This window comes from Carex rostrata, chromosome 6 (assembly GCF_964058835.1).
Source record: "Carex rostrata chromosome 6, lpCarRost1.2, whole genome shotgun sequence".
NCBI lineage: Eukaryota > Viridiplantae > Streptophyta > Magnoliopsida > Poales > Cyperaceae > Carex > Carex rostrata.
Genome location: NC_135923.1, coordinates 11,372,539 through 11,515,334, shown reverse-complemented (window position 1 = coordinate 11,515,334; position 142,796 = coordinate 11,372,539). Strand labels below are relative to the sequence as shown.

Genomic DNA, 142,796 nt, shown 5'->3' with positions numbered 1-142,796 from the left:
CCGTACTGGGATAGGAAGGAGTTGAGGCGGTCGTTCCCGCCGGCTTCCATCTTCTTGAGCTGGATCTCGGACCAAGAGTCCATGGTGACGGATCGGACGAAGCTGATGTGGACACCGAGGCCACGGTGCTTGCCCGAGCACTCCAGGCACATGAAGATGCCGTACGACACCGATGCCCATTGCGGGTTCTTCTGCGCGCAGTCGACGCAGGTCTTGTTGCCAACTTGCGCTTGCAGATCTCTCAATCGACGCGCCGCCGCAGCCATGGAAAGACTTCTCGAGATGGAGATCGAGATCTGGAGGGAAGGCCAACGATGGACTTGGGTTCTCTCTCTCTCCTCTCTCTGTTTTTCTGCGTTTGGATTTCAGTAATCCTTTTTATTTTTTGCGTGCTGTCGGTGGCTCGAGGGAGAGAGAGAGGAAGGGGCCGAGGCGGGTGGGAGGAAAGAGCGATAGTGCGATCGGAACGGATGATGACTACAGAAAGGCGTGTCACTTATGTGCATTGACAGTTCTGTCCCTGGGTTCTGGACTAGAAGATTTTTGTTTGCGTAGGAGACTGAACCTAGATATGAGGACATTTTCGGCTTCTTATTGCTTATTGTCGTATTCCCTTTGCTACCGAGATTTTAACATGAATTAGCTGGGATGTGCGGTGTTTCACTTTTTTTTTTTTTTTTTTTTTTTTTGAGGAACGGTGTTTCGCTGTTATGATAAAGTTGGAGACATGGCTTATATATATTTAAGGATGGAACTCAAAAATTAAAATAAAATAAATTAGTAGATATAGTATTAATATTGTGTATGTATATTGTAACGGAGATATATTATAAAAAAATATAAAATATTATATTTTCAAAAAATAGATTAAATAATAAATAACATATTAAATAATAAGCAATGGTTTTTAAATAACATATTAAATAATATCTACACATAAATAATATTCTTTAAATAACATATTATGCAATAGATAATTTTTTATCTTTTGACATATTTTCATAAAAAAAAAATCTCAAACAAAATAATAAATGACAAACAATATTTCTTAAATAATATAAATAAATAAATATGACATCACCAATCAATTATAATCAATTCAAATTTTTTCTTAAATAACATTTAAAAAATAGAAATAAATCAAGACCAATTAGACAAATGATTCAATTTGCATGTGGAGGGTACGTGTGACGAGTATGTATCTAAATAAAGTTAGACTTCTACACGTAAAAAAAAATGCAATCATAATATATCGAAGGACTGATGTATTAATATGCAATTTTATCTTTTAATCAAAACCGTTGGCAGATCATAATATCTATGTACTAATTATAAAAATGGAGATATAATCTGAACATCAAGAGAGACTATAAATGCAATTACTTTTGGGACCGGCCACTACACTTCTGAACGCACGGTTAGATTTGATTTTTCTACAAAAGGATGAATTTGAAAAAAAAAACTTTTACACAAGAGGACTCAAATACTCTCATTGTTTTCATGCCTCAATAATACTTTATATGTTTATCTTTGGTTTCAAAGTTCAAACATAAGATCTAAACCGCTCAACGTGATATCCACATTAAAATGTGCTTAAAGATCAAATTTTATATTTTTTTTAGAATTTTTTTACTATTTTTTAAGATAATACAAAATCAATGTTTTTATGAAAATTTTGGACCATTTAAAACAGTAATTTTGTGTCTATCTTACAAATAGTAAAAAATTCCAAAAAATATAAAACTTAGTCTCCAAACACATTTTCATGTGGATATCACGTTGAGCGATTTAGATCGTCTGTTTGGACTTTAAAACCGAAAATAAAGACATTCAATAAACTACACAGAGGAGATTCTAGCAAATTTTGATCTTTTCTAGACGTTTAGCATTAGTGTAGTAAATTACTAATAGAAAATGCACAATGTTTGTTAAATGTAAAGGGGCACGTTGACACTTGTTAGCTAATTTACTTCACAGTCGTGAAAATTGACATTTAAATTCGTTGAATTGAGGGTCAAGTAAGTTTGTCGTTCGTATTGTATATTTCTCTTTGATGCACTTGTATCATCGGGCTCAAGTAACTTTTTTATTTCCTCTTCACTTTGAACAGATGCTATTGTAATTATAAAGAAAGATTCGATCAAATTCTGAAGTCGCATGGTGGGAAATAAATCTGCTACGATCCATAAGGGATTGTAGGGTCCTACGATTCCAAATCCAACCTTTTATTTGTTTTGAGATTCGTGCATAAAAAAACTTTTATGGAGATTTTGTTTTGAGATTCGTGTCTTGTGGAAGTCAAATTGAGACACATGTGGGAAATAAATCTGCTACAATCCTAAGGGATTGTAGGGTCCTGCGATTCCAAATCCAACCTTTTATTTTTTAAGTATTACGAATCTCTATAAAAGTTGTTTTTTATACACGAATCTTGAAACAAATAAAAGGTTGGATTTGAAATCGGAGGACCCTACAATCCCTTAGGATCGTAGCAGATTTATTTCCCGCATGGTGTCGCAATTTGACTTCCACAAGACACGAGTTCCCACCGCAGCATCTGGTCAATGACAGCACAACGTCCACTGCCATTTTTACGAACGTGATCTATTACGGAGTTAGACTAATATGACACTAGTGTTATATCAAACTAAATAACACTACATCTTAAACTCTTAGATCTGCTTTAAGATTCGTACAAAATGAAGTGCTTGAACAGTAAAAACGGATAGTACGAATCTTAAAGCAAATCTAAGGATTTAAGATGTGGTGTTATTTAGTTTGATATAGCACTAGTGTCATATTAGCCTAACTCTCTATTACGGCATAAATTCTGTAACAAGCGTGTAGAAGAGAAAAAATAAATATCTTACAGTTTGTTACACGAACAGTTGTAGTTTTCTTCCAACTATTTTGCAGAATTAGTTATTATGCCTTTTTTTATGCGAGCCCCTGAGAGGTATCTTAATTCAAACCACCATTATATAAGGGGTGGTTCCTAATTTTAAATTGTGCATAACTTTTTCGGCAAACTTTTTTTTTTTTTGGGTTAAATTTTGTAGAATGTTTGCTTAATTCGTACAAGAAAAATTAATTCGGTATTAAATATATTCTATGGTCGTCTTCATAAACTTTTTGCTTCCCTTTTATTTGGACATAAAAAAATTGATGAATTCGCATGACAACGTCGGTCATTTCTCAGCGAAGGACATTCCTTTGTGTTTCATAATATTAAATTCTTTGAGAAGACTTTTTTTTTTCTTTTACTATTCGTTATACTTCAAGGTTTGTAGATTCTCAAATGAAGACTAATTTTTTTTCGTTTGAAGTTTGTAGAATGAGACACTTTTTGTGATGATAAAAAAATGATTTTTCGCGACAGAGTACTGTTATTATTCAGTCTTTTCTTTTTGCGACGGTACTTTTCGCGAGGGAATACTGTTATAAATGCGTTTTTTCCCTTGCGAAAAGTGTCTACTCTGTTGTTGTATACGTACGTCGTTTAGTAATTTTTCAGATCACAGACATTATAATCTTACTGTATTCGGATTATAATTTTTTTCCCCAGAATATGAGTTTCTTATAAAAGTTTGTGATTTCCACGGTAATCCGGCATATAAATTCATTAATTAATGCATTTAAGAAATTTTTTTTTTTCCTTCGTTAATATTTTTGTGTCTTGTTGATTAAGCGTGGGATACGTGAAGTGTGCGTGACAGTTTTAGTAAAAAAAAATACTATGATAGAAAAAGGAAATGTTGTCTATTAATTTATGTTAATCGAATGGCCCATTCAAAGTACAATATGCATGTAATTGTTTCCCTTGATAATGAATGTTGGATAATTATTTGATTAGTTTATTCACAAATTGTTCTATTCTCTGAGCAAGTTGTTTTTGAAAATTCGTACACTTTTCCATCTACAAAAAAGTTTAAAGTACATTTTCCTGTTTGAATTTTAAAAGTATATAGTTGCGTCTTGTGTGCTAACAAAACTATGTAACAACACTACGCAAGACTTGTCTACGGGTTTTCACTAAAAAAAAAACTACGCAAGACATCAGATCCAATATAAACCATAAATTAAAGATAACAATACCAACGTTGAAAACTCAAAATATGTAAAAATAATTCACCAACTCGCTCCATTATTATAAATATTCAAAAGTTGAACATGATTCCCGACAATAGCAAAAAAACAACTATTTTTCAAAACAATAGAAAACCGAACAATGAATCGAAAAACATCAAGTTTGACGTTTTATATTTCATATTTCACTTGATACACTTTAAAGTTAAAAAAAAAAATTCATACACAATCAACTTTGATACACTAAATTCGGAGGGCACAACTAAAAAAATAGTTCAGTAAGCTATTCAGGATCGCGTTTGACTAAAAATCATTCAAACGCATTCTACTAAAAAAAAATTAATCCGAAATATATGATTTTAGAGGAAGGTTGAAATGCCTTCATCATGTCTCTATTTTTAAAAACTACAATAACTCAAAATTTAAAACTCAAAATTCAAAATAAAACCGTTGGATGTGATCTACATCATTTTATCAATGCACATGTAAAAAATTATGACATTCTAACTTTGTTTTGATTGTCATCAAGAGCTTATAAAAATGTACTAATATAGATAATTTTTGGACATTGATTTTTCAACTTATTTATTTACATAAAAACAAAATTGAAATGTAATAATTCGTTATGAGCACATAAAGAAAATAACATATATCACATTTAATGGTTTTATTTTGATATTTATGATTTAATTTTTGAGTTATTGTAGTTTTAAAAAATGGAGGTATGACGGAGGCACAAAAATTGAAGGCATTTGAACCCTCCACATGATTTTATCATGTATAAGCTTCGTAACTTTTGAAATTTAATGGAGTTAGTTGACCCATTGACCCTATTCAGTCACTACTACAAAAAATATTTTTGTCATCGCCCTTTTACCATCGGATATGCTTCCGCACAGATGGTGCACGTGACGAGTGACAGCGCTGTAATTACTTTGAACTTTCTACCAACTGTTGGGTCTAACCAACCGATGGTGTTGATAGGCCCCCCTCCATTGCCATCGGTCCATTTTGACCAATAGTTGATAAAGACATGCACTACATTATCTGTTGGGTAAATGAACCGATGGTGTTGATGAGTTCACCTTTGCCAACTGTTGGTTATATGAGTAGTTGGTGCTGGACATATCAACACCAACTGTGTTTATTGCTCAAACAGATGGAGATGTTTGTCATATGAGCGGTTAGTCAAAATTTTGAAACATAATTTTCACTCCTCTTTGGAGATTTGGTTCTGCCGCTACTTAGGCACCAAACTAAAAAAAATTCGTTCAAAATATTTCATTCCAATAAACCCTTGTGCTCTTCTTAAGGTGTGCTCCAGTCGGGGGTAGAAGTCCCTCATTAAAGGGAGGGGAGGGGAGACGCGCTCAACCCGTTGCTGCCCGCCTTGTTTACTTGCTCCAGAAACAAGGAGATTGAAGAGGAGAGGAGGGGAGACGGCACTATGACAGGGATAAATCAAGCGTAGAAAGTTACGAAATTCGTATCCCCGATTCGGAGTGTAGACGGATTAACACAATCGCGTTCCTCTTCCTTCCCCTGCGTGACAGACTTTTGGAGCACTCTCCTCTCCTCTAACCCTAAATTAATCCCCACCAGCGAGGCAGCGAAGCGATCAACCCCCCAGCGAGGCAGCGAAGCGACCAACCCCCCAGACGCACCGCACGTGATCCGCGTCTTCGGCATCAATGCCGCCGTGTCTGATCTTTGAGTTGTTGAACATAACCCGTTAGGGTTTTCTTGCTTGTGTGCCTCCGTGTAGCTTGTGCTCGTGGATTACAGCTGTGAGGTTCGTCTTCGAGCTTCATTTTAAATTTACTTGTGTGCTCTCAATTTTCTTTGTTAAGCTTTGACGGAGCCGGTTTTTAGTCTAATTGGGAAGGGGAACGAGGGTCATGCTAGCTTATGCTTAGGGGACTGAAAGTGATTTTAATTTTGAACTGATTTATGTGGGAGTTGGATCAATGTCCAAATTTATTTGCTTTTTAACTTACCAGTAAATTATTTGGCAAATTATGATATATGCTGCTAGCTATTTAATTGATTTTATCTAATTTATTTGTGTGGGAGTTGGATCTGATTTTAGAACAGATTTAGTGGGAAATTGCATGGATAGTCTACATTATAATTAGCGTAAAAACTCTAAAGAAGTAAAAATAAAGTTTTGTGTCTTTACTTTAGTCTGATTGATGTCTTGATTTTGTTTAATTAATTTCAATAGGATGCTTCCAATAATAATTATTGGTTAGTCGAGCTCTTAAGAGAGAGCAATTTACAGTTTTTGACCTCATTTCCATTTGGGTATCCAGTAAGGTAAAAGGGGGAGTTTTATTGTGATAATTTGTTGTTGTAGTTTCTATATTTAAACCCTTACAAATACATTTCGTGTACATAGCTGGCTTATATATAATAATGATTATAATCTGTAGCTTTTGATATTTGCCTGAACAGTTTGAAACAGTTGCTTCTTAGATACTTGCAAGCCTCACATCAAAGGTTGCTGGTGAAACTGGAGAAATGGAGGAACCTGTGACTGGAGATGTTCAGATTTTTGTCTCATCCAAGGAAAACTGCATCCCAATGCGTTTAACTGGGGTCGTTTTTCTTATTTCATAATGCCAATTATACTAATTAAACATTGAATTTACTAATTTTGATAGTTCTGTAAGAATACTAATGCCCTGGCTTAAATTGAATACTCTTATCAAAAAAGGAACTGTATAGAGATAATTGAGAAAAGTAATTAATTTCAAATGCTTTCATATACTTTTCTTCAGCTAATTTCTGATACGGGCAAGGTTCTTAGATGTGCAGGTTCATTTGTACACATCTATATTACAATTAAGTTTGTCATTTTGTTTTTTCAAATCTTATACTGGCTACATGTCAAAGCTTGTTAAAATAGCTGGCATAGTTATAGTTGCCTCAAGGGTGAAGGCCAAGGCAACACATATGACTCATGTATGCAAGAATTGTAGAAACTTGAAAACAGTGCCCTGCCAATGGCATATGAACATACTTTTTTTTATCGGGGCAATATGCATCGGTTCAAAAATAGATGGTAAACTCTTCAATTCTAACCGATGGCAAAATGTTTTTTTTTTTGTAGTAGTGAGTTGAAGTGATCCGCTTTGATTTGAACACATGCATTCGGTTAGATCCGATAGTTCTTCTGTCTTGTATTTGAAAAATAAAAACTTTAACATTTTTTCAGCCTTTTTTCTAAAGAACTTTCCATGGCTCCGTGGCTACGCATAAAACCGTATTTTAAAATATTAGCCCATAAACTGTATTTTTTTTTTAGGAAACTTTTTTTTCCAACTGTTTTGTATACAGGAGTAAAGTATAACTTGCATCCAAAAATATATTTGTCAAACATTCAACGGTGAAGAATAACAACACGTTGAAAACTCAATATATATAAAAATAATTCACCAATTCTCACCTTCTCAATAAATATTTAAAAATTGAACACGAATCCCGACAATAGCAAAAAAAAAAAACTATTTTTCAAATCAATGGAAAACCGAACAATTAATCTAGCAAAAAAAAACTATTTTTCAAACCAATAGAAAACCGAACAATTACTCGAAAAACATCATATTTGACGTTTTATATTTCATATTTCACTTGGGCTTTAAAGTTTATTAAAAAAATATCTCATACACAATTAAATTCGGAGGAATTAGTAATAAATTTTCTTTCGTAGGGCAGAACTAAAAAAATAGTTCAACAATAAGCTATCGCGGATTCGCGGAGCCCGACAGTCCGTATGCCCCGAGGTACCTGACTCAATACAGTACTTTCAGCCCGGACGAGAAAATTCGGTGCATGTATGTGTCCGTTTTGAGATTCGTGCCAAGTTAAAACTAACGATTCAGATCTCATTGTACTCAGTCGGGTATTGCACTGGATCTGAATCCGGATTCGCGGCCAGTTCCAACTTCCAACTCCTTGAAGGCTAAAACCCTACACGGCTGACGGCTGTGCGCCACCAAACAAAGAAGACGGCCATTTCCCCGGTGCCTGAGACGAAAGGCTGTGAAAAATGAAGAATCTCAAGCTTACAACAGAACTCTCGCTTCAACTCGACTTGCTGTCACAAGGCGAGAGACTTCTCCTCTCTTCCTACGATATCGAGCGCAATCGTATCTTCTTCGCCTCTTCCTCCAACCTAATCTACACTATTCCCCTCCTTTCTTCTCAAGTGAGCAACTCTCTCTCTTTCCCTCCCCTCTCGCTTTTATGTGCGTGCGTGAACAGTTAACTCTAGCCAGTTTCACTTTTCACATCACTGTATTCATATACCGAGACACTGACATCTTCTCTTGGCTAATTGTTGTTCAACTATTTTTTTTCATCTATCCAACTGTAAATTACAAATCGGTACTTGTTCTGTGTCAATAGTTCGTTTCCAGAAGTAACACCTGAGGAAGACAAACCAGTATGAATTGGACCCTAAATTGTAAATACTGGTACCATTTGTAAGGTATTTTTTTACTTCAGATGTACAGTTGATACTTTTCTCCCGTACAAAACGAAATGACTGTCCTCATGATTTGTTTCAGCAGGGAACCGAATGGAACCAGAGTCTAACAATGTCAGAAGCCGAGCTGGTAGACCTAGAGCTGGACGACTGCATTGTTGCTATGGATTACCTGATGGAGAAGGAAGCTTTAATAATCGGTTCAGCGCATGGCTGTCTGTTACTCTATAATGTTGATGACAAAAATGTTGAAACAGTTGGAAGGGTGGAGGGGGGCGTGAAAAGCATTGCTTCCAGTCCGGACGGAGCTCTTCTGTCTGTTACAACTGGATTAGGGCAGCTACTTGTAATGACTCATGATTGGGAGGTGTTGTACGAGAATTCTCTCGATCAACCAGTTTCCGAGGTATATGCAACTTCTATTTTCTTAATCATTTGGCTGTTTGCTTTGTGGAATAACTGACTGAACATGATGGAAATATGATTAAAATTTCAGTCCAGTTTACATATTCCTGGAATGTCTTTGGTTGAATGTTATATAGTGTTATAGGGTATTAATGGTTTAATGGAACTCACAAGCAACCGGAGTCAGACTTGCCATACAATTTTGTTAAAGTATTGAGTGAACAAAAAGTTTACAATTATTGGGAGAGACAGATAGAAGTTATTCCAACTTGATGATTCTTGCGAATAAAATCCTGACAGAATATCTTTCTTGCAGAATGATGTGCCAAGTGATGTCGGTTTTACCGGAGGTCAAACTCAGGCATATCCCGTAACATGGAGAGGTGATGGGAAGTACTTCGCCACCCTTGGAGTACCCTGCAACTCATCAGGCTTGCGAAAGCTGATGGTATGGGAGCGTGACTCCGGGACTTTACATTCTTCCTCACAGCCAAAGGCATTCATGCAAGGCTCCATAGATTGGATGCCTAGTGGTGCAAAGATCGCCTCTGCATGTAACCGCAAAGCTGAAGGAAAACCTCCACTAGTTGTCTTCTTTGAAAGAAATGGTCTAGAAAGGAACTCATTTACTCTGGATGGACCGGTTGAAGCTACAGTAGAAACGGTTAAATGGAACTGTAATTCTGAGCTCTTATCTGCTTGTGTGGCTTATTCCGAGTATGATGCAGTAAAAGTCTGGTATTTTAGCAACAATCATTGGTATTTGAAACAGGAGATACGCTTTCCAAAGGAGGATGGTGTCAGGTTTCAATGGGATCCAACAAAGCCACTTAGTCTCCTTTGCTGGACAGTTAGCGGTAGAGTAGTAGCTTACAAATTTGCTTGGTTTAGTGCAGTAACTGAGACCTCAACTGCATTAGTTGTCGATGGATCTGCAGTTCTAGTAACTCCACTTGCCATTTCTCTCATGCCACCACCAATGTCTCTCTTTATCTTTAAATTCCGTGCTTCTGTCAGAGATCTCTCATTTTTGTCTAACAACTTGAAGAACCTCTTGGCGGTTTACCTCTGTGATGGAAGTTTGTGTGTGATTGAGCTGCCAGAGACTGACAACTGGGACCGTTTTGAAGGCAATGAAATTGGAGTTGAAAATTGTTCACTTGATTTGAAACCAGATAACCTTTTGCACCTTTCTTGGTTGGATAGTCATACCCTTCTTGGTGTATCTACTTTCACCCTTCAAGAGATTGAGGTGACATGCTCTGAGAATTTGCTCCCCGGTGGGGTCTGCTCGTCAGGATGGCATGCTAAATTGATCAAGAAAACAGCAATAGAAAATCCTGTTGTGTCTGTGGTACTTAACCCAGCAAAGGTAGGCTTGGCATTTCTTCAGACAAACAGAAGTACAGTTTTAGAGTACCCTTCTAATAACTTAAACAGAAGCATGGATTCTTTTGCTCTTCCATCCATATGCCCTTGGATGAGATCAGCAATTTGCCATGAAAATGGAAGTTTCAGGGTTTTGCTTTTAGGGCTAGATGAGACTGGCCGGTTGTTCTGTGGCAAAAAAATTGTTTGCACAAACTGTACCAGTTTCTCATTCTACCATGGGGACTACTCTGATCAAGCAGCCACGCACGTCCTCTTCACGACAAAGCAGGATATTTTGTTCATAGTAGACATAAAGGAAATTTTAAATGTTGACTCAGAAAAACTAGAAAGCTACAACACTAACAGTTACAATGGAAAGGAGAGCAGAGACCATGTGACTGTGTGGGAGAGAGGTGCAAAGCTGATTGGTGTTCTGCATGGGGACGAGGCGGGTGCTATTTTGCAAACCAACCGGGGCAACCTGGAGTGCATTTATCCAAGAAAACTTGTTCTCTCTTCGATTGTTAGTGCCTTATCCCAGAAGCGTTTTAGAGATGCTCTCACCATGGTCAGAAGGCATCGTATAGATTTCAACGTCATAGTTGACTATTGTGGGTTGGCATCTTTTGTTAAATCGTCATCAGATTTTGTCACCCAGGTAAACAATCTGGGCCATATAACCGAGTTTGTATGCTCGGTCAAGAAGGAAAATGTCATAGATAAACTTTACAAGGCACACATCTCCTTCTCTAGTGGAGATGAGAGCACAGAAAACAAGGTAACATCTGTGCTAACTGCAGTTAGAAAAGCCTTAGAGGAGAAATTACCTGAAAGCCCGTCAAGAGAATTGTGTCTTTTGACCACTCTAGCACGAAGCGAGCCCCCATTGTTGGAAGAAGCACTTAAAAGAATTAAAGCCGTGCGTGAATTAGAACTTGCGGGGGTTGGTGATGCAAAAAGCCAAACTTACCCTTCTGCCGAGGAGTCATTGAAGCATCTCTTGTGGTTGACTGACCCCGAATCAGTATTTAATGCTGCTTTAGGATTATATGACCTAAACCTTGCAGCTATAGTAGCTCTTAATTCTCAGAAAGACCCCAAAGAGTTTGTGCCATATCTTAAAGGACTTGAGCAGCTGTCTCCTGCTGTTATGAGGTACACAATCGACCTAAGGCTACATAGAAATGAAAGTGCCCTGAAAAACATTTTCTCTGCCGGTGATACATACTGGGATAATTTCATGAAATTGCTAAATGCTAACCCGTCGCTCTTTCCACTGGGCCTTCAATTGGTTACTATCCCTGATAAAAAATGGGAGGTTCTTGAAGCATGGGGTGATTATCTGTACAAAGAGAAATCATTTGAAGACGCTGCCACCACATACTTATGTTGTAAATTGTATAATAAATCAATCAAGGCTTATAGAGAATGTGGTGATTGGAGAGGGGTATTCACCGTAGCAGGGTTAATGCAATTGCAGAAGCCACAGGTGGTTTCACTTGCTAGTGAACTTTGCGAGGAGTTCCAAGCCATGGGAAAGCCTGGAGAGGCAGCCAGGGTTTCACTAGAATATTGCAATGATGTGGAGAAAGGGGTTGGCTATTTTATAATGGCAAGAGAATGGGAGGAAGCACTTAGGATTGCATACTTGCATGGAAGAGAGGAATTGGTGGGTGAGGTGAGAGAAGCAGCTCTCGAATGTGGGTCCTCTTTGGTGTCAGAGTATGAGGAGGGTTCAGTTAAGTTGGGGAAGTATGTGGCGAGGTACTTGGCAGTTCGTCAGAGAAGGCTCGTTCTGGCGGCCAAGATTCGATTAGAGGAGGAAGGGGTGGTTAATGCTGGAGATGATGACACAGCATCAGAGATTAGCACTACTTTTAGTGAGATGAGTGCATACACTACAAGGTAGTATTTGTTCTTTCCATCTACATTGCATAGATAAAGATATGGTACTTTTTTCGAAAAAATCCTATGACATGGTTGTTCATAATCTTATCAACAACAACAACAACAACCAAGCCTTTAGTCCCAAACAAGTTAGGTAGTTCATAATTTTATCCATATTAATATTTTTATTTTAAACATATAACAAAATTTGTTTTTTCTCCTTTTAATAGATAATACTGTGCAAGTTAAAAGAATATATACGCATATCTGAAGTTTTATTTTGTGTGCGTGTAATTAGAAGTTAGAAGAACTATTAAAGGTACATGCAAATTTAATGTCTTTCGTGTATGGATACTTGGAAATACGTGTGTCAGTGATCATATCCGTAAGTTGAATTATTTAAATAACTGGGAGACACCTCCGATAACTATTGTATGATTATCTCAGGGGTGTCGATTTTGAATATGTATCTGATACAGATACGGCTGCCTACATGGAGTATCAGGGTAACATAGGCTCCATTAAAGGAATTCCTTGATCTACATTTTCTTCTGACAAATTATAATAAATGCTCAACGGTGATTTTATTTATCTAACAATAACAGGTCATTGAGGGATTCAGGGTCTTCAGTCATCTCCAGCACAGCAAGCAAAGCAAGAGGGGCCCGCCGTCAGAGAAAGGGAGGCAAGATACGTGCTGGAAGGTTAATTCTAATGTTCTTTTATTACACCTAAACTCCTTTTCTTTATCCTGCTGCTTGATGTCTGAAAAAGAATAATCTTACAGCCCTGGAGAGGAATTGGCTCTAGTGGATCATCTCAGAGGAATGGCTCTGACTGCCGAAGCTCAGCGTGAAATCAAGTCTTTGGTTGTGGTTCTGATATCCTTGGGAAAAGACGAAATTGCCCGTCAGGTGCAAAATTGTGTGGATAATTTTGAGCTGAGTCAAAAGGCTGCTGTGAAGTTGGCTGAGGACACAACCGACAATGAAATTATTGATGAAACCGGACATACATTGGACAATTATGTAAAAACTATGAGGGCTTTGCTGCGGGACGATATCTCTTGGCAAACTAAGGTGTTGTTGCCACCTCAATAGGTAATTTACTTCCTTTTTTATTTATATATTATTTACAAGTATTTTTTGTTCATGACCTGTAATCATATTTTTGTTTTTATGTATGCCATCAGGGGAATACTAGTCAAGTTGCTGGAGAAGATTGGGTTAGCTATAATCCTGCAGACTAACATTTTTTCTTAATATGGTCAGTGTTTGAATGTAGATTGTATATCCTACAATGCAAAGAGTCGCCTTGATTTTAGAGGTTGGCAACTATTGTCCTTTTTTAAGGTGAATGGAAGAAGGGGATTCTATATATATAAATCGCTCTCAGGATCTATTGTCGGGTCCTAAATTTTCTGAGTATGATTTTTTTTTGACAAGCTTGTGTACAAACTTTTGGAGAAAACTCTTTATCTTTTGATACAGTATGATTGTTAGTGGTAATTTGGCACGACATCTATTCTGTGTATTTGTAGCATGATTTTGACGTGGTCATGATCACGAACTAGGTTGTGGAGGATTTTAGGTTCTATTCCAGTAGGTTACTGGTACATATCATAACCGACATGCATTACTAGAAAGCTTCCCCAGGTTGTTATGACTCGTAACAATCAATGAACCAGCCCACTGTATAACGCTATGCCTAATACTAATAATGAGATCTTCCAAAGCTAAGCTCAAGCGGCTGTACCTACAGATAACTATATTGTTACAAAAAGGAAATTAAGAAAGAAGAATTGGCCTCCATCGATTGTGCTTAATCACATAATTTAGTGAAAAAAAAAAAAAGTCGATGCGGTCAATGAGAGAACTATTTTTTGGTTAGCTCATAAATAATAATCTCCTTCCTCCTCTTCTCCTTCCCACAATCCAATGGCCTTCATGACGCTAATTGAACCCACAACCACCATAACCGCAAAAACTGGAGGGATGAATACATCCACCTTAGACTGGCCAAAATTTTTCGTTGGCAAGCAGACCTTCTCCCACGCGGGCCCATCCATCGGCAAACCAACCGTGTGGTCCCAGCATGCACGAGTTAACGGAGCAGAAGGTGAGACTGCCCAAACGAATGCTATCTCTGGCGCAAATGCCGCGACAGCTACAGTTAGAGTGACAATGGTGGTCCATGTGACAGCATAAATGAAAAATGGGTTGCTGTTATAGAGAGCTGAGATCCTGGAGAGGATGGATATTGCCATTGACTTGGTATGGATGAGGAGACAGTAAGGGTTTATAACTAACAGGCTTTAATTAGAGAGAACGTCATCTTTTTTGTTTTTAAACTAATTGTAAAGGATTAGTACGAGATAGAGCAACGGTTGAGAACAACTCCTCGAAGAGTCTTTGGTGCAGTTGTGAGAAGGCCGTTATATTAGTCTTTGACCTATTTCAGGAGTAGTTCGAAGATATTGTTTATTTCGAATCCTTGAAATAAGAAGAACATCCGATGTTTTAACTTTTTTTTTTTTGTAATCACCTCTAAACAATATGATATGTGGCAATGAACCTTTCAACAACTAATTTATTAGGAAGTCCTTCGATTTGAATGCATAATGATAAAAATATTGAATGTTTATATAATATTATTTAAAATTTAACGATTAGAAGTTAATTATAGATTCCAGATTTATAAAAAGTTAGTATTTTTGTAATCAAAATGTAGGCATCTCAAACAATTTATACTCTCTGTCTTAATAATTTGAAATTTATAATTACGACATCCATAAAAATATTTCGAAAGAATACAATATTTTTCAACGCTGTCTGAAAACGCGGGAGCAATAATATAACTTTAGTTTGCAAATTTGAAAGAAAACACAAATATATATCCGAATTATTTAAAAAAAATTTACGCCTCAATTACAAAAAATTAGTCACGGTATTACCAATTCTGTCACGTCATACGTGTCGGTCATGTAACATAACTTGCATTTTGTGTGATATCTCTCTTCGATCAAAAATAACACATCACAACATGTCACGCAACTTGGAACCAAATCTGCGGCTCTTCTTTAAGAAAAAAAAAAGTGTTTTCTTCATCCTAATCGTTCAAATGCATATTTAAATGATTGGATAAAGAAAAACATGTCCCTACTATTCTTGGAGAAGAGTAGCAGTTTTAGTTTCATACAAACTAATCTGATAACGCCACGTGACATGTTAAATGACCAACTTTTTTTTAACTTTTTCTTATGAAGTTTAATTGCAATCATTTGTCAGTTTTTTTTCTTCTTCTATGAACTAGCTTACAACTTATGAAAATAGTTAAATGTGGCCAATCATATTAAATTTAATCACGCGATCACATGTTATATGACTATTTGTGTGATGTAATTGTCATTTACTATTTTAATCACGTCACATAAAAAAAAATTTTGATCACATGCATGACACGACTAAATCACGTGTGTCGGTCACGTAATGTGGCTCTTGTATTGCGTGACATCATGTCACACACACACAAGTTGGAACCAAATATGTTAAGCTCTTCTTCCAGAAATGCAGGAACACGCTTTTCTTCATCCTAATCATTCAAATGATTTTTACTGTTGAAGATATTTGAACGGTTGGATGAAGTAGGTCCATGTTTTCTTGAAGAAGAACAACAGATTTGATTTCATGCAAACTGATATGATAACGCGCGTAACACGTTAAGTGACCCCGTTTCAACTTCTTTTTTGGAGTTGAATTTAGTAATTTGCAATAATTTCTCATGCATAGTGTTTCTTCTTCTATAAAAATAATTAGATGTGATAAATTATATATGTCAAATTTAATCAGTCGCTTGTGAGTATGTGACCACACATTACGTGACCATTTACATAATGTAATTGTCATTCTCTATTATAATCACGTCACGTATAAAAAAATTGATCAGATGACGTGACCAATTCAAAACATGTTAGTCACGTCACGTTATATTTTTTTTGCTACACCTATAACTGGGTGGCATATATAATTTACATGTAGCATGAGACCGCAAAGTAAACGAGATTACAGCCAATGTGATCTGGAAGAAGAATGTCCCACTTAATCAGTAATCACACGGCTTTGCTGTAGACAATAACAATGATATGCATTGTCACTTTGGTTTTTGTTTCTAATTAGACCAAACAAAATTGGATGTAATTTTAAGAAAAGATAGAATTAATGACAGCTTAAATTTTATTTGTTGGCATAGCAGGTAGGCTGTAGGCACCTGTACAACCAACGAATTAATTCCTTTTTCTTTTTATTCTGTACAACCATAATGCAAGTTGCATCCCTTTTATTATTCTAAAGTGTGGAGCTGTTGCTGATGTCTAGTCTTTTAGGAACTGTTCCAGACAAATGAGCACGATAGGGAGAGAGAGAGAGAGATAGGGAAAGAGAGGTTTTTTGGGCCCAGTTGGGTAGGCCCAACAAGAATAAAAAGTAGATACGGATCTACCTTTCCTAATGTGCCGAACTGCATATTTGCTCCGGGATGCGGGAGAGGGGGGCGTCTGACGTTTATGGGACTACTTTTGTGTTCGATGGGTTCTCTTACCGTCGGATCTGCTTTACGATTCGCGTCTGTTTTAAAATCCGTACACACGAATTTTAAAGCAGATCTGACAGTGAGAAAACCCATCGAACACAAAAGTGGTCCGATGGCCATCGGACAGCCCCCTGACCCCCGTGATGCTGCTATGAGATTGTTCCAAGATGGAGTAATAAGACGTCCAAATTTGTGAAATTTTATTTAGGCTCTTTTGCTTGTTTTGAAAATAACGGAAATTTTATGTACGTATTTTTTAAATATACATAATATCATGTTTAATCTTTTAAATTTTTAAAAACTCAAAAATGTATCTAATTTACGAGATAGGCTAATGTGTTTTAGGTAGCATATGAGCCGAAATACACATGGTCCAAATTTGAAATTTCAAAATTCAAAAAATCGATCTGAACCGTTCATCTTGTTCTCCATATTAATATGTGCTCGGAGACCAAATTTTACATTTTTCTGAATTTTTTTTACTATTTATTAAGCCACTTTGAAAATCGCTAATCCAACAGTTTTACTGTTTTGTTAAGCCACCGTTGGATCAGCAATTTTCAAAGTGGTTTAATAAATAGTAAAAAAAATCAGAAAAATGTAAAATTTGGTCTCCAAGCACATATTAATATGGAGAACAAGATGAACGGTTCAGATCGACTTTTTGAAATTTGAAATTTCAAATTTAGACCGTGTGTATTTTGGCCCATATGCTACCGAAAGCACATTAGCCTATCTCCTAATTTACTGTCTTTTTAGGTAAAACTCATTTTAAATTAATTAACTCTTCATTTTACTTTTTATTGAAAAATAGAAATATGTAGTCTTTGTATGAAAAATGTTAATTCTTCTAATTGGTCAGTTTTCAAGAAAAGATAATTTGTCTTTCTACTTATGACACATGCATAGTGACATTATACATATACTTGTGTTCACATTACGAGTAAGAAAATGAATTACTTGTCATCACAATTTGTCAATTAGAAGACTAAACATTTCTTTTAAACAATCTACATATATATTTTTTTAATAAATGATAAATGGATACTTTATAAATTAAAAATGAATTTTAATAGACAATACAATAAATGTGTAAATTTATGAGTTTTTAAAATTTAGAGAGGTGAGTATGAATTATAAATTTTATAAAAGATAATTTCGAGGTTTTTGAAACATATACATACAATTCTTCCTATATTCAAAACAAACAAAAGAGCCTAAATAAAATTTCACAGATTTTTACGTCTTACTCTATCTTTTTTGGATATAAGGCAAAGATTCCCATTTGCATTAGCAAAAAACCGTTCATTACCGTCTACAGTTTTTGACAGTTTAAAATGAAGAGTAGCTTCAGTCTATAGATCTAAAAAATAACGCCAATATTTGAATAACAGAGACATACAAGAACTAAGCTATATATCGGTTTACATTTGAAAAAAAATGTTTTTATGGAACAGGTAAGCATGCTCCAGTCTAGGGCTATACAAAATTGCTCAAATTTGTAACTCGCTCGTTAACTGCTCGCTTTAACTCATTCATTTACAACTTGAATTAGCTGACTCGTTTAATAAATAAGCTGAATTTGAGCATACCTCAACTTGCTCATTAACAACTTGAGTTACACAAAATTCGTAACAATAAATCTCATGCCTTTCTAAATAACTCCTATAAATTATTGTTTGGATTTTTTGTTGTTGTTGTTAGCTACCTTGTTAAATATGTTTGAATTGTTTGTGTTTAGATAAACTCTTACTAAATTATTCGAATTGTTTTTGTTATTTGACTGGCCAAACGAGTGATGATCGAGTTGTGAGTCAACTCGGGTTGACTTTACAGCTCGTTATTGACATTTAACTCGAATTGACTCGCTCATTTACTAAAGAAGCGACCACGAGTTGGAGATAACTCACTCAAACTCAACTCATTTACAACCCTACTCCAGTCCAATAACACCTTGTTTGGATGGAGAGTAGAGGAAGGGAGGGAATGGAAAGAAAATAAAACTTTTTGTTGAATCGTGTTTAGTTGACAAAATCATATCGGAGGTGAAGGATAGAGGAGTTGATGAGTTTAACCTTGTATCATTGTAATTAATAGAATCAGTTTCTCTCCTAATTTGGGGTGTAACAGATAAAAATAATTTTTATTGCAAATATTTTTAGAAAAAATAACACAAATGTCTAACTCTATATCTTACAAATATAATTATCATCAAGTTTTTTTTATCATAAACCTATAATAGCCATCAAATTTCTCATTAACATTCTAAATTTTATCAACCAAACAAGAAATGAGACGAAAAGAAAGTTAAATTTATTTTCTCTCATTAATAATCCAAACACAAAGGTCATGTTCGGCAACAAGGCTTTAGTCTCCTTAGAGTGACTTTAGCTTCCTTAGTTGCTTAAGCTAGCCAACAACAATTCCTTATACAAGTTTAGAGCACATTTCTTAAGCTTCCTTAGAACAAATTCTTAAGCCAATAAAAACCCAGGCTTAGGGAAAAGTGCCTCCTTAGAACTCCTCCTTAGCACCTTTATACACTTTAAGCTTCATTACTCTAAGCCTTTGTTAGCTGAATATCTCCTCCTTAGCACAGCTTAAACTCTTAAGCTGCAACACTCTAAACTTCGTTACCGAACATGACCAAAGAAATTAAATATATTAATCTTCCTTTCTATTCCATTCCATTTTTTTTAATCTTCACCTCCCCTTCCTTCCTCTACTCTCATCCAAACAGGGTGTAAAAAATAATGGCAAAAAGGAGCCGTTGTGTCACTATCAACTATGTTGACCGCTTAATATTTTCTTTTGATTAGTCGATATTTTAAATTACACACCTCTCTAACCCACACAGCCTCCGTATCTGCTTTTATGATTTTGAAGTAGTTCCGACCAAAATATTTAAACCAAATAATAAAGTAAGCCGAATATTAGAACCAAAAATTTGAATATTAATATTAATAAATTGTATTATAAAATAATAATTTAACCAAACCTTGGATCCTACCTTAAGTCTCAAGACAGAGATAATTAAGCCAAATACTAAGTATTAAGATAATTAACATAAAAAATATCATATATTAAGATAAATAAGCCAAATACTAAGTATTACATAAAATAGCGAAATACTACCATAAAAAAATCATTGATGTTCTTGACAAGTTTATTAGACCACCACCGCAATTTTTTTTTTTTTGAGAGTAAGGTAGCAACTTGCTATCTTATGGATTTTCATTGATAAAAAAAATATTTATAAGCCAAATAGAAAGACAATCGTTCACAATGTTAGCTAGTAAAATAAACACTGACTAATCAAACTACTCAGTAACAATGATGATAACAAGTTGTATTAACAACAATAATATTTTCGTTGTAACAATTACCACTCCACGAAAATCATAAACTCTTAAAATACTTCAAAAAATATAGAGCGAGTCTATGGTACTATGTATATCACGGATTGTTACCGTGCTACGGCTCTATATTCGAGTTTTCAAATCCTAACGGTTGATCCGAACTGTTCATCTTGTTCTCCATATTAATATGGGTTTGGAGACCAAATTTTACATTTTTTGAAATTTTTTTACTATTTTTTTAGATTTATTGAAAATCATTGTTTTTGGATGGTTCAGAATTTTCAGATCAAGTGATTTTCTAAATATCTAAAAAAAATAGTAAAAAAATTTCAAAAAATGTAAAATTGGGTCTCCAAACACATATTAATATGGAGAACAAGATGAACGGTTCGGATCGACCGTTAGGATTTGAAAACTCGAATATAGAGCCTGTTAGTTTATAATAATCTAGAAGTCAATAATACGATAATTTATCATAAAGCTTTGTTCATGAATTGGATGATTAATATCATTTTGTTGCCTTGAGTATTATTGAATTTATGGATCATTTCGAGTTCATGACTGAAATTGTGAAACTCCATAATATAGATGATATATACTCTTAAAAGGTCACTGACCAAGGTAATTAGCAGGAACACTAATTACCGCTATAAGGTTAGTATGTGGATTAAAAGATGGTTAAGTTTTACAAACCACCTGACACGAGATGTCATTTTAATCACATAGATACATGTTCTAGGAACATGGTATTTGACAGACCCCGAATGAAACATTAAATAGAATTGTGTTCGTGTCATTAATGTTTTTCATTCAGTGTCACATTCTAAAGTATGAGGTATTTATCGTTCCCACTAAGAAATATGTATGTGTGATTGCTATCTACCGCTGTCCGTAAAAAGCAGTCATAACGGTAGTTTTTCCATATGTATAGCTTAGCTGAGGAAGTGATAGTTTACCAAGAATACTATTTGTCCCTCGTATCTCTATACGAGCTATAGCATCACTGGGCCCCTTGATAGAGTAAGATTATCTGCTAGCGGTATAATTACAAGAGTAATTATATTTGATAATCTGCTCAAGATCAAGAAAAGATTAAGTTAGCAAGGATGACACACATCTACCTTGAAACTAATCTGATAGCTATGAGACAGAAGAACAGACACAAGTAAATTGTTTACTGGATCGTGATATTGTACAGTACAGCATCATCTGTGTAATTGGATGGTCATGATGTGTTGCCAGATGCCACCCATGACTAACAGAAGTTAAAACAGTTTTAACTCTGTTTACCAACATAACACAGATCCTATTGGGTCACACCATATAGGAGCTACTCGGAGAATCTTACTGATTAATTATAAATTGATTATAATTAATATTAAGATGGTTATAATTAATTATACGTGTTATAATTAAATTATAAATGTTATGTAAAAATAACAAGCAAAAACATTGGTTAATTTATAAACGTGTATGACACGTTGTATAAAAGTTAACCGGTTAATTTATAAATGTGCAGGACACATTGTATAAATTATCGAAACAACAAATAACCGCAAGAAAAATATATATAATTATTCAGAATAATTATACGAATATTATTTGTGTTCGGGCCGAGGGCATTCGAGTCTTTTCAGATTCGTCCTTATCCGCATGACACGTCATCGATCCTATCCAGATGACACGTCATCGATACCGAAACAAATAACCGAAAGAAAAATATATATATAATTGTTCAGAATAATTATACGAATATTATTTGTGTTCGGGCCGAGGGCATTCGGGTCTTTTCAGATTCGTGCTTATCCGCATGACACGTCATTGATCCTATCCAGATGACATGTCATCAATCCTATCCACAAGGGCAAAATGGCCATTTCACACCTATGCCACCTTGCATGTGTAGAAGCATGGAGAAGAATGTGGAAGGGTGTGGAAGGGGTATTTTGGTCATTTCACATATAAAAGGATGAGGTGTCAATGACATATCTTGTAAATAGGCCGAACTTGGAGGGCATTTTGGTCTTTTGCAACCGAATCTAAACACTATAAATAGGGGTGGAGGGGTAGAGAGAAAAAGATATATTCACATATATACATATGCACATTCACATGTATCTTTTCGTGCAGAAACGAATCGGTATTTTCTCTCTTTCTCGGTTTCTCTCCCAAATAGTGTTTCGGTTGAGAAAAGAAAGTTATACGTAGTTGACGTATAATCTTGCGGGTTGTTGTGAAGTATATTTACGGGATCGATGAATAGTGTTTTACCGAATTTAGCGGTATGTCAGTTTTGCATATTGATGAAACTGAGCAACCGAAAATTTGTATTTACGGGTTTTCGTCTTATTCTCGTGAATAGTGTTTTTGCAGAATTCCGCGGTTTACGGTATTTCTGGCAGAAGAAATAAACCGCTCTCCGGTTAGTCCTGGTGGATAACCGATAGAGGTATCACACGTGTGATACTCCGAGTCGATTCCTTCCCTGGTGAGGCTCTACTCGCTCGGTCTGCATTCCAACTGTGATTTGGAAACAAGGTATAAATATGTTATATTAATCTATTTAATTTGTAAGTAGATTAAAGTTTTAGAAATCAATCATGGAGTAGATCTGTAAAAGGATTAAATTGGGTTTTGATGCCAAAGGAATACTGAAGGTGGACCGCCTTGGAAAGTTTCCTGACATACCCCGTTTAATCCTGAGCTTAAGTTGGCCGTAGAAATTTTTGTTCTACGGTCATTCCGCAACTTAAGCCTAAACGGGTTTTGGTTACCGCGAAACCCCAAAAGTGGTATCCAGAAAACCCAACAGAGCCGTAGCACGGTAACAATCCGTGATATGCATAGTACCATAGACTCACTCAAAAATATATATACATATATTATTTTTCCAGATCTTTTAAAGTTGGTTGCTGCCTTGTGAATTTTAGTTGTTCAGTTCACCCAGAAGGATATTCTTATAATAGTGTTCGGCACACCCTCCTTAAAGTTCTTTAGAGTTTCTTAGAAGACTAAGAAGCTTGCCAAATACTTGTTTTATTTTTTTATAAAACTTAAAACCACTTTATTAAGCATCTTTTAATCCACATTTTTAAGTTTGTCTAAATTTTTAAAAAGTCATTCTACATGGCTTAAGCACTTAAAACTTATTAAGAAGCTAAGCATCTATTTTTCTAATTTTTGTTGCCAAACACCTCTCTTTCAGCGAAGTTTAAAATTTAATTCTACCCAACTTGTCAAACACCCTATCATCAATAACATTTTACATATTCAAATTTTGGGTGTGATTACTCGTACATATTTAAATTTAATCCCATCCAACTTGACTGTGATTACTCGTACAAATTTTACATATTCAATCTTCTTATCGTCTATAAATTTTTTGTTCCCATATCAAATTATGAGTGAGTTTTGAATCTGATTTAACATTAGAAAATTACGATCCTGTTTAATAGTTAAAATATTTTCTTTCATATAAAATATCGTAATTTTAACATTTAACATTTGCAGTGAAGACGAGTTTAATAAATTAGGACCTCATCTCGTATTTAAGAAAAAGAAAGATTCAAGCGAGTCTCGTCTTATATTTAGGAAAAATAAAGATTCATGTGAATATATGACGATGAAAGCTTGTAAAAGGCCACATTTGATTATCAAGACATACAAATGCCACGATGTGATTCTTTTTTTTTTTCTTTTTTTTTTTTGAGAAAAGCCCGTAGGCAATGTGATATTTTTCTTACATGTGTACATTTTCGTGTAGCAGCTGACAATATTTTTAGCTGTTACACAATCGAACAAGGGAAAAAAAAACGTCACGAGGAGGGATCAAGTTACAACAATTTTTGAGTTACAACAAGTTACAATAAGTATTTTTTACATTTTCAAAGTCCAAATCACCGATCCAAACTGTTAGATGTGATCTCTACAATAAAATGTGCTTGGAGACCAAATTTTACATTTTTTGGAATTTTTTTACTATTTATTAAGATGGGTACAAAAATTAGTTAAATTCAGACCATTGAATTTTGTACCCATCTTAATAAATAGTAAAAAAATTCCAAAAAATATAAAATTTGGTCTCCAAGCACATTTTATTGTAGAGATCACATCTAACGGTTTGGATCGATGATTTAAATTTTAAAAATGTAAAAATTGCTCATTATAACTTATTGTAACTCAAAAATTATTATAACTTGATCCCTCCTCAAACGTCATACATTTTATAAAAACAAGTCTAAATTTTATCCTAATCTTTATCTTAACTTCTACGTATCTAAATATCAATCATGGATACACTGAATTCATTATTATAAGTGCCAGAGGATATGCATACTACAAATCCTATCGCAGAAACATATTTCATTCCCTTCTAAGCTGTATCAAATTGTTTTCAAATTGCCAATTCTTTTTTAGATCGAACCTAGCATCAATCCCACACAAAGTCACCCGATATTTTTTGTTTGTTTTTTAAAGGATATATGAATGGATGGTTTTTTGGGGCACGAAACAAACAATATATCCCAGCCACAAAAAAGACCACTAAAAATTTGAAACAAATGATCCAAACTCTGACCTCGCTGGCTACGCTCCGGTATTACGCTACTAGCAAATAGATTCTGTTACATATTTTCCGTCTCATATCCACGTCACAAGGATCTGAAATATGGGACCCGCTCAAATGCAATAATGTGGGGCCCGTAATTCAGGAACTTATAATATGATGTATTTCAGAGATTAGATCCAAAGGACCGAGATTCCAACACTAAATAGCGAATACTTATTCTAATATCTATCGAGAAAAGGAAACCACCAGTGCTCCTAGTTCAGCACACCACACACGCAACTCTTTTCCCGCTGCTTCACCGACCCAATCGCCTCTGTATTCTCAAATCCAACCGCTCCCTCTCCCTCTTTCTCTCTCCCCTCGCCTTGCTTGTAAATTTCCTACTCCGATCACATCGCCGTTTTTTTCTCTCGTCTCCCGGATCGCTTTCTCCCAAAATGGTATACTCTTTATTTTTTTAATTTTTTGTTTGCCCACTTATAGCTAGGGTTTCTTACTCTATTTTAGATTTTGTTCTTTTTCTATATTTCCACTGCGATTAGTGAATATTGAGTGATGGATCTATGATAAAATACTTGATTTGAGAAATTTGGATGGAAACTAGGCGATTCGGATCTACTGTGTTTGAATTAGATCTGTAATTCTCTAATTAGGCTAGCATGTTCGTCAAAAAAAAGAAGCGAGCTACGTCTGCTAGATTTACAAACAAAGTATAGTTGCTTATATAAGATGCTATGAGTCCGAGCTGCCTACTTTCATTTTGCATGTTATTGGATCCTCAGCAGTGTAGCACAATACGGTACCAGTCTTACTAGACTGGACTCTTAAAGGAGCTACCTAAAGTACCAGCCTTACCATTTTGAGCTAGCTTATCTAAAAAGGAGCTACCTAAAGTACTGTATGTTTTTGTGTGGTGATTGTAGGCGAACGCAGCGTCAGGGATGGCGGTCAATGATGAATGTAAGCTGAAGTTCCTTGAGCTGAAGGCAAAGAGGACGTACCGGTTCATAGTGTACAAGATAGATGAGAAGCTGAAGCAGGTCATAGTGGAGAAGGTTGGTGAGCCCACCCAGAGTTATGAGGACTTCACAGTCAACCTCCCTGCCGATGAATGCCGCTATGCCATCTATGACTATGACTTTGTCACTGCCGAGAACTGCCAGAAGAGCAAGATCTTCTTCATTGCATGGTACCTCTATCTTCTTGGTTCATTCTCTCTTTTAGTTTGGTAGAGACCCGAGGTGTTATGTGTGACATGTGTCTGATTGGTCTAGCACTATCGGAACTTGAAATTTACATTTTATTATCTGGTATTGGAGACAACATTATTGCAGTGCTCTTTTTCTGGGTAGGTTTTGTGCTCTTCTATTTGTTTTTGGTTAGTGTTTCTCTTGGGGTTGTCCTTAGCATAACGTTGGAGCTTAGTAGTCTCTATTATAATTGGTATAATTCATCTTATACTGATGTTATTTGGCTGGTGGATCTATTAGCACTAGGTGGGGACTTGTAAGATGCTGACTTATTTTCTCTTCCGTGAGAAGGTCCCCTGACACAGCAAGAGTGAGGAGCAAGATGCTTTACGCAAGCTCCAAGGACAGGTTTAAGAGGGAGCTGGATGGCATTCAAGTTGAGTTGCAAGCGACCGATCCTACTGAGATGGACCTTGATGTAATTCGAAGCCGCGCCAATTAAATGGATTTACTGCTATTATTGCTACAACTAGGTATCTGCAGTGAAGAGGTACCTGGTAAATGAATATGTTTATAGTTTTAAGCGTGTCGGTGATTTGGCAATTGTAAGGTTGCGCTCGGGCTTGTTGTTTATGTGCCCTAGGTTGTTATTGGGCTTTTAAGAATAACTTTCTACTTTGAGACTTGCTTTGTTTTGTTGTCTTTGTGAACTGCTTGTATGCAAATCTGTAAGTCTGACCACCGGGTCAACATTATGGATTGTTAGTTAATATGGCGAATGTAATGGATATTGACCCTTTCTTTTCTTTTTTTTGCCCTACTTTGCTCTGTTTGGTTAACTACTGTTTAGCATCTTGCAAGGTTTCTCTTTTCACTGCCGAGTATTTACAAACAATTGTTTATACGAGGGGTGAATTATGATTGAACCGTTAAGTATGACCTGAAAACAATGCCACTTGATCGTCAATATGAAAGTTGTGTTTAAAACAAATGGCACTCTCTATGGACCGTTGATTTGTTGTTGTTGTTGTTGTTGTTATTGCTAAAATAGAGTAGCGCAGCGTTCGGAAAGAGGAACTGGGGGTGGGGGGGCGTCTAAAGGGCTTTGGACCAAATTTGGTCTGGTGTCCTGTTGGAGCCGTCCGATCCACTTGGAGATTTGTGTGATCTTGATCCGCATGAATATTTAGGTCAATCGGACGGTTAACATTGGACACCCCCTTCTTGGAAAAAATGGTTGGGAATTAGGTGGTAGGCGGAGCCAACGCGATGGGAAGTTAGAGAAGGTTACGAACCATCACCAACTTTTATTGACCAATAGTCAAATGCAATTGGTTCTTAAATATGCGGGGTCCATATTAAGGTTATATAAAATCTGGTCCTGGAGTTACAAGAGATTTCTCTATTTTGTCATATCTACAATTTCTTTTTTTTGAAGGTCAGTAGAACTGACATTTCATTGATTAATAAGCATATCTACAATTTCAATAATTATTTCTTAATAAAGATCTAATTATCATATGCTTATCATCCATTTCTAGTTTCAAATTAATAACTTGTGTTAATTTATTTTCTTTCGACATCCTTGCAATATCTTCATGAACCAATTACAATAGCTGGTGCATGAATGTCAACAGCATTGATTTTATCTTTATAATACACGTTGTCATTGTCATGCTAACATTTGACAACTGAAGTACACGTGCTTTTATCATACAGCTCAAACATGAAATGGCTAAATTTTATCCGAAGCATTGACGCCGGTAAATATAATGCCGAGTTGATTCTACTAGTTAAGACTATTTTATACGAGGATGAAAATTGTCTTTTAATTTTCTTTTACTTTTTATTCTCTTATCAAACATAATCTAAATGCTATATAATAAAAAAGGAACAAATCTGACCTGCCCGCCTAAAAGTATTAGAAGGAATAATGAACACTAGACCTGTAACATTGCGTGTCGTACATCCAACTTGCATTATTCCTTGGGTTAGTACCCATTTGCCACTGCTTTAGTGTAATGACAAGGAAAGAGTAGTCGATAAAGAAATCTTGCTATTTATTCATCATTATTTCGGTTGGAAGGCTCGTGGTCCAGCGAGAGTCCAGGGATCATAGGCGGACCTACCTTGAGCCAGAGGGGAGTAACCGCCTCCCTTTGAATTTTGAAATTAGATGGAAAAATATGAATTCGGTACCACTTTGTTTCTTCTTGAAAATTGTTTTGCTCCTCTCTGGAACTGAAAATCTCGTCAGACCACTTCAAAAGCATTGTTAATGAAATTTTTTGTTGTTTTTATATAAATTTTATAGAAACTTGTGGGTCCGGACCAACTTTGTTGTTTTTTAATATGTAAAATGATATTATTTTGTTGTTTTTATTATGTAAGAGTATGTTATTTTTATTATTTTTTATTTTATTGATTGTTTTTTTATCTAGTATCCGATTAGTAAATGAGTTTAAACCCTATAAGCTATTTGAATCTAATTTCTGCCCCTCCCTAACAGAAATCATGCGTCCGCCCCTGGCAGGGATGGAATTTTTTTTATAAACCATAATTAGAAAAATGACTTTTACCAAACCAACATGATTACTTTATTTTTACAAAAACTATGAGGACTGAAATGACATTTTGGTCATGAAATATATATATGGGATGGGCTACGCTACTCCATGGAGTAAAATGAGTTGGTGCTCCACGCCGCCATATTTTTATTTTGAAAATCCAAACGACCGATCTGAACCATTAGATGTGATCTCCATATTAAAATGTGCTTGGAGACCAAATTTTATATTTTTTTAGAATTTTTTTACTATTTATTAAGCATTTTTTAAAATTGTTGATCCGATGTTCCAGAAAATTTTACTGTTTTTTATTGATCACAGCAAAACGAAAATTTTGAAAAATGCTTAATAAATAGTAAAAAAATTCCAAAAAATATAAAATTTGGTCTCCAAGCACATTTTAATATGGAGATCACATCTAATGGTTCAGATCGATCGTTTGGATTTTCAAAATAAAAATATGGCGGCGTGGAGTACAAACAGGTTTTACTCTATGGAGTAGCGTAGCCTATGCCATATATATATAGGGATTGAAATGACAATTCGGTCCTAGGTATTTTTAAAAAATTTCAACGTATTTTTTTCTCGAAATCTATAAAAACGGCTGGGACTGAAATGTCATTTCGCAGCATTCCGATCCCACAAAAAAAAATTCGGAACCGAAATGTCATTTTGATTTTTTGTATAAAAAAAAGTAATCATGTTGGTTTTGTAAAAATCTTTTTTGTAATTATGGTTTATAAAAAAAATTCCTAGGGACGACCACTTTTATCTGGAAAGGTAACGACGAGTATATATCAGCCAAACAACGACCACCGTGACACCTATTTATTTTGAACGCGTCTATATGTAGTGCTAGGTGTACAAAGAATTTTGGTTTTTTTAGGATGCTGATTTGGCCCTCGGTTCTGATTGTTCTTTGGTAATTCAAGAATGTATTTTCTGAGAATAAGTATTCGTCTCCTTTCATTTCTATGACATGGTTACATGGCTACATGGTAGGAATTGTAAAATGATACCGTTTTTCAGTTATTTCAAAGGAATCTGAGTGCTTTGGATTTTTTTATGTGCGTACTGCAGTAGATGGTGGAAAATCAAGTAAAGGAACCGAAGAGAACGCTGCAGGTTTTTGTATGAATACATTTAAGGGAAAATTTCAAGTGTACCCATGAAAACTTTTAAAATAGCCAATTTCTCCATCAAAACATCTAAATATCCAATATCCCATAAAAAATTAATATTATTTATTTTATCTCCTTCTATTCATTTTTTTGAAAAATAGTGGTAGTATCACCGATTTCATAGAAATCAAGCATACCTGATATGGTACATAAAATAGGTACCAAAATCAAATATGAAAAGTCATACATCAAGTCACCATCAACAAACATAAAATCATACAAGTAGAGATAGTACAACATCAAAATATAAAATGGAAACAAAATGAAAACTAAGCAAAGTAAAAGTCTCAAAAAAGCGCTCATATCCCAGGAGACTAGTAATCCAATAAATTCTCATCCGACATCTCGTCTCCAGACATATGATCTGGGGGGTTGCCGGCTCCAAGAGCTTGGGTGGACTCCTCTTCCTCTCCCAATATCTGATTTGGAAGGTCCTTCTATTCATTAAATTTAGTTTTTAGACAAATATAACATTTTCTTTCAAATGAAGATGTCTCTTTAAATTAACAATATGATTGAATTGAATAAGAAATGAACCAAAATTGATGGCAGAAACAATAAGTTGTCCAAAAACAAATTTTAATCCTGTTTCAAAATCGAGAGAGGAGGGATCCATTAACATTTGAAGTAGAGAAAATCGGGATTTTTTTTTTCTGAGTTTCGAATTGATTTGAAATTTTTAGAGAGTGACAGTTCTCCTCTCTCTCTCTCTCAGCTTATTTTTCTTATCTGTCGATTTGAATGCATCACTGAACCCAATATATCTGATAGTCGATGAATGTTCCTTTTAATTAATAAAGTGTTATACTATTTCGTGGTATGTATGGGCAGCTGCCTATCCTTTGAAGCGTATTCTCTGCGGAGTTTCTCTGTGCGGAGCTTTTAATCTGATCCGTTCATTTCGGATCGAACGGATCAGATCAGATCTTGCTCGAATTGAAAAAAAAATTTCTCAAAATTTGCGGAACTTTTAATCTGATCCGTTCGATCTGAAACAAACGGACCAGACTAAAAGCTCCGCACAGAAAAACTCCGCAGGAGATACGCTTCCGCCTATCCTTCGGACTCCCATAGTTGACAAGACAGGAAATACATTTTCTTTAATTCAAGGACCGTGGCATTCCCTTCCTATATTCCGGTTTTGATGAACTAGGAATCTACTTTCAGATTAATGAATAATCATTGGAATTTCTATTCATTTTTTTCTCTGCTCCGACGATTTAGTGGCAATGATCTGAGAATTAGCCTTTGACATGACTTCAACTCCTCAGCTCAACACTCTGGAGTCCTCCTCGGATTGAAAAAAATTGCTTATTGGCCAAGGCTGAAAAAGAATGGGAAAGAATTTTTGATGGAATGTGAGGTTGGTAAAATAAAACAAAGGTGAACTCCAGCTATTCATGCACGAAAGATGAGAGCCTTTTATTGCTGCCAATAAGGCACATGAAAAAGAAAGAAATATGATATATTAAATAATTCAAACAAATTAAAGGCAATTTCTAGATGGGGATTAAGACATCATTTTCATTTCAAAACAGCATGAATGCAATCTCTCAGCTTTTTGGCTCACGAAATTCCTTCTTGAGCTTGCTGACATGTTCAACTATTCATGATGCCTAGCCTTATCCTTGGGCCTCACCTGCTATGTTGTTAATTTAAAGAGATAATGGAAGGGGTATATTTGTCTAAAAAATAAATTTGATGGATAGAAGGGGATAAAAGAAATAATATTAAATTTTTATGGAAATATTGAATATTAAGTTGTTTTAATGGGAAAATTGGCTATTTTAAAAATTTCCATGATACACTAGAAATTTTCCCTATATTTAAATGCCTCTTTTTAGGTATAAATATTCAAGTGTGCAAGTATCTGTTCATTTTTTTTTTCTTTTTGGGAAATAGTGTGCGAGTGTTTGGTGTTAATTTAATAGTACAAACACTTGTTGAATCTTAGATATCGATGCTTTAGTAATGTGTTGCCAGAGGAGGTAAATAGATGTCTTGATCAAATTCGATTATTTTTACTTTATTAACAATTTAAGGTAGAATAAAAATTCTAAAACCAACAAATTTTGGGTTCAAAAATAAGACATTGGACTTTATTTTCACTTGACAATAAAGGGGAATTTGAAGCTAAAATAAGATATTTAACTATGTAAATCTTACGAATTAAGATGATGTCTATTGGAATGCAACAAACTCTTGAAAAAAAATGAAGAAGATAATATTCCAAAATTTTGAACTATTTTAAATGTTCCAATATACCTCTTCTTAATAAAAATAAAAGCAAGGGAAATATCATACTTTCAAAATTCTGTAAATGAATACGGCGCTTAAATAAAGCAATGTAACAGCTAATTCATTTTTTCCAGATCAACGGTTCATAATTGACTTCAAAAATTTGCTAATATCATTCCAACGGTTTATGCGGATCTCAAATCTAATTCCTTGTTTCGTCAAAAAAAACTAAACGAAATTTGTAAAATTATTGTTTAAATAATTTAACATATTGTTGAATAGTTTAATTTACACTGGACAAATCGTTGCCAACTATAGCAACGTTAATTTTTTTTTTTAAGGCAAGTCGTTTTTATCAATTTGTCCTTAAAAGTTGAATTTTAACTGTGTTTTTGAACTTTTTAGTTTGGTGTTTTGTTATCTAATTTTGAATATATCAAAATGATGTGATGTAATAAAATAATACACAGACAAATATAAAATAACATCCTCTATTTTTTTTTAGAAAAGTGGAAAATATCCACCGATTTTCATCCACATTACCTTAAAATGAAAAACAACATAAACTGTCCGGTAACATTTAATCTTGTTTTAGGATCTTTAACCTGTCTCTTTTAAGTTTCTATTTTCTTGCATGTTAAGTGTTTGGGTATTGGGCCATTGTTAAAATGATAACCTAAACTCGTAATTATTAGTATCATTATGGTATTATTTTGAAGACGTCAAACTTTTTTTTTGAGAAAAAATGTGAGTCAAGCTCACATTTAATTCCATTGAATGGTAAAAGATTACAAGAGTTTTGTAAAATCGGACACTTTGACCTTCATGTTATTCCCCAACAAATGTTAGAAGGTTTTCAATCTCTATGAATGAAACTTTTCATAGCCAACTTGTATTCAAATTGTGAAAAATACTCTACTCCGTGAACCACATCTAACCTTTATATAACCTTCGTTTCCATGAAAGGGGCTCTTCCTTCATTGTCCCATTCAAATAGGTGTTTTGTTAGTGTCCCTTGAGGCATGTATTTATACACCAATAACTTTTCTTTTGTATCGAAATAATATCCTAGCAGTGACACTCAGTTACGATGTTTGCACCTTGTCAGAATTGAGATCTCGATTTAAGTACCATAATGTAGTTCTTCTTTGTGCATGTCCCAAATCCAATCCGTCCTAAAATATATTGTCTTCGTTGAAATTATTTGTTGCTTGCCGCAAAATTATAATTTAAATCATTAAATTTGTTGGTTTACTATCAATGTTATACTTCTTAACTTTAAGGCTAGCATAGTTTGAATGCTTTGTCTTAATTTTTTTTTTTTTTTTGAAGGTCAGCCTAAGCTGGCATTTCGATTGATTAAGAAAAGTTATTTACAAGCTCAAATCTAGCTATTTACCCTCTAATTTATACCATTATAATTACATTCTCGCTATGCTGCTGTTCTATTTGTGTTACTAATCTCTTGCCAATTCCTAATGTCCTGATTGGCTTGCTCCGTCAATTGCTCTATCCGTCTACTCTTTCCCGTGAATAGCCTTCTATTCCTCTCCCGCCAGAGCGTCCAGCATCCTGCTGCCCATATTCTATCCCATTTGACGCGATCATCAGGTGGTAAGGGGACCCTCTCGTCCCACCACACCTGCAGTAGGTTCCGGTGCCGCCTTGGTTGCCTCCGATTACCTGTCAGTCGTCTCCAGAAGCTCACGGAGTATACACAAGTGATTAACAAGTGTGTTGTTGTTTCCATGATCCCCATGCTACAGAGATGGCATCCCGGCTGTACATTGCACCCTCTACCGATCAGGTTGTGTTGGGTTAGTAGCTTATCTTGCAGTGCAACCCAGAGGAAGAATCTAATCTTAGTGGGCACTTTGATCTTCCATAGCGTGAGGTTGGTCCTATCAATAACTCCTCCATTGTGCATCATTGCGTATGTGGATGATGTTGTGAATATGCCAGACCCTGTCCATTGTCAATATCTCTAGTTTTTGCAATAACATAATATTACATCTAGATTCTAGAAGATAACTGAAGAATAAAAAGAGAATCTCAACTTATTTGAGAAAAAGAGAGAAAAGATAGACAGCTCCTCCATTCACCCAGAAGAAAAATTACAAGAAACGAAAAAAAAGATAGGTTCGTTAAACAAACAAGCTGACTCGATCGTACCTGTTTAGCGACAGCTTCTTGCTGAGAAATCGAAGGTTTATGATCCATTTTCGTGGGGAGGAGAGATTGAAGGAGTCTTCTTTCGTGGGGAGGAGAGATTGAAGGCGTCTTCTTTCGTGGGGAGGAGAGAAAGAGAGTAATTTGTTGAAAGCCAAGATTTTCAAGAGAGCAACTTCTCGTCTCTGTCGGTATGAACAAGTCAATTTGCGAGACGAAGACTACTCTTCCGATGGCGACCACCACAGCACCCACCACAGCACCCACAGCACCCACCACAGCACCCACAGCAGCCACTGACGCCCAGCCTCAACACCCCCTGCAACCTACCAATACAGCAACCCCCATTGCGGCCGGAGAATGGCAGCTCGTCAGCCGGCGCCGCAGGCTCCCGAAAAACTGGAAAGCTCCGGCCACCACTGAATTTGACAAGGTTAGACCCTACATCTCATACTCTAAAAGAAGGTCATATGCGCAAATTGTGGCGGCTGGTTCCTCAGCCTCTTCCCAGAGGTCTACCTCGGCCACCTCCTCTCCTTCAAACTCCCGCCCACCGACCCCACCTACCCCCACAACCCCACCAACCACCCACTACTTCTCCTCGCCTCATAGCCCCCACACGCCTTCGCTTTCCACCGCATCTCACCTTTCCGGAGTGGCGCGGAAGGTGCTTCAAATGTTGCCGCCTAGGTCACAATGCTGCAAGGTGTCAAAACCCATGCAAATGTGGTAAATGCTGGTCCAACGGACACATAGCAAGCCATTGCCCCGCCTCAAACCTCAACCCGGCAGCAAAATCGTTCACACCAGAAACACCTACTCCTAAGCGCCTTGAGCCTCTCTTCGATGATCTTCTCAAGGGCCCTTTCCCACCCACCCCCTCCATGCCGGAAGATAGACCAGATAGTATCACTGTCTTTGTGGAAAGAGACGAGGAATTCTTCGCAGAGGTTGATAACCTAGCCCGAGCGGTGGTTGCTTCATCAGCAGCAGAAGGACCGTTTTTAACTGCTAGCGAAATGGTAAACATAGCGGTTGCTACAAAATTGGTAAGAGAAGAGGAACTCCGAGTAGCCAAACTCGCCAATGGTAAGTTTCTCATACATCTGCCTCACGGCCTGACAATTGAGAGATTCATTGGAGCTCTCCCTTCTTTACTATGGGACCAAGGCATGGACTTCCAACAATGGTCTCAGCATGACGGTGCCAAAATTAAAATGCCCAGATTTAAGGTTCTCATTGACCTAGTGGGAGTACCGCCTCATATAAGAAGAGAGCATCAAATCATCAAGGTGGCCTCTAAGATCGGGGTCTATTTGGGTATGGTGGCACAAGAGCACAAGGCAGATTTTACTGCATGAAGAGTAGCCATTGGAACTGATGACCTGAGAAGGGTCCATAAATCGGTCAAGTTTGACTGTGGAGGGCTAGAACACGTGGTGGAAGTAGTCCCGATCACATGGATCAAGGGAGCTATTTATGAAGCTATGGACTTCCCACCCTTTCCCAGGAGATTCATGAAACCGGCTCCGATGTCAACAGAACCGGGACCGGAGGAGATAGGAGTCTCCGACTCAGACAGTGACAATGGAAATGAGGGAGATATGGTGGCATGCTCTAAGCGGGTATTGTACGAACTTTGCTGCGGTATAGATCCTGCCATAATCCCTTTAGAGATAAAGCAAGCGCTGCTTGGCCGGAAAAGGGTGCCGGAGTTATCCATAGCAATGCTAGAGGACTTGGTTTTTGCAGATAAAGGTGAAACGAGTCACTCTCATGCTGTAGTGCCCCCTGCAACACAAGACGCTACACCATCAGGATGTACGGCATCCCAACAACCCCCCACAACAGACATCTATCACATGGAAGGTCACGTGGGCAGCAGACCCGAGAAGGAGATCAGTTTGGGGATGCCTGCTGATGAATCAGTACCAAGTACTGTTTCGCAGGTTCTGGAATCGAAAAAAAAGACAAAAGTAGTGGTCCCCTATCAAGAAATGGGATATGATGAGATACATCTAGATGAAGCGGGTTCCCCTAAGTACTTGCAAACAAGCATCATGGGTCAGCCGCAAAGAATGCCTCCTCAGCAAAACTGGGACAAACAAAAGGGCTATCCCAAACCCCAAGGCAGGATTGCGATGTGCACCTCACGCCATAATCGCTTCACGGGTCTAGTTGGCAGAGGCAGAGGCCAAAGAGGTGGGGCGGGTCTAAAAGTTCTCTTAACGGGTCACCAAAGAGAAGTTATGAATTGTGACCTTTCACATGAAATCGAGCATGGCACAGGCGGGGCTGCACGAGATAATGCGAGGGGCCCGATGTCGTTAAAAGACAAAGAAAAGGCCCAACAAGAAACAGGGCCCTTGAAGAGAAAAATAGTAGCAACAGTTGACCAAACAGGGCCTTCAAATGTGGTCAAGAAAGCCTCTGTTAGTACTTTATTGGCAAGCCCACTTGCAAAAATTACAAAAACCGTGGAAGGAGCCTTTGAGGTCAGTATTACAGAAGAACACTGCAGCAATTTGGCAAGGGGCATCGGTATGACTGACGAAGACATACACAGTGCATTGGTGGATGACAATGGTGAAAGACTCAAAACTCACATGGAAATGAAGGACATGAGTCCTGAGGTTGATCTAGAATTAGATGACCGGGCCCGATTTGATCCCGACCCGGAGGATGAATTGGATAGCGATGAAGAGTAATCTTGTAAACTCTATTGTGTATTGCTGTTGTTGTTTCTTAATTTTAATGAATTACAAAAAAATTATCATTTTGAGTTGGAATGTTAGAGGTTTGGGGGATGCAAAGAAATGTAACATAGTGCGAGAAGCTATTAGAGCTTCGCGGTGTGACGTGTGTATGTTACAAGAGTCTAAACTTAATGAAATATCTTTGAATTATGCATTGAGGTTCCTTCCTTCTTACTTTTACCCGAAATGTGCTTATATAGAGGCGATAAGTACAAGGGGGGCATACTGGTGGCTTGGAAGAAAAAATTCCAACTTGTCAATTTCTGGTCCACGAGACATACGGTCTCAGTTGAGTTACTAAACCCGAATTCAGGTACTACAACCACATTCACATCGGTATATGGACCAAGTGTAGAAATAGACAAGCCGGAATTCATTCGTGAACTTCATTCTTTGGCCGAGTTGGTAAAATCACTGTGGATCCTAGCGGGGGATTTTAACTTGGTTAGATGGATGACGGATCGGTCTGGCATGGCAACATCTTTCTCTTTAATGAATTCATTTAATGATTTTATTAGAGAGGCGGCATTGATTGATAACACACTGCGCAACAGGTCCTATACTTGGTCAAGCAAAAGAGGCGATACTGATTGATAACACACTCCGTCTTTTTCCAAACTCGATAGAGTTTTCACATCAGCGGATTGGCATACTGATTACCCGATCATAACCCTTGAGGCTCTAGAGATGGTGGTATCAGACCACGTACCGTTACTGTTAACATGCAAAAACATGACCCCAGTCAAGAAGAGTTTCAGATTAGAAACATTTTGGTTCAAGTATGAGATACCGAGACAAATGGTCAAAAATCTATGGACTGCACCTATCACAGGACAACTGACTTCACTTTCCAATTTTCAAAATAAAACTGAGCTATTGCATAAGGCCTTACACTTATGGCATAAGGAGTGTTTTAATAAAATGGAAAAAGAACTAACATCACTTAAAGGTGAAATTCTTATCTTTGACAGGAAGGAAGAAACCGAGCCGCTCACAGGTCACGAGTTCAAGAACAGATGTATGCTTAAAGAGAAGGCATTCGAGATTGCAAATAATATAGAAGAAAGGTGGCGCCAAAGATCGCGATGTAATTGGCTACAACAAGGTGATAAAAATACAAGGTTTTTTCACCTATTTGCGTCCACAAGACTCAATAGGAACAAAGTGCGGTTCCTCTTGCATGAGGGTCAGCAGGTCTCAGATCTTCAAGGGGTCAAGATGATCTTTTTTGAACAAATCCGATCTCTACTGGGTTCTTCAAACCCGGTCAAGAATTTCAACCCGAGGGCCATGTATGAAAATGATCAGAGTCTCTGCTCATTGGATGATCCTTTCTCTGAACCCGAAGTGGAGGTGGCAGTAAGGCAACTTGCAAAAAATAAAGCAAGCGGTCCGGATGGTATCCCAAATGAATTCCTCAAGGTTTATTGGCCGGATATCAAAATGGAGATTATGCGAATATTGGAGGGTTTTTACAACAACCAAATTGACCTAGCAGAAGCAAACATGGCAAACATTGTAATGATTCCAAAGAAAGAAGCACCTACCATGGTGAATGAGTTCAGGCCAATTAGTATAATTGACATAATCCCGAAGCTAATTTCCAAAGTGCTTGCTAATCGACTGAGACTATTTTTGCCTAAGCTCATATCACCAAGACAGACCGCTTTCATTCAGGGATGTCAAATCACGGAGAATTTCGTGGCAACTCGAGAAATATTGCAACATATCGCATCTTCGAAGAAAGCGGCAGTATTTATCAAGATTGATTTTGCTAAAGCTTTCGACTCGATCGAGTGGGACTTTCTATTTAAGATCATGGTTGCTAGAGGATTCCCACAGAGGTGGGTAATGTGGATCCGAACTCTATTAAGCACAGCCTCCTCTCGGGTCATCATCAATGGCGATACAACAGATTATTTCACACACAAGAGAGGTTTACGCCAAGGTGATCCTCTTTCACCAATGCTCTTTAATCTCGCGGTGGATACCTTCCAACAAATGATTGCGGCGACCAATAAATCCCTGGATGGTGGTATTTCTAGAAAAATAAAGGAATCCATTTTGGCGTTTCAATACGCCGATGACACGACCGTCATAGCAAAGGCAGATGTTCAGTCTCTGATCTCACTCAAATTGATTATTAGGCTTTTTGCATCAATATCAGGACTTAAGGTAAACTATGCAAAAAGCACTTATATCACTTTGAACATACCGGATTCTGAGGTGACATGGGTGCAAGCAATTTTGGGCTGCTCAAGAAGCACATTTCTGATTCCCTATCTTGGCCTGCCACTATCGGTGGTAAAACCAACCAAAGATCAGTTCATGCCTCTGGTGGAAAAGATTGAAAAGAAGTTTAGTGGTTGGAAAGGAAAACTGATCTCAAAGGGTGGAAGGCTTCAGTTAGTACAGTCGGTGCTCTCCTCTATACCGGTGTATCACTTGATGTGCTTCAGATTACCACAATGGTTAATAAGGAGGATTGATAGTGTCAGGAGACAGTTTCTTTGGGGTAATTCGGATGACAATAAAAAGGGCCTCTCTCTAACAAATTGGCAAATGGTGTGCACTCAGAAGGCTTGGGGGGGGGGGGGGGGGGGGGCTTGGCATATCGAATCTCAACACATTCAATATAGCCCTTTTGTTGAGATGGTGGTGGAAAGTGTACCGGGAGCCGTTGTGTTTATGGTCGGTCACAATTGAAATGCTTAAAAGGAAGGGGAATGTTGCAAATGGACCAAAGTGTTGGCTAACGGTGGGCTCTTTCTTTTGGTATCAGTTAAGGAAACTACACATGCTATTTATTTGGTCCACATCATGGTCAGTGGGGGATGGCTCTTCCATTTCATATTGGCAAGATGCCTGGAAAGGAATTCCAAGGATACATGAAGTGAATGCAACACCCTCACATGCGCTGATATCGCTAAAGGATGCATGGGAACAGCTGCCCCAAATTGATCCTACTGCACAACCAGTGGACTCCAATATCTTCACATCAGGCAGTGACAAGCTGATATTGCGATGGGAGAGCTCAGGAAATTATTCAGCAAAATCAGTTTATGATATCCTAATATCAGGGGGATTGATAGCCTGGCAGTTTCACTTTATTTGGAAAATAAAAATTCCACCTACTGTAAAACTATTCGCCTACCTCTTGCTGCATGACAAGTTGCTTACAAGAGAGGTCCTTGCTAGAAGGGGTATGAACTTTGGACGGCAGTGCCCCATGTGCCGAAATTGTCCAGTAGAATCAATAGTGCATCTTTTGTTCCTGTGCCCCGAGGCCACAGCTATTTGGTTCCACACGCAATAGTTGCTGGGTTACAAAATCTACAAAATCGGGCATAATTTGGATGAACTATGGAACGGATCTTGGGGAATGGTTAAAAGATGCAGCTCAATACAAAAAAAGGAATGGGCAGCTAGCTTTATCTGTGTGGCTTGGCATATTTGGAAGGAGAGGAATGCAAGAATTTTCAGAGAAAAAACTAGACCTCCTAAGGCGGTCGCTGAGGGCATTGTGCAGGAAATTAGGATGTGGAATTTTTTCTGTTAACAATTCAGATTTTACTGGTAAAAGGTGGTTTCCTTTATTTTGGGAAATTTTTCATTTGTAGTCTCCGGGAGGGGATGAAGTTATATTTTTAGTAGTGAGGGGTCTCTATGTGAAGAGATAGCATTTTTGTTTTTTCAGAGATCGGTTGTAATTGATGACACTATATTTTTCTTTTTAATTTAATACCTGACAGCTGCTGTCAGTTTCTCAAAAAAAAAAAAAGATTCTAGAAGAACTACTATTACTCCAAGTGAGGAACCCACAATGAGGACGATTTATCTGGTTTGTGATACATATAATATTAGTTTTGCATTGTTTATGGTTCAACAACTTCAATATGTCATTGTCATTGCTTCCAATCAATATATGTCATCAGAATTTTATGTCAAATCGGGATAAAATTTCATATTGTTGGAATCGCTGTATCACAAAGTATTGATTCGGAAAATATTCATGGTCCATTGAGAGATCATGATTATTGAATATAACACACACTAGGAGATAAAAGTGAGTTAATAAGAAAGATTTGTACTTTTTTTAGAAAGAATATATTACTTTTACATAGCTGTTCTCAAATTTTACATAATGTGGGGTGAATTTTTTTTTTTGTGCAAATTGCTTGAATAACATCTAAAAATGTCATCGTCTCTTTTCGAAAAGACACAAGTTCAGTACACTTGAATAACATCTAAAAAAATATCGGGATGTGCCCGGGTCCTTTTGTTAAAAATATATATATATATATATATATATATATATATATATATAGTTTGATGATAGAAAATATATATTTTGCTTTATTTTCATACCACATATATTGTTATCTTATTTATTGTGAGGAGGGATCCGATTATTACAATTTTGAGTTACTACAAAGTTACCACAATTATTTTCTACATTTTCAAAGTCTAAATCGTCGATCCAAACCGTTCAACATGATCTCCACAATAAAATATGCTTGCATATCAAATTTTATATATTTTTTAATTCGTTTACTATTTATTTTACAAAAATTGGTCAAATTAAGACCATTAAATTTTGTACACATCTTAATAAATAATAAAAAAATTCAAAAAAAATGTAAAATTTGATCTGGAAGCACATTTTATTGTGGAGATCATGTTGAACGGTTTGGATCAACGAATTAAAATTTGAAAATGTAGAAAATGATTGTAGTAACTTAAAATTATGGTAATCGGATCCTTCCTCATTTATTGTATATTATGCAATAAATGATCGTTACCAAATTTCTCATCATGCGATTTTTTTTTTTAAATGGTTAATATATATATTAAAAAAAAACTGTTTGTTTATCTTATGCCGATCAAATATGCGGGAAAAAAACAAGATATATTTAATGTTTTACAAATACTGCGATAGAAAATATTTGTTGTTCGCTTTTTTATATTGATTGAATATCCCAATCGGAACATATACATATGTGCATTGTTTTATGATGATCATCTGAAGAAAAAAATATTATAGCTGAAATTTATTAAAAGTATTTTAAGCACGTCTTCACAGCTCTAATTGCCAAAATGCATGCAGTTAGTTCACGATTTAGAAGTTTCGTGAAGGCATTTCTCAAAATAAAGACTATATTTTTATTAAACTTCGAGTCACATTAAATTTGTAACGCGTTTGTTAATTGATTATTACAATATATAGTACTAAAATAACGAACGCGTAAATAGCCGTAAATATTGACTACACGGATATAAATAATTATCACGTGCTAAACTTTATCTTTATAAAGGTTGTATAATAATTATTTAGTAAATATAAATATTCTGAATAATAGGTTTCAAAATACTGTCTCACGTAAATTACCAAAATTTTAAATAACCCTTAGCTAGATATAAATAATTCAAATAATATATATTAATATATTATTCAGGAGGTATAAATAACAATATTTATGTATAGACTTCTCACGTAGCTATATTAAATATGACGTTTGATAATATAACATAGTCATTTACTATTTTTAGTTAAATAATTAACTCTTAATATTATTAAAATAATTTAGGAAAAATATATTATTCTATTTCTCAACTTTGCTAAAAGTGTTAATTTAGTTCTTAAACTTTTAACCTTAATTGAACCATTGAAACAAAACAAAAATTAAGTCGGTCTTCAAACTTTTAAAACAAAATATAGTCAATTTGGTCCTAGGCTTTTATCTGTACTTTTTTTTTTTTTGGCTGAAATTAAAAATCTAGTCCTTATTTGCCTTCTTTGCTTTATAATACCGACTAGAAAAAAAATATAGGTTCGAAAAGAAACCTAAATTACAAAAGTTTTTTACAGATTCAATATGACTGAATCATTCTAAAGTAAATAAAAATAACAAATAAAATTATAAAACGAAAAACAGAGAGTAGTGAAATATCTGCCCTAAGTTAATCCTCGAGTTTTTAAGAAAGAAGTAATTTGGTTCTTTTGACAACTATCGATTGAACGACTAAATTTGATTATTTAAAGAAATTAAATAACTAAGTTTATTTTATATATATAAAAAAATCAAGGACTGGTTGTTGTAAACAAAATAATTCGGATTCACTTGGTTCTTTAAAAAGAGATTAAGAAGTCGCATACACAAATTTAAGAATCGTAAGTGAAATTTTATGGATCTCTGGCCCGTCATTTGTCAGCCCAAACAAGAACAAACTTTAAGAAAATAACTTAACAGCCCAAAAGAAAAATAATTTAACCGTCCAGTTACTTGAGAAGGCTTTTGTTCTCTCTCTGTTAATTTAACAGCTCAATTCTTCTCCCCTGCGTACAGGAGTGCGTATCCTCTGAGATATCTCAACTTTTGCGTGACCGACGTGTCCGGTGCCTATTCGGAGGTGGTGTAGGGGGTCAGTGTTATGTGTGCTTTGAGATTCGTGCAGAACGTATTTAAACGGTTGGGATTTTCCATAAAGTCACGCAAATTTTGAGATATCTCAGAGGATACGAATTCTGCGTACAGATGGCTCCTCTATGATCTCTCCCGCTCCCAACTCCTGAAGTTTACTTCACGTAACAACATAATCAATGAATTGAACTATTGAAATTGCATATTCTAAAAATTGATTTTGCTTCTTTTCTATTTTAGTGCTTTCGGGCATATGAGCTTATAGCAGCTATAAATTGCTTATAGAAATCAATTCAAAAATTGTCAATTTGAAAATTTGAAAATTCTATCTCTGTGTTGACTAATTTGTGGTTGGATGAAAGTTTGAAACTTCAAATTAGATTTAAATTAGAAGTTAAAGCATTATTAATTTGTAAATTTGAAATCAATTAAGGTTAAATTTATGACAAAATTTGTACTTATTAGTTAATGAATTTAAATCCAATAAGTTATTTGATCTGATTCTTGATTCTTGCCTCAGACAGAAATCGTGCATCACCCCTGTGATCTACGCTAAATATGCGAATTATGGCAAGTTTATATCAATAAATCTAGTGAAGAGTATTTGGAAACATTTAAAGCAGAAATTAATAAAAGGGAAACAAACGGGAAAAGGTAATTGGCAAATTGGAATTCGGATTCCCTCAGGTACAATTACGAAATCGGGACCGTTATTTAACCTGGCACGCTCAAAACGGACCCCAATTTCTTTTAGTCCGGCTGGGATTAAATCCAGACCGTTCTTTACTCATTGAACGTCTCAGGTACCTGAGGGGAGATTGATCCAACAAATTGGGCACAGGCAAAATAAAAAAAAAAATGAGTTCCCTTGGCGCGGCGTCAAAGAAAATGTGTGGTCAGGATAGCATCGGTCGTTGATCGTCGTTAGAGAGTAAAGACAACGGAATCAGGCGCGCTAAGCCCCGCTGTCGCTGGGCCCCATCCTTACGCCACCGTGCAAAACTACCCACTTCCACTTCCACTCCCACTCCCACTCCGCTCACGACTTCCACACACGTACAGTGCTGCTCTTTTGATTTTCGACAAACCAAACAAAAACCCTTCCCACTAAACCTGGCTTCTTTTCCCTCTCCACTCGACAACGCACTCCGATTAAATCCATGGCGACTAACTCGATCAGAGGTCTGAGGAGACCATCCCGACTTATAGTGTACACAAGAAGGGCGAAGAGAGTACACAAGGATATAGTGTACACAAGGAGGGCGAAGAGAGTACACAAGGAGATTCCAAGGAGATCCTTCAGGCTTCAGAATTCATCCCGCAAGAACAGGTCTACTCAGAGCTTGCGGCGTTCGCCCAGGCTGAAAGCTGCGTCTTTTAGTGAGAACTCCGAACAGAATTGCGGGGGATTGGTGCATATTAGCAAAATCTCAAACGTAGAGGACCTTTTGAAGACTGGATTCTTTGATGGAGTACAAGTTACATGTTATTCTAAGGATCGCCAGGTTTTTATTTTTATCTCCCTACCTCCTATTTTTGGATTCTTTTTTTTGCGTTTTGGTTGTTTCCGTCTATATTTTGTCTCTTTATTTTTGGACTCTTTTTTTTGCGTTTTGGCATTGATAGGGCAATCTCCTGGGTATTATTAAAGGCGGCGGCTTTCTGTGTGGCTGTTCTCAGTGCGACTACAAGGGCGAGGTAGGCATTTTCTTCTTTCTATTTAATTTGATTTTGTCCTTTTAGTCCATATTATACAAATTTAACGAGGTGAATTGAAGTAGTAAGAAAAATATTTACTCTTTTCATGCGGTCTAGTTACGGCAAAGCCTTCAGAAATCAAACTCGAGAGTGCTAACAAGTACATGCACCCATATTGGCATTGTCCTATTAGTTTCCTGCCTTTTGTTGTATGATTATACCCATCTTTGAATAATATTCTTCTGATTCTAATTTTCTTTTTACGAAATTAATTGTAAGAGGCAAGTTAACAGCAATTTGGTAAGTAACCAAAACAGCATTTGAAGTTATCACCAAGGTTAATGTCATCTGAAAATTAGGAAGTCAAGCTCTCATTATAGCAAAAGTTACTCACGAAACTAAACCTCAGAATGAAAGCAATATTGGTGAATTGCATATATTTATCTTGTAAATAATCAATAATGACAGGTTTTGTCAGCAAAAATGTTTGAGAAGCACGCTGGCGCCAACACCAAAACCCAGGCTGATCACATATTCTTTAGTAATGGATTTAACTTGTACAAAGTATCTCAGATCGTCAGAAATATCCCAGAAGAGGATGTATCTGTTAAAATTTTGAAATTGAGGGGTGATTTGAAGCAGGAGCACTTGTCTGAAGAGCTGCGATGTGATCCTACTAATATTGTGACTGCCAGAAGGTACTTTAGAATTAAGGTTTTGTTGTTTTCTGATATTGAGGGCTTTATATTAAAAGTCTAGAGCCTTTGCAGTCTCTAATCTGAACACCAAGGGTCATCAACTGACATCATATTAACAAGGCAACAAAGATGGAAAATCGGATCACATGCATTGGGAAAAAATTTATTGCTTCTTTGATCTTTTAATCAAGAATTCTATGAACAATGTTCAATTGTTAAATAAAAAATAAAATATTTTACCCATGCTTTTTTTATGCAGGAGTAAAAGGAAAAGAAGAGAGACAGGATTTCAGAGATCGGTCGGTCCTTTTTAACTTTTAGAATCCTTTTATTATACGTTAAGTAGTGCTTTATTTTTCCTTTTCCAGATTAAAGATCCTTAATTATTTTTGCTTAAACTGTAATAGATTGCGTTGGTGGAAAATGACACGTCAAAAAAATCAAGGAAATTATTAAGATCGGAAGATGCAGTTACTAATGAAGAACTTAATGTAGAAGAAATTTTTTGTGTGAAAGATCTTCTCAAGACCGGCTTGTTTGAAGGAGCTTCTATTACCTATATTTCAGAGAAAAAACAGGTATATTTGATCTACTTATTTTATGTACAATTTTGTTTTTAGTTTTACTGGTGGGTTTCTAACCAATAATTGGTGCACTACTAGGTCAAGCTTCCTGGGATAATCGAAGGCACTGGTTATGTTTGCGGTTGTCCCATGTGTACTTATACTGGAGAGGTAACACTTTTTTGTTTTTCTTATATCTTTTCTCTCTGGTCATAGATGTGAACTTGTTTTTGTTTGGTGGTTCTTTTGGACTATTAACATGAGTGAACATATAGTCTCAAAGAACTTATAAAAATTCCTTTTAGGATGTTACATCAGTGTATGTGCATTTTTCTTTTCCTTCAGCTGTAACATAATCTATTGTAATACAGAGATTGTTTACCTGCAGGTTTTATCAGCTCGGAAGTTCAAGGAGCATGCCCAATGCAAAAATTCTAACCCAAACAATTGCGTATTTTTTAGTAACGGGATTAGCATTTTTGAAGTTGCCATGAAACTGAAAGGCATCCATGGAAATGCTCTGAAGAACAAACTCGATAAAATTATCAGTGAAGTGGAGTTTGTTAAACAATATACTAATGATGAGTTGGAGAAAGACAAGTCATCCGAAGGTTCAAACCACTTGCAAAAGTCATTTGAAGGTTCAAGGCAATTTCTCAAATGTTACAGGAGGTGAGCATTTCTTTCACTCAAGTTTTATCTATTTATTTATTGAAGATTTAGTCAAAGTGTTTTTGTTTCTCTCCTTTTGATAGCAAGTGATTTTCATTTACCTTTCTCCATTTCGTTGCGGAGACATTGTCAAAGTGTGTGTTGAGAGCATGCTGACATCTCTTGTATTCCAGTGTTGCGTCTGACGAGAAATGGATGCTGACATCCTTAACTGCTTATCATGATTTCTTATTTTTTATTCATATTTTCTTTTTAAAGGTATACTCCAGAGAGGCATCTGATGGACGTCCAAGGTCTATTGTCAACTGGGCTTCTAGAAGGCTTCAGAGTGACTTACATGAGGAGTGAGGTACTGGTTTAAATAAGATCTGTTCTTCTTATCCTTCAGCTCTTGTGTTGACCTCCAGTTTTGCTGTCTGATGATTTTGTTTCCCTATTCACCTATTCTGGTCCTCTGGGTTTTGTTGTATGTATGAAGAATTTGGGGGCTGGGGGATTGGGTACGGACAGAGTGGCTAAGGGGAAGAATTAGCACTGTGTGTTTTTAGCTTTCTCTCTCTCTTGGTAATATTTGATGTGGTGGTTGTAATATTAATACTATTTATACGGTTTCAATGAAATATAGCCAACGACCCAAGTAGGCACTGTTGTGGAAGAAAAAGTAAATATAGCACAAAACTATATAGTTGATTTTTAAAACTAGGATTAGTTTATTGAATAAATAAATAAATAGAGCTTATATCAATTGTACGAGCATAGAGGATATTGCAGAGATACATTGTAAGCCATAACTTGTTATTTTCATTGATTTTAACAATTTACAGGCAAAGCTGGCAGCATATATACGAGGTGCCAAATATGAATGTGGTTGCTCGTCATGTAATTATACTAAAGTGAGCACGCAAAATCTGTATGCTTGATTTTGTTCGCAATCGACATTTTGACTTGTCTTTTTGCTTTCCATACTTTTAGTTGGGTTCGAAAAGTGCTTACTGCCCTAATACTTGATAAACCAGTATTTTGTAATTTTTATTAATCTGTCGGCTCTGGCCTCAGAATGGAAGTTTGTGAAATTTAATCTAATAGAGCAAATTTAAGATGACAATCCATGTTCACATCTGTAAAATTTAAGCTAATAGAGCAAAATGGTCATAATAAAATGACGAGCTAAACTTAAGCTTTCTCACTATTGTAGGTTATAACAGCAAGAGAAATTGAAAGACATGCGAGTGAGTTTTCAGATAACCCTAATGAGAACATATATTTGGAAAATGGGATGACACTTTGCCAGCTAGTGAAGGAACTCAAAGGAATACCTTTGTATAATTTGGGCAGCTCTCTTCAAGAAAAAATCAAATGCCATCCCAATTATAACTCCTTTGATATTTGGAAAGGTGACTTTTTTTTAAGTTCTCGGTATTTAACTCCTTTGTATAGTTCAGTACTGCTATCAAACTGTTGGATTCCCTCCTCACAAGGTCCATTTCGGATAGAACCACATTTGGGCCATTTGGGCTTTATCCGAGAGAGGACCACAAGATTGAATACTGAAAAGTAAGTAATACTCAGGGAACCAAGGGATCGACTTAGATGTTAAGGTCAGGTACCTAGAGTGCCTACAGGGAGCAAATTAGGAAACAAGAAATTAAGGAGAGAAAAAGAGAGTACACAAATTTTAAGCAGTGAGATATAATGTGGTTTGTTTTCTAAATTCAGCAGAACATTCTATATCCGACCCAGAACCAGCTTTTTCTTCTGCTACATGTCTCCTTTTAGCCTCTTTCTAGATTGTGTTGACTATCATCCTAATTTTTGTTTTTAGTAAATTTTATTGTTCCATATTTGGAGAGAGTATTTTGTTTGCTATTTAATTCTGTATATCAGGTAGTGGTTTCTGGTGACTGGTTCCCAAGAAATTCCCTCAGATAAAGCAGTATCTTGTTTAGAGAGCTAAACAACCACCGTCTTCTATCATTAAAGGCTTCTGATTAATTTTTTTTTAGCCATCCTTTTATTGCTGCTGCACAAGTGATTATATATATATATATATATATTTTTTCATATTTCCTAGGTTCTTTTAAGATGGGTGATGACTCTCCAAACTTCAGGTCAGACTCTGAAAGACGACCACAAGATAATAGCAGGCACTCTTCAGTTCAGAGGTATGCTCTTTCTATTTGTCTCTCTTCGCTCTTCCTTCTTCCTTTTATTGTGTATTTGTGTGCTTGCTTGCATTGGGATACCATGCAAGTGTGCCTTGTGGGATTATTCAACTTGCAATTACTAAATGGCACTGGGGATAGTAGATTATTTGACATATCTTGCAAAATAAAGTTTAGTGAAATTTTACATATATGTAAATCAATAATTTTTTCTATGGTTCAGTTGTGAATTATGTTCGTTTTACTGACACAGTATATCAAGGGATGAGGTCTCAGTCTCAGAACCGACCAAAAACACTGATAGGACTACAAATGCTTCTCATGTGGGTGATGATTATATCATGAAAAACCTCGACCATAACTCTGATCAATGCTTAAACCAACCTATCGAATCCACCAACTCAAACTTTCAACATTGCCCGGTTTCAAAACCTATTACTGTTAGCAATTTAGCTGAAACCTTTACAGATAGTGTTCCAAAAGGCATCGATGATCTGGCTAAAGGTTCATTTCCAAATAACATCATTGAAAAGTATGTTTTCCTTTTCTCTTCTTTCTTTTTATTTTAATTGGTACTTGTGGGCATTGGGATCTGCAGTTAACACTAGATGGCATCCCATATATGGTAAAAGCTAATTGACAGTATAATGTTGTTTTATAATTTTTTGCTGTTAGAAAATACTAAAATTCTGCAAGTGGCAAAAATATTGTTCTCGACAACCACAAAGGTGCAGTTGTTGACAGAAACCATTAATGAAAATGGTACACAAGTACATCAGCATTATGTTATTACTAAACCCTGGGCTCTATTATTTTCAAAAACAGTAACTCAAGGGTGCAGGCGTCAATCTCAGAAGCAACCAGAAACAATGATCGGATGGTAAATTCTTCCCATGTGAGAGACAATAATAGCCTGAAGAACCTCGACTTTAACTCTGATCAATGTTTGAACCAACCTAATGAATCCACCAACTCAAACTCTCAACAATGTTCAGTTTTTAAATCTACTATTGTTACTGATCCAGCTGAAACCATTAAAGACAGTCACTCAGAAGGCATTAATGATCTTGCTAAAGTTTCAGTCACAATGAACACCTCTGAACCATTCAATGTGAAACTTAATACTGCACCTGGTTCATGTGGTCTTGATAGTCCTGGTGCATCTATTTCAGAAGGTACAAGTGCTGTTTCTAAGGGTGGCATAAATATTGGTCGGGATGAATGGCCTTTGGATCGTGTTACAAGAAAGAGCAGGTCGCAGAGGATTTTCAAATTCATAAAGCGCGACGACAATTTCCATGCTGGTCCTAGTTCATTGACCGGAAATACTGTGCAGAAGGTTAAGTTCGAATTTTCTAGTGTGGACTCTATGACAGCTTCTGATCCTACAGAAGCAGCCACAGCAGATCCTGATTATAATCACCTTGAGAGTGGGTCAGAAGAAGGGTAGGTAGATTCACATTTAAAATTATTCTATTTGAAGTTTAATCTGAAAGAGTTACTTTGCATTTCTCTTATCTGCTACTTTTGCCTAGAAATCAATTTCTAAATTAAGGCAGTTATGTTGGGATAGGTAACCTGAAACCCGTTTTAAAATTTCTAAATCAATTTCTAGTGGAGAGTCTACTGCAGCTGATGCTACAGAAGCAGCCACAGCAGATCCTGATTATAATCATCTTGAGAGTGGGTCAAAAGAACGGTAAGTAGATTCACATTTAAAATTATTCTATTTGAAGTTTAATCTGAAAGAGTTACTTTGAATTTCTCTTATTTGCAACTTTCACCTAGAAATCAATTTCTAAATTAAGGCAGTTATGTTAGGATATGTTACCTGAAACCTGTTTTAAAATTGCACCTTTTTAGGTTGACAGATGAAGAAAAAACTTCCTTGATTGGCGTAACTGTGAAGAGGAGGTATGGTGATTTTCTTTATGCTATTGCTAGTTGTATTGCTACCCTAATATTATAAACACTAATGGTTTCCCATTAGTAATACTAAATGTGCAAACAGCCCTGCTACTATAACTGTAAAATAAAATTTCAGAGATGTGCATTTGCACAAAAGGATTTTTGAAGTTGGTGGTCTCCCAGATGGAAGTGCGTTAACCTATCAGCATCATAATAAGGTACTTTTTTGTTGTGCAAGTTTTGAAGTTCCAAGTATCTGAGCTTCTAAGTTTTTAATTTTTGCTCCACGGGCACTATAATTTGAAGTTGTTTAAATTTTCTTTACAGGTTCTACTCTTTGGTGTCAAACAAGGGAGTGTTATTAAATGTGCTTGCCACAACGATGAGGTAAATTTTTATCACGGAAATGAAGAAACAGTACCTTCGAAAAAGATGCTGTATTTCTTGGTAGAGTAAAGCCAGAGTGGAATAAATGTGTCCTGTCATTCAAACTTCCAAAAAGTGTTATATTATGTTTCTTTATAAAAAAAATTATGCCCTTATATATAAATGAAAACATTGATTCCAGTAATTCATTTTAACATGCTCAGTTTACACCATCACAATTTGAAGCTCATGCTGGAATGGGTCAGAGGCGTCAACCGTGAGTTACTATGACTTTTATCACACTTTCTGTTATTGTCTGGTATACTGTTTCTACTGAAGTTATCAGAATTTAATAATTTTTCTGATTATCTCAGGTATCGAAATATATACAATTCTGATGGAAAGACACTTCATGAATTATCCCTAGAACTTCCAGATGTTCCAAGATCAAGTTCAGGTTGGTACCCTAAGTTAAAATGTTATGATTTTCTTACCATTTTTTTCCTGCTGAGCATGTGCAGTAAAACTTTGGATAACACTAACCAGGAGCGGAACTATAAAATTTAGATTTGGGGGGGGGGAATGCATAATATGTAAAAATACATAACGTGCGGTCATTGGGATTTGAACCCTAGTCTCCACAACCACTAAATGAAGTTCTAACCACTAGGCTACAAGCACACATTTAGCATTTCATGAGGGAAGTTGAACTATATAAAACTTTTTAAGAGAAATGAAAATTCAATTAAAATATCAATATATGTGATTAAAAAATTTGAAATCATGGGGGTGGCTAAGCACCCTGGGCTATACCTAGATCCACCCCTGACAGTAACCTTCTTCTATCCTTCTCATGTTTAACAGGAATGTCATATTCAAGGCCTATCATACATGTCCAACGTAAGAAAGGTACACTAGATCATACAATAAATATCATTGAAAAACGTAGACTGCAAGTTAATACAATTTAATAGATTAAAAAACGTAGACTGAAAAACGTGCTGGCTTTTTTTGCTTGTTCTTTGGTGGCACTCCATTAGGCAATAAAATCAATTTTTAATAGCTGACATCTTGGGTTAAAAGCTAAGCTCGTGAATGTGTTTTTCTACTGGATTCTGCAGAACATTATTTTCCAACAAGCCGTAGATTGAAATATGCACTACAGTCTCACAAAGGTGTTTCTGTTCAATGCACTATCTGCAAGTAAGTATAGCTCGCAGTGTTGGTTTCATCTTAGTCGTTGAAGACTTGAAGTACTTTTACATGTATATTTTCCCGTTTAAATAGGGAAAGACGTGCCACTTTGGGAGATGAAGCAGACCCAAAATTAGTAATTTTCTGTAACCAAGTATGCTTCCTATCTGTCTCCTGTTTCAATGCTCTCTCTCTCTCTCTCTCGATCTCTCTATCTGTCTATCTATCTATATATCTATCCATCCATCATCTATCGTGCATGATATGTGTGAAACTTCTAAATAAAACTAATAGGAGCTTTTGATGTACGTGTTCTTTTATTTTTTTCAGTGTGACCGAGCATACCATATTGGTTGTATGGAGGATCAGGAACTCTTAAAAATAGAGGTGAGCTTTATTTTTGAAAGCAAAAAAAGGCAGAAATGATAGACATTGTGCTATAATCCTTTCTAATGCCAGTCTCTTCACAGGATGTGTTTAATGGCAACTGGTTTTGCTGCACCGATTGCACCTGGGTTCATGACAGCTTGAAAAAAATATGTGCACTTGGTGCCAAGCCCGTGCCAACTCCATTTTTCGATTTGTTGAAGAAACCTCACACCACTGAGAATAATTTAGCCAATTTATCTTGGCAAATTTTTAGAGGAGGTAACACTAAAGATCAAGTGTTGCTCTCGCAATCTCTACAGTTCTTAAAAGTAAGTCCTTCTGCCATGCTATGTTTCTGGAAAAAGTAGTTGTGTATGTGTGTGTTTTCAGGATTTCCGTACTTTCTGCGAACAGTCAATCAAAATCTTGCCTTATTGTGCAAGAAACAGCCCAGGTTTGTTATATACATAAACACGAGTCACTTGTAGATTACAGTGAATGATCCAACAGCAAGTTCCATTTGAACTTTGGAGTAGTTCTTTTCCTTGACCCTCCTCCCCCATCCCCCACCCAGAAGTAACTTTAAAGGGGTTAAGACAAGGAGAAGGGAAAAAGGAAGCAGAATTTGGGATGATAAATTTGCTAAATTTCTTCTCTTTGATATCAATTTGGAGGTTAAATGCTGCTTACTAGTAAGTTGGGCTTTTATGGGTATATGAAATTAAACACGATTCATTTTTCACTTTGTTGGTCTTTCTGTGAAGACAATAATAAAATCATAGATGCTTTCAGCAAATATAAATAAATGATGGGCTTTTAGCAAAAGAAACTGTCTCGTGATATCAGTTTAAATTGCCTTTTTAAGAAATGTTACTTTTTCGTGTTCATATTGGATGTCATACCCAATTGAGTATTGTTACATAATTTTGTGGGGGAATTATATGATCTGTAAAGTATTAAGTGGAGTACTGGCTAAAGCTTTTCTTGTTGCAGAGTGTATTCAAACCAATTCTTCTAGGAAGGCAGGAAATGTTACGACAAATGGTTTTTGGGTATGTAGTGCTTTCTGATATATGGTTGCACATATGTTCAATTTTTGTTGGTTACGTGAATTCAATTATGTCAAGTCTATTTTTTATTTGTAAAGGTCTAATTTGATTCATGCAGAAAACAAGTGGAAGGAACCGGGCTTGATTTTCGCGGAGTGCATTTTATAGTGATAAAGCTCGAGTAATGTGCTTCTCCATTTAGATATTACTTTTTTTACTTTATTCACTATAAGTTTGGTTCTATGGTCTTTCTTCAATGATTCTGATATATCCTGTGATTATTTTCATTAATTCAGTGGGGAGATTGTCTCTATTGCGGTTCTACGAGTGTTTGGCAAATATATTGCTGAGCTTCCTTTAGCAACGACATCTAAAGTATGGCGGCAACAGGTAAGACTGGCCGACTGTGATGCATCTGCATATATTGAGATTTGGCTGAATCAAGGCTCACCGTAGATTTGTTTCCCTTTTTATCTTAATATTGTCTTGAAGATATCATTTTGTCATTATGAAGAAGTTGGCAATTTCATATCAAATAATGTTATGGGAGCCTGCACTGTGTATATCACATGCCATTATTATACTAAAAGGATCATTTTATTTTGGGCAGGGTTACTTCCGGGTGCTTCTCAATTTTATAGAAGAGCTACTACGTCTGTTGCAAGTAAGGCTGCTTGTATCTCCTGTGCCCAACAAAATGCAATCGATTTGGACTGACAAGTTTGGCTTTGTTAAAGCATCAGACCAGAAAGTAATATCTCTATTTCTCTCTTCTTCTTTTAAAAAAGAAAAAAAGAAACTGGCAACTACTGGTGATGTTTTACTCTCTCTCTCTCTCTCAAATAATAAATACCCTTGTGCATGTCTGCCACTCGTTCAGGTACAAATGCTGAAGGAGCAGCATGGTGTGATGCTTTTTGAGGATACAGCTGTATTGGTGAAAGAAATTCAAGCTGTTGATGACTAAAGCTGTGCTGATTTTTTATGTTTTTAACTTCAAATCCGTTTTGGACTATTAGTGGATGTAAAGTATGCGAGTCATGTGCAGTTTTGACTCTTTAGTTTGTATGTATAGTGTATGTTAGGCTTCTGTTAGAGATATGTAACAATTAGAGTTCCTTTTGGCCCAAGTACTATTATTTCCGTGGGAAATTATCAACTTTTTTACACTGCTGTTTCTACACTGTTGTTGTTTATCCATGCTCAAAAACTTGCTGTGCAATGTGCATGCCTGATTGTTCATTTGTCAAGAGCATGCCCAGCTACTAGATCAACCATTGTTGGCTTCAATTCATCAATAAATCTTTACACGTTTAATTAGGAAATAACTAATGTATATGGCAGCTTCTGCTAAGACTGCTATGGATTTAAAAATTAAAAAAAAAAAAAAAAAACTAATGTATATGGTGTACTACAAAATTGTATGGCTTTAATTTTCAAAATAAGTGCTAGGCTGCTAGCATTGCTCGGAAACAAACAGAGGCACTTTTTACCGATATAAACAATGGAATTAAAAACAGTGTTTGCAGTTGTATAAAATATACCAAAACTCTGAGGTCTTGTAACAAAGGATGAAATTCATATGAAGAAATTGAGAAAATCAGTGTAACAACTTTAACATAATAAACACCAACAAACACCAACGCATTGCAACATAAAATCACAAGCATAAAACTTTTCATCTCAACCGTTTAAAATCCAGTAAGTTAAATCATAGTCGTTGGTGTATCATAAAACCTTTCATCTTAACCGTTTAAAATCCAGTAAATTAAATCATAGTCGTTGGTGTATCAGGAGACTTACGTGCTTGATATATGAGAAAGAGGAAAGATAATTACCAAATCAAAGAAGATCAACATAAAACTAGCACCTTTCATGGTAGCTTATAGCAAAACGTTCTTGCTGAACACCAAAAATAAGGAGTCCAAAATAATAACACGAATACTAATAGTTCAACCTGGCCCAGAGTTTATTCAGCCGGTCTTTCTGATCTTATATGATCCTGAATAATTTTCACAATTTATTTCCACAAGCAAATGAGTATTAGCCTTGAAATACAACAACACATGAAAGAACATCCTCAGAGATCAATAGTATGGAAAAGTGAAAAAATCAAAATGATATGTGACCTGAGCTTTCCCAGTGAATCAATCATCCATCGACAGTCACAGACTACTGATCTGAAGGTACAATTCTGCTGTGCACATAAACATTTAGTGAATAGTGTCAACTTAATTTAACAACAAGTCTACAATTCTGTTGTACGCATATATAACAAGGATAAATGGTGTCAGCTTAATTAACCTGCATCTATGATCAACTAACCACACCAACCAAGGTTTTGTTTGAGTTAACACCGCTAAGAATCTGATTTGGGTTGCCTGACAGTGGCTTCCTGTTCTTTTTGTTTAGCTGGGTCGACAAAGATGACCCATCCATCGAGGAAATGTCCATTCATTCCTTTTCTCGCCTCTTCTGCCTCTTCTATAGTACCATACTTGACAAAACCAAATCCCTTGGAGCGCCCTGAAGCCCTATCTGTTATTACTTTAGCTGCATGCAAACAAAAGAAAATTTGTAAAATGCCAATTAGGCATTAATGCTCGCAAAGTGGAGAGCACGAAATTTGTCAGTGAATGTAAGATGGAGCAAAAAAACTAACCTTCCAGAAGCTGACCATACCGTGAAAATGCTTCCTTAAGTTTCTCATCCGTTGTTAGTCTTGATAAACCTAATTAAGTCATGCAAATAGAACCTCAGTTAAACTATTAATTTTATGCGCAGTTAAAAAAGAGTCCCGATTTACCAGACTGGACGTGTTCGTATGATTGTATAAGCAACTCGGCAAGTATTGAAGTAATTCAGGAATTAAACAGTGACTGAAGCGGTTAATGGAGAAAAGTGCGCAAGCAAATTAAGACTAACAATTTAAGAGAAGTGATCTAACCGCTAATGAAAAGCTTGGGCTTGGTGATAGGAGGGAGATTGCCGATGTCTTCTTCGCCGAAGGGGAAAGAAGAGCTATGGCAAACAGAGCAAGCGGAGAGCTGATTTAAGGATGGAGAGCATGTCGTTCTGAGAAGGCGGCGGAGAGCGGCGTTTGAGGCTGGCAGTGCCATCTCTTTCTGACCTTCGACAGTGAACTGGATTGATGCAATGCAGTGCAGGAGAGAGGTGGGTGTTAACAAATAACAATGGCTAAAGCCCTAATTCAGGTTTAAGACCAAGAGAGGGGTTCGCCGTTGCGGTTTGGGTATATGCATTTTTCAGTCAATTAACAGTTTAACACCGAGAATTCCAGATCCAATAACTGGTATGGAATCCGAATAGATCCAATTCAGTACATTTGCATCGCGTCGAGGTTTAATGGGTACGGATTGGACTTAATTCAGTTGCTGATCATTTCCGGCCCCTTCTTCGGTAAGCCCAATAAGGCCCATACTTCGACGGGGCTTGCCAGTATTGGGTTATTAGCATTCCATAAATATAAATATTAGCTAATAAAATAGTTTCCAATTATTAAATGGCATAAACAAATACTATATTCGCAGATCAAATAGCTTCCGATTATTAAATGCCATAAAGGCATAAACAGATACTATATTCGCAGATCAAATAGTTTCCGCTCATGGAAAATTAAATTGAAATCAATCAATCAGGAAACTTTTTAACAGTGTCCTTGTTTTTAAGAGAGTTGAAATAATATATTCTTGTAATCTTTTTTTTTTTGAAACCTTGGCAGTGGCTGTCAAGTATAATTTTCATTAATTAAATATAAATTACATTTATCGTTCTACATCCAGAATGTCATCCACATCGAACTCCAACATCAAACATCAACATCTAAACTCAACATCTAACAACTAAAATAACAATATAAAATAAACCTTCCCTCTCCTTTCATTTTCCTCCCCTTGTAATCTTTCTATATTATTGTAATCTTGTTACTAAATTTTCCAACAAAATACGCATTTTTTAACCTTCCCTCTCCTTTCATTTTCCTCCCCTCTCACTTCAAAATTTCAATTTAATTATAGAAAATTTCAAATTTTCAGCATTGGATGATTCTTAAAAATTATTTTTTATTTTTTTATTATTTTTTTCTCTGTGGAAAGTTAACAAAATACAGTATTAAATATATGTCATTTCGAAACCTTAATGGGAAAACATTAATGCTATATTTTAATTTTTTAACATTACCAATAGTTATAAAAACTTGGAATTTCAAGTAACGAAAATTAAAAAAAAAATCCTATTTTAAAAAATTTGTGTGGCTTTTTGCTGAATGGTGAAATAATTGATTCTTTTTGTGAAATACGAAAATAAATTTTATGAGAATTTAGAACCCGGAGGAGACGTTGTACTGTTTAATTCTGTTGTTATGCTGGAATTAATCTCAAATAAGGTACTCCACAACAATCCGGAGGAATCGCAATATTTTCTGAATTACCAAGAAGTGACTTTTGAACCGGGATCAATAACTTACAATCCAAGCATTTTTATTTTTTTTCCAATAACACATAAATAAATATATTAATTTTTCTTACAGCCGTGAAAAATCCGGCCTGAAAAATATTGATCCGAGTTATTTGTTGCAATCTTTCTAAAAAATCAAATTATATTGTATTTCATCTATTTTCAAAGAAATATATTCAACATTTCTAATATTTTAATACAAAAAAAACAAAACCGGTGCACCCTTAACCGGATTTATATTAAAATTGCGCTATACCAATAACATTTTCTGTTAACCATTAACCGGACCATTTCTTTAAATCCGGGAATTGGTTGATCGGAAAGAAGGGCCTATTCCGGTTATTGGAGCACCGGTTTGGATAGTTTTCAAATTTCAGTCAGGATTTAGATATTTTTTTAAATTTTATTTATTTTTTGGATATAAATAAAAAAATTGGTTTTTTTTTATAGAATCGGATTCATTTTTGTTATTTTACTTGAATTTTGGAGAATTGCATATTTGTAATGTTGTTGAGGCTAAAACAGGCAAAAAAAGCAGCATTCTGGACACAAGATCACATGCATGCGGATGCCATCATCCGCATGTGATTAAAGGAGCTAACCACAGAGAAATGCGCCAAAACAGCATAAAGCAATTAATCCTCCAGCAATCCATGCGGCTGATTTATTTCATCTGCGTGTGACTCCGACATCCACACACGATAATTGTCAAATCAGTGGTTACAGCTCTAAACTTGGCAGCCAAGCTTCACTAAGCCTACTAACACAATATGGACGAATGGGAACTCTTCTCTTCGTCAGACCAGAGAACTCAACATGTAACATATATATATTGTATGAGGAGGGATCAAGTTACAACAAGTTACTACAACCATTTTCTACATTTTCAAAGTCCAAATCATCAATCCAAACTGTTAGATGTGATCTCTACAATAAAATGTTCTTGGAGACCAAAATTTATATTTTTTGAATTTTTTTTTACTATTTATTAAGATGGGTACAAAAACTAGTCAAATTCAGACCATTGAATTTTGTACCCATCTTAATAAATAGTAAAAAAAATTCAAAAAATGTAAAATTTGGTTTCCAAGCACATTTTATCATAGAGATCACATTTAACGGTTTGGATCGACGATTTGGACTTTGAAATGGTTGTAGTAACTTGTTATAACTCAAAAATTGTTGTAACTTGATTCCTCCTTAGATTGTATACAGGATAGATCTAAGATTCTCTAAGAGAGGCTAGTGCAATTTAAAATATAATATACAAGTAGAATAGCGTAGTCTCCACTAGAAGAGGCCATCTAGGTGTACTTCTTCTATCTCTCTTTTGTCACTTTTATTCATGTCTCCTGTATCTTTTGTTGTTGAACCCGTCATGAGTGGCTAAACAATCATTTTCTAAGGTGAAAACATGTAATATTGAATTCTTATGAGTTATAGAGGTTTATTTATATTTATCATTTGCGTATGATATGAATTATTTCTGCATTCTATTCTTTGTATTACTACCTAACTCTGTGCGCTTAACTTCGACACCATGGAGATGTACACTCCATGATAGGCGTAAATAGGGTTGACCGGTAGGAATAGGGTACAATTATCTTAGACGTATTGTTGATCCCTTGTGATCCGACCTCAGTTAGAGACCTATTGAAATATAGATCTGCAGACGAACGTCGCGTTCTATAAATTGATAGCGGAGTAATTTCGGTTATTTAAACTATGAAGGATATAAATTAATGAATAATTCTACATTAAAGCCGTACTCTTGTAATCGCAAGTCAATATCTATTACAAAAAACTCTAAATAGATTCCACTCTAATATATTATTATTTTTTTACGTCATAACAAAAAATTCAGACCTAAGAGCATTTTCATAGGTTTTTTTTTTAATTCTCGCTTTCAAATCTGATATGGCTATTTTATTCTAAATTGCAGCGATGTATTGAAATTTCAAAAACTTATCTCCATTTCTTCATTCTTATATTAAGCACGTATATGCCATGATTAGCCAACAATTATGATTAAAGGATGAAATTTTAGATTGAATATCAGCCCTCTGATTAAATATTATGATGATATACATCTATTTTACGTGCAAAAACCTAAATTTTGAATTAATTGATAATTGATTGGTCATGTCTCTATTTCTTTCTATTTTTGTTATATCATTTAAAGAATGTTATTTATCACTGTCATTTTTTGTGAGATTTTTTAATGAAAATATTTCAAAAATATAAAAGAAAAATATACGTCATTTAATATGTCATGTAATATATCATTTAAGGAATGTTAACATTATTTACAAGTAGATGTCAGTTATTTTTTATTCAAGAAATGCTCTTTATCATTTAATCTAAATTTTTTCCTAAAAGTATGTCATTTTGTATAAAAAAATTCTCTCGTAACATGTTTCCGTTACAACGCATGAACACGATACTCAAATGTATACATGTTAAATGTGGAGTGGTGCATTAACGATACCAACATGTATTAAAGACATAATGTGTTGGTATCAAAGACATAATCAGGTGTGTGAACTGATTTTTGAATGTATGGGATGGAATGAATGCAATTTTGTTATAAAATGAATTATATTCAACAAATTGAAAATCCATAAAATCTGCATATGAAGGATTTTTTTTTTTTTTTTGCAAAATAAGGAAAAAGATATAAATAAGATCAATGTTGAGTTGTTGACAGATTCTACGCTGCACTTCCATATTAGATTCCATTAGTCTGTTCTTATTAAGTTGCTCAAATAGGAAAGTTTCTGCATAAGAAATGCTAATAAGATGAACCGCTAACGGATTTATGATTTTATGGTCAATTGGGTCCGGTTTTTAGGATAAACCAACCGGATTAATTAAATATACCTGAATGTGCGGTCATAATAGCGAACCAAAATAGAAACATGTCCGGTTAGGTTTATTTCCGGCCAGACTGTCAGGTCCGGTCCGGTCTTAATAACAGTATATTTACTAAGAGGATGAATCAAGTTACAACAATTTTTGAGTTACAACAAGTTACCACAACTATTTTTTACATTTTCAAAGTCTAAACCGTCGATCCAAACCGTTCAACATGATCTCTACAATAAAATGTGCTTTCAGATCAAATTTTACATTTTTTGAAATTTTTTTACCATCTATTAAGATAGTTACAAAATTCAGTGGTCTGAATTTGACTAATTTTTGTATCCATCTTAATAAATAGTAAAAAAATTTCAAAAAATGTAAAATTTGGTCTCCAAGCATATTTTATTGTGGATATCACATCTAACGGTTTAAATTTGGACCATAAAAAATAGTTATGATAACTTGTTGTAACTCAAATAATTAAGAGTAAAGATGTTGTCCCCCTTGAATCTTAACAACCTTCCTTTTTTGTTCCCTCATGTGGTCAAAACCCACCCTCTTTAATCTTCTCTCAGAAAGAAAAAAAAAATTCAACATAACTCAAAACTCACCCTGTTCTTCTCCGCTACTGCTCGCCACCATCTACCCACGCCGACAGTTGTGATGGCGGTCGAGATCCGGCGAGGCGAGCGTGGTGCACCGTCGAGATTCGGCGAGGAGAGCGTGGTGCACCGTCGAGATCCGGCGAGGAGAGCGTGGTGCACCGTCGAGATCCAACGAGAAGAACATGGTGCACCGTCGAGATTCGGCGGGGAGAGCGTGGTGCACCATTGGAGGGGGTTCATGCTAGCCCAGCGAAGGTTGTCACAGTGCAACATATTAATACTTCATTAGTTAGATATGAATACTTCAGTTGTTAGATATGCATACTTCTTAGAAGATGTGAGATGAGAGAGATGTATCTGACTTTGAATTTTGAATTGTATAAATTATTTCGAAAATGTATGAATACTTTGTAATCGTCAGTATGAATAATTCTTTAGTTAGATATGAATACTTCATTGTTTTAGATATGCATACTAGTCTGTTGAGAATATTTCTTGGTCCCAATCTGGGCAGGTGTGAATATTATTAGTGTCAGATGTGAATATTGTTAGTGTCATGTGTGAATACTTCATTAGTTAGATATGAATAGTTATATATATGAATATTTTATTTGTTAGATATTAAGTACTTCATTAGTTAGATATGAATACTTCATTTGTTAGATATGTATACTTCATGTTATATATGAATACTTCTTGGAAGAGGTGGGTGAGAGAGATGAATTTGACAATGAATTTTGAATTCTATAAATTATTTTGAACATGTATGAATACTTCGTAATCGTCAGTATGAATACTTCTTGGAAGAGGTAGGGTGAGAGAGATGAACCTGACTTTGAATTTTGAATTGTATAAATTATTTCAAACATGTATGAATACTTCGTAATCGTCAGTATGAATACTTTATTTATTTAGATATGAATACTTCTTTATTTAGATATGAATAATATATAATTTCGTTGTAGTGGTCTCCAATCTTGGCAAATGTCGCTTTCAGACGATTGCGGTCCCCAATCCAGGCTGTCACAAGACGTCAGTGGCCCCCCTGGTCGTTACTGGTCCCCTCCAACTTGTGTTTATATATGACGAATGGTTCTGATAATAAGTATGAATACTATAAATTCGTAGGTATGAATACTATACGTTTTGACTATTAATAAAATAACATTAATCTTGCTCTTTGATGATAGTTAGCACGTTTTAACTATTTTTTTTTTTTTTTTAGTGCGGAGGACAAATAGGGAACTGAAGTAGAGGGACTGTTAGTCGATCCCAATAATTAAAATTATTGTAACTTATCCATCCTCATTTACTAATTATAAATGAAAGCGATTTCATCTCTCCGCACTCCGCAGTACACACCTAAAAAATTCGGATTCTCCCCGGTACCGTAAAAAGAAATCTTTTACAATCACTGGATTTGGACCGTTATTTTAAATTTACACAGCACAAATAATACTGCACCCTGCGCTATCCCCGAATAGCGGAATAGGCACGGACTGGAAGTAATCTGGAGCGTCGTTCAGTAATTGTAAAAAAATCATTTTTACGGTACCGGGGAGGATACGAATTCATGGATTCACAGTTTCACACCCCAGGACCTTTCCTCTAAACTCTAAACCCCAGAAGCGGCAGAAGCAAAATCATTTTCCCCCTCTTTCTCTCTCACCCTGCCAGCTCGCGCTCACCACTCTCACCCAATCTGTTTTTCCACCTCTTTGCTCTTTCATCTCCGCACTACCTTCTGTTGCATTTGAGGGTCTGATTCGATTAGTCAACACTTTTAAGTGAGAAATAACAGCCTCAGTTTCACTAAAAAACGAAAAAAAGAAGAAGAAGAAATAACAGCCGCATTAGAGAGAAAGCAGCGCCAGGCTCATTAACTTTTAAAACCCTAAAAAAAAACCTCCGCACCATGTCTTTGTTTCTCGATCGCTGTATTCCCTCCACACCCCTCCAACTCCGCTATAAACAGGTCCATCCTTTAATGATTTTTAAGCTTTTGTTTTTAGTTTTCACCTCTTTTTCTCTGATTTGAGTTCGTGCCTTGTACCATATAGACCATGACTGAATATTAGGTTATGCCCACTCTTAATTTGAGATATATCGATCTGCTTGGAAAAAGCTCTCAATACCTACATTCTCCACTTCCTATATATTGACCTCTCCATTAACTGTTTATCTACTTAAATATGATAACGGGTTTAGCCCACAACTAAACAAAAGATCTCATAAATTATACAAACATCCCAACTAAACTGCCAAACCAACACTCAGTCCCATATTGGCATAGGATATTTAAATTGAGATCATGACAGTTTGTACTTTTGCCAGAGCTTGGGTGGCAGAGCGTTTCTGTTTGCTTCTTCTTCTTGTCTCAGATTGACGGTTTGTACAACTGTTGACTTGAAAGCTGAGGTGGCCGCAGCGTGTATCCCAGCTGCACCGATTCTCCTACCAGAGGGATCATGGAAAAAAGTAAGGTTATGTATACATTTTGCTGTGACTTATGGCAAGAGCAAGTATTAGTTATACCCGAACAAAAGGGAATATGTCAAAGGTTTAAATGTTGGGCTGAATGATCTATGAATTAAGGAAAATAAATTCATTAGGTGCTGTTCTCTTACTGTATGCAGAACAAACATTTTTCCGGTATACTGATAGGGAAACACAGCTATCAGTACCTTTTATCTTATTGCCCTAATGATATCGGCTTCAGTATAAAAGTGAAGGTGTGTGGAGGTTAATTTGCATTTACTGTTTCTCTTTTCTTGTTGTATGTATGTGTTGTGTTAACAAAAAATGGGAAGGTGTGTGGAGGTTAATTTGCTGGAAATTCGTGCAAGTTTTAGAGTGTCAAATTTCAAAAATTTAATCCCTTCCCAAATGGTTGGAACTTCACAAGTCAGCGGCCCCCTTGTAGACTCCAAGAATTACCTCTTCTCTACTTCTTTCTCACAATTTATGGAAGGAGAAAAATGGCACGGCGCACGGTTACGGCACGGCACGTGTGTCAGTTACTTGTCGTGACTATTCGCGTGTCGTGACCATCCTTTGAAACTTTGGCACGGCATGACACGTCACGTGAAAAATTTAGTCACAGCACGGCATGTAGTCACGTGTAATTAGGACGATTAAATGGTGAATCTTGAATAAACTAACTTAAATTATGATTAAATGGCCACGCGAGGCATGTTTGGTCACGGTACGTTTGGGCACGGCGTGAATCACGTGGTGTGACCATTTGCGTGCCGTGACCACCCTTTGATATTTTAGTCATGGCACGACACGTGAAAAATTAACTTGGTCACGGCACGGCACGATACCAAATTCACGGCGTGTTAGTCACGGCACGACACGACACGGCACTTTTTTTCCACTCTAGGTGTGCACGTGGATACACGTCTAATTTCGGATCACATGATTGGCCTCGAGGACATCTTTTAACAAATTATCTATTGGAGGAAATAGTTTGATACTGTATGCACATAATGTCCCACTAAATTATCTGATGAAGTCATTAATTCTTAGTAGAAAACAATAAAAATGAATAAGAAATAGCTACAATAGATAGGTATTACAACGCGTGATATTTGTAGGTCTTTTCATCCTGACCTTGTTCTAAATCACTTTGAATTACTGTTGTCATTTATTTTGTGTCTAACTCTACTTTTTATAGGTGGAAGGCGGTGTGACTGCTGCAAAAGGGTTCAAAGCTGCTGGGTTATATGGTGGGTTGCGTGCAAAAGGAAACAAGCCCGATCTAGCTTTGGTTGCATGTGATGTTGATGCAACTGCTGCAGGCAAGAACTTTACTTTTGTTATATTTTTATTGATATACAGATGAGATATAGAGATCTTCAGTTTGTATTTTTACATTTTTTTAATTAGTAGGCAGAAAACCCACTATGTATTTGTTAAAAGTAAAAAATAAAATAGTACGAGATGGGGACTGCAATTGAAGCAAGAGATTGCATGTCCAGGTTTATCAGGTGGAGTCTTAAGAATAACTTTCCGATCTTACAAGTACTCGGCAAAGAATAACTCTACTCTTAGTCAGATGTTTTGACACACAGTATCATCAAATTTATAGTTAATTATTTCTTTTTCACCATAATTGTGTCAAGCACTTTTTTTCAGGAGTATTTACTACAAATGTGGTAGCAGCTGCACCAATTACTTACTGCAAAAATGTGCTCGGCACATCAACAATGGTACGGTAACTTAAAACTTGTATGTTGCAATTTCAATTGATATCCACTAGGTCTTTGATGACGGATTTTATAATTCATCAACTCCAATTTTTTCCAGGCACGTGCAGTTTTAATTAATGCTGGTCAGGCAAATGCAGCTACAGTAAGTTCATCTAACTTCTATTTGATTTTTATAGAAATTCAGTATCTATAAGTAAGGTTATATAGTTTTACCTTAAGAGAGATCTAATTGTGCTATAATTATGTTATTCAGGGTGATGCTGGATACCAGGATGCTGTAGAGAGTGCAAATGCTGTTGCTGAGGTCCTTCTATTTTTCAAAGAACTGTAATCATAGTAATCTTGATTCCCCATTAATGCATCAATACTCTTTATTTGTTTTGTATCTTAGCTCCTTAAAGTGAGCCCAAGTGCTGTTTTGGTTCAGTCAACTGGTGTGATTGGCCAGAGAATTAAAAAGGTGAAGTATATATGTGTTATACCAGCATCATAAATTTACTTATGTTATTGCCTTGTAATGATCTTGTGCTTTATTTTTCTCTTGTTGTAGGAGGCTCTTCTTAGTTCACTGCCTAGGCTTGTTGGTTCTCTATCATCAACAATCCAAAGGTACAGGCCAACACTTTATTTTTGCTAATATTTGCTAAAAATTTTAAACTTAGCAGTTTTTACACCTTTATTCTGGGCCGTGTTGTATGATCTGAAGTTATGTGACATCAATCCATGTAATCTGCAGTGCAAATGATGCAGCAGTAGCCATCACTACCACTGACCTTGTTAGCAAGAGTATTGCTGTCGAGACTGAGGTGTGAATATTGTTTTTTCTTCGATTACTCCATTGTTTTTAGAGCCTCAGCCTTGTTGAAGCTTTAATTCTGAAAAGCATCTTTTAGGTGCTTTTCTTATCAAGATTCCAGACTAGCATCAATGACATTGAATTAATTGTTTTGTGGGATAAAGGTTGGAGGAGTTCCTGTCAGGGTTGGAGGAATGGCAAAAGGCTCTGGAATGATCCATCCAAACATGGCTACCATGCTCGGTGTATGCTCTTCTCTCTCTCTCTCTCTCTCTCTCTACAGGTATGTGTATGTTGGTATCTACTAATTCATTGCAAATTGATATTCAGGTTGTGACGACTGATGCTTCAGTAAGTGCCAATATCTGGAGTGAAATGGTTCGAGTATCTAATAGCAGGAGTTTCAACCAGATCAGTGTGAGTCCTATTGGGTCTGTTTAACTTGCTTATAAGAGTTCTGTTTTCCTCAGATGTAAAGTTGAAAAAGTAAATAGATTTTTATAGTCGCGCACACATCTGTGCTGAGCCAAGCAACCGAGTATTTAACTGTCTTTTTCAGTTTTTTGGTTGTTAATTCACAGCCTCGAGTCATTTTGCATAATGTTGTGACTCAGTGTATAACAATTTGGAACAGAATAAACAAGTTCCATTTGTATCATGATACAACTAAACATCTGTATCTTGAGTAGATATTTGAGTTTCAGCTTCTAAGAAGTCTCGCCAACTTTTATCCTCCTTTAAAAAAAAAAAAGAAGCGGCTTCCAACGATGGACCACCTGTTCCTATTAATCGAAACAAGTTTTACACCTCTTACAAATTCATCACAACAGAGACTATCAACCCTTCAGAACCTTATGGCAAAAGAATCATAGCAACTATTGATCTCACACTATTTTGGACTATCAACCCTTATTCAACTCTTCTGTATGATGAGTACAGCACCTCCTTCCAGTCCCCTCCTAAAGCACCTGTCCAAGAATGCAATCCAAGTGAAGGCTTTAAGGGCACTTTATTTGCCATTTGATCCCCGTCTACACACAAGAGCATATGTCTTGTCAGAGAGGGGTCCCTTCTCATTCAATAGTTTTTTTTTTTTTTTCAAATCTTCCAGTTCATGTTTTAGGTGGCCCACCGTGGCCTTTTTAAAATGCAATGTCAAGTGATGACCATCCCAAACTTCATTAACCAATGCATTGGACTATAAGAGACCTCAAACAGATCTGAAATAGATAATCCAATGTGCTATTACCTATCCATCAATCTTTCCAAATCTTACTTGATTCCCTTTACCCACCCGAAATCTAGACCCGATTTCTATTATATATTTTTTTATCAGTAACTCCTCTATAAAAGGAGACAACTTACTCTATTTTTGTATTTTGTGTCGATCAACTTTTCCATATAGCAAGCTGGGTCCTTAATCTTAAAGAACCATTTGGCTGATAATGCCTCCCTGATCCTTTTTCCTGCTTATATTTTTCTATTGTATCAAATGATACATTTTCTTATCTTGAGAGCCTTGCCACTCACCAACTTTTTCAAATTGTTGTTATTTTTGAAGGTAGATAAAGATACAAGTACGAATGACTGTGTCATTGCTCTGGCTAGTGGATTATCTGGTTTGGCCGAAATATCCACCTTTGATAGCGATGAGGCTCTTCAACTTCAAGCTTGTCTTGATGCTGTGAGATTCTCTTAACTTTACCTATGTTGCATGGATACGGGTACAGGTATCGTATCGGATACGGCGATACGATAATTTTTAAAAAACCCAGATACGATACGCCTATTATATATGTTTTATTAATTTAATTACAATATTAATTTAATTATATAAATATAAGAAATACTGAGTATAATGACGGAAGTATATATTATATTTCAAAGATACTCTATTCTAACACAAAGAAAGAAGTGGCGTAGTAGATAAGTGTGATGTCGCTTAAACTTCATAGCTGGGGTTCGAATCCTGCAGCGCTGAAGAATTTATATATTGGTTCATGTGCGGTGCATGGAGTAGTCACTGGTGCACAGATCTACCGCGGTGCACGGGCACATAGGCGCGTATTAAATGTGTGTCGCGCATATCGAATGTGTGTCGCTCGTATCGGATGCGTGTCCAAACAGACAGACCCGTATCGGTGCGTTTCAACGCGTATCGGCGACCGTATCCGTGCGTTAAGGATACGCCACGTCATCCGATACGCCAGCTGGCGTATCTGATATGTATCGTAACCGTATCGAGCGCGTGTCGGTATCCGATATGGGTACGGACCCTATATTGGAGTACCGGGGTAACATAGCCCTGTACCTTTGCTTTTATGCAGGTTTGCATGCACCTACTCATCCAATTTTTTTGAAAAACTTCTTAAATTTTGAAATTAAATATTTAGGAATTCTGAAGCCAAATTTTGAGAAATAGGAAGGACGGGCAAGATTTCCCCGTGCTAAGAAAGAGAATGAATAACTGAGAAAATACTAAATAGGTAGAGACTGAAAATTTGTCTGTCTTTTCCATTTCTCAAAATAGGAAGGACGGGCAAGATTTCCCCATGCTAAGAAAGAGAATGAATAACTGAGAAAATACTAAATAGGTAGAGACTGAAAATTTGTCCGTCTTTTCCATTTCTCAAAATTTGGTTTCTGAATCCCTAAAGATTTACTTTCAGAATTAATTATTGCTTTTTTTTGGGGAAATATCATGATCATCGCTGCAAAATAAGAATATATATTCTCCTGTATAACATGAAAGATTTTGCTTACCTCTCCTTATTTGTTAAAAAAAAAAAAATCTTGTGTTATATCAGAGGAATATCAGGAACCTGTTATTCTGATCTCAACCGTTGATCTTCATTGAGATTCGCACATGAATTTTTTTTGTAGAGATTCGCGCATGGAAAAATTTGAACGGTTGAGAATTTGAGATTGAAATAAAAGGATCCTGTTACCCCTTGAGATAACAGCAGATTTATTTCTGTTAAAAATGCCCAAATTTCTTGTTATATAGGCTATAGAGGTATCCAGTGCAATTATCACTTTTACTTTGGGCAGATTGTGAGGTAATAGTGAATTAAGGGTACTTCAGTTATTTTCATGCAAAGTATGACATTGTCATCTTTTCGTAGGGCAATGGCTAATGCATGGCATTTTCATTATTTCTTTTCTTTTTTCCTTTTTACTAAGAGTATACATGATAAAAGATGTTGATTATTCTGAAATCTTTCTGACTAAATAAAGAAGCACAGTATTTTAATACAGTGTGTGTTATTTTTCTGTCCTCAATTTTACAGGTAATGCAAGGTCTTGCAAAATCAGTGGCATGGGATGGTGAGGGGGCAACATGTTTGATCGAGGTAAAATTTCCTTGTTGCTTATTGTTAGTTTCTCAGTTTTCTGGTTTTCTTTGAGAGGTGCATTTCCCATGCCGCGTTATTTAGGATTGGTGGGGGTGGCGGTCCCCTTTATCAAATTTAACACTATTAAGGCGAAAAACAAGTGTTTCTTAATAATTATATAAATGGATTAATTTTAATGCATTATTGTGTTCATAGCGTCTTCCGGTCCCTCCTAATATCAACTTATAACTCCACTACTGTCGACGGGGTTTTAAATGCCTATCCATACAAATAAGTTGGAATTAGAATTACTCTGAAATAAGTTGGAGACATGTTCGCACAAATAGCAATGTGACATTTTTTGCATAGGTCTCTGTTACAGGCGCAAGAGATGAGTCTGGAGCAGCTACTATTGCACGTTCTGTTGCTTCTTCCTCTCTTGTGAAAGTATGCCTTATATTTATCTAAATGCACATGATCTTAGAATCTGTATTCGTGTTATTTTTCTTCTTTTTCTTGACTGCACTACATTTTTTAATTTGACCAGGCTGCTATATTTGGTAGAGATCCAAATTGGGGAAGAATCGCTTGTGCAGCTGGATATGCTGGCGTTGGTTTTGATGGGAACAACCTTGATATTTCACTTGGAGATATAGAACTCATGAAGAATGGTCAACCACTTGATTTTGACAGGTTAATGAATTGATTTCGTTCAGTAACTGTCTTGTAGTTTACACAGTAATTTTGCTCGATTGTACAGCTTTAGGATTGTAGCTCTGGTTATGCATATTGCATTTACAAATCAGTCCTTGTTACTTTTTGAGGCTTAATACCTCGCATTTGAGATAGGTCATTTTCTTCTTTTCAGGAAAGCAGCTAGTGACTACCTCAGGAATATCAGTTATGTACATGGGACTGTTGAAATACACATATCTATTGGTAAGCCATACTCGTGTCATTTGCATTAATTCTGGTTTGCTTTGCTTGTTGAGAATAGTGCAATATTCTCCACCGCTTATTCTTTCTCTTTTTTTAACAGGTAGTGGACATGGTACTGGGAAAGCTTGGGGTTGCGATTTGAGTTATGATTATGTGAAAATAAATGCCGAGTATACGACATAAAATGCTGTGCTTTGAGATTGTCATTTTATCTCTGGAATTAACTTTCCATTGTAGGGTTAGCTATTTACTTGGTGAAGAACAATTTAGTGAGAGGATAATAATATTTAAGAAGGTTGACATGTTATGTAACAATGAATCAAATCTCCTGTGCGTTTTTCAAGTGTTATTTCATTTCCTGTACTCTAATTTTTTTTTATTGAGTGTTTATCACCATCTGTAGTGAAGAACGCAAAGCTGTTTCTTTAACATGTAGCATTTGACCTTTGAACATACCTATTTTGAGGGTGAAATTTATATTAATAGGAAATTAATTAAATAAATATCGATAATGGAGAATGAAATTGAGTTTTTTCGAGATATAGAAAAAAATGATTGTTTATAACGTCCTTTGAACGTTATAAACTATCACGGTCAGATTAGTCATAAATTAATGCTGAAATTTTTATTTCTCTGATCGTTATAGGCTATCATGATCTGAATTAGCAATACTAATTATCATACTTATTAATTAACTAAAAAAAATTAGATTCGTTCTTCATTATAGATATTTATTTAATTAATTTTCTATTAATAAAAATTCTGACAAATTAATTATCCTCCCTTCTAATGCGCAGAAAAAAAAAAAGAAGGCCACGATAGAGTATCACGCCATCACGGTCATATTCTGTAGGATGCACCAGGTGTATTAGTAAATGCACACACCTGTATCTTTGAGATTAATTCTATTTTATTTTCTTGTGTCTGGTGAGTGGAGATTGGCAAGAGCTCTCCAAGGCCAAGACCATCGTGATACTCTATCCCAAATATATTTTACCTCTGGCCGTGAAACCGCTTTTTTTTTTTTTCCTGCCCAGATCAATTAGAATGGAGGGTAATTAATTTACAGTCAATTTGACCGTAATAGTCTATAACATCCAAAGAATATTATAAACTAATTCATGTTTTTTTTATATCTCGAAAAAACTCAATTTCATTCTCTATTATCAATATTTATTTAATTAATTTCTTATTAATAAAAATTTCGAATTTCGAGGTGGTACTTTGTTATATCAATTGATGTTGTATAGGGAGCAAAAGGTAAAGCAAGGTCGTGTTACTCCTGTTTGGTTTCTCACGATAATTGCTGCTAGGGGTGTTCAAACGGTCGGTTCGGTTTAAACCGAACTAAAATAATCAAACCGAACTTAAAACTGAACTTTGAAAATCCAACCGAACCGACCGAACTAAAATAGAAAACCGAATTAAAACCGAACCATTTAAACCGATTTAAACTTCGGTTTGTTCGGTTGAACCGAACTTTCTCAAAAATCAAAACTCAATACATCTATAATACTCAATTTAAACTTTGGTTTTGATTAATGAACCAATTTAAACTTCGGTTTTGATTAATGAACCAAAATAATACTAGAAGTCTTGACCCTATCAATAAAATCGGTCGGTTCGGTTTAATCGGTTTTGAGAAATCAAAACCGAACCGAACCATTTAAACCGAACTAAGTCACAAAATCAACCGAACCGAACCAATTCAACCGAACAACCGAACCATTTAAACCGAATCTTACCGGTTCGGTTCAAAACCAAATAAACCGAACCATTTGAACACCCCTAATTGCTGCAGCCAGTAAAATTCGTTGCATTTGAGTGATGTTATAGTGTGCCAATTTCAGGGCTATTCTATCCACAAAAGGTATATGTTTGGATGTAGCGAGAATCACGAGAACAACGAGAATAGTGCTGTTTCGATTCACTCAAACATATTCAGGAACAGCGAGAATAGCGTTGTTCTTACAAAAAGTTGAAATAACAAACGTACTCATGTCAGGAACAGCGAGAATAGCGCTATTCTTAAATAGTAGCTATTCTAGCTATTCTTAACCTACTATTCTCAATAGTAGCTATTCTAGCTATTATCTAGTGCATTCAAACGTACCTCATGTCATAACAAAAATATAACTGATGCATATCTTTGCAAATATTTCAGGGGCATTTGATATCTTAATTTAAACTTGGGGAAAAGAATGGCATAGTTTCAGCCAGCCAAAAACCAACACAATACAAATTGTTTAGACGCTAAACATATTAAATAGGCATATATACAAGACCAAAATGCAAGGCACACTAATAATGACCTTGAAAAGCATTCAAACAAAAGAGACTCACAACACACCTGTAAAGTACACACACATCATCTCTAGCACACAAGGCATCTTCAATGTGGCTTATTTATAATACAACAACCTGTTAAAGATCTATCACACAACTCAACTAAGGTTTTATTAAAGATGCCTCAGCAGTAGAGATATGCAGTTGACACACGGACTCCCTTACACATTTCACATATCAGCTACTAATCCACATCAGATTTCAAATTTGTCCTGAAAATTCAAGAGTAGAATGGGTAAATCAGAACCTGCCAATGATGAACATGTCAGGAACATTTAATTTTGCATGATATTCAAAGTTGGACCGTGACAATAATATATCACCTGTTATCCAGTGTATCTGAACTGGTGGTAATGTGATTTCATCCGCAAATTTCATTTCAGAAAAATACAACTCCCGAACTCCAAGAGAGAGATTCTTACCTTTGTTCTTGCGCTTATCCTTTTTCTTTTTTTTCTTTGTTCCCTTGGAACTTGACCCGCCACCACTGCCCTTTCTACCCGAGTGTGATTGTACCGTATGTGATTGAGAGGTCACAGGTGGGTCATACACGTCTGGGGCCCACTTGACATGCAAATCAACAGATCGTGGCGATGCTTCAGGCTGTTGTGCTCGACTTCCCTTCAATGCAGGTTTCAGGTGTGTCTGCAATTGAAAAGAGAGGATAGCTTGTAAGTGGGATGATGAAGGGAAATAGATGTCTAGTGGGACAACACAATTACAAATTAGAGCTCATGGATTATCCAATTTATACATCCCAGCTGAATGGCCAGCAGGAAACAAATAGACAATCCATGAGCTCTAATTTGCAATTGTGCTGATTTCTATTAAAAAGAAGTACATGGACAACGATTCAGGGCCTTCAATGATATTTAGTGTGTTGGTGAACAAGCATCTGACACTGTTGGATTTAAAAAAAAAAATAGTCCAGATTTCTAGAGACAGGGGTGGACCCATGTACATCCGGGGGCCCTGGATTTCGAGTTTTAGTGGAGATTTGGATGTTCCGATCGACTTTGTCCCCCCCTGAAATTTTTTTCCCCTTCTGAATGTTTGATTTGTAATTCGGGTTAAATTTAGAGTTAAAATTAAAATAAATTTCTTGAATTATGATTGGTAGTTAATAATTCTAAGTTAGAAAATCAGAAATTACAAGTCAGAGTATTGGAAAGTATAAGTTAAAGCGTTATTTTTTATTGTTTATCGAGTACCTAATTAGTTAACAAGTCTAAACCCGATTAGTTATTTAAACCCAATTCGATATTTTTTTGCCCCCCCCGACGAAAATCTTGGATCCACCCGTCTAGAGAGAGTAGAGAGAGAAAATAGAAGATAAAAATAGAGAAGAATGCGGTCCTTATTCTCACAGGAACACAGCCTAATATTCTAAAGTTTATTTACAAAAAAGAAGTCAACAGACTGCAGCATTTAAAGAAACTCAAGTACCCCCATCTTGACAGTACTGTGGAGTCAAACAATGCAACATTTGAAATCCCCATGTTTTAACTCTTAAAAATTGTGAAAACCAAAGAAAAAAAAAAATACTTGCAAACATCTGTAGCAAAGCCAATCTATCAGCTGGTCGAGATGTAGCTACCCAGAACAGTTAAGGACACAGACACAGTGAAACAGAATTGTATAAGAAGGACATGACATCACATAGCAAGTAAATAAGTATATTATCTTGAGTTTATACATTACTAAAAGTAACAACAGAATTCAAATTGTTACAAAAACAACTTTACTTTTATGGTTGAACAGTTAAAACCCTAAGAGAAATAATAATGGGAATTTAGAATTCTCAGTCATAGTCAACCCTAACAAACATAATCAAATATATCTAGTTGATAATGTTTAGTGCGAATTAATTAATCCAAACTTGTGATCATGAAAACAATAAGAAAAAAAGGAATCATGTCCCCATGTATTCTCCACGAATTCCTCTCTACCAGAGGAACCAAATCCCAGAGGCAAAAACTGACAATGAAAATTCATTAATTCTTTAATTCATTATGAAGTCTGAAACTACATCCTTTAATCAGGTCCCAATGAACCAACCAACAAGTCGCTCTCCAGTTTAAATTTAATTTTTACGTTTTAAAAGATAAACTTCTACTAATAGAATGAAAAAGGAGTAGAGCGGAAAAAAGAGTCAAGAGAAGGGAACTTCAGAAATCAGGTCCGGCCTTTATCAGATGATTTCAATTAAGAAGAAATGATGACGACAAAAACAAAAATCAAAATGGCAGACGGACAAGCTTTAGGCTAGGATTTGCTTTGCTTCTTCTCGCCTCCAATGCTTCCTACATTGCCCTTGGTGTTTGTTGATAAATTTCTAAATTTATTCTAGCTTTACACCTTTACCTCTTGTACAAAATTTAGATGATAAATTTATTCCTATTTGCTTATTTCAGATTTAATTTGAGCCCAGATATTTAACAAGCCAACTAAAGTCTTCTGGTTATCCCTGACATGTCCGATCCATTGACTGTCTAACATCCTGACTGACCATGTCTTAAGCTGTGTCAAGCTGTCTCAGGCACTCCGTGTCCAACTGATGTGTTCATGCTACATAGGAATGCAGTATTCCAGTGCCAATACAATTCCTATAGTGGCAGAAACAAGGTAATGCAATCCCTAAAGGGCACCAAAAAATGGTATTTGATACCATACTGAAAGGAAAAGAGAAAAGAATAATCAACTCACAGGAAGTGACTTGGAGCGGTCATATATCGGTGGCTCCATAACAGGCTCCTGGCCGCTCGAGACACTTTTTGGCACGGTAACCTCTCCTTCAGTACGAGGAAAAGTTGCACATCTCCTCACACCCTTGCAACCAGTTGATATATCTATTGCAGATGGATCACACATCTTAGTCCCTGGATCAGAGGTTGTGTCTGACAGAGTATCTGCAGTGCTTGTATCAGGAACAACCCCATCATCCTGATATTGTGGCACATCAACTGTATTCTTTACAGGTGGTATGGCTTTAGAAGAGCGCTTCTTGAGGGAAGGAGTAGATGAGTCCTGGTCTTGTGATGACAACTTATCACCAGTACAGATGGGAGACTGCACCAGAGTTGAAGAGCATGGTAAAGAAACCAAACTCTCTCTTGACTCTTGCATGCTGTGAACAAAGAAATATAGAAGCTATAAAATAAAATGAAAAGATGAATGAGGATCAACAAAAAATAGTGGGGCTAAACTTGCCACAAGACAGAGAGACGAATTACTGTACAGCTGTAAAACAAAAAATTAATTCACAGTAGTTAGATTCCAAATGAAGAGACTGACATGCGGATTTCTTAAAAGGGCATTTTATTAGATTTCCATAATCTTCTTAGAAAGAATAAGCACGTAATACATGCTTGACAGTATTGGTACACCAGATGCATCGACACACTTATTATCACCTTACTTTAAAACTCATCCAATATTGCTTAATAAGAAGTATTGTCCAATAAATGGTAATAGAATTCAGAAAAAAAAATGATGTTAACATGATTAAAATATTTGTGAACAGATGGCACTTGCCTAGATTAAATGGAAAATAAGTGAGCCAATCTATGCAGTGATTCGGATTAATCAATTACTATTTTAAATTGCAATGTCAGAATCAAATAGCATTACAGCATGCTATTCGTCAGAACTCGTATCACATTAGCTCGGGAACAATCCGGGATAACACCGTTTACAAATAGAAAGATATGATGAAGAAAGTTTCGTATGTACAGCTAAAAATTGATCAAAATGAATGAAAAAGAGCATAGAACACAAATACCTTCTCCCTGAGAGATCGCAATGGCCTAATCTAGAGTCAGCGAACAACAACTCCGATCTGATGTCGGATCGAAACGAAATGCAAAAAAAACCCGGACAGCGCAAGCTAAGACGCAAGATCGAAGATCGAAATGGAATGAAAGATCTAAAGGCCCTTAACCAAAATGCTCGAATAATGTTAAAACGAATAAACTATACGAGAAAACTAATCTAAGCAGCTATTGACTCGATAAACCACGCCAAAGCCATTTTTCAACCTCTTTCAGGCGATGCGAGGAGGATCCGCCATGAAGCAAAATTACAGATACGATCGATATCAATATGTGTGATAAATCTCCGAGCATCTTGTTGACGCTTGGAAAAACCCTGCACCGACGGCTAAAACCCTAAACGAAACATGCCAGATCTGAGTCGGCTATGTACTCATAACGTAATATAATAACGAGACAACTCAGACAAGTATAGAGATTCGAGGCAGAGAATTCTTTTAGTGGATAAGATTCTAATAAGGGGACGAGACGAAGGGCTTGGAGACTGATTCTGCCAACAAGAAATAAGTAGTTGAGCTCGTTTTATCATAATTGGTGGACCGCTGAACTATCTTTTGGGTCCCGACTCCCAAATCCAAATGATCATTACGTCAAGATTAGACCTGTAGCGAAAGTCTTGTAGACTACTGTGGAAGTGTGGATCAATAGACCGGGTTCATATTTGACTATTTCACAAAGTCAACGCAACAGGTTTGGGATTAACACGTGGCGGATTAAGAGGTTTTGTCGTTTGTATGTTTTCTTTTTTTAATATAAATATTTAGAATAATTATTTCAATCCCCACACTCTAGTATCCGCATTGTACCCCCATCTCTTAAACTGATTTTAATTTTTCATAAACTAACTTAACTAACTAGTTTAATTAAATTTATTCACAACACTGTGATCTTTCAAGTTTAATTAAAATCATGGGTATAAATACTTGGAAGATAATAAATTAATACTTGCAAATTAAGATATTAATAAAACTACATGAGAGAAGAATCATACAGGTTTTTAGAAGTGGATTTTTTTTGTTTTTTTTCAATATCTTTCACATTTCTCATGTTTTATGAGGATTTTGCGAATCTAAAACCACGAACATCTTCTACACAATTTTATCTTTCAAATGAGATCCATGATGACATACTTTCGAGCTCGTCATCACACAGGTATTTATACCTCATTGTGCAAGTATTTATACCTCACCGTGCAAGTATTTATACCTATACTTGTAAGTATTTTATCCCTAATCGTGGACCCCGCATCTCCGCATCACATTTCCCTAATCGTCCCTACGTCAACATTTTTCTAACAAAAATAGTTGACCACATAAGTATAAATACTTTCGTCCATAGGTATAAATACTTGTAATACTTGATATTAATACTTTTAAATGTCAGCAGTGTCACATGTGAAAAATACTAGGTATAAATACTTAAATGATGAGGTATAAATACTTGTGTGATGACGAGCTCGAAAGTATGTCATCATGGATCTCATTTGAAAAATAAAATTGCGTAGAAGACGTTCGTGGTTTTAGATTTGCAAAATTCCTTATAGATCATGAGAAATGTGGATGAGATTGAACAAATAAAATTGGGGGGACAATGGAGGATGAGAGTGCGGATACTCATATCACATCCCAAATATTTAATATTATCGTTGGTATAGTTATTATTAATCGGTCGATATTAAACCAATTTACGCTTTTAATTGGTCCGTTATCAAAGCCCGTCCTCGCTGTTTTGAGTTTTTGAGAATGAATGTTTAAACCCCAATTTGACTGCATTCTCGTATCCAAAAATTTGGTAATAAAATTAAGCAAGATTAAGATACCCCTTTATAAAAATTTGGTACCTGTTTGGTTGAACGATCGCTCCTTAGAGTCAGATTAAGATACATTTTTAGCACGCAACTTTGATCTAATGTGCATTTTTCTTAATTTGTTAGTCTTCTTAAGACCTCCTCAATGATCATAAAAATGTATCTTTTTAGACAATTAGGGTGTGTTTGGATGTCACGGGATTACGGAATGGGAATGAAAATTCAATTTTGAAAAAGTGGAAACCCATGGGGTATGAAATGCATGGGATTAATTATGAGAATATGAGAAAATGAGCGTTTGTTTGTATCATGAGATTAATTGTGGAAAATCTTTGTTTATTTTAAAATATGTATATTTATTTAATTGTTTTAGTTTAGTTATAAATGATTTTTTATTTAATTATTATTTTTGAATAGTATAGCGTTCTGTTATGTATTAATAAAATTATATAATACAATTAAATGAAATAGATTAAATAATAACATTAAATAGATGAAACATTACCTCAAAATAATATTACTAAAATAGATACAATACGATAACTATTTTTTTATGAATAAATACAAAACAATATGAAAACAACAATTAAAAATATTTACAAAAAATGATGATATACCAAAAAAAAATTTTAACATATGAAATGCATGCATTCAACTTTTCTAATAATTATTAGTATAATTAAATAAAATAAATAACATAATAATGCTTATTAGTTATTATTTTATAACGATATTTTTTGCTCATATACTTATTATTTAATTACAAAAATTTAAATTTAAATTAGCAATTGATAACTATTTTTAATTTGCTTGAAATAAAATAAAAAATATGTATATTTTTTAATTTTGGTTGAAGACTATTATAGAAGGTTGGTTTTTACTATTTAAAAAATGAATTTCAATTTAAATAAGATTACAGCATACGTAAAAAAAATAGCTGTAATTTGTAATATATATATATATATGAGTAAAGCTAATATACACTTAAGTGTACCGTACTCTTAAATTTAGGCCGTTGTATTTCTTGAAAAGTCGTGCTACCACGACTTTTAAAGAAATCTAACGGCCTAAATTTAAGAGTACGGTACACTTAAGTGCATATTAGCTTTACTCTATATATATATATATGATGTCCGAATCTATCATCAATGTTAGTCTCACATGACTTATTTAAACAAGTTCTACCTAGTTATTTATAATACTCATTCTTTGTGCTTGTGTTGTGTAAATTGGAGGAGTCTTCAAGAATTATTTTGTATAGAGACAGTAGAGTGAGTCCACGTGGCAACCAATAAACTTAAAAAAGTAGTTGATAGACAGGAGAGAGAGAGAGAGAGATGAGAGTGAAAGATTGGTAAATCAAAAATTCAACCGGAGTCCGGGTTCATTTGGCTGAAAAATTACACTGCTAGAGAAATTATTTGAGAAATTACAATGGGAACGAAGGAAATGAAAAAGAGCAACTGAACGGATATGGGATGAATTGATGGGTTCTGCCCAAAGCCCATCAATTCCCATCAAATTAAAAGGCATTTGAACAAGGCCTTATATTTCGGACACATACTACCGTGAAAGTCCTTATTTTTTCATTAAATTCTATTGTCTCCTTCTCCGAGAGAAGAAACACTTTTCCAAATGTGAAAGATGAAAGAAGTTATTCTCTTCAGCACAGATTAGCGGCTCTTTGACGATTAATTTTCAAATCTAATACCACAAAGACATTCTCGTCAAGACGTTCTCTCCATTAACATCTATTAAATGTATCTCTTACTTTCTCCATTTTTCACCTCCTACTTTTCTTTCTCATTGTATATTCCTTTTTGTTTACCAATTCTCGTCGCCCATTTTTATTAATACCCCCCAAAAAAAGAAAATTTCAAAATTGCCCCTGTGTTTGTTTTTTTTTCAAAACTGCCCCGACCGCTGGGCCCATGGGCGGCCCAAAACACCAAGCAGACCACCCCCTACAGGGGCGGTCCACACCCCTACCAGACCGCCTGTGGTCCGGGCGGTTCTTTTTTTTTTTTTTAGAGAGATCTTAATATTTTGATTTAAATAATTTTATGAAGAAAAAATTTCCTTGTTGAGAGTGTATGCCAAAAAATAAGACGTTTGGTATATTTATGCAGTGATGTCGTAACTCTTCATAACTCTGATTTGATTTGTTAGTTGGATATTACAAGTTTAAAGATAATACTAATTAAGGATTTGACCTTGATTCAAAAAATTTCAAGCTCTGACAGCTTGTTGATTTTTTTCTCTTTATTTTTGGTACTAAAACAGTAGTTTAGAGCTACTAAAATATGAACAAACTTCAAATTATATCTCTATCCATGCACAATGCACCCTAAACTGACATCTGGTATGGTACCAAGTCCAAACTCAGCAGCCAAGCACTAAGCAAAGGCCACTGGTATAGTGCAATGCACTAAAAATATCAAATTTGACCTCTTATGGTAAATCAGTAAGTCTGGACTGATACAGGAATTAAACTGTAAAAGTGATTACACCAACATGTAAAGCATTCAAAAATACACAGAAATAATACAAATTTTCATAGTATCTCGTATGGACTGATTTAAATATTATGAACCCTGAAATGAACTAGAAGAGAACTTGAAGTCGATCGAATAACATGAGCAAGGAGGCAGACATCAGACACTAGAGCTGAGGCTATGCATGATGCATCCATGAAATCGTGTTCTCCAGATTAACTCAATATTTGAGTTAATGCATAATAAATTCGGACAATCCGATCCATTTTAGCAATAATATTAAATGAGTGCGCTCCATTTTGGATCGGATTGACCGGAATCCTCATCGGACGATCAAGATGCATTAACTCAAAGTTTGAGTTAATGCAGAGGATACAAATTCTGCATCCATTCGCACTCAGCAGCGCTATTAGTCTATTACTGTGTACTTATTGTTTGTAAAAACTTTATGAAAATGTTCTACTGGGTTTTTTTTCATTAAAAACATTTTAACTTTTAGTTAAATTTTTTGAGAAAAAAGATAATATTACTCGACAGTTATTTCTTTTAATAATCTTTAAAACTTATATTTAACATTTATGTGCTTTAGAATGATAAAAAGTTACTACTTTTTGAATCTTTAGATCAAATAAATTTCTAATTTTTACCTAACATAATAAAATAATATAAAAATTATTGAAAATGTGAAATTTGATCTACAAGTACATTTTCATATGAATATTATGTTGAATGGGTTAAATTAATTGAAATAAGGCAAGATTGGCATTGGTGCGGCCCGCACCAGATGGGAAGTCAGCTGCATTTCTGAAGGTTGTGCGGCCCGCATAAAACATTGCACATGCCGCAAAACTCTCTGCCTTAGATGGAGACAACTTGATTTAATTTCGAAATTCATTTTCGCTTCGATTTTATTTCGTGCGGCCTTCATAAAATCTGTGCGACCCGCACTAGCTTTGGTTCTGGCATTTTTGTGTGTAGAAATTCAAACGGGCAAATTCCTGCGACCCGAATTTGGATTTGTTTCCTTCATGAAAGTTGTAGATCTACTTGTCTTGGTTCCGACAAGCTTTGATTCACCCAAATTGGAGTTAGTATGACTAAAATATGGCCAAAATATGAACTGTGTCGGCTGCTGCAATTCTATGCGGTGCAGCCAGCACGAATGCTTGTACAGGCCGCAGAACTCCCTGGAATTTCTGTGAACTGAACTTCAAATGAGCATAGATCATCACCCGTAACTCCATTTTAAGTGTTCTATCACTTTTCAGAAAGCTTGCGAGAAAAATCTACATTTACCCCATTTTTTGTAATTTAAATAGAATTTGACAGTAACTTGATTCTTGGCATATTTTAACACAAAATTACACTAAAATACAAGAAAATTAGTTTAGTTTTTAAGGTTAAATTCTAATCAAAAGTATATATAATTGAGACTTATCAAAGATTCTCACGGTGGATAATCTGGTTAAGAGGGGATGAGAAATTCCAAATAGGGGTGTGCTTTGTAAAAGGGAATCTGAATCGGTGGAACATTTGTACAATCAGTGTCGGTACATGGTTAGGGTCATTCATTACTTGGTCAGAAGAACCAGATACACGGCAACAATAAAAGTGCGCCTCACACAGATGCAAACACATTATGCTCACAACATCATACACAATGAAGAGATGCAAGTAAGAAGAATGCAGGTTGTCATTTGCTTCGTGGTGTGGAGGGAAAGATGCAAACAGATTTTCAGATAGGAAAATAAGGAAGAAGAGGGGTTAGCAATGAAAATTTTGGATGAATACAACAGCTGGTTCTTGGGATCCTGAAATAACAGGCCTCTGACTTGTGAGGAATAGAGGAAATGAGTATCACCAGGGAGGGCTGCAGAACCGCTATATGTTTATGCATACTGTCAACATGAATTCCTACTTTAAATTTTAACTTTGTTTTAATTTTTACCATTAAATTTTTTGTACTGTTAATACTTTGCTATGTTGCAAACTTTTGTAAAATGACACCTTTAGTGTCGGTTTAATGAAACTTGGAGGCTTGACCTCCACTTTTCTCTCTCACAAAAAAAAAAAAATATGATGTCGTCATCAGCTTAACCTTGCCAACAGGAAACCACTAGCTTCCTTGGCATCTTATTTTCCCTGGAGTAAAAAGGCAACAAAAATAGAATTTAATTCAACAGTAAAAAATATAAAAAAGAATCGAATTGGAATTGAATTTTGATGATTGGAAGCTGTAAATTAAATGAAAAAATTAATTAGTTGGTAATATATAAATGTTTTAAGAGTTCACTTAATTTACAAAATAATGCCATTAAAAGTGAAAAAACTGAAGAGATGAAAATTCCAACGAAGAGATTGAAGTCTGAAGACGAAAAGGCGACTCAAGACCAAACAGTTCGCTCCAAGCGAATAGAAATAGTCGGGGCATAATCACACAAACAGTTCGCTCTGAGCGAAGGGCAAAGGGCCCCTCCACCTCTTCTTCCCTTTTCAGCTACGACAGTGCAAAAGGAACCGCGAGGCGGGACTGATGCTTGAAAGTACATCTTCTTAGAAATGGCGACAACCGCACTGCCCAAATCGGGAGCTGTCTCGAAAGGCTACAACTTCACTTCTACATGGGCTCAGGTAATCTAGATCTCGTACGAACAGAAATCTAATTCACTGGGCCTCCTGTGCGTAACCAGATCTGATCTCACCTTTTCTCAGAACGCACCGTTGACGGATCAACAAGAGGCAGCGATCTTGGCTCTCTCCAATGCAGTTTCGGAGCGTCCTTTCCCTCCTAATCTGGTGACTTGATTTTCTCCGAAGTGATTTATGCTGAAGTTTGATCTGTACTACTTGATTTGTTAAATACTTTGGAAATTCGGTACAGGCTCAGGAGCAGATCTTGGGTAAGGAAGGCAGCCTATCAGTTTCTCCCGATGAATCTTCTTTGGATGAGGCTGGAGCCGTGGATGCAGTGCTGGTCAACACACACCAGGTACTCAAATAGTATAGATATCAACATCTCCAATCAGCAAAAATATGAAATAGTTTGCTTCAATGTTAAGGTACTAGCTGGTTCTTCCCTTTGTACCAGTACCACATTAGTGATAGTTATGACCTACTTGCAGACTTTGAAGTGGTTCAAGACTAGATATCGTGATACTTTAGCTGTAATTCTTGTTTTCGCTTGTGTGCCGCTTGAAAAATGCTGCACGATTATTAATTTATTATTTCTTATGCTTAAATCTATTTCTGTTACTTCTTTTATATCTGCTTTCAGTTCTACAAATGGTATGCAGAGCTTGAATCAGCTATGAAATCTGAGGTTTGCACCTACTGTTAATTTATTTTTTTTGTAAAAAAGAAGATGGTTTTTTGGGCAATTTTTCTTTTAGTTTGCTGACCCAAGTTTTTAACAGACCGAGGAGAAGTATCGTTTGTACGAGGACACGCTAACAGAAAGGATCAAGATATGTGACCAAATTCTTCAACAAGTATGTTGTTATGGGTTATATTAATACTTGTTTGACTATAAGCAATCACTAAATGATAACATACTGAATTGCGGTGCTATTTTGATCAGATCTGATATGCAACTTGTGCTGGTTATTCTAATTTTTGACTTATTCTTTCTTTTCTGTTACCCTTTTGGTATATTATTGAAGAAAATCTAGGAATCCGAGACTTATCATGAAGTCTGGATTGCTGAATGGAGGGATAATTGAGAGAAAACTAGTTCAATCTGTATGGCACAGTTGTTGCTTAATCAACACTCTTAGGGCTTGTTTTACATACTTGAGGGAACCTATACCATGGTTCATGTTTTTTTGCCGGCTCTGACATCTGATTGTCCAACTGAGGCTATTTGATACAAATGATTAATTCAATGTTTAGCTGCTTTTGAGAGATTAACAACGGAGAGCATTGATCACTTAGTCTATGTTGCTCAAGATGGTGGAATTTGAGGCTTAGTTCGGGGTCATATTAAAACATCCGGATGAACATATGCTGTCTGTGGTTTTCTGTTGGTTCAGTGCATAATCAGAGGGTGATGTGTGGCTATTGGTCTAATTCTAGATAATATCACTGAATGAAAGTCGATCGAAATAAAATTAGGTTAATTTGAGGTTGGAAGGCACATTAAGGGTTTAGTGGGGCTGGGGCAACAACATTAAGGGTTTAGTGGGGCTGGGGCAACAACATTAAGGGTTTAGTGGGGCTGGGGCAACACTTGCTAACAGAGTTTTGCTGAGCTGAGATTTTTAAAAAATTTAACCTTAATTAAATCATTTCAGTCTCTGTCTCACACATACATACCTTTCTTTTGTAGGTGGATGACACTCTTAGCTTAATAAGTGAACTCCAGTCTCTTCATCAAAGTGTGGCTACCAAGACAAAAACACTGCACAATGCCTGTGACCAACTGGTATGTTTATTAACAATCAGTGTTATTATTCTTTTAAATTTTTTAGAGCTACTCAAATTTTGTAATGTTTCCTGCACCTAAGCCTGACTGAAGTTTTGCGTAGTGCACTGGAAGAACCCATGGATAGATTCTTCCTCTCTACCCCAATTAGTATGTTGTTGAGATTAATTATTAGAAAAGAAAGGATGCAAACTTGAAGTTGGATAATTCTTTTAATTTGTTTTAGAGCCAACTCCTACTAAGATACTTTTCGATGTACAGTGCTTCATTACAGTGCAGTTTTATCATACTTTTTCAGTGCCATTTGGTATTGGTGCATAGAACCAAGATATCTATGGTTACTGGTTGTATAAACCTCTTTTAGTTGCTATTGTTTTTCTTTGCTCTTTTTTATTTTAATTTCTTTTTCTTAAATAGTGGGGGGAGAGCTCACTGGTTTCATTGAAACCAACGTGCTGCTATTAGATATCAAACCTCTGGTATCTAATTAAGCCTTCTTTTTTAATTTAAATAAGGGACTTTGAATTGAATGCTCAGCTCATGTCAGGCCTAAACATACAATAGTTTTCCATTGATAACCCTGTGTATTGTACATTGAGGATCAATTCCTGTAGATGTAGAGTTGTTCTCTGTCTTTACTAATTTCGTGTATTTCATCTTGTCAAAGCACAGTTAGTTGAGAAACAAAGATTAATTGAATTTGCTGATGCACTTCGAAGTAGGCTCAACTATTTTGATGAACTCGAAAATGTAAGCTTTTTACTCTTTTTGGTATCCTCAGGTTGGCATGACATATAATATTTCAATTATTGATCCATCTGATTTAGTAGCTGTGCACTTTTGATAGCTCAAATTTATTCATACCTCTGAATTAGTTTAACTCTCTGAAAATTGTATTTGGTTATTTTAAGTGACAATTAGTCCTATGATCTTGCAACAAGCCAAAAGCATTTGCCTTGCTTTCCATAGCAAAATGTAATATTTGTTCTTATTCCGTCAAAACTGTGTAGGTATCAACAAGCTTCTATGCTCCAAACATGAACATTGGGAATGAACAGTTTCTACCACTTCTGAAACGGCTCGATGACTGTATCTCGTAAGTGTATTTATTTTTTCTTTCAATCTATCTTACCTTGCCTTCTGTTGCCTCTTCTTTTGATAGGTTTGAATTTTGAAAGTTCACAATTTTGGTGGATGTAGGTATGTGGAGAGCAACCCCCAATATGCCGAATCTGGTGTTTACTTGGTTAAATTTCGACAACTTCAGGTGCAAAATTTAAGCCAACGAATTTCCATTATTTAACTTCATTTTTTGAAAATGTAATTGTCTCCAAAATACAATGTTGGAATAGTAAGACACAGTATCATTCTGGGTCCAACTTCAGAAGTATTATTTTTAGTTTGGTTGGACTTAACCTTTAAGTCTCACTCAAACACTAAATTACTATTGATCCCAATTACTTGGGGCCAGATTTGTTATACAAATTAGTCTTCCAAAATACTTACGGCCAATCATTGAAGCAATCAAGTGGCTGGCGTCATATTTAGTGTTACTAGGTTTTCCCTTGTGCATCTTTGTTTCAGTTTTCAGTGGCTTTTCGCCATATTATGCTTTAGGATAAATAAACAATGTGCAAAATTGAAATAAGTCTTAACTCTATATGTAAATGGCAATGATAAATGGTAAAATTAACTCATTGCTTATTAACCTTGATCGGTCTTCCTTTGTAGTCTAGAGCACTAGGCATAATCCGGTCTCATGTTCTTTCAGTCCTTAAAGGTGCTTCTTCCCAGGTATGTTTACATACTCTTTGTATATTTTTGAACTAAAATTATGGTGGAAGAAAATGGAAACTCTATTATGAAATGCACTGGATTTTTTCCCCTTTTCAGGTGCAGGCAGCAATTAAAGCCAGTGCTGCTGGGAAAGCTGTTACTTCTGAGGGTGTGGAGGAATCAATAATCTATGTTCGCTTCAAGGCAGCAGCTAGTGAGGTACCTACATATCAACATTATTGATAAATAAACTCGTACAAATCATGAGAAATTCATATATTGTACTTCATTGTTATTCTTATGTCTGTATTTGGAAAGAAAAATTATCCCCATTGCAATTTTATCTAAGTTGCTTTATTTTTATAGCACTCATACTTTCTGTCTATTAATGAGAAAGGTGGTAATATGCAGCTGAAACCAATACTTGGAGAAATTGAAGGCAGAGCTGCTAGGAAAGAGTATGCGCAGATTCTTTCAGAATGCCACAAGTTGTATTGTGAACAGAGGTTGTACTTGGTTAGTATTCTTTCACTATTATTTTGCACTGTCTAATTGTTGCTGCAACCTTTGTCCTGAACAATGTTAATGTAGTTTTTTTTTCTTGTGTAGATAAAAGGTATTGTACAGCAGCGGGTCTCTGAATATGCTAAAAAGGAACCATTGCCTTCATTGACTAGGTCTGGCTGCGCATATCTAATGCAAGTAAGTTTCTTGCTTTACATGTTTTATTGTCATATATTTTTGGGTTGATTGTCCTATACCGCAGTTCGTCTTTTGATTGTTATGCATACTTTAATTAAAGGAGAGACCCCTATATAAAATAATGTTGGGTTTTATTTGCAATCATGAGAGGAGAATGCGAAAACATATATAAATATCAATTGTTGGTTAATAGCAACTATGAGAGGTGCCTAGTCTGCTGTCACTCGTTGGTTGCCCATTACCTGCCAGTATATACTGATACAAACTGGTTTGGTGATCAGTTGCGTATTATGTCACAGTACTTTTAATTCTTATGAAGTACTTTTTGAATGTTTCTCAGGTTTGCCAGTTTGAGCACCAGCTCTTTGATCACTTCTTCCCATCATCCTCTAAAGATGCATCAAGCTTGGCTCCTCTTATGGATCCTTTGTAAGCTCCTTTCTCTTTATCATTTCAGTTTTTCCAATTTACCCTATCTTAATGACTAGTCAGCTGCCAAATAAGTATGTTCTTGGACCATACGGTATGACCAAGCTAATGCTGAATTTTTTCCAACCAGGTGTGGTATGAGCAGTCTTTGAGTCGAGCATTTTTTTTTTAGTATGCTGATAACACATCTGACATACAGAAAGTATGAACAGAAGGATGTTAGATACCAGTTCAAATATGGACTTCATAGCATTTATGGATAAGAAAATTGAACTTTTTAACTCACAAGCATAATCCTTTTTTTTAACTTAAACACGCTTTATTTTTGTAGGTCATCTCCTTCACTCAAAAGTTTAAGCTAATGAAATAGAAAATTTGTGTTTGAGTATGTAAACAAATTGTGACATGAAAAATAATTCTTTTTATTACATAACCAATAGCAAAGTGCCATTTTGGCAGGTGTCCTTATCTGTGTAATGTTATATAACTAATTGCAGTGTTTCATTCTGGCAGGTCTACTTATCTGTATGACACGCTAAGGCCGAGGCTCATACATGAGGCCAACCTAGATGCCTTATGCGAACTTGTTGACATACTTAAAGTTGAAGTCCTTGGTGAACAGCTAAGCAGGAGAGGTGAATTGGTGGCTGGGCTACGGTCTACATTGCAGAGAATCTTAGCTGACATCCATGAGAGACTTGCCTTTTGTGCTCGGACCCACATTCGTGAGGAGGTAGACTTTCACTCAGATCTCTTCTTCTTGAATGCTTTTATCATAAGTATGAGGATTTGCACGAATTGGAGCAACCCTATAAAAATATTAAAATTTATTGCACATTCCTGTAGTGTGATACATGTCACACATGCTCGGCAACATGTGGAAATATAGCCTATTCTCTTGTACTATTTATTTGTTAAATAATCAGGACATCTTGTTAGTTTCCTCATTGCATAGAGAGTCTAGTTTAGCCATTGTTTGAGGTAGCTAATGATCACAGGTTGGCAGCCAATAATGAACCCAGATTGATTTGTTAATTGGGATTAGACACCGTGAGTAACATTTATAATGGTTGAGACTTGCGGTCGGGAATGAAGACGAAAGAAATTCAAAATTGTCATGGTTGGGGTTCGAATCCATGTTGTTTAGAGGGCTGACAGCGCGAGGAATTAACCAAACTTGTGTGTTGTGTCTAATTTATTATTTATGATGCTATTATTTAAAAGGCTTGAATTGGGTCTTACCTGACCCGACCCAACACATCCAATCTTCTACATGTGCATGACGTTTGACCTTTTTTGAGTTTTGTTGTTTATAATTGTGTTACTATTAATGGACATTTTTTTCAGTTTGAAGTGTTATGAGAATTTAGGAATTTCAATTATTCAACAGATTGCTAATTATCGTCCGTCAGATGATGATTTGGACTACCCCAAAAAGCTTGAAAGAACTGTGGAGACAGCTTCAACTCCTGTAAGCGACTACTTTCTAAATCGATTTGCAATTTTTATTATGGGATTTTGATGTATAATCTGCAAATTACCTATTACTCATATGGTGCATGCCCTCTCAAACATTTGGAAATATTATGCATAATTATACAGCTACCATGTATTTTAGATGGAAAAAAAATGAGGTGGTTTTGCTGCATTGGACTTAACATTTGGTGTTTCGCTGCAGTATAAATGAAACTGTTCCTTTGTAAAACTAACTTCACTGCTGTGATATATATATATATATATATTAATATTTGTTTACTCATCTGTAGAATGAGGACAACTCAGATATATATGAAACATGGTTCCGACCATTGGAGAAAACAGTTTCATGCCTTTCAAAGCTGTACCACTGCCTTGAACCAGCTGTGTTTACAGGATTGGCCCAGGTACACTTAGTGTTCCAGCAATAGAAAGTTCACAATTCTGGGGCATTATTATACTCTAATGTTTTTTTTTTATGTATTTCACTGGGTCTGTCTTCTTGTGCTTGTGTCTAGGAAGCTGTGGAATTTTGTTCAACATCTATCCAGGTTTGTCAGCTTATTTTATACTATGATTTGGATTTCAGTTATTTTCATGTTTATTTTTTCTATCTTCATAATGAGAACTATATTGTTTGGTTGGCGCTAGAACCAAATAAAAATGTAACGAGATAGGCAAACATTTTAGCAAACAAAATTCTCCTTTTCTGATATATTTTAATCGAGTAGATGTTATATATGTTATACAACTAATTACTTTTAGACTTAAATCTTTGTCCTGTTTTATCTTCTTTTGAGAAAAACAGTTTGATATTAAAATGTTGGGCTTTACAGCATCTAGTTTATCCCTGTATCTCTGTGCTATTAAAACAGAATGCAAGCAAGTCCATTGCAAAAAAATCAGGACAGATGGATGGTCAACTTTTCCTTATCAAGCATCTTCTCATTTTAAGAGAGCAGGTACCTTGCATAGCATCAGAAAATTACATAAGAAGATTCTTACGTTTCTTTTGTGTGAACTTAAATAAATTCTTATATGAAGCACCTTTTCTAATATCTGAATAAAATCACCTGCATTATGCATAATCTAGCTAGTGAAATCAGTTTGAGATTGAAAAACACCTATAAACCAATCATTTTGGGAATTTATTTGGATTTTGGATTACACTACTTAATGTATATTTATTCAGCTTTTGGACAGACGTAATCCTGAATTTGTCTTCTTATATAATAACTCTTGGCTAAATTATATGTTCCAAAGTGGGATTTTAAAGTATGAAATATTTTGAGTTATGTTTTGGCAAAAATAATTTTCTTTCATATAGTTACAAGTACATTTACCGATTGGTCTGTTATGATTTTTTCTATTTTACCAATTTTGTTAGGGTGGCATGTTATTATATGTCAGATAGTTTATCTCCATAACTTTGAGAAAGTTGAAGGTGCTTCCATGGCACATATGTTACTTTTTCTAATATTGTGTCTGTTTTGGTTGAACTAATGAACTGCTTGGAATGTTATGCATCACCAGATTGCACCTTTTGACATGGAGTTCTCTGTGACATACAAGGAGCTTGACTTCTCTCACTTGTTGGTAAGAGCACATCTTTAGAATCACAATTTTTAAACCAATACAGAACTCTATAATTTTTGCATAATTAAATTAGGAACACTTGAGGAGGATTTTGAGAGGCCAGGTGTCTTTGTTTGATTGGTCAAGATCGACATCGCTAGCCCGAACATTTTCTCCTCGAATACTTGAGAGTCAGATTGATTCAAAGAAGGTGAGATGTTACCTTGATTACTTATATTTCATGTTATTATTCAAACATCTTGATTGTGTCAAGGTTTATTAATAGTTTGCTTTTTGTCCGTTTTCTTTGGATCAATAAAATTGTTTGTTGGCTGTTCATTTTATTTTCCCCTTTTCAGTTTATTTGGGGTTTGAGATGATGTGGAACTGGCTCCAAACCATAATGACCCTAAAGGGCATTAAAGGACCTTTGGACTCATTATTTTATTTTATTTTAAATCCAACGTGTATTGTTACAATATGGGTCATTATCTTTTATCGACTTCTTCCTTCAAAATATTTCAGGATTTAGAGAAAAGCCTAAAGGCCACATGTGAAGAATTTATTATGGCCATCACAAAATTAGTTGTGGACCCAATGCTTTCCTTTGTCACCAAGGTAAATGCTTCCTGTTGTGTTAATGTATGACATGTGTGTTATTATTTCTATGATGTAAATAGTTTCCATTATAGCTGGCATGACTCCTGTTTTTCCCTTAAAAATATGAAGCCTTGGGAACCCCTATATATTTTTGCGAGGAAAGTAGGCTTCACCTACTTAGAATTTTATTATAAAAAGAGAGAGAGTTACAAGGAGTGGGTTATGTAGATAGAAAGAGGAAACAAAGTAAAGCATAAAACAGAGAAGAAGAGATATACATCTCTTGATAACTAGCCTAGTATTCCCCAAGTACTGCAGAGTGTTTGGCTAGTAGTGAGCAACCCAATGCTCAGCTTCACTCCTAATCTCCATAGCCATGAGGTGTGGCGTTCTCGGCCATGAAGAGAAGGGCCTGTGGTTCCATTCCTTCCGGATGTTCCGCATCAGCCCCATGCAACCAAAATCCAACAGGGGTCGGTCAGAACGGTCTACGTTGCCCTGTTTTCAAAACAGAATGAGAACACCTCATGTCCAATAACTATATCTAACACCATACCAGGCAAGCATAAGTTTAGGGTTTGAATTTAGGCTTGATTCTCCATGAATCCATATTATAGTGAGTTGCCAACTTCAAAATGTTTTACCAGGCTTGCAAATAACACCCAACACTTCTTGCATTGCAATTTGCATGACATTAATGGCTTTATTGCAAACATGCCCAATTGATTATACTGACGTAAGTCTAGCAAAAGATTGATTAATTACTGTAAAGTTTCATATTAACTGTAATAAATGTTACAGATCTATTCAGGTTTGATGTAATTCAGAAATCTGATCCAAAGTTGGTTGTCTGGTTTTCAATTTGTGATGAGGAGATGGGCTATGGTGCATTGCAATGCATGGAGGGCTTTGTGCATTAGACCATAAATCTAAAATTCAAAATCCAAATGACCGAACCAAACCGTTCATCTTGTTCTCCATATTAATATGTGCTTGGAGACCAAATTTTACATTTTTCTGAATTTTTTTACTATTTATTAAGTATTTTACAAAATTATTGATCCAACGGTGGCTTAACAAAACAGTAAAATCAGCAGCCACCGTTGGATCAATAATTTTGTAAAATACTTAATAAATAGTAAAAAAATTCAGAAAAATGTAAAATTTGGTCTCCAAGCACATAGTAATATGGAGAACAAGATGAACGGTTTGGATCGGCCATTTGGATTTTAAATTTTAGATTTATGGTCCAATGCACAAACCCCTCCATGCATTGCAATGCACCATAGCCCATCTCTTGTGATCTAAAGCCACTTGGCTTGGTTTTCAATTTGTGGATATACGAGTAAAAATGTTGGAACACATCTTTCTAGGTACTTGACATAAAATTTTGTTATCTTTAAATTAAAACGTGTCAGGTTTTGGATAAACATGTGTGAAATTTATGTGTGTTTATTCGCAAAAGGTCATCCATCATTCATGTTTCTGCCCCTCTTTTGATTATAATCAAATTATGTTTCCTATGGCTTTTGCTATCAAGATCCATATTGCAGTCTCATTATACCTTTTGCTTATTAGGCCAAAATACTTTTTTTTTTTTGAGGAAATAGGCCAAATTACTTTTAATACCTGGTAGTGGAACCAGACCCTGAACAAGTACATGGAATGTTCCACAAGCGTGTCAATAATGCAACCTGCTTCTATCTCAAGAACTACTCAGAACACATCAATTTCCATAATTGTCTTATTTTTTGTTGTTAGGAAAATGATTCACTTATCTGAAACAGGACTGCTAATATTATTTATATTTATCTTTTACTTCTATCTTGTCTTTTTTTTTTTATACAATGATGCCTGAATTATGTGCAACCGAAATAGAAAAATATGGCATCTTATCCTGTACCTGCTGATCATGTTATTTTTATTTTCGATTTACCTATCAAGTAAACAAATTTTTTATTTTTTTTTTGTCACTACTCGATTATGGTGATGCTATCATGCTAATATAAGTTTGTGTTTTGCAAGGTAACTGCAGTAAGATCAGCACTGTCTTCAGCAAACCAGGGGCAGAAGTCAGATTCAGTACTGGCGAAACCCCTTAAGAGCCAAGCATTTGCATCTCCAGATAAAGTGGCTGAAGTTGTTCAAAAGGTGAATGTTCAGACTACTTGGTTTCTTACTCCAATTTATTTCATTTTATTTTATTTTTTTGCTTTACCAGCTTATTGTGTAAGCCTTGAAAAATGCCTGTATAACTTCAATTAGAAATTGTTACAACCTTAATAGGAAAAATGAGATTGACGGGATGATAATTCATCAGTCTACACTTTGCAACATACAGGCACAGCCTTGGATTGCCATTAACCTTATTTTTTTATAACTTCAACCATTTAAATTCAATCCTTGATTGTTTTTACGATTAATAAATTTTATTTTCATTGTTTTTACTCTTATTGGATCAGGTTAGGGATGCAATTGAGCAAGAATTACCCAAAGTCATGGCTAAGATGAAGCTTTATTTGCAAAATCCATCAACCCGCATGATCCTCTTCAAACCAATCAAGTGAGCGTTCTCTTATTAAAACAACAAAAAATGTGTCTACTTTTGTTGTCTAGACATTCTTTTAAATATTCACATAATCACTAGTTTTAAGTCTAAATTTACCCAAAGTGTGCAACAGAGCCTTGGGTGCAGAATGAACCCATGATATTTAATTAGATTCAGCCTCAGTTAATTATCCAATCCGCTTCTTTAATTCAATTCAGCCTGAAGTAAACATTGTGTACTGAGACCTTCCTTCAGTCCGGCCCTAGCAATCCAATCTGACTTGTTGAATTCAGCCTCAATTAATTCAATTTTCTTTTTACTCTGTAGAACAAATATAGTTGAAGCCCATGTGCAGCTACAAAAGCTACTAAATTCGGAGTATTCAGCTGAGGAAATACAGAGTATGGGCATCTTATCCATACAAAATTTACAGTCCCAACTCGATAGCCTCTTGTAGTCCCCTCTCTTTATATAGTCTATCTTTTCTTGCTCTATTGCATATTTTTTTGTCAACTTTTTATTGTAGTTATATATTGTTCAATTTTGTGTGCTTTGTTGTGTATGTGTCTTAATAGCAAAAGAGCATATTTTTCTGTTTTTTGTGTAATACGTGAAACAGAAAATGAACATATGAGAACAGGTATCGGCAGCCATTTTGGACAAAATAAGCATTACTCAGTTTCATGGAGTTTTTATTACGAATGTTCTCTCATGTATTACGTCCTAAATAATAAGAACAGAAATTTGTTTAAACCAGTTTTCGTGATGGTATGTTGGTTTGATATTGGGCTTGTTAGCTTCTTGATGGCGATGAGTCAAGCCGAACCTCTTCCTTTTCGAGGCGGTGATGTGTTCTGTGACTTGGTCCGTGTTATGGATGACGTAAGAACATTTTGTGCGAGCACTGATAAAAACTCGCTGTAGATTTTAATTACAGAATAAAGGCTTGATGAATTGAATAAAGAGAAGGGTTTAATTATGTTGATAAAGGTTAAACACCGTCAATATTTCTGTTCCTGTCACCTGACTTGTAATTTAGTTTCATACTCCACACTTTTACTTGGCAACTTATTGTACATTTGTACTTGATCACCTGGCCTCCTAACTTGCCTTGCATAATTGAAACAAAAAGCTCGAAATTAATTTTCGAATTAAATAATAAGTACGAGACCAATAATATTAGAGCCAGGGCCAAAACAACGAACACAAAAAATGTTCAGAATCAGAATAAAAAACAAATGCAAGAATTTTGCGACCAGCAGTCTGTAAAGGGTGCCTGCCTCAAGACTCTCTCCATTTCTCTGGAAAGGGAGTTGCTCCAATTTTTTTTTTTTTTTTTTGATGAAAAGTATGTAGGCAATTTTATTTATTTAAAGAGTTACAAATAAATTGTTACATGAGATTAGACAACAAGTGTCTTAGAAAGTATACAATTGTAAACAAACTAAAAGTACACAAAAGTTTTTGCATCACGTGGATACAAATTTGGTTATCCTTACTTAATATAAATGATAGAAGCCTACTGATTATTTCCTCTGTGCACAAAGTTTATCATACTAGCCGACTACATTGTAGAAGGCACTGAATCAAACCGGACTGGAAACTGAATCAACTAAACCAGAACAGTCACCACTCAAAGATCCCAATAGAGAAATTAAATCAAACCGGAACATAAACTTAATCAATCGGACTGAAACAGTCACCCCTTAGAGATCCCATTAAAAAATCGGCGCCAGTGCGAGAGCCAAAAAGAACATTTAAGGTCTTCAAAAACCAACGTGTGATCACCATAGAAGCCCAAACGTAGCCCAAAAAATGATTATACACGGACATAAACATGGGAGCTATACGGATTTCATGTCGTGTGGAATGTGAGGGTGTAGAGATCCTTGAATATTTACACACAGATATTTACCCGTGAGCGATTATCGAGAGTTACATGGATTATTACATAAACAAACGTGTACAAACACTTGCCAGCGTCGCTCTCAAAATAACCGAGCTACACGGATTATTACATAAACAACCGTGTACGATTACTCTTTCTACACGGACATTTAACTAAATGTCCGTGTACGATTACTCTTTCTACACAGATATTTAGCTAAATGTCTGTGTAGCTCTCTTATTATTTTTTTTAATGTTTAAATATCTTTCTACACGGACTTTAGTTAAATGTCTATGTAGAATTGTTTTTTTTTTTCACTTTTTTTTTAATGTTTAAATACCTTTCTACAGGGACTTTAGTTAAATGTCAGTGTAGAATTGTCCTTTTTTTCCAATTTTTTTTTTTGGTGGTTAGCCTCCAATTTTGCTAGCCATTTAAAATTAGAATTCCAAAACAGAGAAACATTAAACAGAGGCCTTTTAAACTCAGAATTCCAAAACTATACAACAGTATAAATAATTCATGTACACTAAATTATACAAAATTATACAAATCCATATTGAGCATTACAAAATTTAAATTGAAACCACCTTGCCCACATACATCTAACATCGTCGATCTGCTCCTTGGTGTAACACTTTTGCTTTGGTCCATACTGATACTACAATTATAATTTGGTATTAGTTAGTAACAAGAAAATGTAGAAGATTACAATTCATGCAACACATATATATACAAAGCCTTTTGTACATGCAATCTCATGTGATAAAACATAACATATACTTCTTAAGATTCAATACAATCTTTGTATAAAAGTTATATCCTTACCACTTAGTAACCAAAATTGTCAAAACGCTTGGTTATGATCTAGTTTGGACCGAAATTTCATACAAACTAAGGCGTATTAGATCCAACATATCAAAAAAGAGTATGCATGTGATCCATGACATGATGTCTCTTGGTTAAAGATCTTCAACATATTGCATCTCCAAATAACATTCATCAACATATATGTGCATACATAATAGAGAATAAAAATTCTCAGTTAAAATTTTCGTCCAAAATTATAAGAAAATATTTACACATAAAATTAATTGAATATGTATAGCTTTTATACGAACCACTAAAAATCAATTTTGTAAAAATAAATTTATTGCATATTATATGAATTTACAATTGCTCTGATATCAAATGATAGTCTTAATAATTCATGACGTGTTTTGCAATTAAAAAATACAAGCAATCCAGAATCCGTAAATCCAAAATAAAATAGCAAAGTATTAAATCTTATAGTTCTGAAGTGCAGACATCTTTAGGCGGAAGCGTTAGTACTGATCTTCAACAGTTTTTCTCATATATGATGATAGAGACCTTAGGCGTTTTCTTTACTTCTTACTTTCAAAGATCTCAAATCCGACCTCCTTATGCACAGAAATCAGACCAACATTCAATATATAGAGAGAGAGAGTATTAATTGATCAAAATGGTGCTGGAAGGATAATGTCTTTTATATAACCAAAACCCTAAAATAACATTTCTACATGACTCTTTGTTAAACGCCCGTGTAGCTCTCTCAAGATTTTCTACACTATTATTTAAACATAAAACCGTGTACAATTTCTACCTTTCTACAAGACTCTTTATATAAAGGTCTGTGTAGCTCTCTCAAGTTTTCTACACTGTTATTTAAAAAAACATCCGTGTATAATTCCTACCTTTCTACACGGTTTTTTAATAAATATCCGTGTAGCTCTCTCAAGGCTTTCTACACTGTTATTTAAGCAATAATCAATGTACAATTCCTAATAAACATCCATGTAGCTCTCTCAAGACTTTCTACACTGATTCTTTAATAAATATCCGTGTAGAGATCCCACAGATATTTCGAGCTTCCAAAAAATTATAATTTCTATACGATTTTTATATAAAATTGTCAAATCCGTGTACAATGACCATTTTTATAGTAGTGCCCCTTGACAAAAATTCTGGGTCCGCCCCTGGACTCGGGTAGAAAAGAATAAAATGAAAACAAAAAACTACAAATAATGAAAGCCGAGAATTGAAAGAGAGAAGAAAGTTATTGGATATAATTTTGATTTTGATTTATTATTTGATCGTATGTCTGATTGAAATTCTGACTACGTCGCGTTGATTTTGAATTAGTGTTGCATCTCGAATTGGATTTCTGAACTGATCGCTACTAGGTAATCAGACTTCTCTATAATATGTGTTTTTGTTTTGTTTGATTTATTTGGTATTGAATTGGATAATCGGATTATAATAGTATATTTAACTGGAATATGGGGTCTAGATACTGAAATTGTTTTTAATGAATTGGAATATTGGGAATCGCCTGTTTTAGGGATTCCAACTGGAATGTAACTGCTTTTATTGAAAACCTAGACCCAACTGATATTATCAGTTAAATATACATACGTAATTTGATATTTAATTGTGTGGATTAATCCAATCATATTGAAATGATTGTTTACTATTATTAAGTCAATTATAGAGAAGCTGCGTCATTAAATAACTGATTAATCGACTTTGTAGCTGATTCCATATTGTTTATGTTTTCTTTTTGTTGTGACGTAGGTTAACAGAACGACGAATGGATGCGAAAATATCGTTTTGTTGCGTCGCGTGCTCGGCCTGGCCTCTGGGTGTGACAGTGTAATCCTGTGACAAACAAAACACGGCCTTAAAGATTTTTTCTCGAAAACCATTATTCAAAATTAGAATCATCGTAGAAAGATCGTGACTAGTCTAGAACCTAGCTAGTTATAGAATTAAATGCATCCAGGTAAACAAGTTTGAGAAAAACCCTTGCCTGGGTAGTGTTACGCCACAAAAGTGGATAAATTAATAAGATAGGATAAGAAACTTAAAACAATTGACCTAGCAATAATTAGGTATTGTAGTGAGGCCGAAGACCCTGGGAGCGAGTTTGGTCCTAAGAACTTTCCCTGTTTAAATTTGTGTCAATTAAGGAATTTAATTTTCAATACCTTTAAAATTTTGAATTTAATATAACTTGTTGAAATATTGTAAACCTACTAGTCAAATCCAGTCCATTTGGATAATGATTCATATGTTTGTGAATTATCACCTAATAATTTTCCAGAGGTCAAACATATTGTTTGCCATATTCAACTTGGCAATATGCCTAGGACCTTTGATGAGTTATATGAATTTTTTTATTTTTTTATCATTAATATTTATTCCATCGCGAAGGGGTTTTCTAAAAATGCTTATTGGTCAGGAGAGAGTTGCTGAGAAATATTTCAGAAATTCTGTTGCGAAATGACAATTCTTTCAAAAGTAGACCTTAAAAGAACAATATAATAATGTGTAGTGTGTTATTTAATTAAAGTAGGATCATAACTAACTGACCCATTAATTTATAGCGAAAAAATTATTTTATATTTTTCTAATTTAGTTTGTGGTATTAAAATATTTTGCGTTTGCATCTCCTTCTAAAAACTCCTAACTTTAGTTCTCCATTGCCAATACAATTCTTCTCTTGTATATTTATTGAAAAATAACCGACAATCATACCACTGTCCAATATCATATTCATCAAGGATCCCGCTTTCTGGTAATTTTTCAAATTCGTCTGATTTATTTAATAACTCTCTCTTTTAATTTTTTTTCTTTCTCTCCTCTTATTGACATTCCAATCTCCGAGTTTCTACAGTAGATTAATGAGTTCGAGTCTCCATTCATTATCAAAGTCATGAAATAACAATTATTTTTAAAAATTATTGATAGATTTGCGTACATAGAAAGTGATTGCATTAGTTGACACAATAAGAAGATTATGATCAAATTGGATTCCAGGCAAGGAAAATATGTCAAAATTATGAAAGTGAGTGTTTCAGAAGGTATTTCATATTTATTTAGTTCTCTATTTATTATGTTTCTTTCTTGCTTACCTTATTTTTTGAGGTGCAAATCTAAAAAACTCAGCTAATAGAAAATACATGCATGAAAATTCTATTTCTTTTTTCTCGGAATAAAAAAAATCTAAATACTTATTTTTTTATTCATGATGCGAACGAGAATCTAGCAATTACTCTATATTTCATGTAAAATAAAATTTTAAAATATTTACTGACTTGAATAATAAAATTTGAAGTCGTGTCATATAAGTGAACATTAATTTCTCATCATTCAAAGGGCATTTGTATTTCGTAATTAATTTTTTTTTTTTTTTAAGAGATACTTACATTATGAGTTATATCTCGACTCTCTATAGTTACGTAAAAATATGCAAAACATAGAAAGCCGGTAATTTACTATTTGATGCATGACACAAATCCTAAACAAACTTTTGAATTACTTATTTGATTTACTCTTGAATCTATTCATATAAAAATTCCATAATCAGATCAATTAAAAAAAATAGTTAAGGGAAGAAATGAATCCGTTTTCCATTTAAGTTAGTGATAATTAAATTTATCAAAGATTTTTTTTATAATAAATGAGAATTTAGATTATTTGTCATGTAAGAACATAATAATTCTTTACGATGTATGATAATCTCTCATTTCCGACTCAAATATATTTTCTAATTTTTTAACACAGAAATCTATCCAATAATGTATGACAAATTGAGTTATTCAGTTTAGACCATGTAAATTTTTTATCTATTAAAAAATATGTCCAGAATTACATGTCAGAGATGAAAATGCTGTAGTATACTTCCAAAATTGTGAGCAAATTAACAAAAATATAAAATTATCAATAATATCCACCGTTCACGCGGCTAATATGCTATTTTTCAGGCTTCTAGCAGAAGCGCCAAAATCCAAAAATTTTCGGCCCCTTCACCAAAATCAAAACTCGATCCGCCAACGCATCCTGTACGTCCAACCCGAAGCGCATCTAACCGTGAAATTCACACTCCACGGATCGCACTTGCCTCCCTATAAAAACAAGCCAACCAATAATTCATACCAGCACAATACAACTTGAAAATTTAAAGCCTTCTCAAACCCCAAAAGCTTGAAATGGACGCCGCTGCTGGAGGCAAGGCCAAGAAGGGAGCCGCTGGGAGGAAAGGTGGGCCCAGGAAGAAGTCTGTCACCCGCTCCGTTAGAGCTGGCCTCCAGTTCCCCGTTGGTCGTATTGGTCGCTATTTGAAGAAGGGTCGGTATGCGCAGCGTGTTGGTACTGGTGCTCCGGTCTACCTGGCCGCTGTTCTTGAGTACCTTGCCGCTGAGGTAATTATACGGAGCACGCTTTTTATCATATTTTTTTTTAAAACTTTCATATTTAAGGAGTGGTTTCTAAACGTTTTTATTTTTTCAATAGGTGTTGGAATTGGCTGGGAATGCTGCCAGAGATAACAAGAAAAACCGTATTGTACCACGCCATGTTTTGCTAGCGATAAGAAATGACGAGGAGTTGGGAAAATTGCTTGCTGGAGTGACGATTGCAAATGGTGGAGTGCTGCCAAACATTAACCCTGTGCTGCTTCCCAAGAAGACCAAGAGCGACTCCCAAGAGACCACAAAATCACCGAAATCTCCTTCCAAGAAGGCTGCCAAGTCTCCTAAGAAGGCTTGAGATTGAGATTTGTTGCTGATAGAGTGTTTTTTTAGTTTCTAGGTTGTTTTTGTGGGATTGGGAGTTAGTTATTTTGTAATTAAAGTTGGGTGGTTCTCCCTTAGTTGCAATAGGGTTTGTTTCTAAAATTATGGAGATATGTACTTGGGGGTTTTTATTTTAATGAAATGAACTTTAAATTGCATCTGAGCAGCAATAGGCTTATCTGTAATTAACCAATTGCATTTGCTCAATAGGCTTATTTTACTTTGTTGATGAGATTGATGTTATACATTGTGGGTAAAGGGGCCATGCTGGAGTGCAGTGTGTGCAACTCAAAACTGTCTCAAAGGCATGCACTAGTCTTACATCAAAACAGCGTGCCCTTAAAATTTTACTAGTATTTGGTGACTGTATTTTGGTCGGCCTCCAGGTTCTAAATTATGAAGCTTTTTTTTTTTTTTTTTCTGATCCTGGATCCTAAAGATAGGGGAAAAAACCTAACTTGATGAGCAAAAAGCAAATTACTGATCTACTAGAAATTTGGTACCTACTTGCACTGGCTGAAGTTCAGGCTTTAGTGCTTTACTAGTACCTCAATGGAGACTATTAATAGGAGCACACTGGAAATAGCTTTGATATTTAAAACCCCAAAATGGTAACTTACAATACTGATACTGTTTCTGTTGTAACCATATTATGAATTGTCCAATGTTTAGTTTACCAGTTCTGTCTGAAGTGAATTTGGTATAAAAAGAAATGGTGATGTTCCATCTGCAATTAATTGACAAATTCGACCTCATTAAAGAGAGTTATTATTTGACATGTAGATGTCTGACATATTTATTCTCTGTGCTTACTTTCAGCCTATTTTAGTATACATGTCAAAAGTTAATGGAAAATTCGATTTTAGTCCAGTTAGTGTGAATTTTTTGACGGAAATTACAAAAGTTCTTTTTGCAATCATCATGCTTCTATTCTAGGTATATAATAACATTTTTTTTTCTAAATTGTTTCTAATTTGTTAAGTTTTGTACTAATTTTACCCAAGCAAGGTATGTTTATGTTAGGATTAGATGATTCTGGTACGTTGATACTGGTAACCATCAAAGTATAGGCCATATTCTCTTATGTGCAGGACATTATAGAATAGTCCGTCCAGTTAAGTGTGTGCTTGTAAATTGACAACACAAGGAGCTAGAGAAAACTGCAACTCTAGAGACATAATAAGGTAAGTGTCTGCTTGTAAATACCAGAAGTTAAAGTAATTTTGTGCAAATACGAACAATTGATAGGTATTTTTTGTAGAATGAACTTTTTATTTCAATTTTGATAATTACAATTTTAGAGTACTTATACAAGTTTAAATCACGGGCCAGGTCATATTTCTATGATTGTAGCTAATTCAAATCGCCTTTATGGTAATAGAGATTCTTTGTTTTGTGAAGTATACATACTATTCAACTATTATCAACATGAACCTCATATCCATTCATAATTTTAACAGAGATTAAGTCAAAGGGGTAACAATGATGGCACTAACATGGTATTTTGTGGTGAACTCAAGCTGCAGAAAAGGGACGAGCCTCCCGTACAATAGCAGCATAAACATTGCTGTGGCTGTGGCCATGGACGGCAGCCTCATCACACCTATTCTTCAAGATGCTGGTAAGGTTAAATTCACTATTACCAATACATCATGGCTTTGCTTTTCTTGGTTACTGATGGATATTTTGGGTTTTTTTCTTCCAAAGTTAGTCCACCATTTTTTTTTGTATGGATGCTGCAAATAGCTAAATGTTGGAACAATGGTTTAATCTAGGGCTGCTAATCAACAGGGGTTAACACTTTGGCATATTTCCTAAAAATTTACTGGAATTTTAAGAAGTGTCATTGTTTATTTAGCCATAAAAAATGGTTGCATCTGAAAAATGTAGTAGGGAACACAGTTTTGTATTTGATGGAACTAATTTTGCGGCATCTGATTATAGATATTGGACATATTCTATGGTGATTTTTGTGTGAATTACTCCATTTGAAATTATAAGCTCCTTATTTAGTGAGATAAATGATATATATATTTCCTTTCTTGTATTCATTGTAGGTTTCCGTAACTACTGACAGCATCCCATGCCTGATATATCTTTCTTAAGGGGGTTTATTGGAATATTGTCTGGATTAATGGCTTGTTAACTCTCCATTTGGCATAAGATTGAAACCTATCATTGGATTGAAAATAAGATTCTCAAATGATGAAGCCCATATAAACCCATCAAAACATGAAATTGGAACCTGTTGTACTCCTATACCAACAGCTTTTGGCGGTGAAGAAAATAAGCTGCTGCACCATGTGAACCTGACCGAGTTAACTGGCTACTGCAATGAGCATGGGCAGCGCTTTCTGGTGTATGAGTTCAACAAGAACGGGTCTTTGCACGATTTTATTTATTATCCAGAGGAACATGGTAAATCCCTCTCTTGGAACAATCGTGTCAAGCTTGCTCTCGGCTCTTCACGTGCACTCGAGTAAGTGCAATTTTTTTGTTCAATCTGAAGATGTATTATCTGGCTTGTCCATGCTGGTATAATTTACTTTGTAATTTTAAGCCAACAGTTTGCAATCTCCTCCTGTGTATCAAAATTTCAGATGATGTTTTTATCATTGGAAATTTGATATTTAATTGAGCATTTTTAATTTTCATATTTTTACTTTTGCGTTGGATGGCCTCTTCACGTTGCATCATGCTTTTCATATCCTTTCACTTGGTTCTGTCAACACATCCCGGCCCCCAACTCAGTACCTGCCACGAACCTTTTGGAAGGGGCTCTGGAATTCGCCTTTTGTTAGCCCACGGTTTTGTATTTTTATATGGAAGCTGCTGCATTGGGCTATTCCAGTTTATCAGGTTATGCATAGGCGACTGACACGTCCCTGACAGCTGCCCGATATGTGGGGAACAACCAGAAATGGTTCAGCACATGCTGTTCATATTCCTGCCTGTCCGTGCTGCTTGGTTTCAGTCTCCTTTGGCGATAGGATCAGATTCTCTGACAGGGACTGGCATGCCTGATTTATGGCGTAATCTGGATGACACCCAGTGAGGCCTGACTATGATTCCCATGTGGCAGATTTGGAAAATGAGATGCTCACACGTATATGAAGATACTGTACCGAATCTGTCTGTCACGGTTAGTGAGGCTGTATCTCTGTCAGCAACACAGTTTTACATCAGCCCGGATACGGATAATACAGCTCGCCTGCAAACGGTTAGTGAGGGATACGGATAATACAGCTCGCCTGCAAACGGTTAGTTAGGGTTTAGGGTTTAGTGAGGCTGTATCTCTGTCAGCAACACAGTTTTACATCAGCCCGGATTACGCCATGAATCTGTCTGTCACGGTTAGTGAGGCTGTATTCCCTGACAGCTTTATTATAATACTTGAATTATATTATACAAGTTGATCATTTGAGTGGATTATTCATATGAATGAATTATCCGATCATTATTCGTTTTATATCCGTATTCGAATCCGTATCCGTAGAATATCCGTTCCGTATCCATATCCGTTTAAGGCGGATTTGGTTTTGAATTTTGATATCCGTTTACTATCCGTATCCGTATTCGTATCCGCTCATTATCCGACGGATGCGGATATGGTATCAGCATTATCCGCTCCGTTTTCACCCCTAAATAAAATCCTATGAGAACGATTTGTATAGAAAAACAATTTTTGGACGGCAGCAGCTGATTTTAAATATGCCACGAATATGCCACTTTAAAAAAAAAAAAATTTAATGATAGATGAGATGAAACATAAAATTAAATTATATAGAAATTAATTCATTAACAAATAGATAAACAATCTTAATATTTTCCGTGAATCCTTTTGAAGAAGTCACCAACGGAGGTTGTAGTTATTAACAAATATATGCCTGTTAAGACAGAATGATATAAATAAAAATTGGAAGTTGCGATACTAAAAATCATAAAAGTTGTAGAATATCAATCTGAAAAATTTTAAATAGTTTTTGCTAGGGAAGTTAATAACAATATATGCGCTACAGTAACCGGGACCACCAAAAATTAAATGTGAAAAAATAACTTTTTGTGAATATCGCAAAAACTCTACAATTCGAATTTTTTTCCTATAGTATTAATATCTATATCTATGCATGGAAGTATTTATACCTATGTACGAGAGTATTTATAGCTATGAGGTAAATAATTATTTATTGTGCGGATACTGTAGCGTGAAGATAATAGTACCCGTAGCCGCAGCACTATATTCGCGGGGAGACTACCAAAAATTAAATGCAGAAATATAACTTCCTGCAAGGATTGCAAAATATCCACAATTTTTTTTCCATATTATTTATACCTATGTAATTTTTTCTTTCAAATGAGATCCATGATAACGTACTTTCAGACTCGTTGTCGCACAAGTATTTATACCTATACTTGTAAGTATTTTTTACATATGACACTGAAAGTATTAATATCTAAGTATTGAAAGTATTTGTACTTATACATTGAAGTATTTATACGCATGAGGTCAACTATTTTTGTTAGAGGAAGGCTGACATGGAGATGATTGGAGAACTTGAAAATATATAATCATAACAAGTCACGCATCAAAGTATTAATATATTTTTTAAGTGTTAATATATTATCTTCTAAGTATTTATAACTACGAAGGTATACATATCTAAGTATTTTTTACATATGACACTGAAAGTATTAATATCTAAGTACTGAAAGTATTAATATCTATGCATTGAAGTATTTATTCCTATGAATTAAACTATTTTTGTTAGAATCAAAATAGTTACTGTAGGTCATAGAGAAATGATGCTGCTGTGATTTTAGAATAATAATTAGTTGATATCATATTGAAGGAATTGGGTTTTGTCCAAAGCTGAACTTTAACCGTTCACTATGCTTTAAGATTCATGCAAATGATTTAAATTTAATAAATTTAAGTGAGTCCTTGAATTCAAATGGTCTCCATGAATTTTAAGAAAGATCATTTGGAATAGCTTTGGATATGTCTTTGTCCAAAGGGCTTTGGACAAAAACCTCACCCATAATTAGTGGGGACCATAATACATTATTCTTTTAAGTGCGGGTATTGTAGCGCGGATACTGTAGTGCGGGTACTAAAATAATTATTCTTTTGTTAGTTATACATGTAATATGCAGGTATCTAAAAATACAATAGTAAAGTAAAAAACTAATTACTATAACATCAAGATTAAAAAGAAAAATTATAGAAGATTCATTTTTAGTTACATTTCTTAATACCAAATATACAAATTATATAGGATAAAAATACTCGTAGGATTGCTTTTATCAAGTATATGAAGGCTAATGATAGGGTGATAAATGTAACAGATGGGAGAGAATAAATTTGCATTAATAAAGATAAGAAAGATAGTCAAAGCGGACATGAATTTTATATATCGTTTGACAGGTTAAGTTATAGCTTAATTTATTCCATCTGAAAGATTAAAATATTGGAACATGATTCTATTTAATAAGTAATAACAGTAGGTTACTCCGTCTGAAACTTACGTCGTTATTACATCATCTTACTTCTATTTTATTAATTGTTTGACAATAGAAATATGAAGTTAAGAGTTTAATCCATTTTAATTAATAATTTTTAAATCCAACGGATGAAATAGTTAGTGCATAATCAAATGGTACACTTATCGGTATTTTCTCTTTTCGCCCCATACTTGGGCCTAAATTTTACACTTTACTCTCCATTTACTCTCCATGGGCCTCTTAAACCCTAAGCTCTCTCCCATACTGTTTCAAGCTAACCGGGCAAAATGGGCTAGAGAGCAAGAAAATATCGAATTCCAATATTCCATCCATTCGGAATTCAGACTACATACAGAATAAAGGGAAAATATCTGATTACCTTCGGTCCACGCGAATCCAGACCCACTGAAGAATCAAATTGTGAGTATCGATATTGACCGTTCGATCATAATCTGGACCAATCCGGTCCGCGAAAGAGTGCACATAATCCTTTAAAATTCGTGCGAAAGCAGATTCGATGGTCCTAAAATCTGAACTCAAATTTTAAGTTACTTTAGGAGATAATATGAATTCGAACCGCACCTAGTAACCGAGCAAGTCTGTCTAATACCCTACCTCTCCCCTCAAACCCCATCTCCTGCCTCCGCCTCATCCTCATCCTCATCGCAAGCATGGCGTCTCCTTCGAAGAACGGCGCCTCCCAAACCCCGATCGATGCTTACTTCCTCCAAAATATGATGAGCCGCTTACAGCTCCGACCGCCGTACCTCGACTCCAACTCCTTCCTCACCAACTCGTTAGAGGACCTCCTCCTCCTCTCCAACTCCCTCCCCGACTCCGATGCCGACGCTGACTCCGACCCCGACCCCGACTTCTCTCCCGACTCTGACGGGCGTCGCCGAGCCCTTGCCAAGGAGGAGGCCAAGGTCGAGAAGGAGATCATTCGCCTCGTTCGGTCCGGAGACGCTGATCAGCTTCTCAAACCAAACTCCGGCCACTCCGTTTCCATCGGGGATCACAACATATGCGTTGGATTTCATGTGGACAAGGAGGCTGAGTACCGTGTGTGGGAGTGGCATGGCCACATAATGCTCTATGATGAGGATGAAGGGTATGTAATTATGACTACTACTTTAATTTAAAATATACCATAATATACCCTCTAATTTGTTGGATTTCATCATCTTTCGCTTTGAGCGGTTGGTCAGTAATTTTAGGCTTTATCTCAATGCCCCAAATCTTAGGTCTAGTTATTTGTCTGTTAGACTCATAGCAAGTATCAAATTGCTTTCTGAAGCAAAGTATTGTCTAGGATCAGCTTAGTATTCTATGCAAAAAGATCATCCTTGCTCAAAGAGAAACTTGTTTATGCACTAATTTCGGTGCCTAAAATGGATTGTGACAGGTACACAGCTGAATATGTGTACGGTAATCACTTTGAGCGGTTGGTGGAAGATAACAAGAAGAAGAGTAAGGAGGAGAAGGATTCAAGCTCTGGGCTGAGGGACTTGATCAGTGGTGACAGTGGCTCGGCCGGAAGGGTGCTCCATAGGAAGTCTGTTGTCAATTCTAATGGCTCGTCTTCTGGTTAAATTTTATTCTGCTTTTTGCTGGGTTACCTTTTTCAAGTTCTTTTTGGGTCTTAGGGGCTTTGGGGAGGGGGGGGCATAGAAAGATCAGTTACATAGCCTGGTTTTGTTTGAAACCTGTTGAGGGAGTAACAATCGACTAAATTGTTCGTTTGGTGTCTTGATTTTCTTTTTGTCTAATACATCCAGCGGGTTTAATTTCTGAAACTCGAATCAGTTTTTTGCATCATTTTTAATAGTGATCTGATGCTGTTCCTATCTTTCATTTATAAAGCTGCTTCTTTCAAATTGTTTGTTTTACTTCTATGTAAAGAATACTGGTGACCTTCAAGTAAGTATTTCAGCAAATTTGTGCTAAGGCTTAGTAGTCACAAGTATTTACCAAAGTGTGCTATGCTTAATTGAAATCTAGATTCTTTATGTGTTTAGCTATCTCCATCTGTGCGACAGAGGTATCTTGGCCTGTTAAACCTGGCTATGTCTATCCGTTTCAGTAGACAGTAGCTGATTATATATGCATGATTTTGGCAAAGATTTTTACTGAAATGCTTTAATTTGTTGTCAATTGAAGTTGGACATGAATTTCATTTTTACCTTTTTTTTTTGTATTGATGTGGTGGGATGATACCCACCGATTTCATTGAATGAAACCAAATGTTTTGTTGGTACCAAACTTTGGGTACTACTTGCAAAATATAACAGGAATGACCATCAACAAATATAAGCTACATAAAGATACTAAAACAAAATACAGACAGTTCAAACATAATCACCAAAATAACATGTCTTTATAAAACCTAATTTTATTTAAAAAAGTATATGTTGTTGCTGCCCGAATCCCTCTCCATGTCTTTCTGTATTTCATTTCATTCCAGTCCTTAACTATAAATTCCTGCTCATTTGTTTTTGATTTAGGTCTCGTTTGGTAAGCTCTCTGCATGGAGTTAATAAATGCAGTTGACAATTTAATCTTGTTTAAAGAAAAATAGATGAGGTAAGTTGAGCTATCAGAACTCGGATGTTTTAGTTGTGTGCAAAACCTGGGGCGGAGCCACATGGATTTGCCACAACACCCCCCCCCCCCCCCCCCCCCCCCCCCCCTCCCCTCGGGTCCGGATCCCCTAAAGTAACCCAATCTTTGGGTTTTGAATCGAGACCGTTCCGTCGATCGAGATTGCTTCAGGATTCGAATTCATGTCTCGGGATTTGTGCATCATCTGCGAAAATACGCTTCTATTTGTATTTTTTTTTTCAGAATAATTAAAAAATATCTAAAGTTAAATTTTTTTTGTCAAAATATACTTAATAGTCAAAATAATTATAAAATTATGTCCACTTTCAAAATTTTGTCCCATTCTACTATTAAATATCTGTGCAAAAATAGAACTCCATATGGATTTAGAATTTTACAAACTAAAACTGTCGGCAGACACAAGATGCTTGCATGTGTAAAATACCCTTCTCGGACAAGGCATCTGTATTTTTGAAATTACGCGTCAAACTGATGCTTTTCTTATATGAGCTCTTTTCTGTGGAAAGACTTTTTTTTTCTCTGCTCTGGTTTTGTCTGTTTTCAATTTTGTAATCTGAACTATTTGGTCGCTTTCGTGTTTATTTAAGCTCTACTCGGTTTTTGCCTAATTAAGCACCCTCTCCGAAATATGCAACTCCCAATTTGTATATTATAATAATTCATTTTATAAATTAGTGAAGCTATTGTGTACCATATGCATATTGCCAACAGTCCGTGCTATGGACTCATATCTCTACTTAAAGTTCAAACAGTTTATTCAAAACGTTGAACATTATCTTTGTATGAAAATATACTTAAAAATCAAATTTTACATTTTTTAGAATTTTTTTACTATTTTTTAGATAAATAGAATATCTCTCAATTTGAAAATTTCAAAACGTTGAACATTATCTTCGTATGAAAATATATTTAAAAATTAAATTTTACATTTTTAAAAAAAAAATTTACTATTTTTTAGATAAATAGAATATCTCTCAATTTGAAAATTTTGAACCATCCAAAAGCAATAAAAGCAATGGTTTTCTATATATCTAACAAAATTTTTTTTAAAAAAAATGTAAAATTTGATTTATAATTACATTTACATATAAATTTTATGTTTAACGGTTCAAATTGACTGCTTAAACTTTGAAAAGTGAAATATAGATACATAAAATAAGTTGACCCGTAATATAGTAATATATATGAGGAGGGTTTAAATGCCTCCATTTTTTTCTGCCTCCATCGTGTTTTCATTTTTTAAAACTTTAATAACTCAAAATCTATACCTTAAAAGTCAAAATAAAATAATTTGATATGATCTACATCATTTTATCTATACATGTGTAAAAACTTATGACATTCTAACTTTATTTTGATTGTTATCAAGAGCTTGTAAAAAATGTACTAATATGGATAATTTAGAGACTTTGATTTTTTAACTTATTGATTCACATAAAAACAATATTGAAATGTGATAATTTTTTATGAGCATATATAGAAAATAACATAATTATATCCGATAGTTTTATTTTGACTTTTAAGTTATAGATGTTGAGTTATTAAAGTTTTTAAAAATAAAAGCACGATGGTGGTATAAAAAAAATGAAGGCATTTGAATCCTCAATATATTTTACCATAACTTCACTATAATTTTTTTTTTTTTTATAAAAGTTGCAGACTCATCACTCAATTGTTTAATATCCTTACTTTTGTTATTCAAGTTTCAAACAGACATACCTTGTCGTGCAAGTATTTTTTTTTTTTAAGGTTAGTGATTTTTATATCAACTATCAATTTCATTGATAAAAAATATATTTACAATGAGTCAAATAATCACAATTTCTAAATTTACTTATTTATTCTCATAAAATATAATCTAGTATTCTAATCTTCATCTCGCTCCACGATCGGATCCGCTTTTTTGACTGCCGTCGCACTCCGATGGCAACCAAATCTACTTATCGTCACGCTCCAACTGAGATGTTGATCACCATAATATTTTAATCGCCATCTCGCTCTACGACCGGATCCGCTTCTTCGACCGCCGCCGAGTTCCGACAACGACCGGATTTACTTACCGTCGTGCTCCAATTGAGATGTTGATCACCCTAATGCTATCTCGCTCCACAACCAGATCCGCTTCTTCGACCACCGCCACGCTTCGACGATGATCGAATTTACTCACCGCCACATTCTTATGAAGATATGAACTCTATGCTCCGAGCTCCGACGATACCGCACTTCCGACTTTGATCGGCTCCGCTCGACTTCCGTTCCTCCCCTCTCTTATTTTTTTTTCCGTTTGAGAAGGCAAAACCGAGAGAGAGAGAGAGGAGAGATTTGTGTCAAAAATGAAAACTATAAGAAGTGGAGTTGAATGGAAAGAGGGAGAGAAGAGAGTTGAGGTGTGGCCGCAAGTGAAAAATATTACCAATCATTAGGTAGAACTTGAATCGTAAAAGAATGTTTGTCAATATATTGTGTATTTCTTATTATCGAGATAGTATAAATTAAATATATATATTTTTTTATGATTATTGTGCAGTGTGCAGAAAAGTGTACTCTCTCTCTCTGTATCAATCCTTTGCGTTACCTCACCATTTGACTGTAAATCCGAATCAATTCATCATGATCTCTTTCATACTATTGTGCCAATATATAACTAAAGGATCAGATTCAAAATCACATAATGAGGTAACTTGGGTGATATGAATGCCTCTCTCTTCATTTGGTACTTCTGTTCATTTATATATAAGTGGAGATGACAGCTTTTAAATTGTTTAAACTGAATACTATTATTGTTCTGTATAACTAATGATAATAAATGGAACAATGGTTGTTAGATCCATCCCGATACAAGTAAAATTTCGGAGCTTCATTCTGATTCGAATTTGATATGACAAATCAAAGCAAAAAAATATTACTCAATTATCCAGTCCAAGGAAGGAGAACAGCACAAGAAAACCTTCCGCTTTCCTTTTGGCGTTTCTAATTAAGATAATAGTAGGTTTACTGTTTGTTGAATTTTCCAAAAAAAAAAAATTAGTAGATGTGTGCTTTTTAAGGAATAGAAAAAATAAATGATTACCTAACCAATATGTATATATTTGTACTTCATTCCCGATATAGGAGCCTAAGTAGATCTTCCTTTAAGAGAAGCGATTACATAGTATTGTCAAAATATAGCATCGCTTGCAAACAAAACATTAGATCAGATTGGTACTCTCGCGTGGTATAAATCCCATGATATTCATTCAATATACTTTCTCAAAATATATTAGAATATACTTAATATTAAAAAAAATAATGTCTCGTTTTAATATATTTTGAAAGAAAAAAAAATCAACTCCTATTGTTAAAAAAAAAATTAATAATTTTCTTTCCGTGATATAAGCTTGAAACCGCAAGTTTACTCGAGAGATTTTGCTATAAGACACATGACATGACTAGAGAATACGACAATGGTTCATAACTTCATGAGAAAAGGTAATGTCTCCCGGGTTACAGTCCCCTGAAAATCTCCGTGTATAAAAGCCTTATCTTTTTAGCTTAGTTCTGACGCGCTTTCAACTGCCACAACTGCCATAATTTCAAGTACAATATATATGTTTACATGATAATATGTATATGTTTATAGGATTATATGTGTATGTTTACAGGATAATATGTGTATGTTCACACGATACTATGTGTATGTTCACAGAAGGTGGTTCCCAACAGCTGTCACGCGTTTTTAACAGCTTTCATGCGTTTTTATGTTGACATGATTTGTTGAATTAGTTTACAGAATTTAGTATTGATGTTTACAGGATTTAGTATTGATATTTACAAAATTAGTTGAAAATATCCGGAAATTTTTGGAAAACTGGAGTTGGGGGACTGTTAGCTGCTTCCTAACTTCATATATCTTTAATTTTCATGTCTACGGTCTACCTCAATTTTTTTAGGAGAAGAATGTAGAACTAGTGAACTACTGTATGAAATTAAATTTATTTGAAACTTAAGTGCATATATTATTTTGTGACACTCTGATTTTATTTCGGTGGATAAAGGAGTCTATAGATAGCAACTAATGTGGATAACTTTTGAGTTATCAAAATGCCATTAAATTGATCGTAGTTAACAATTTTATTTTACTGTTTATATTTTAGATAATTTATTAAGAATCGAAACATTAGAGCATAAAAAATAGGGGTATCTGAATCATTCTATGGGAAAACATACAAAGGGACTGAGGAAAAATTCGACTCATATGATATAAATTTAATATAAAAAGACAGTTCGAGGTGACTGTGTTAAATAACCTGAAGCAATTATAGAAGATACATGAGGTGAATAGGAAAACATAAGAAGTAATCATGTATAAAATATAAAGGTTCAATTATATAAAGTTAGTTTGAGATAATTAAACTAATTATTGAAAGTGATTATGAAAAAAATCCTAGGCCATACGCTATATAAATGCAAGTAAACAATCAATTTATAAAAATGTAGTTCTAGGCTTCTAGCGTACATCAATATTTTTATGGTATTTGTATTTACTATCTTAAAAAAATATTATTCTAAAGAAATTAAAATTGTGGATGTGTTTTCCATTATTAGATAATGCATATTAAATTTGAGTTATTTTTAATTAATTGGAACGTATATAAGAGAAGTCATTAAAATACAAAGATTATTTTAAATTGTTTGATGAAAGCTAAATAGCTTTGAAATTGGTCTAAAATTGATACACAAAATTAGTTTGAGATAATTATAATTGTTAGTGAACAAATGTTAATTTGTTTATTTTTCTCAGAAGCGTGATTTGCATACATGATTATTGAGCATTACACATAAACAATTTTTGTTTTTGTTATAAAAATTACATGTATGCATTGTATTTGTTAACTTAATTACAACATTCATGCCATGCCATCACCTTATGGATTACATATATTTTTCACAATCGTTGACTATCATTCTTCCATTTTTTTTTTATAATGTGGCCATGTGGGTGCTGCGAAGCATTGTGCCTAGACTCTGTGTACATTTGGGAGATGCTAAGAAGTGGGTGTTCTTTGATACTTGGCAGTCCTTTAAATTTTAGGATGAAACCTGGCATTCCTATAGTTCAAGAAAGAAACAAAAGATAACAAATACTGAGAAAGAAAACGGTCAACTGAATTCAAAGTCACAATTGAAGAAGCCACACCAGCCTTAAACTGAATTCTCTCTCTCCTAATTTAATACCTTGAATCATCTATTCCTTCAAGTCAAGGAAGACTGAAAGAGATATGAAACGGAAGCTAAACATGTAATACTCTTTCAGGCTCTACTCTCCTGATTCTCTGTAGTCGCCACAATGTTATTTAAATATACAATTAAGCAATCTACATTTTTTTTAATCTTTTTTTTTCTGGATTATAGCATGACAAGACACTTCACACTTTTAACGAAACATTTTGATCGTGTGTTTAAACTTTAAATATTAAGATAATTATCACTTTATATGAATAGATTTATTAATTTGATTTTGAAAAAAAATACAAATACCTTCATGGATTTAAATATTCTTTTACATTTTGGAAATCAACAAATACTTCTTTACATTTCTACAAAATTGCAAAAAAATTATTTCATCTATTTTTTATGTTAAATACATGAAAACTTACCAGTTCATTTATTTTGTTACCACGTCATCACATCTCATCATTGCATCACCAATCCTATTTCTTTATTATCGCATTTAGTTGTCACATTATAGTAAATTTTGATGTTGAATTTGTTGATGCGATTACATAACCGGACTTTCATATAAAAATATTTTAATGCGAAGTCATAATTTATATGACATGACACTTAAATAGGATATAATGTGATAGATCATCATCAACATCATTATTATTTTAGAGCATGAATTAAGAGTCAAAATTTTAAATCATTTCTAGTGACAAGTGCAATAAAATTTTAATTTGCTACCTTCTATAAAGAAAGCAATTGTCTTAACCCTTGTCTTTATTAAATATGATAATTAGTGTGTACTGAAATGTAGAGAATATTTAAAATCATGATTAAAAAAAAATATAATGAGTTACTTACAAAAAGAATAAATATGTATATTATAAGCTTATGTCATACATGTCTGATGTTATTTAATTTCTTTGTTTTATTGTGAAAGAATATCACTATATATATATTTGAACTTAAAAATCTCGGTCACAAAAACATAAAATAAATTTAAATATTATTTTTGCAGTGCATTTATTTCTTACAGTAAGTGAGAGCATTTATTTTTATGTCATTTATTTTGCATATATAGTGTGGTTTTCTCTCTCCATAAAACGTGGATGAAGCCACGCATTGGACTACAAAAATCTTTGTTGCAAACAATCCGAGCCTGTTATTTTGGCTTTCCATTAATTAAGTAAGCAGTTATTAAAGTACTTCTCTTTACTTCTCCCGGTTATTTTTTTCCATCTCCTCGCCTTGCCATATCCGCAACAATCATTACCACAATTTTCCTTCTCAAACAACAAATTTCAATGACTTGCACCTCTAAATCTTCCCTAAAACGGTAGCAAAACCGACTACAAAAGCCCATACATCTCTTCTCTTAAAACCCTTTCAAAACCCTTTTCAGGTATATCACTACCTAGCTAGGATTATTAATTATTCTCTGATTTTTGCTTTTGAAGATTTATTTGTTTCTGTTTATCTCATCTTTTGTTTTCAGACAATGTGGAACCCTACCGAATTCAATCCTGCACCTTCCTCCTACATCAACTCAGACTATAGTGTGTATCTATTATTTTCTTTTTAATTATTCTCTGATTTTATATAAATTTTGATTGCGAGATTTTCTCTAAATGTAGTTGGTTTTTAAATGAATTTTGTGAAGGTTTCAATTCATTCACAGGAGAAGGCAGCGAATCATCATCTCACTTGCAGATTTCCAACGAGTATGACAAGCTGTGAGTCCCGGTGCTCTATTTTCCTTGATTTACTATTTTACCCTCGTAAAGTAAATATTTTAGCAGTCTTTTCAAGGGTAGTTTGATAATTTTTGGGTTGATGGAACAGTTTCTTGGGCGACTGGTTTCCCAGTCCATACAACAGCGAAAGCCATGTCAAGTCAGAAATGGACTTCTCCAGTTCGTCTCTTCCCCTCTCGCCTTTTCCATTAGCATCCAACGGCAACCCTTACTCAGGTTCCTTAAAAAGTTATCTATTTTTTATTTAATTGGAAGATTTTATGTATTTCACTTTTGCTGCATTTTAACTATGTAATGTTGCTCCAATCAGATGTAGTTGGAGGAGGAGATGTTTCGGTGGAAACTATGGGGGTGAGTAATGGAGATGTCCAGTTCAATGGCAGTCAAGCCGTTACTGTCACTGTGAGTCTGATTATTGCTATTTATGTACTTTCATCATATTTTTCTTGTCTGTTCTCCGTAAAAGAAGGCTAGCTTTTTTTTCAAGCTTTTATATTTTGGACCCTCTTTTATGAATAAAATTTGAAACGGTACCTGACAGTCAAACAAGAACTGTAACGGGAAAAAGGTTAGCAGAACTTCAGATGAAACTTATGTGTGTTTGCAAGGTTGCTTCTCTTTGTATTTTGAATCCAAAACAGGGTCTTTTTTCGTTTAGACCCCTAATTTCAAAGCACTTGTGAAGTTTGAGCACATATTTAAAGATCTGGAGTCCGAACAAAAAATACTATAAATGAAATCAGAGAACAAGAAATGAAAATAACATTTCATTTAAACGCCGGATCATAAAAAACGTACATCCGTAGCATAGCTTCACGCTGTCAATTAAGTTTAGATTTAGAGTCTATTTTTGTTGTGACTTTTTCTTTTTGAAGAAATTGTTGATTACTTTGATGGCATGAAACGAAGGAATTGTTACGTGATACATGTATTTATTAATTTTAGGAGTTGGAGAAGTTGGTTGAATCTGGGGAAGAAAAAAGCAGGGGAGAAAGCTCTTCAAGGGAGCCAAAGAAGCTCAAACCAAGCAGTGCTCAGAAACCGCTACAAGAAGGTTCCAGCTCAACAAAAAAGCAACCGGCAAAGGTTTCCATGACTCTCTCTCTCTCTCTCCCTATGTATGCGCTGCATACAGATTTCGAGTTGACATATTGAGTAGTGTTGGTTTTGGTTGCACCTGGCACCACCATTTGCTTTGCACGACACCAGAATTTGAGAGCACTCTTAGTTTCCATTTAGTTTGGAAACATGTTAGCAATAGTATCAAAATGATCATATGCATAATTTTAAACCACAATTGATAAAAAGGGTGTGCAGCTGTGCATGATTATTTGAATAAAATTACATAAAGTGATAATACATATCTTAAGTTGGATGTGTTAGTATAACCTGATCTGAGAAACAAGGTCTTGGCATAATAATAAATAATGATTACTACTGCATGCTGATTGTGTAATGAATTAACAGGGAGCAGCAAAGAAGACCCAGAGGCTTGGTCCAAAGATCATAGCTCTTCAGCGACTTATTTCTCCCTACGGGAAGGTAACATTCGCTTCCTTTCCAGATATTATTGTACAATTTTCTTTGCACCAATGTAACGCCAACATCAGTGTTGCATATGTGAGGGAAGGAAGCAGAGGTCCTTGTGTGCTAATGCAATTATGTGAAATCAAAATTTTTAGGTGTCAATTAATAGGGTTAGAGTTTTAATATGAAAATAATGACCCTGTTTAATTCCTTCAATTCGTTCCAAGTATTATATTAATAAAACTGGAACTCAAGCCGGTACATATATCTCAGCACTGAGATAATGACTGTCAAGCTATATGTAACAAATTATTTAACATGCTGAAATAGAATTACGTAAATCCCTTGCTACTTGGAATGCACTTAATTTCTCATCCAAGTAGATAATAAGAGAACATTTTTGCAAAGTGATCATACTAGAATTAGAAAAACTTACCTTTTTCCTTGCTGCTTTCCATTAGTTAGACCCTTATCTCTGTAACTCCTTTTTATCCGTTGCCTTCTAGTTCAAAAAAAGAAAAAAGAAAAAGAAAAAACAACCAAAACTTCGTATGCATGGATAAAGGTTTACGATGTATTATGCAGACTGATGCGGCATCGGTGCTTAATGAAACAGCCAACAACATCAGGTACCTTCATGAACAGATCAAGGTGAGAATTTGTGTCTGTAGTGCGCGTTGAAAAGTGATATAAATTTCAGGAATTTTTTTTGGAAACTGAAGTTATACTCGCATTCCATTGAATGTAGACCGTTAAAACCTCACATTTCTTGCAGATTCTGGCAGCACCTTATATGGGCATACATCGTCAAATGGTACTTAATTTAATCTATATATTTCTATACACATAAAGGAAAACATAACCTACTTTAAAGCTGAGATAATACATTTTGTTTTAATTCAAGCTATTGCCAAAATAAAAAATTTTAAATATACATTTTGTGACGCAGGTTCTCGCAAATATGGGATGCGATTTACATAGTAGAGGCCTCTGTCTCGTACCTGTATCCCCAGAACTTGTCAACCTCACATCTCAACTTGCTTCTAGTCGTAATGTCCAAGGAAATACAGTGTCATTTTCTCGGTTTCGCGTCTAGGTGATCATACAATAACATGACCATAACATTGATTCAGTGCTCATAGAAAGAGATGCATAGAGTTAATTTACTGGCATGTAGCTTTAAGCAGTTTGTTCCTGAAAGCTAAAGATCAGGAGAAATCAATTTCTTTATGTATGCATTGTTTACTTTTATTTGTATGAAGTTTGCTTCATTTCTGTTTTTATATACTCCTTTTTTATTGTAGAAGATATTCAGAATCCAGAGGTTTTGGTATCTTGTCCTGCTTATGGAAGTTTAAATGAACTAGCCGTTCCCAATCTTTATTATTGCTTTGGAGTGTATATATATATATATATAGCATGGAAAATTGAGAACGGAGTAGGTCTGACGGGCTCGAGGGCCGTCCGATCCGCTTTAAGATCATGCCCACAAAAATTGACGTGAGCGTGCATGGATATTAAAGCAGATCAGACGGTCTTGGAGTCCATCGAACCTAAAGTAGATCCCATGGACATTTGACCTACTCTGCAGTCTGGGAAATGAGCTCTCTGAACAGACAATCCAAATCTTTTGTTATGACCCCTCAGATAGCTAGTCTCTATTATAAATACATTATCAGAGGTGGTGCCGGGGTTTTGTAATCGGAACCTCGATTCGTGAAGAAGGCTTGGCCTGAGAAATGCACATATGCCTTTTTTTGTTTGACCAGAGAAGGCTGCACCAAGTAATTAAGAGCTTAATTGCATGGTATATAATCGAAGGATAAGTTGTTGTGGGTGTCACGTACTAACATGTATAGCTCAAATTAATACCAAGGAAAAATGATTAATTTTCTAAATAGAACGTAAGATAGAATGATATCAGACTCTCACTTTCTAAGGATCAGCTTTTATTGGCAGTTGATTAATTTGATTGTTTTGATAACAAATTTCAAGTGAGGAAAGAAAAAATTCTTAATTTTTTTTTTTTTAATGTGTAAGTTGGTTGCCTATGATATATCATGTCATAATGTCATTTATTTTTGTGACAAATACCATATTAAATATAAGCTGTTGTAATATTTAAATTATTTAATAAACGATAAAACTTGCATCAAATTTTGATCATTCTTCATATATATGATACATAAATAAATATAGATCCCTTTAACTGTCGAAATTTTAAAGTCAAAATTAATTTAGTAATAATGAATCCAATTAATTTGTTGTAATTGAGGTCCAATTTTTTTTTAACGCATAATAAAAATCGACAGTGAGGAGGTAGCTCAAGCAGTAATGCATATAAACTATAAAGGGAGTTTGTTGCTCCATTTTGGCAGCAGGCGCTTCAATGCATGCAGGCGGTCACTCTCCTCTCTTTTAATTACGTCACATCTAAATCCAAATCTCTATCCGCCCCAACACCTTGCAAATTTTTAACATGCTTACATGCATATCCCTCTTTCTTAAATTTTGAAACAAATATCGAATTTTATTTGATGAAAAAACTTATAAAAGCATGCCCGAAACCAAGAGTAATTACACAAGATTGACTACCTTGTATCTTTAATTAGTAGAACTAGTGCATTAATTAAAACTGTGGAAATGATTATATTTTATGAATAATGTGTTTATAAGTAAAATTTATAAATTTTTAATTAATTTAGTATAAAATAAAGCGGTCAAAATAAAATATTTAAGTTAATTTTAATGCATTCATTTTTATTATTTTTTGATTGCTTGACTTTATACTAATAAATTCAAAATTTTATAATTTTTGTATGTAGATATATATATATCACTCGTGAAATAAATCAATCTCAAAAGTTTAAATTACGTAATCTAACATATTTTGATATTAAACTAACCAAGAAACTTGGTAATTGAGTTTAAGAACACTTAATTTTACATGGGATGAAATTTTCACTAAAAAATTAAAACTGAAGCAAAGCTAGGGTTTGTTCACTAAAGAATTTGGTGAATGCACCTCTAAAATTTATCATATTAAACTTAAATGATACAAATCCAAATCGTTGAAACTGATCTATTTCACGAGTGATACATGTACATGCAAAATTTTGAATTCATTTAGTACAAAATCAAGTGATAAAAAATGGATAAAAAAATAAATGCACTAAAATAACTTGTAAAACTTCATTTTTTTTTTCTTGTACAATTATATTTTTGACCGCTTCACTTTATACTAAATAAATTCAAAATTTTCAAAATTTTACATATACACGCATCCAAAGACGAACCCATGTTGTTCTAGGAGGATGCAGTTGCCCCCATGGATTTTGAAATTTAGTAAGAAAAAACAGACAGAAAAAACAGATGAGAGATGAAGAAGAAAGGAAGAAAACAACTTTCCTGTTTTCCTATAATTTATGAACTTGTCCATCTCTCTCTAGATCTCTAAAATCATTGCTGAGGGATGGAGAAGAATTGAAGGGAGAAGAAGAAAAAGAAAAAACAACTTCCCAGTTTAACTTATGGACTGGACTTTAAAGGCCTTTTATTTTATATCTATCTAGAAATCAATATGAAAGATTATATTGGTGGTCCAAAGGTACTTAAAGAGAGGTGAATATGGACGTTTTTAAATTTTTGGCACTTAGAGGTGAATATGGACGTTTTTAAATTTTAATCTAAGTTACTTTTAACTAACGTGTGTATAAGTTATTCTTGACGAAAACTACAATAACTTTAATCTAAAAAAATATATTAAAGTAAATAGTAGAGTTTAGAGACGCTTGACATGATAGATGTTTACAAAGTTCAGCACTAACACCTACGTCTCCAGGACCTGCGACTTTCGAGATGACGCGCCTTTCTTTACCCAATGAGAAATAAAGTACAAGGTGCATGGAACCGGTGAGTCCTTACAAAGCTTCTGAAAAATCACATGGCCCGAGCACGAGAATGACTCATGAACACTAAAGGCTCAAGGTTGAACAAGGCGAGCAACAAATGTTTTGTATATCTCAAGACAAAAAAACTATAAAATTCAACAAATATATGTTTTACAAATCTAGTCAAATAGACAAGTAGATTATGACACAATCCAACGTATATATCATGGTGAGGAAATTTGGAAAGTTATAATTTTTTTACTTTTTAGAAACTAAAAGAAGGGCGGATGGTTGGAGATTTGTCTTTACTTTTTAAATTGAGTTATAAGAATTTACTTTTCAAGTTAGATGCAGTTATTTTATTTATTTGTTTCTCCTCTACAACAATCTAACTATTTTAGACGATTTAATATATTAATCTTATCGGATTCTCTTAAATATATATATCAAGCTTTATTCTGTTAGCTAAATCTAGGGTAGCTAAAATTAAATATCCAAAATTAATAAAAGCTAAATTATTATATAATATCCAATTAGTTATTGGATTTGAATCCGATAAGTTATTTGAATATGATTTCTGTTTCTCTTTGGCAAAATTTTTGTATCCACCCCTTCACGCATTACTTATAAAGTAGATCGGTTTGGATTCGTATCGTTTGAAGTTAATATAGTAGATTTTAGAGTTGTGCTCACCAGAGAATTTGTGAGCAAAACTCCAAAATCTATCATATTTATTTCAAACGAGACAAATTCAAACCGATTTACTAGTATTTTACTAGTGATGCATGTACATACAAATTTTTAAAATTTTTAGATTCATTTAGTATAAAGTCGAACGGTAAAAAATTAATGCACTAAAATTATGAGTGATGCGTTTACATACAATTTTTTTTATATTTTCGAATTATTTTAGTATCAAATCAAGCGGTAAAAATATTGAAAAATTAATGTATTAAAATTAACTGAAAAACTCACATATTTGATCGCTTGACTTAATACTAAATACCGCTTGACTTAATATTAAATAAATTCGAAAAGTTATAAATTTTGCATGTAAATGCACAACTAATGAAGTAGATCGGTTTGAACAGTTTGAATTCACCATTTGAAATCGATTTAATAGGTTTAGAGTTAGTGTTATATAGGTTGAAATGACACTAATATTATACTAGCCAAACTCTATAATATTATCAACTCCATTGCTCAAAGAATTAAAAAAAAAAAAAAAGGTAGAGAAAAGCAAAACGCTTCGAAACAAATAATAAAGAATTCATATACATTTTATAATATTAAATCTTATAGGGTTTCCGCACAAGTTGCGCGATCCGTTCCGTAACACTCAGGTTCAATCTCTGCCGTCCAACCACAAGTAAACCAACGACCGTAGGTAATCAACCTCATCGATCCGACCCTCTTATAATCAGCCAATAGCCTTCCTCAACCTCTCTCTCTTTATAAACCACGAGCAAACCAGATTCTCCTCGTCCCAAAATTCCCAAAATCGAATCAAATCCCATTCGCACCGTTCCCACTTCCTCCAAAATTCAACCACTGTAACTTAATGGCGCCCAAGGCAGAGAAGAAGCCAGCGGAGAAGAAGCCCGCAAACGAAAAGGCAGAGAAGGCCCCTGCTGAGAAGAAGCCGCGTGGGGGAAAGAAGGTTCCGAAGGAAGGAGGCGGGGAGAAGAAGAAGAGGAAGGCGAAGAGCACTGAAACTTACAAGATATACATCTTTAAGGTGTTGAAGCAGGTGCATCCGGACATTGGTATCTCTAGTAAGGCCATGTCCATCATGAACTCCTTCATCAACGATATCTTTGAGAAGTTGGCCACGGAGGCAGCCCGCCTGGCCCGCTACAACAAGAAGCCAACCATCACTTCTCGTGAGATCCAGACCTCTGTCAGGCTTGTGCTTCCAGGCGAACTTGCCAAGCATGCTGTCTCTGAGGGGACCAAGGCTGTTACCAAGTTTACCAGTGCTTAGTGTGATTTCGTGTTGGGTAGTTTTAGATTAGTGTGGATTGGGTTAGTTGTAGGATTAGATGGTGCTGTTAGAAATCTCAAGCAAGTGTATGTGTTTTGGTGAAAGGAAGTTGTAATTTGATGGTAAATCAGAGAAAAATACTAGTTTCAATTTTATATTTCTTTCTCTTGCAGCAATTACTATATCAATATTTCAGTATCCAGTGTTTATATTGAGGACACTGAACATGAATTTTTTTATGTCAATTAGAGCAATATGGAGGATATTTTGTGAAATTTATAGATTTAGTAAATGCTGTGATTGGGTGGTTTACTGGGAGTAAAAATTCTCTTGCTACCATAATTAAGTTGATATTTGGATTTTCTTTCCTTTTCCTTTCTGTTATTTGTATTGAAACTACTGATACAGCCATACAGCTGTATAGTTTGCTTTGTGGCATTTGATACTGGGTAATCTCCTCTAATCCAGTAACAAAATTAACAGCAGAAGAAGGTGAGGAAAATGGATGATGTGTTAGGAACTTAAGATGATCAACAGCCTTGTATGCTTAATTACACGGCTACATGTTCTTATTCAACATTTGTAGATCTCACATCTATCTTCTTTTTCAAAGTCTTTATTCTCAAACAAGTTGGAGTTCACACAGGGCTCCCCAGGAGGTCATGGGATAAAGTAATAGTCCCATTCCGATTGAAAATACAAATATATTAAAGAAATGAGGCCCATGACGGCCCATTAAAGTAGCTGCTTCATGCCTTAACCCTAACCGTTAATCCAGCTCAACCGTTGCTCTCTTACTAGAGTCTATAACCCAGCCGCGCTCTATCTCACCCTTCCGACCGTTGGCCCTTCAGAGTTGAAATCCTCCTCTTCGCTAAACAGAAAAGTTCGAGGCTGAACACGGGTGAGTACTTCCGATCTAATTTTTATTCTTTTTGTAATTATGTTTTTTCAACCAATTTCGAAATTAGGAATTTTTCGTGCATCTTGTTCATCCTTTGCCGAGCTTCGTCTGGGAACATTTATGTAAACCTAGTATGCACACTTGCACAACAATGTTATCACTAATTGATCATCTGACAGTAGAAACTTCTTAATTTTGAAATCAAAACATAAACATGCTAGCCATTGCATGCTGATAAGTGATAACTATTGCGGCGAAATGACCCAATTTCACAATTTTAGATGTCTTGAAGCAACTATGGAAGTACATAAGATCGTTAAATATTATAGAAGTCTCACTTGCTTTGCTGGTCAACTTGTTTCCATGAAAAAAAGGTTAAGTGAGGATTTCGGCATCCAATGTTAGCTGAGGTACCTGAAGCAATCTTGTCCTGTGATTTTTCCATAGTTTAAAAATAGAATGCTTGTACCAGCTCTTTTTTGTGCATAAAGTGAGGAAAACTTCTGTTTCTCTGTCAAGGCAAGTGTGAGAATAATGAAATTAATCTGTTATAGGACCGGGGCCTTCCAATGAATCTCTCTTTAAACAAGACCAAGTGAAATAGTTCTATAACTGGAGAAATTTTTTAAAGTTTCAACCATTTACACAATTTGCAGTTTGGCATCAAAGACCTGGGAGTTTAAATGTGGTGTGGTGCAATCTCCAGCTCAAAACTGAGCTTCTTTTCCAAGCTGTATCAGAGGAACTTTTGCTCTGAAGTTTTTGTTTCCCGTAAGTTTCAATCCCCTCCCAAAATGGTTTTCTTCTTTTGTATACTGACTAGTGTAATCAGGTTTATTAATTGATTTGGTTTTATAGGATTGTCACATTACACAACTGAAGACGAATTGAAAAAAACTTTTTTGCACTTTGGAAAAATAAAAGAAGGTATTTATAGTTATTTATCTCTTGCGCTTTAGTTTTCTTTGTTAGAGTTAATTTTCTAACTGTTTTGTTGCTTCTCTTGCTTAGTGAGGCTTGCTAGAGATGAGAAAACACAAAGGCTGAAAGGATTTGGTTTTGTCAGGTTTGAATCTGACACAGCAGCAGAAAAGGCAATCAAGGGCATGGATAAAAGAGTACTAATTTGATAAAATGTTCTCGATAAAATATATATTGTGTGACATTTTGATCTTGCGAGACTTTAAAATCAGTTCAACTTTATTTGTATAAATCCTTGATTCTAGGCATGGAGCATGGTAATGTTTGACTTACATTATATGGTGGAACCAATTTATGTACAGTTTATCTGCTAGCTCTTACAACAACAGTTTGGAACTTACCTTGTTCCAATTTTACACCTAGTAATTCACCAAGTTGTTACTCCATCGAGTGCAAATCCTTAATTCTGATTTACTCCAGCTTTCTGATGTATTATCAATCACAAGCAATGGTAATTTGAGACTCCTATTTTTATTTCTTTCTTGCAGATAATTCAAGGTAGGTTAATATTTGTGGAAATCGCGAAGTCAAAACCTGAGTAAGACATGGCTCACTAGTCTTTATTTATTTGTTTATTTATGTCTCTTGCCATCTATATATTCACCATTAACTCCTTCAAATGCATTATGATGTGGCTTGAACTGTGCTGTCCCTGCACTGCGCCTTCAATATGGTACCAGTACTGTGCTGGCTCTTTGCTGTGCCCTCGTTTCCAAAACAAAATGAAAAGTATGGTTGGTCTAATATTCTGAAAAAAACTTGAGATTCTCGGACAATGAATTAACTTGAAAATCTTGCTAACCCCAGAAATAACTACTAAAAATAAATTCTAGTATTTTTATTGTGTGATCAAACATCTTATAATTTGCAATAATCCATATTTTATTTTATGGAATATTACTAGATAACCATTTGTAAGGCTAACAACATATCTGCGAAGCTTTTTCTATTTTTAGAAACTTCTTTGACTTTTGTGGAATGTTCTCAAAATTGGTTTAGTTAATCAATTGTCAATGGATCCCAATCTATTTTATTTAGAACTAATGTAAAATGATATATAGTTGCAACACCATTTTTATTGAAATGCCGTTTCATGGTTTCTCCTTTGAAATGTTGATTGCATGGGTTTTCGCATCCAGTAAATACTTCAAAATTTATTCAGTTGTTTTTTATTGCTCAGGTGATTTTGACATGTTGGTAGTAGAAGATAGAATTCGGGATCTGCCAATGATCGGCGAAGTAAAATATATTCGGACGGATCAATCTAAATAATTTTTTATGGAAGCTTTTGCAATTCCTGGCTTGACTAAATGTTAACCTCCTGTTTTTTTTTTTTGGGGGGGGGCTTCAGTCCATGGCTTTATTTAAGCTATTTCTTTCCGAGAACTTGTACAGTGTACAGTCTTGTTTGTTGCTATGTTGATTGAGAAAGATTTTATTCCTCACATCAGACACCGCTATGCTCTTTTTACTGGCATTTGATTTTATACCTCTTGTGCTTTAAGTTATTAAAGGTGACAGATCAGGAAAATGAATAAATGTTATGCACAAAAAGATTTGAAACAACCAAATTGATATAATTCAAAAGTTAAGCATTGGACTCTACTCTTTTGGTTTTCAGAAGCGCGATTCCTCATCTCCGGTGTAGTTCCCCTTCTGAGATAGCATACCTGGTAAGATGGGAACTTGAGAAGCATCGCCAGCCAAAAATTCAAAAGATTTTGAGATGGGTCATATAGAGGGGGGAAGGAAATAAATTAATGGGAAGTGGCATTAGAAAACTAGGTGATGACAGAATGGTGTACTATGGAAGATGCAATTCTGAAGCTTAATTGATGAAGGATTTACCAGAAATCTGATATTGGTATCAGTTATAATGATCTATTTTTGGCATGACCTAATTCAAACTGAATGGATGAATGGTGTACTATAGAACAACATGATGTAAAATACTAGTTTAGGTATTGAGATCCACATATTAACTAAAAAGATTCTTCCTCCTATTTTTTTGAGGAATAGGGTGGATACATTTCGAACTTAATTTGAGCTTTTAACAGAAAAGATCAAAAGTTTGAAGGTCATTTCGAACTTAAATGATCCACGACCAAAAGGATTATTGCAGTGGTGGAGACGAGCATATTTCATTCGTATGGTCTTTGAACAAAAATCTGCGTTAATTAGTTAACATAAGTAATATTAAAATTAGTTTGGGGAAGGGTATAGACGTGTTAATGAACTTAGTCTTCACCTGATTTATGCTGCTGTTTGGAATGCATAAAGAGGCATTGGCACAAGATTCTCCAAAGAGGTATTGGCTACGATTCAGGTGCAATAAAATAACTTTTTCTTTCTTTTTAGAAATCCAATTAAATGTTCTTAAACCATTTTCTTCTATCCCTATCACATGTAGATCCTTATATGCGGTCATACTCTACTACAAATTGAAGAAGAAGTAAGGTCCCTGCCTTTCCGGTCAGTTCTTTTCTTTTGTCAAATGTGACTTTGCTTGGGTGTGCTTCAAACAATGGAAAATTGAAGTTTGCTTTTGTTGGATAGGACCTTTTCATTCTGTGACTAGCCCCTTCAACAGTTAATTAAACTGAAATGGATTAACATACCTTTATTTTAAAAATAAAGAAGAAAAGGTAATTACCCAGATAAATGGTTACAAAAACTGTGAGTTATCCTCTGTTTGCACTTGGCGTTGTAGAAAACTATGAATGAGGGAAACTTCTCATGGTTGAAATTGTCACAAATAGAAAAGAAAAATTAATAAATCTTGCTCGTACACCTTTAATTAGGCAGCAATTTTGTTCTTGTTCGTGAATCCATGTACCATATTTTCCTGATAGATCATGATAACATGGTAAAAACCTTCCAAAACAAGCCTTATTAATCCCTCACTTGTCAGAATGTCAGTTAATCAATTTTTCCATTATATTTCACTAGAGGAAATGAATACGTTCAAAGTGCTATATATGAAAATCATTCAATCAGTTATTTAGCATCCAAAAATTCATAATACAAATTAATTCAGATTAACAGTTGGATAGGTGATTGTTACAGAATGTAAGATTGTGAAGAAAGAAAATATTTCGTATAAATAAAAGTTTTTAAAGTAATTGTTGCAAATGAAAGCACCTCCTACTCTTCATGCTCCAGTGAATACGCGCAGTATATAGGGAACAAAGACATGGAATAAAAGAAAAGATTTCAATCTTCTGATTCACAAATCACAATAAGAAAATATGCATACTAATTACTATATATATGATCAGAACATGCGGCAGCTCATTAATACGCTATCTAGCAGAATTAAACCGTAATATGAGGACATAGCTGAATCAAAAGAAATAAAGAATAAGATTAAAAATATCCGTCCATCACCAGACACATAAAATTGTATGTATATACATAACATTTGTAAGCAAATTCAAATCAAGCATTAGTTATTCCGATACATAATTCGACCCAGTATACAATTAATTCTCTTTGCATGATATATACAAAACTTACACAAAAAACAAATCTGTGGATAATTAGAATTTTTTTGGGGCTTGTGGATATTTAAAGAAAAAAAGAAGAAGAGAAACTTGTTTCCAAAATTAAACCATCACCAGCCCTACTCTTCACAAAAAGGTCAGGGTGACTATCTCACGATCTTTCCTGCACTCAATCCCTTCTTCTATTAATGGAGGCAAGTTCAAATCCCACAAAACATCATTCTTAGTATTCTTAACACCTCTTGCAATGCCTTCAAACCGAAACCCCTCATTTACCTGTCGGTGCCGCCTCATGTGACCGCCTAGTGCTTGGCCAACAGCAAACTCAAGCCCACAGATGGAGCACTCATGCAACTTGGGTTTAGGCAGTGCACCCAATTTGGAATCGGTGCATTCACCGGGACCTAACCTTGGTTTTTTGTGGCTAGCACGGTGGCCACCTAGTGCTTGGAAGGAATTGAATTGTCTGTAGCATGTTTTGCACTCGAAAACCTGTTCTTCATGTGCCGGATAATATGGCACAAAATTTGTACTTTCGGCTCCATTTTGGGAGAAAAGCATCAAAACATTGGCCATGTCGATACTCTCCACCTGATAAGCACCTGTTAGATCCCTCGCTCTCTTCATTAATTTTTTTTAAAAAAAGAAGTAAATCAGTAGATAAAAACAAATTAGCGAGAGAGGTAGAGGGTAGCAAAAGATGATATAAAAGGAGAAAAAGGATTATCAATGGAAAAGATGTGTAAAGGTATACCTACATATATAACAAGAGATGATTCAATTGGACTTGTTATTTTAATATCAACTGACTCTTTTTTTGCATTAGTTTCCTTGAAGACTTAAAAACTTGCATAGTGACCCGTACGGATCACAAATTAGCAGCTGATGTAATGTTGACTCTATTTTTGTACCAAAATTTAATATATTAATTTGTACTTATCTTCATTAATTGAGTTGTACTAGTCAAGGAAATTTGCAACACCATCAGAATAAATTATCACAATTAATTAATTATACGGAGCTAGGAAGGGTCTATGTTCAAAAAGAACTTACGAGTGCCTCAAGTGTTATTTTTTATTCCTCAAAAACAGCTAAGCTTAATTAATACAAGTCAATAAGGTTTTCTTGCTGTAACAAGTAATGACATGAATAATCCACTGCTGGAACATGATCTCCACTGGTCTCTTCTTTGTTTTAACCTCTTGTTTTGCTTTGTTAATCTTTATAGTTCGGAAGGGTTAAGAGAAAGTCAACGTTGACTTGGGAATTGTTTATTATCTCCTCACCTCCAACACTCCTTTAATTTAATTTAATAGTTATTCATTTCTGAACTTTACTTGGCCAGAATGGATCTGTACGTACGTAGCTCTGTCGAGTTTTACACCATTAAGCATTCGAGCTGATAAACATGTTAATATTACTCGATTTTATAGGAACTCTTGTTTGTATATAATTATATATGCTAATTCTAGGATTTTTGGATCTTGCATATGTCGGTACCGGCAGTCAAAGCACTTACCAGCAATGGCATGATAATTTGAACTATAAGAACTAATTAACAGTGCTCAAAGTTATTTATCATAAATTAATTAATTTAAAAATTATGATGCAATTATGACCTGATACATAGATCATCAGAAAACATTCAAATTCAAACACAGCTAGAGAGTACAATGCAATCGGAAGTAATTATTGTGTTTTAATTTTAAGTAATTAATTTGTTGTTGTGTGAGCATCATCTTAGCACGCGCACACTAACAGACAAACTAAATAATTAATCAGTTGACTTTGCTGATTGCTCCATTCGATTGTCAACTCCTGTCATTTTCATCTAAAACTAGAATTATGTATCCACTAGATATGAATAATTTCGAGTAGGGATTAAGTGAAGCTGTGTTGAAACAATTTAAGGCTATCAAAAGGTACACTCTCTACCATATAATAATTTTTTTTGTACCAACTTATACTGGGACACATCTGTATCAATTGGGATAACTTGATAGATCTAAATTATATACATATTCGATTTGATTTTTATTTTCAAAGACACATCAAATATCTTGTATTTTCATATAAAAATAATATAATACACCTAGAATCAAGTTACTGCGTTTGTTTGATTTCAATTTGCAGAAAATGAAGAAAAATGACCTGGTGCGGACGCACAGATTTCGATGCAGCTGCACTAAGTACTTAGATAGATTTCTGGACACACGCTAATTTGAAAAATGTATAATTAGCTGTGCATCAAAATCCTTGCGGACGCACAGATTTCGATGCGACCGTACTCTGGTCACACAGGAAAAATCCGAGCCCAGTGCAGACGCAGAGGACCGCACGCAGACTGGCTCCTGAACTTAAAACAGTCCTAGATTTTGACTCATAACTCCATTTTAAGTGTATGACCACTTTTCGGAAAGCTCGCGAGAAGATCTACAACTTAAGAAGACAGTGCGGACACACTTTGGTCACAGACAGCCTAAAAAACATGTTTTCGATGGTTTCTCCATTTCTAGCACTACTGGACGCATCTCAAAGGCTCAAATTAGAACACGCTAGGGAAACTTGTGAGACAAATATCTAATAACCTCCCCATGTCCATTGGCTTAGAATGGGCATAATTTCAGCTATGAAAAGATTAGAACTTCTCCATTTAAGGCATCTCTTAGCAAATATCTCTCTCATCTCTCAATATCTCTTCCCCATCTATACTTAGTGTAAAATTCTGCAGTCAAGAAAGTATTTCAAGGAAGATTAAGAAGAAGATTCAAGAAGCAAGCAAGATTAAGGTTCTTCATTTAGAGAAGGGTGTAAATTATTTCTCTATTTAATTTCTCTTTTTGTTAGTCAATCTTTGTAATTAATCTTTTGTTGAATACTTGCATTTTCATGAGAGGCTAGTCTTCCTCTCTAGGGGTTTAGGTCTTATGCATGAACTTGTTTAATTCTATTTTACTCAGATCTTAATTTTTATTATGATTGTTTGATTTGATTGTTAATTTCTGTGATTTATTCTTTGTGTTGAGTACATGATTTGTACTTGAATTGTAGTTATCCCACTTTGGATTCGAAAGAACTAAAGAAGGTTAGGATCATATAGGATAATACCAAATTGTGAACACAAATACCTTATGATTTGAATTAGAACTGACCAATTTGGCATCTAAACCAGAACTACAGAAATTAGGGTTAGGATTTGGTGAAGGACTTAATCATGAAGTCAACCCCTAATTATGACCTATTGAATTGAATCGAATATTGGTATGAAGGACTTAATTGTGAAATACCAATATTTGATAATATGATAGACTGACAAGAGCTTAATGGTCTAGATAGCTAGGGTGAAGGACTTAATCGTGAATTCTGAACTATTTGGGCACGTTATTAATTTACGAAAGTGACTATTTTTAACATCTTAGGTTAAAAATCTCGTTAAATTAAACATGAATTCAAACAAACCGAGTAGATAGGATTAGCAAGGGATTGTAGACCGAATGCCTATAGACTTCTAATTCTTGAAAGCAACCAAAACTCTATACTTTTCATATTTACTTTAATTGTTTCAACCCTCTTCCTCAGGTATTGAACCCACACCTTAGGAACTTAGAACAAACAAAACCCCCCCAAATCAACTTTACTTTGTTTAGTTTTTTGAATTCAATCAATAGAGTCAAGAATTAGTATTTAACCATATTCCCTAACTGGTGTGTTCTAATTTGAGCCCTTGGAACGCGTCTAGTAGTGCCAGAAATGGAAAACCATCAAAAATGCATTTTTTAGGCTGTCTGCGATCAGAATACATCTGCATGGGCTTCTTAGGTTGTAGATCTTCTCACGAGCTTTCCGAAAAGTGGTCATACACTAAAAACGGAGTTACGAATCAAAATCTATGACTGTTTTAAGTTCAAGCGCCAGTCTACGTGCGGCCCTTTGCGTCCACACTGGGCTCGGATTTTTCATCTGCGACCAAAGTGCAGTCGCATCGAAATCTGTGTGTCTGCACGGATTTTGATGCACAACTCATTATACCTTTTTCAAATTGGCATGTGTCCAGAAATCTGTCTAAGTACTTAGTGCAGCCGCATCAAAATCCATGCATTCCATTTTTCTACATTTTTTGCAAATTGAAATCAAATAAACGCAGTAACTTGATTCTATGTGTATTATATTATATGAAAATACAAGATATTTGATGTCTTTTTAATGATAAAACTAGACCGAATATGTATATAATTTAGGTCTATCACAGCTCACCATCACTTCTCTTCTTTTTTAGTTTTGAGACATATAGGTAGGTTTATGATTTTAGGTTTGTCTTCTAGAACTTATATCAGGTCTCTGCAACAATTAGTTAATTGATTTGAAATAATACAAGAATATTGGAAAAAAATTATGTGAAACTAGCTTTCCGTTACTAATGAAATTTTAACAGTTTAATTAACATGACTTGGTTCATTTGAAGTTTATAACTTGTTTGATGAAAGGCTAAATTTCTTTCAAATTGACGAAATTTATAAAACACCACGTTAAAATTTATAAATTAACAAGACTTGTTTTAACAGTTTAAAACACCCCCGTTAAAATTTATAAATTATTTGATTCAGGGCTAAATTTCTTTCAAATTGACCAAATTTGAAACGCACCTTATTTAAATAATTAATAATACATATACAAGTTTATTTTTTAAATTTAAATAATAGTTTTTAAAAGTCAGATTACACTAGAATTACCCTAATATTTGATTGCAGCACAGACAATCATTATTAGGTAAATTTATTTTGCTTTATATTGACTAATTTGTTAGCTTAGTGCATTACTTATTTCTGAAGGCATTACTGGGTGCTTAGCAATGAAAAGTCAAAGATATTTTTCCGAGAACAGCCTGTATACAAATTATTTAGCGAGCAATAAGAGATAAAAAAAATTTAAACTAACTCTAATTTTCAACACCGTATAATATCGGAATATTCCCGAGTTAATTATTAAAACATGTCAAAGAATACTTTCTGAACTCAGAACATTAATCAAATCAGATTTGCCAGTTCTGAATGCATTGTCAGTATATATAATCAGGAAATATCATTTATATTGATTTAAGATGCCCAAAAGAAGGTTCCTTATAATTAAACTACTGACAAATATCCACGCAAATCAGCCACCTACTGACCGTTTCTGCTGCCTGCTGGTTAATTAGTTGACTTATTTATTTAACAATTAGTATTAATTAATCAAATTCTTAATTAGCTCCACAATTATGCCTCTTGGTCATTTGGTAGCAGCTGTTGGCTTGTAGGAGGCATTAACAGACAAGAACCTTCTCAGGAATCCAAGAACCGCTATATTTTTTCAATAGAGCATAGAAAATATAAAGTTCTAAATTGCTAATCGATAAGATCCTTACGTTTTTTTTTTTTTTAATCAAAAAGTCAATTGTCTACACCTAGTTACTATCTACTGGTTCAATTACCCATTTCTTTTTTGTTTGTGTAATTGTTTAATTAATTACCAATGCCATGGCCAATAATATAGCATGTTACCCATATGCCATCAAGGCGACACATATAAACAATGTCAAGAACTCAACATTATAATGGGAAACACTTTGAATTTATTATGGTCGACTGAAAGTTCCTGACCACATGTATATACAATTTGTAGTTCAATTAGAACAAAATAGTAGCTATAGGTGGATGCATGAAAAAACGACCACATTTTGCTAGCTTCTTGACGCAGAATATAGCAGAAAAGGAAATTATTTTGTTGAAAATTATTGTTATGAGCTTATGCTACAATGTGGTACCGAAATATTTATTGATAGTAAATAGAAAATTTACAAATTAAAAATGGTAAAGGCAACCACTCGGTATGGCCCGTGTTCTGCCCGGTCACCATACCAGATGCCCGGAAAAAAGAGGAAAATTACCCCAAGAACACCATACCAGACTTTGTCCTATAACAACGGTATTATTTATTGAGTAGAACTAGGGTGTTCTTAAGTACACTAAGTCTTTTGGTGAACTCAAGTCTAAAATCTATCGAATCGGTCTCAAATGACAAATTCAAATCGTTGAAATCCGTCTGTCCTACGAGTAATGCATCTACATGTAAACTTTTTTTAATTTTAAAGTTAATTTTGCATAGAGTCGAGTGGTCAAAAAAGGTTAAAAAATGAATGCATTAAAATTAATTTATTAACCTTCTAATTTTGACCGCATGACTTCTAATTTTCACATGTAGATGCATCACTCGTAAGGTAGACGGATTTCAATGATTTAGATTTGTCATTTGAAGCGGATTCGGTATGTTTTAGACTTAAATTCACCAAAGAGCTTGATAAACTTAAGAACACCCTAGTTCTACTCTTAATTATCAATTATATATATATAGGTTGTGGCTAATTTGCTGCCGGCAGCATTTCTGCCGGCGGTGCTGCCGCCCATTTTTCTGTTTTGTGATGTCCAAACAACAAATCCAAACAGTTAGATGTTTAATATATATTATAATCTACTTGGAGACCAAATTTTACATTTTTTGGAATTTTTTTACTATATATTAAGCTGGTTTGAAAACCGCTGATTTCAATGCTGCAGAACTTTACTGAAATCAGCGGTTTTCAAACTAGCTTAATATATAGTAAAAAAAACTCCAAAAAATGTAAAATTTGGTCTCCAAGTAGATTATAATATAGATTAAACATCTAACGGTTTGGATTTGTTGTTTGGACATCACACGGCTAAATATAGCCCCGGCAGCACCTCTGCTGAAATGCTGCCAGCAGCAATTTAGACAGACCATATATATATATATATATATATATATATATATATATAGAGTTAGGCTGGGGTGCTATGGATAGCATAGTGGCCTCTATGCTACGGCTCAATATTAGAGTTTTCAAAATCCAAACGGTCGATCCGAACCGTTCATCTTATTCTCCATATTAATATCTGCTTGGAGACCAAATTTTACATTTTTCTGAATTTTTTTACTATTTATTAAGTATTTTACAAAATTGTTGATCCAACGGTGGCTGCACAAAACAGTAAAACCATTGGATTAGCGATTTTCAAAGTGGCTTAATAAATAGTAAAAAAATTTAGAAAATTATAAAATTTGGTCTCCAAGCAGATATTAATATGGAGAATAAGATGAACGGCTCGGATCGACCGTTTGGATTTTGAAAACTCGAATATTGAGCCGTAGCATAGAGGCCACTATGCTATCCATAGCACCCCAGCCTAACTATATATATATATATATATATATATATATATATATATATATATATATATATATATATATAGAGTACGGCTAACGCGCTTCCTCTAGCATATGGGTCGAAATGCTTCCGGTAGAAATTTGAAATTTCAAAATCCAAAAAGTCGATCTGAACCGTTCATCTTCTTCTCCATATTAATATCTGCTTGGAGATCAAATTTTACATTTTTCTGAAATTTTTTACTATTTATTAAGCCACTTTGAAAATTGCTGATCCAACGGTGGCTTACCAAACAGTAAAAATCAGAAGCTACCGTTGGATCAGCGATTTTCAAAGTGGCTTAATAAATAGTAAAAAATTTCAGAAAAATGTAAAATTTGATCTCCAAGCAGATATTAATATGGAGAAGAAGATGAACGGTTCAGATCGACTTTTTGGATTTTGAAATTTCAAATTTCTACCAGAAGCATTTCGGCCCATATGCTAGAGGAAGCGCGTTAGTCGTACTCTATATATCTCTCTCCATCATTTTCAAAGTTCAAACAGTCGATCCGAACCACTCAACCTAACCTCCATACTAAAATATGTTTGGAGACCAAATTTTATATTTTTAGGAATTTTTTTATTATTTTCTTAGATAGGTACAAAATCAGTAAATCTGAACCATCTAAAAACAGTATTTTTTTTACCTATCTAAAAAAGTAGTAAAAAAATTTCTAAAAATATAAAATTTGGTCTCCAAACATATTTTAATATGGAGGTTAGGTTGAGCGGTTCCGATCGACTGTTTGAACTTTGCTCATTAATAATTATTCTATGAGGTAACAGATAAAAATAGTCTATACATGTAACCTTACTCATTAAGTAACGATATTTTTTTTATCATTATCTGTAGAAGTAAACAATAAAACTCTACTCATACTCTATCTTATCGATTATGGTAAGAATCGGATCAACAGATAAAACGGTGCCTTTGACACCCCGGCCCATCCCATTGTAAATTCCACTTGTCGTTTCCTATGTTCTCCGATAAATTTCTCATGATTTTTCTTGTTAGAATTATGTAATTTATACAACACGACTAATATTGTAGCGGGTTGAAATGATAGTGGGAAACTGGGAATGAGTCAGAAACAACTCCATATACATGTTTTTCTTTTTCTTTTTTTTTCACTTGAACTCCATATACATGTTGAAATAGAGGATGGACAACGCAGTAGAACCAGTACTCTCGCAAAAACGCATCAGCATGCACCTGCCACATGCCAAGTAGGCCTCGCACCGCATTTTTCACCAAGTCCATAGGGGTGGGGACGTTCTAAGGAATCAGCTTGGGTTTGATGGCCATTGGATCCAAATTGGTTCCAATGGGTTCTTTCACCGTCGGATCTATTTTAGGATTCGTACCCGTAATTTCGCATCTGCTTTAAAATCCGTACACATGAATCTTAAAACAAATCCGACGGTGAGAGAACCCGTTGGAACCACTTTGAATCCGATGACCATCGGACCCAAGCTGTTTCCGACGTTCTAATGCCTATCAGATCAAGTCTGATTTGGGGGACATCTAAACCATTTGGGAGAGCATCGAGATTTATAACAGAAGACTTCAATCCCATGAGTTCTGATCTCCTAAAGTAACTCAAATTAAGTTTAGATCTGGACCGTCAGATTTGAATCGAGCCGTTGGATTAAGGATTTCTGTGCGCTCCACCTTGAACTGATTAGCCCGAATTCGAATTAGACGGGCCAGATCTTAACTAAAAAATTGGAACCTAATTTGTTATCTTTTATGTTAAAACTTAAAACTCATTTGAAATTTATAAAATTCTCTTTTCTCAAAAAAATTATAAAATTCTCATTTTAGGATTTATTTAAAAAAATTATGAATGTAGCTAAAAAAAATGTGTAAAGAAATTATAGGAAAAATTATTCTTTTTTCTACTTGTGATACACACAAAAGTGTACTTAAATATTATTATGTATGCATCACAAGTAGCGAAATAAATTATTTATCTTCACAAACTAGTAAATTAAAAGACTGAACATATACATACATATATTTTAAAAAGAGTATAATTAGAACTAAATACATTTAAAATGGGAGAAATAATTCTACTGTTATTTCAAAGGAATAACAGAAAATTCTGATTTCAACCGTCAATCTTTATTGAGATTTGCATATGAAAAAAATTAAACAGTTGGAATCGGAATAGCAATAACATATTATTCTTTTAGAATAACAGCAAATTTATTTTCTGAAATGAGTGTAATACAAAAGGTAATAAATTGGTAAATTTGTGATTTTTGAAATTTATAAGATAAATATGATTATTATAATTTTAGAAGGGAAAATACATAAATTGAAAAGTTTCGAAGGACATACATGAAATTTGTCATACCAACTATTTCCGTAATCTTTCATCAATTAATTTCATTTCATCTTCATTTCTATAATTACAATTGTGGGACCAATTAATGTGGCAAAGAGATTAATATTTTGTAATTGCAAGGATGCTCTTATCTCCATTTTTATTTAAGCGCGTAGATGATATGATCAAATAGGTGTGATTAAAAGATAAAATTTTGGATTGAATATTAGTCATTCAATCAAATAGTTAGTCTTCTTTTGACTATGTGTATTTTTTTTTAATATTTTTCTACATGTAGATGTCCAAATTTATTTAAACACATACTCGCTACATGCAAATTGTATCATCTTTCTGATTGATCTTGATTTTTTTTTGTTTTTTAAATGTCATTAAAGAATTTTTAGATTGATTGATAATTTATTGGTCATGTCTTTATTTCTTTCCATCTTTTTATATCTTTTAAGGAATGTTATTTATCATTTAATATGTTATTTTGTATATAATTTTTGTATGAAAATATTTTTAAAATATAAAAAAGATGTATATCATTTAATGAAATATGTCAGAAATGTTATTTACATGTATATGTATTTAATATGCCATTTAGAAATATTACTTATCATTTGTAAAAAATTTAATGAAAAAATGTAATTTTGTATGAGAGTTTTTAAATTTTTTTGTAATATATTTCGTTACAACGCACAAGTACAACACTAGTTATTTGTAAAGCAATTACAAAATATTACATGGCACTTCCGAACAAATTACTAATTTAGCAATTATTATAGTGCTAAGTTAGAGAATGCTCCACATCTCTACAACTAAATAATGTGTTAAAAAAGCAACAATAATAACAATGATGATGATAATGATGATGTTATTTTGTGCACCGCTAACTTAGTATTTGATTAATTTGCTTGAATAACGAATTAATCTAATCTAACACTATTTCGAACTTTAAATACGGGCTAGACCCAAATTTTTCCTAAAAAACACTATTTTGAACTCTCTAACTTTTGATTGGCAATCATTTATCAGCCAGAATAATATGTAATTATTCTGTCTCTAATCAAATCCTTTTATATTTAAAATATACTCAATATCAATATTTTTCGTACAAGGAGTTATATGTTCAGAATAAGAATGCAAAATGTTTAGCGAAATTTTAAGTAACAAAAAATTGTTTCCAATATGAAGGCCAACAAATTGAGTTCCATCTTTGCTGAAAAAAAAAAAAAAAAAGCAGACGCTGACGTAAAGGCTCGTCACTTGGTACGCATTCAGCTGTTTAAATAATAAGTCGCTGTGCCTCTATTCATTCAGTTCTCTGTTATTTTTAAGTTAGATAGTATGTGGTTTTTCTGCAATAGGTGGAGCTAATTATTCGAACAATATACAAGGGGGCACTATTTATTTCCATGCAAGCTAGTGAATAATTTTGCTTGACTCGGAAGTGCAAACGACTTTTCCTAATTGTATCATTTTGTTTTTATTTTTTTTTATTCAGGTATCTAGAAGCTCAAAGTCCACACCCCCAATTAAACGAATCAATAGAAATCAAGCTCTATCTTTTGATGCGAAATTGTTATTTTTGTATGCGGGGACGAATGAGGAATGACACACGGGTCGGATCCCCCAAAGTTACTCAAAATTTGAGTTTAGATTTCAATAAAACAAAAGTAATTTAAAAAAAATGAGTTTAATCGGGACCGTTTCTATTTTTTCAGACAAACTTGGATCATAAAAAACAGCGATTTTCAACAAATCTAAAAATATAGTAAAAATTTTTCAAAAAAATATAAAATTTGGTCTCCAAACACGTATTAATATGGAGAACAAGATGAATGGTGTGAATCGGTTATTTGAACTTTGAATTTGGTAATTTATAGTCCAATGTACAAAAATGACTATTCATTGCAATGTATGATAGCCTTTATATATATATTATTGTTCACGACAGCTCGTTTTGAGCTCGATCAATAATGGAGGTATATAACATTCCACATATGGTGAATTCGTGATATATATATTTTTAATGAGCAAACGGATCCTAAACTATTATTAACATATCATTTAAAAAAAAAAATACCTATAGTATGATAGGTAATTTTTTGTTTTCTTTCCTAAAGAGAGTCCCAACCTTTTGTTTTCTTTCCTAAAAAAAACAAACTTTTGTTTTCATTTACGCTTGATATAAGCATGATAGCAGCACAACTTTCTCCTATAATACAAATTATTGGCTACATGCATGGTTGACATAACTTGGATTTCATTTTTCCTAACAGGAGCATGCAAGGATCAACTTTTTAATTTGGTTAAAAGTACAGACCATACTCATGATTTCTTAATTTTGTCTGACTTAGGACCTCCTTAATTACTTATTATTATCATTAATTAATTATCGATTTGCTCTGTGAGCAGAATCCGAGTTACCAAAATAATAATGGTGCGTATCCAATAATTTCTCTTAAAAAACAGATGGCTCCACTAAACTAATTAATGAGAGTCAAGGCTAGGATGCTAAAATTTAGAGTTTGTGTCGTACGCGAAAATCAGAAGTTGAAATTTAACAGATCAAGTCAGCTGAAAACTGAAAGAGTAGTTTGACCTTTTTTTTTTTTTTTTTTTAAGTTTTAAACAAAATCTCATTTTGATATTTCCTTTGGA

The 142,796-nt window shown here is 34.8% G+C and overlaps 14 protein-coding genes across 20 annotated transcripts in view; 9 read left to right on the top strand and 5 right to left on the bottom strand.

The window, feature by feature from the left end:
- Positions 1-475, bottom strand: part of LOC144555316 (ADP-ribosylation factor GTPase-activating protein AGD7-like) — a 4,540-nt gene extending 4,065 nt beyond the window's left edge. The window contains exon 1 of the mRNA XM_078303607.1: positions 1-475. This exon is cut by the window's left edge and continues 532 nt beyond it. Coding sequence (XP_078159733.1) covers positions 1-266 — 266 coding nt within the window. The 5' untranslated portion in view covers positions 267-475.
- Positions 476-7,978: 7,503 nt separating this feature from the next.
- On the top strand, positions 7,979-13,754 carry ABO1 (IKI3 family protein). 2 transcript variants are annotated; one of them, XM_078303481.1, is made up of 6 exons: positions 7,979-8,296; positions 8,661-8,981; positions 9,297-12,256; positions 12,844-12,942; positions 13,026-13,338; positions 13,431-13,754. In XM_078303481.1, exons 1-5 carry the CDS (start codon positions 8,138-8,140, stop codon positions 13,336-13,338), a joined length of 3,852 nt encoding a protein of 1,283 aa, XP_078159607.1. In that variant the 5' UTR covers positions 7,979-8,137; the 3' UTR covers positions 13,431-13,754. The 2 variants fall into 2 exon arrangements, with proteins under 2 accessions (XP_078159607.1, XP_078159606.1); XM_078303480.1 differs by having other exon boundaries at positions 8,017-8,296; positions 8,658-8,981.
- A 274-nt stretch (positions 13,755-14,028) lies between these two features.
- On the bottom strand, positions 14,029-14,626 carry LOC144555224 (forkhead box protein G1). The gene has a single exon (XM_078303482.1). The coding sequence runs from the start codon at positions 14,502-14,504 to the stop codon at positions 14,130-14,132; it is 375 nt and encodes a 124-aa protein (XP_078159608.1). The 5' UTR covers positions 14,505-14,626; the 3' UTR covers positions 14,029-14,129.
- Positions 14,627-24,929: 10,303 nt separating this feature from the next.
- Positions 24,930-26,746, top strand: LOC144555465 (actin-depolymerizing factor 7). Its single transcript, XM_078303804.1, has 3 exons — positions 24,930-25,191; positions 25,675-25,940; positions 26,293-26,746. The coding sequence occupies exons 1-3, from the start codon at positions 25,189-25,191 to the stop codon at positions 26,441-26,443; spliced, it is 420 nt and encodes a 139-aa protein (XP_078159930.1). The 5' UTR covers positions 24,930-25,188; the 3' UTR covers positions 26,444-26,746.
- Positions 26,747-44,297: 17,551 nt separating this feature from the next.
- On the top strand, positions 44,298-55,120 carry LOC144555463 (uncharacterized). 4 transcript variants are annotated; one of them, XM_078303801.1, is made up of 29 exons: positions 44,300-44,779; positions 44,901-44,972; positions 45,441-45,670; positions 45,930-45,969; positions 46,078-46,248; positions 46,333-46,404; positions 46,622-46,905; positions 47,164-47,254; positions 47,730-47,798; positions 48,101-48,299; positions 48,977-49,067; positions 49,321-49,599; positions 49,893-50,513; positions 50,683-50,766; positions 50,931-50,981; positions 51,112-51,193; positions 51,303-51,362; positions 51,566-51,618; positions 51,716-51,798; positions 52,206-52,250; positions 52,463-52,544; positions 52,629-52,689; positions 52,866-52,922; positions 53,006-53,233; positions 53,898-53,956; positions 54,072-54,134; positions 54,250-54,343; positions 54,564-54,704; positions 54,834-55,120. In XM_078303801.1, the coding sequence occupies exons 1-29, from the start codon at positions 44,435-44,437 to the stop codon at positions 54,918-54,920; spliced, it is 3,894 nt and encodes a 1,297-aa protein (XP_078159927.1). In that variant the 5' UTR covers positions 44,300-44,434; the 3' UTR covers positions 54,921-55,120. The 4 variants fall into 4 exon arrangements, 3 of the variants coding, with proteins under 3 accessions (XP_078159929.1, XP_078159927.1, XP_078159928.1); XR_013512051.1 differs by lacking the exon at positions 54,834-55,120 and having other exon boundaries at positions 44,298-44,779; positions 54,052-54,134; positions 54,564-54,611; XM_078303802.1 differs by lacking the exon at positions 50,683-50,766.
- A 929-nt stretch (positions 55,121-56,049) lies between these two features.
- On the bottom strand, positions 56,050-57,190 carry LOC144555421 (RNA-binding (RRM/RBD/RNP motifs) family protein). The gene is made up of 3 exons (XM_078303742.1): positions 56,901-57,190; positions 56,616-56,684; positions 56,050-56,506 (listed from the first exon to the last, which is right to left on the bottom strand). The coding sequence occupies exons 1-3, from the start codon at positions 57,070-57,072 to the stop codon at positions 56,313-56,315; spliced, it is 435 nt and encodes a 144-aa protein (XP_078159868.1). The 5' UTR covers positions 57,073-57,190; the 3' UTR covers positions 56,050-56,312.
- Positions 57,191-63,670: 6,480 nt separating this feature from the next.
- On the top strand, positions 63,671-71,545 carry LOC144555420 (arginine biosynthesis protein ArgJ family). 2 transcript variants are annotated; one of them, XM_078303741.1, is made up of 17 exons: positions 63,671-63,871; positions 64,231-64,374; positions 65,576-65,699; positions 66,037-66,110; positions 66,208-66,252; positions 66,364-66,414; positions 66,502-66,570; positions 66,661-66,719; positions 66,847-66,916; positions 67,071-67,151; positions 67,237-67,323; positions 68,468-68,590; positions 70,197-70,259; positions 70,611-70,688; positions 70,789-70,934; positions 71,110-71,180; positions 71,281-71,545. In XM_078303741.1, exons 1-17 carry the CDS (start codon positions 63,812-63,814, stop codon positions 71,361-71,363), a joined length of 1,428 nt encoding a protein of 475 aa, XP_078159867.1. In that variant the 5' UTR covers positions 63,671-63,811; the 3' UTR covers positions 71,364-71,545. The 2 variants fall into 2 exon arrangements, with proteins under 2 accessions (XP_078159867.1, XP_078159866.1); XM_078303740.1 differs by lacking the exon at positions 67,237-67,323 and having other exon boundaries at positions 63,677-63,871; positions 67,004-67,189.
- A 1,783-nt stretch (positions 71,546-73,328) lies between these two features.
- On the bottom strand, positions 73,329-77,829 carry LOC144555524 (uncharacterized). Of its 2 annotated transcripts, none has more exons than XM_078303902.1 (4): positions 77,308-77,829; positions 76,233-76,653; positions 73,949-74,171; positions 73,329-73,707 (listed from the first exon to the last, which is right to left on the bottom strand). In XM_078303902.1, exons 2-4 carry the CDS (start codon positions 76,650-76,652, stop codon positions 73,697-73,699), a joined length of 654 nt encoding a protein of 217 aa, XP_078160028.1. In that variant the 5' UTR covers position 76,653; positions 77,308-77,829; the 3' UTR covers positions 73,329-73,696. The 2 variants fall into 2 exon arrangements, with proteins under 2 accessions (XP_078160028.1, XP_078160027.1); XM_078303901.1 differs by having other exon boundaries at positions 73,329-73,738; positions 77,308-77,815.
- Positions 77,830-84,094: 6,265 nt separating this feature from the next.
- LOC144556012 (sec34-like family protein) lies at positions 84,095-95,849 on the top strand. The gene is made up of 25 exons (XM_078304481.1): positions 84,095-84,289; positions 84,371-84,454; positions 84,540-84,647; positions 84,933-84,977; positions 85,072-85,146; positions 85,983-86,078; positions 86,751-86,828; positions 87,089-87,174; positions 87,279-87,345; positions 87,810-87,872; positions 87,972-88,073; positions 88,266-88,370; positions 88,464-88,556; positions 88,897-88,985; positions 89,499-89,718; positions 90,376-90,456; positions 90,752-90,868; positions 90,980-91,012; positions 91,337-91,423; positions 91,995-92,057; positions 92,131-92,247; positions 92,562-92,654; positions 94,662-94,787; positions 95,099-95,199; positions 95,512-95,849. Exons 1-25 carry the CDS (start codon positions 84,218-84,220, stop codon positions 95,639-95,641), a joined length of 2,331 nt encoding a protein of 776 aa, XP_078160607.1. The 5' UTR covers positions 84,095-84,217; the 3' UTR covers positions 95,642-95,849.
- A 6,198-nt stretch (positions 95,850-102,047) lies between these two features.
- On the top strand, positions 102,048-102,831 carry LOC144555879 (putative histone H2A.1). Its single transcript, XM_078304317.1, has 2 exons — positions 102,048-102,297; positions 102,389-102,831. The coding sequence occupies exons 1-2, from the start codon at positions 102,085-102,087 to the stop codon at positions 102,641-102,643; spliced, it is 468 nt and encodes a 155-aa protein (XP_078160443.1). The 5' UTR covers positions 102,048-102,084; the 3' UTR covers positions 102,644-102,831.
- A 5,942-nt stretch (positions 102,832-108,773) lies between these two features.
- On the top strand, positions 108,774-110,135 carry LOC144556042 (uncharacterized). Its single transcript, XM_078304525.1, has 2 exons — positions 108,774-109,282; positions 109,577-110,135. The coding sequence occupies exons 1-2, from the start codon at positions 108,843-108,845 to the stop codon at positions 109,761-109,763; spliced, it is 627 nt and encodes a 208-aa protein (XP_078160651.1). The 5' UTR covers positions 108,774-108,842; the 3' UTR covers positions 109,764-110,135.
- A 14,508-nt stretch (positions 110,136-124,643) lies between these two features.
- Positions 124,644-125,300, top strand: LOC144555891 (histone H2B.4-like). The gene has a single exon (XM_078304329.1). The coding sequence runs from the start codon at positions 124,728-124,730 to the stop codon at positions 125,148-125,150; it is 423 nt and encodes a 140-aa protein (XP_078160455.1). The 5' UTR covers positions 124,644-124,727; the 3' UTR covers positions 125,151-125,300.
- A 1,373-nt stretch (positions 125,301-126,673) lies between these two features.
- On the top strand, positions 126,674-128,484 carry LOC144555689 (organelle RRM domain-containing protein 6, chloroplastic-like). Its single transcript, XM_078304092.1, has 5 exons — positions 126,674-126,825; positions 126,913-126,981; positions 127,066-127,172; positions 127,524-127,573; positions 128,216-128,484. The coding sequence occupies exons 1-5, from the start codon at positions 126,738-126,740 to the stop codon at positions 128,217-128,219; spliced, it is 318 nt and encodes a 105-aa protein (XP_078160218.1). The 5' UTR covers positions 126,674-126,737; the 3' UTR covers positions 128,220-128,484.
- Positions 128,485-130,508: 2,024 nt separating this feature from the next.
- LOC144555818 (uncharacterized) lies at positions 130,509-131,374 on the bottom strand. Its single transcript, XM_078304250.1, has one exon. The coding sequence runs from the start codon at positions 131,163-131,165 to the stop codon at positions 130,665-130,667; it is 501 nt and encodes a 166-aa protein (XP_078160376.1). The 5' UTR covers positions 131,166-131,374; the 3' UTR covers positions 130,509-130,664.
- Positions 131,375-142,796: the final 11,422 nt, after the last annotated feature.

What these genes read in the sequence shown, in the direction of transcription:
- ABO1 (XM_078303480.1), top strand. Translation starts at nt 8,138, where the DNA reads ATGAAGAATCTCAAGCTTACAACAGAACTCTCGCTTCAACTCGACTTG. An exon ending in TCGATCAACCAGTTTCCGAG is followed by an intron (nt 8,982 to 9,296) that starts GTATATGCAACT and finishes TCTTTCTTGCAG; the next exon opens with AATGATGTGCCAAGTGATGT. An exon ending in GGCAAGATACGTGCTGGAAG is followed by an intron (nt 12,943 to 13,025) that starts GTTAATTCTAAT and finishes ATAATCTTACAG; the next exon opens with CCCTGGAGAGGAATTGGCTC.
- LOC144555224 (XM_078303482.1), bottom strand. Translation starts at nt 14,504, where the DNA reads ATGGCAATATCCATCCTCTCCAGGATCTCAGCTCTCTATAACAGCAAC.
- LOC144555465 (XM_078303804.1), top strand. An exon ending in AAGATCTTCTTCATTGCATG is followed by an intron (nt 25,941 to 26,292) that starts GTACCTCTATCT and finishes TTCCGTGAGAAG; the next exon opens with GTCCCCTGACACAGCAAGAG.
- LOC144555463 (XM_078303801.1), top strand. Translation starts at nt 44,435, where the DNA reads ATGGCGACTAACTCGATCAGAGGTCTGAGGAGACCATCCCGACTTATA. An exon ending in GAGAGTGGGTCAAAAGAACG is followed by an intron (nt 50,767 to 50,930) that starts GTAAGTAGATTC and finishes GCACCTTTTTAG; the next exon opens with GTTGACAGATGAAGAAAAAA. An exon ending in GGCGTAACTGTGAAGAGGAG is followed by an intron (nt 50,982 to 51,111) that starts GTATGGTGATTT and finishes ATAAAATTTCAG; the next exon opens with AGATGTGCATTTGCACAAAA.
- LOC144555421 (XM_078303742.1), bottom strand. Translation starts at nt 57,072, where the DNA reads ATGGCACTGCCAGCCTCAAACGCCGCTCTCCGCCGCCTTCTCAGAACG. An exon ending in GCCCAAGCTTTTCATTAGCG is followed by an intron (nt 56,685 to 56,900) that starts GTTAGATCACTT and finishes TGACTTAATTAG; the next exon opens with GTTTATCAAGACTAACAACG. An exon ending in GTATGGTCAGCTTCTGGAAG is followed by an intron (nt 56,507 to 56,615) that starts GTTAGTTTTTTT and finishes GTTTGCATGCAG; the next exon opens with CTAAAGTAATAACAGATAGG.
- LOC144555420 (XM_078303740.1), top strand. Translation starts at nt 63,812, where the DNA reads ATGTCTTTGTTTCTCGATCGCTGTATTCCCTCCACACCCCTCCAACTC. An exon ending in GTCAGGCAAATGCAGCTACA is followed by an intron (nt 66,253 to 66,363) that starts GTAAGTTCATCT and finishes TATGTTATTCAG; the next exon opens with GGTGATGCTGGATACCAGGA. An exon ending in TTCAAGCTTGTCTTGATGCT is followed by an intron (nt 68,591 to 70,196) that starts GTGAGATTCTCT and finishes TCAATTTTACAG; the next exon opens with GTAATGCAAGGTCTTGCAAA.
- LOC144555524 (XM_078303902.1), bottom strand. Translation starts at nt 76,652, where the DNA reads ATGCAAGAGTCAAGAGAGAGTTTGGTTTCTTTACCATGCTCTTCAACT. An exon ending in ACCGCTCCAAGTCACTTCCT is followed by an intron (nt 74,172 to 76,232) that starts GTGAGTTGATTA and finishes TTTCAATTGCAG; the next exon opens with ACACACCTGAAACCTGCATT.
- LOC144556012 (XM_078304481.1), top strand. Translation starts at nt 84,218, where the DNA reads ATGGCGACAACCGCACTGCCCAAATCGGGAGCTGTCTCGAAAGGCTAC. An exon ending in TGCTGGTCAACACACACCAG is followed by an intron (nt 84,648 to 84,932) that starts GTACTCAAATAG and finishes ATCTGCTTTCAG; the next exon opens with TTCTACAAATGGTATGCAGA. An exon ending in GTGAACAGAGGTTGTACTTG is followed by an intron (nt 88,371 to 88,463) that starts GTTAGTATTCTT and finishes TTTCTTGTGTAG; the next exon opens with ATAAAAGGTATTGTACAGCA.
- LOC144555879 (XM_078304317.1), top strand. Translation starts at nt 102,085, where the DNA reads ATGGACGCCGCTGCTGGAGGCAAGGCCAAGAAGGGAGCCGCTGGGAGG. An exon ending in TTGAGTACCTTGCCGCTGAG is followed by an intron (nt 102,298 to 102,388) that starts GTAATTATACGG and finishes TTTTTTCAATAG; the next exon opens with GTGTTGGAATTGGCTGGGAA.
- LOC144556042 (XM_078304525.1), top strand. Translation starts at nt 108,843, where the DNA reads ATGGCGTCTCCTTCGAAGAACGGCGCCTCCCAAACCCCGATCGATGCT. An exon ending in CTCTATGATGAGGATGAAGG is followed by an intron (nt 109,283 to 109,576) that starts GTATGTAATTAT and finishes GGATTGTGACAG; the next exon opens with GTACACAGCTGAATATGTGT.
- LOC144555891 (XM_078304329.1), top strand. Translation starts at nt 124,728, where the DNA reads ATGGCGCCCAAGGCAGAGAAGAAGCCAGCGGAGAAGAAGCCCGCAAAC.
- LOC144555689 (XM_078304092.1), top strand. Translation starts at nt 126,738, where the DNA reads ATGTGGTGTGGTGCAATCTCCAGCTCAAAACTGAGCTTCTTTTCCAAG. An exon ending in CTCTGAAGTTTTTGTTTCCC is followed by an intron (nt 126,826 to 126,912) that starts GTAAGTTTCAAT and finishes TTGGTTTTATAG; the next exon opens with GATTGTCACATTACACAACT. An exon ending in CTTTGGAAAAATAAAAGAAG is followed by an intron (nt 126,982 to 127,065) that starts GTATTTATAGTT and finishes TCTCTTGCTTAG; the next exon opens with TGAGGCTTGCTAGAGATGAG.
- LOC144555818 (XM_078304250.1), bottom strand. Translation starts at nt 131,165, where the DNA reads ATGAAGAGAGCGAGGGATCTAACAGGTGCTTATCAGGTGGAGAGTATC.